This window comes from Moschus berezovskii, chromosome 24 (assembly GCF_049115385.1).
Source record: "Moschus berezovskii isolate FMDL1 chromosome 24, NW_MosBer_1.0, whole genome shotgun sequence".
In the NCBI taxonomy this organism is placed as follows: Eukaryota; Metazoa; Chordata; class Mammalia; order Artiodactyla; family Moschidae; genus Moschus; species Moschus berezovskii.
Genome location: NC_142483.1, coordinates 43,437,680 through 43,568,187, shown reverse-complemented (window position 1 = coordinate 43,568,187; position 130,508 = coordinate 43,437,680). Strand labels below are relative to the sequence as shown.

The 130,508-nt window shown below is 47.5% G+C and overlaps 1 protein-coding gene across 1 annotated transcript; it reads right to left on the bottom strand.

Moving 5' to 3' along the window:
- Window positions 1-46,095: 46,095 nt before the first annotated feature.
- On the bottom strand, window positions 46,096-106,243 carry LMCD1 (LIM and cysteine rich domains 1). Its single transcript, XM_055414372.2, has 6 exons — window positions 106,079-106,243; window positions 74,560-74,648; window positions 68,163-68,418; window positions 63,242-63,571; window positions 48,486-48,701; window positions 46,096-46,754 (listed from the first exon to the last, which is right to left on the bottom strand). Exons 1-6 carry the CDS (start codon window positions 106,118-106,120, stop codon window positions 46,596-46,598), a joined length of 1,092 nt encoding a protein of 363 aa, XP_055270347.1. The 5' UTR covers window positions 106,121-106,243; the 3' UTR covers window positions 46,096-46,595.
- Between the last annotated feature and the right edge of the window lie 24,265 nt (window positions 106,244-130,508).

Below are 130,508 nucleotides of genomic sequence, written 5' to 3'. Positions count from 1 at the left end.
TGTTTTCATGACTTTCTCTATGGCCAGGATCTGACTTAATTTGCTCTTTCTGCCTGTTACCCTAGGGCTGAGTTGGCTGTCACTGTTTGCCCCAGACCAGTTAAAGTCACTGGAGGGTAGAGTGCAGAATTTGAGGGCAGCCCTAACCCCTGCACTGGCCACTGCACACTGGCTCTGGTCCCAATTCAGTTCAGTTGTAGAAGCACAGCAGACGCAAGTGGTTAGGTTTCTCTTTACAGCTCTGCCAAAGGAGAACACCAGCCCTGCTCTTTACCAGTCACTGACAGATGCTGGGCCTCTGCCAGGCGGCCAGAGCCATGCAGGGCTTGGTGAGGGTTTCCAAGACATCTGATGTCTCTGCTCTCAGGCTACGGGATGGAAAGAGAGGCTGTCTGCAAGTGGAGGAAAATGAAAGAATCCATGTGAGAGTCAGGTGGCTTTACAAGATGAGGATGCCTAAGGGCCAGGGTGGCGGCAGTGGTGGGTAGAAGCATGTGTGTATATGTGCATGTGTGTACAGATGTGTGCATGTGACGTGCATGCCTGGATTTGTGTATGTGTACATGAGCATGTTCATGTGTATCTATGTGTGTGCGTGGTGTGTGTATGTTGTGTGTGCATGCATGATGTGTGTGTATTTGTGTGTATTGCATGTGTGTTTGCCGGGCTGGGAGGATCACTCCTTAGAAGGCAGGAGGGACTTTCTCCCCGACTTGGTTTTCCTCTCTCCCTCCTGGTCCCTGTCATTTTTTGTAGCTCCCTAACCCCAGCCTTCAACACCTATCATCCTGTTGTACTTCAGCCAACTTCAATTTCAAATTCATGGGCAGCCCTTCATATAGACAGCCATGAGAGAACTGTGTTTTCTAAGTCAGGACTATGGCATTATGTTTCTCAGCAGGAAAGACCCATCTAGATTCAGTGGTGGGGACGTCCAGCTTAAACTCCAGTCTCTACTTGCTTCCATTTCATAGGCAGGGATTGTGGAAAGAACGTATACATTGTGGTTCAAATTCTGGTTCCACCTGTTATCAGCTTTGTGACACCGGGCAGTTCTTTTAACCTCATTTTTCCCCTCTGGGAGATGGGGTGGTACAGCTTGCTTTGCAGGGCAGATTGGAAACCGATCAGACTGCAGAACTCTGTAGGTAGGTGCTCAGTACCTGGAAGAGAAATCTCTTCCTTTGTGGGGGCGGTCAGCGCTGGAATGCTTGTCACAGTGCCTTTCCAGGTGACTAGTGAGCAGGAGCTCGTGCAGCAAAGTGACTGTGAGTGACATCTGTTCCACCAGCTCCCCTGTTCAGCTCAGCCCCCACACACTGCTTCCTTGGGTCATTTTCCCCTCACCCTGAGGTCAGGCTGCGTCCCGCGGCGTCGCCTCTTCGCTGTCCCCCAGGGCACATGCCCAAGTGCCGGTCGCTGATTTGCCTGGCCTCCACCTTGGCTGGGCCCTGGGTCTTGCCCATCACCACATTTCGTGAGTGTGACCTGTATCAGAGAAAACTGCCGAGTGTGACCCACGAGCTAGATGGAGGTGCCACACGTTAATTTAACACAGAATATTGGGTTTTAATTCCAGTCTGGCCTCTACCAGCTGTGTGGCCCTGGACAAGTCCATTTACCTCTCTCTGGGCCTTCAGTTTTGTCCTCCGAGGAGAAGGTTGGATCCCATTTTTCCTTTTCTTATTTTTCCTCTTAAAATTTCACCTTTTCTCCCTCAAATAAAATCTTTGGGACCCAAACACATATACCATGCTCACAGGTCAAGAAGGGCTACTGTGGCTGGAGGCCCCAAAGACCTTCCGTACACGTGGCCCCTCCTCACCGCATTCCTGCAGCTTCTGGGAACACACTAGAACAGAGCCAGCCAGGCCTCTCACTCCTGTTCTGGGAGGAGGGCTGCACCTCAGACAGACCACGGGACAGTCCTGGGAACTTTCTTTGTCTTTTGTTTCTTTTTTTCTTCGGAGAATTAAACCTTTGACCTGAGCTCATTTTCTGAATGAGTATTGTCGTAGTGAAACATGCATAGAGACAGCGCCGTAGGATGTTCTGTCCAGTGGTGCTCTAAGCAGTTGATATTTTTCCTGTACTTTGGAGCATCCTAAGGACATCCAGATTTGGGGTCCCTTCCCTCTAGCCGGGTCCCCATGCTGTAGGAGTACATGGAATTTAGCCGTGGGATTTCCACCTCAAAGTAAGATGTGACCTGGACGTGAGCAGCTCATCTTTTAGACCAAACTGAGTCAGTGTCATTTTAGTGACAGTTTCTTTTTGTCTCATGATCAGAAAATCAGGCAGGGCTTTAAGGGGGCTGGAACACAGGATGGGAATTCTGTCGGGGAGATAGGGTAGCGTGGCACAGAGCCACACCGTGTGGTCTCCATGGTCACAGCCCAGGGTTCAGATCCTGCAGCTCACCTGTACTGGCCCAGAGGCCTCCACCTGTAAGATGGGAACACCGACCTCTAGGATTATGGGGGTGGAGCATCAATGAATAATGTGCCTGATGTACATGGCAGATGAGTTCTCAGATGATTTGGGCTGTTAGTGTGACTGGACCCAGGGAGAGGCCGAAGTTGGGAGGGAGAGATTAGACCCTTAGCTTTGGGGGCGGAGCAGAGATATAAACCGCATTTCTCCTCAGAATTCATGTGTCGAAATCTTAACCCTCTGATGTGATGGTGTTTGGAAGTGGGACCTTTGGGAGGTGTTCAGGTCGTGACGGCAGCGCTGTCATGAATGGGATCAGTGTCCTTTTAAAAGAGACACCAGGGAGCTCCCTTTTCATGCGAAGTTAAAGCCAAAAGGCGACTGTCTGTAAACTGAAAAGGAGACCCTTCCTGCACAGCACACGGATATGCTGGCACCCTGACCTTGGACTTCTGGTCTTTGGAGCCGTGAGGCACACGTCTCTTTGGTTCCTCAGCCACCCAGTCTATGATATCCTGTTCTAGCAGCCCACACAGACTTAGAAGGCTGTCTAAGCACAGAATCCGAGGCTGTGTGATAACCGGGCAGTGATTTCCAAAAGCCAGTTGGAGTATCTGGACCTGACTCCAGTTCAGTTCAGTTCAGTCGCTCAGTCGTGTCCGACTCTTTGCCACCCCATGAATCACAGCACACCAGGCCTCCCTGTCCATCACCAACTCCCAGAGTTCACTCAAACTCATGTCCATCGAGTCGGTGGTGCCATCCAGCCATCTCATTCTCTGTCGTCCCCTTCTCCTCCCACCCCCAGTCCCTCCCAACATCAGAGTCTTTTCCAGTGAGTCAACTCGTCGCATGAGGTGGCCAAAGTATTGGAGTTTCAGCTTCAGCATCAGTCCTTCCAATGAACACCCAGGATTGATCTCCTCTAGAATGGACTAGTTGGATCTCCTTGCAGTCCAAGGGATTTTCAAGAGTCTTCTCCAGCACCACAGTTCAAAAGCATCAATTCTTCGGCGATCAGCTTTCTTCACAGTCCAACTCTCACGTCCATACATGACCACGGGAAAAACCATAGCCTTGACTAGATGGACCTTTGTTGGCAAAGTAATGTCTCTGCTTTTTAATATACTATCTAGGTTGGTCAAAACTTTCCTTCCAAGGAGTAAGCGTCTTTTAATTTCCTGGCTGCAATCAGCATCCGCAGTGATTTTGGAGCCCAAAAAAATTAAGTCTGACACTGTTTCCACTGTTTCCCCATCTATTACCCATGAAGTGATGGGACCAGATACCATGATGTTAGTTTTCTGAATGTTGAGCTTCAAGCCAACTTTTTCACTCTCCTCTTTCACTTTCATCAAGAGGCTTTTGAGTTCCTCTTCACTTTTTCCCATAAGGGTGGTGTCATCTGCATATCTGAATTTATTGAACTTTCTCCCGGCAATCCTGATTCCAGCTTGTACTTCTTCCAGCCCAGCGTTCCTCATGATGTACTCTGCATATAAGTTAAATAAGCAGGGTGACAATATACAACCTTGACGTACTCCTTTTCCTATTTGGAACCAGTCTGTTGTTCCATGTCCAGTTCTAACTGTTGCTTCCTGACCTGCATACAGGTTTCTTAAGAGGCAGGTCAGGTGGTCTGGTATTCCCAACTCTTTCAGAATGTTCCACAGTTTATTGTGATCCACACAGTCAAAGGCTTTGGCATAGTCAATGAAGCAGAAATAGATGTTTTTCTGGAACTCTCTTGCTTTCTCCGTGATCCAGCAGATGTTGGCAATTTGATCTCTGGTGCCTCTTACTTTTCTAAAACCTGCTTGAACATCTACCATCACCTAAAAAGTTTGTCAAAATGCAGATTCTTACTCACAGCCCTAGGTGTTTGGCGTATTGGTGGCTAAGATTCTGTAGTTTTAACCAGTGCCCAAAATGATTCTTATGAATGGTCAGAACAGGACACTGACTTTTGGAGTCAAAAGAATAGCTTTGGAATCGGATTTTTGAGCCTGAAATTTCATTCCTTAGCTCGCCGCAGGCTTACCTTCTCTAACCCTGTTTCTTTGTCTGTGAAGTGGGGGAGAATTCCTGCCCTCCCTCCCTGCGGGTTATGAGGAACTTGGCGGGCTGCAGTTCATGGGGTCGCAAAGAGTCGAACACGAACGAGCGACCAACACAAACACAGCAGCCAACAATAAGACACTGAACGGGAAAGCGCTTTGCAAACTAAAACACTGCATAGATATTCCTCCTATTAAGAGTGGCAAGGACAGCCTTCATGGTTTCCAAGACTTCCTGCACACTTTGACTCTGTCCACCAGGGAGCAGCAGATGCACACACATGAAATCGTGGAGGGTTTCTCAGCAGTCCTCAGGCTACCGGGGAGCTCCATGTGGCTCCAGAAATTTTCTTCAGAGATGTAGAATATCTTCCGTTAGTCATTGACTCCAGTTAAAACTGCTTTCTCCTTCCAAAAAGAGACCATGGAGATCAGTAGGGACATTTAGGAAAGTGGGCTTGAGATGCCAGACTGGAAGTTAGGGCTGAAGGTCAGCACATTAGCTGTTGGATCTAAGGGAGCAGGGAAGCAAAGGCGGATCAGGCCCTGCTATTGCCTTGAGGACTCTGTCTTCAAAATGATGGTGAACATTTCGGGAGGACCACCCAGGTGTCAGGTGCTATTCTTGACTCCTGACGTGTCCTCTGATGAGAGTCCTGCAAGGGATGTCTAAACCCGAACTCCACTTGACAAAGGAGGGACTGAGGCCACAGAAGTTAAATCCAAGTCCTTCGTTCAGCGGAAAAGCAGGTATTTGGACACATGGACATGGGCGGTCTGGCTCCAGAGCCCACGCTGTGTCTGGTTTGGTGGGGAGGTAGACGTGATCACGACAGCGATAAACGCAACAGGAGACTCCTGCCTTTGTTACTCCTTGTCCCCAGGCCTGCTGGTGACGCCTTCTGAGCTAGGCAGTGGGCTCCCGTGTGACGGCCCGTAGTTCAGTCACTCACTGCTCCTCCTCACCCCCCTCCCTGGGTGCTGGGCAGCCCTTTAGTGTGATCCTTGCCCTCCTCGGCGGTGCCCTGGGTTCCTGGAAGAAATCAGAGGGAGAGATACTGTACTTCCTGCCTGTTTTTTTCAGATGTCCTCAGGGACCTGGTAGAAATCCAAGCCCTTGGGAGCTCATGGCCAAACATGCAGGAGACCCAGCCCAGCGTCGGAACTCTGTTACATTAACAGAACTGTTGTCTCTTCCCACCTCAGTCATATTACAGAGCCCAGTGGGATTCGTCTCATCTGGCCTTGGCAGGTGCTGTGATTCCGCCCAATCCTGTTTTGCCTTTTCACTGATTGCCACTGGGAATAATGATGACAAATCTTTGTTAAGGTTTTACTAAGTTTATCATGTGCTTTTCTATGTGCTAGACCCTAAATCTCAGCAATCTTAGGGAGAAGGGACTTTTCTTCTTTAACATTATTCATTTAATCTTCCAACACTTATTATTGATTAAGGTTTTGTTGGACTGTGAAGAAAGCTGATCGCCGAAGAATTGATGCTTTTGAACTGTGATGCTGGAGAAGACTCTTGAGAGTCCCTTGAACTGCAAGGAGATCCAACCAGTCCATTCTAAAGGAGATCAATCCTGGGTGTTCATTGGAAGGACTGATGCTGAAGCTGAAACTTCAGTACTTTGGCCACCTCATGCGACGAGTTGACTCACTGGAAAAGACTCTGATGTTGGGAGGGATTGGGGGCGGGAGGAGAAGGGGACGACAGAGAATGAGATGGCTGGATGGCATCACCGACTCTGTGGACATGAGTCTGAGTGAACTCCGGGAGTTGGTGATGGACAGGGAGGCCTGGCGTGCTGTGATTCATGGGGTCGCGGAGAGTCGGACACGCCTGAGCGACTGAACTGAACTGAACTGAAACTGTGCTGTGTTGTTTAGCAAAAGCCATCTCCTTGTTTGAAGTCTGAACTCTAACTTTACTGGTACTGTTTTTTGGAGCATAGTTGCTTTGCAGTGTCATATTTGCTTCCGGTGCACAGCGCAGTGATCTAGTTCCGCATCTGTCCTTGTTAATGCTCTTTTCCATCGTAGGTTATTACAAGATGTTTGGTGGAGCTCCCTGTGCCATACAGCAGGTCTGTGCTATAAAGTAGCATGTGTGTGTTATTGACATCGTAATTCATCCCTCCCCTGCCTTTTCCCCTTTGGTAAAGGGTAAGCTTGTTTTCCATGTCTGCGTCTATTTCTGTTTTATAAGTAAGTTCATTTGCATCATTTTTTAAGATTCCAAGTATGAGTGATACCTTGTGATATTTGTCTTTCCTGTCTGACTGACTTTGCTTAGTATGCTCATCTCTAGGTCCATCCATGTTGCTGCGAATGGTGTTATTTCCTTCTTTTTACGGCTCAGTAATATTCCGTATATATATGGACCACATCTTCTCTATCTCTTCATCTGTCACCAGACATTTCTGTGTCTTAGCTATTGTAAATAGTGCTGCTATGAACATTGGAGTGCATGTGTCTTTTTAAATTAGAATTTTTGTCTTCTGGATATAAGCCTGGGAGTGGCTGGATCATATGGTAGCTCTATCTTTAGTTTTTTAAGGAAGCTCCATACTGGTCTCCATAGTGGCGGCACCAATTTACATTCCTACCAACGGTGTAGGAAGGTTCCCTTTTCTCTATAAGGAGGGACATTTCCTATCCCCGTCTTACAGGTGAGCAGGTTGAGGCAAGGAGAATTTAAATCACTCACCCACAGTCACATAACAGGAAAGCTGGAATCATGCTGTCTGTCTTTCAGTCCTGGGTGCACACGCAGTGTGCCGAGGTGGACAGTGTGCTTCTCCGTGCGTGTAAGACGGGGTGAGGCCCCGGTCCTCCTGGGGGTGAGCAGAGCAGCTGACAGCTGGCAGATAAAGTGAGCTGATTGGCGTGGTCTGGATCCAGGGCTTGAGACCTGCCCTGTGGAAACCTTCTAGATCCAGAACTCAGGACAGCTGGTTCCCTTAGGAAAATCTGGGTGCCATTCCCAGAAGGGGTTGGGGAATCTACACAGCAAAACAGCCAACAACCAGGGCAAGATGTGTGCACACATTGGACATGAGGCATCCCCCAGACAATCTCTCTCCCCAGAGACAGTAAGCTTGTGCCTGTTCAATGTCACCCATGGACTTGATGAAGACCTGGGTGCAGAGTGCCCTCTGACGATGCAGGGGGTGGGCTGGGGGCTCTCCGTCTACACTGGCCTCAGCTCAGTCAGTAACTGGGAGGAAAATCAGGCTGCCAACTTTCCTTCTTTCCTGCCATGAACAGTGTCCACTGATGGTCAGTCTGCCTGCAAGTGGGGAGGTGCTTAGGAAGGCAAAGGGCCAGTCTCCTCTAAGTGACACACGCTGTCCTCAGGTGGGGCAGAAAGCAGCCTCCTCACTTAGAGTGAATGCAGACAAGCCAGGCTGTGGGGCCAGTGTGGTGTAATGATGGGCAGGTGTGGGCCGGGGGCTCCAGGGCAGTGACTCTTGGCGGAGACGAGGGAATCTGGACTCTTGCAGGGGAGCAGACCAGAGTTGATAATGCCAACATGAAAATTCTCCTGGGTTGAGGCATCTGCTTATTTTTTCCGTTCTTCCAGTTTGGCTCAGAGAGAGCTTTCTCAAAGATGGATCCAGCCTCCTTAGCGTTGCCCTGGGGCAGATAGCTAGAGACACAGCAAATGATCCGTGAAGGGATGACAGACACATGTTTATTCAGATCAATTAGGAGAAATTATTTTTCTTGCAACACTTCCCAAACAAGGCATTGCAGCTGATAATGAGTTTGAACTGCACAGTGCGAATGACAGAAACGTGAAATGAGACAAGAAGATGATTTGCCAGATTGCCTCTCAGGGAGGGCGCTGTACTGTTGGGAAGTCAGACGTGGATGACCCCTTGGACCAGAGGGCAGGATGCTCTGTAAATTGCTCTGCCTAATGAAGGAGGGAGAGGTGTGAAGTTAGGGTTTGAAGTTGGGGAGGGAGTGACTGGCTTTGAAAGCTGACCCTCAGGCAGAGGAAGGGCAGGAGAGAGGGAGTGAAATAGCGCTGCTGAGAGGAGAGGGCCCTGAGGATTCAGATAGTCGGGTGGGGAGCTTTTCAAGGGAAGTTCAGGGTGCTGGGTGATGTGGGCCTTCCTTCCCTGTGAACGCATGAGTCGCCACTAAAGTTTATTAAGAAATCCCCCAGTGCTCGGTGGGCGGCGTCTCTTCTCTTTCCTGCGCGACCATCCTGCGTGGGCTTCTTGCCCTCTGGCTTTCTTTGGGTTTGGGCAACAGGGAGCTTTGGGTTCGGCCAGTGGGGTGCCCCCACGTATGTCTGGGTGGGGTGTCAGGGAGAAGGAGGAGAGCGGTGGTAGTAGGGAGGCTATTTGTTTTCCTACATCCCTATCACCTTGTGCTGGGGGCGGTTGTGCTGATGGCAGCGAAGCACATGATCTCCTGGGGTGTCTCTGCACCCTGCCCATACCTTTGCAAAATGTCCCTCTATTAAACATTGCCTAAATGATGCTCGTTTTGATCATCCTGGCTGTTTCCTGCCAGATTCTGACCAACCCACCTGGGGTCAGTGCATTTCTCTTGGGAGTCTATAAAGGGTTGAGTTTTGCATCGTGTTCACTCAGATGAGCGAAGAGCTGGCTTTGGTTACAGCAGACACAGGCAGGAGCTCCCCAAGGGTGTCTTGGCAGCCCTGCTGCTCCTCGCGGCCCCGGTCACTTGGACATGTGAATCTCAGAATACCAGAGTGGCTCTGAAACGTCATCGGGGCTGGGACCCCTTCGGCCTTCATGGAATGGTCCTCCTTCCATAGAGGCTGGGAACAGCCAGAGTCATAAGACACAGAGAGTGGGGAGTTGAGGCTTACTGGATGTAGTCATTTCGTTGGTGTGGAAACAGAGGCTCTAAGCGGTTCAAGGTTACACGTCAAGGAGAAGGCAGCATTAAAGGAGCTGGAGTGAAAAGAGGGCCTGGCCCAGGATCAGACCCCAGAGGAGATGTCAGATGTAAACGCAGAAACACAAAATTGTGAGTACAGGGTTTGTGTGCGACATTATATACATTTTTTAAAGACTCCTGCTGTATACTGAGGCCCTGCAAAGAATCTTTACTAGCCCTGTTTCTCCTGCCAGTCAGCCAGGAGGGTACAAATCTCAACGTAGCTTGGCCTGTGGGGAGTTTGGTAGGCCTCTCTTCAGGGCCTGTTCTCCCCGCTCGCCTGCTCCTAGCCTGGCCCTCCCCCAGATCCTGGCCCCTCCCCCAGGTTCTGCGTCTGTTGGTATTGGTCTTGAAGGTGAACCTGGCGCCTGTTGTGCGGTGGGTGAAAGCTGCTTTGGTTCCAAAAGTAATATGTGTCCATTTTCTACTTTCCAGATGTTCCTTCTCTCCGGGTCGAATTCCATGGTTCCCTGGAAAGTGATATGATGACCTTGGGCTTGAGCCCAAAGAACACAGGAGATTTTTGGCAGGTTGAGGGTGGGTTGGTGCCAATCCACTTAGAACAGAAAACACTGTAAGCTATGCTCACGTGGAGGAGCGTGTCTGCACCTGCCTCCTGTGGACTCAGGGCACCGACAGCCTCCACCTGCAGACCAAGGGGGCAGCCAGTCCCTGTGGAGGAGAAGCGGCAGGATGTGCTGTAGAAAGGATTCATGGGTGGGGATTTGATGGGAGAGCAGGCACACCCTGGCTGTGGAATCAGGATGTCTGGGCTGTAGCAATCATGGAGGCAAAATCAGTGATCACGTAAAAAGCAGATGCTGGACCCCTCAGAGTTTCAGCTTCCTCCACACTTCCTCTGTGTGAGTTACTGCTGGAAAGTTTGCTAGGGCCTCCTCCATTAAGTGTACACACACTCATGTGTTCATGTCTCTGCACATACACGTCCAAAATATATATTCTCCTGTACAGTCTACTTGCTGGATGGTGGCTAGGTCCCAGCTCAGTCATCTTAAATTGTCAGCTTCCTCCTGCTGCCCTGCTGCTGTAAACGCCCTTAGCTATAATACTAGCAGCAGCTTTGGAAACCCAGGACTGCCTTTCCCTCGAACAAAGCCCTCTTCCTGTAGCTGCCATCATGGCCCCGTTATTTCCCGTGGCTGGGTTGAGTTTATTTTAATATTAATTCCAAAATATGATTGAGAATGTTGATTTGCAGAGCTTGTGTTTGGACTTACTCAGGGTTTTTGCAATGACACTCCATCACTTTCCCCTCTGAGCGCAGGGAACTTGGAGTTGCTAGACATGACCATTTTACAAACATGGAAACTGAGGCTGAGAAAGGAGACGTGTTGAGCCCAAGAATGCCACCCAGTGAGTGGTGGAGCCAGGACTAATGTGTCAATCTCTAGGTTCTAGGCTGGTGCTTTACTTATTTTCCCTGTGATTTTATGAAGGTTTTCTGGGAATCCTTCCAACTCAGAAACAGATGGCAGTAGTGGGGAGGGGGTATGTGTAGCTCAGAGCCTGGGGTTTTTGAAAGCAATTCCAAATTGGATTACAAACAAATGATGTTCACCAAGCAACTTGTCCTGTTTGGTCACTATTCTCTCATTCATTTTCCACCCAACAAACTTGGGATGAATGCTTACTATATCTTCGGCTCCATGGTTAGCATAAGTGAGCTACTTAGTGTCTTTCCAATATATTCCTTGCCCTTGCCTTTCTTCCTTTCTTGAAGTACCTAGAATCTTTGTATTGTTTTCTATCAATGAGCCCTAATAGGTGCAGGGAGTTTTTATGATCCAGTGGTGAAACCCATCTGGGAGATTTTAGGCAGGTGAGTCTGGGGCAGAATGAGTGTTACATAGAGCAAGCTGGTGACTGAACAGTGGATAACCTGGTTCCTGTGGGCCTGCTGCTGCTGCTAAGTCACTTCAGTCGTGTCCAACTCTGTGTGACCCCATAGACGGAAGCCCACTAGGCTCCCCTGTCCCTGGGATTCTCCAGGCAAGAACACTGGAGTGGGTTGCCATTTCCTTCTCCAATGTGTGAAAGTGAAAAGTGAAAACGAAGTCGCTCAGTCGTGTCCGACCCTTAGCGACCCCATGGACTGCAGCCTACCAGGCTCCTCCATCCATGGGATTTTCTAGGCAATAATACTGGAGTGGATTGCCATTGCCTTCTCCGTCCTGTGGGCCTACGGGTGGTCAACAGGAAGCAGGAAGATTGATCAGATATTAATAGTATTGACAACAAGGAAAGAAATGCTGAAGGTCTAAGCTAGGTCAGTGGTTGATTGCATTAAATGCAGGAAAATGTAGTGATGAAGAGCTTGGTCTCTGATGGCAGACGTGGGTTCGAATCCTGACTCCACCACTGAGTTGGTGTGTAAACATGAGCAAGTCATTTAACCTTTCCCAGTCTGTTTCATTGTGTGCAGGATAGGCTGGGTGAGATTAGCTCTGCTTGTCGAGTGTTGGGAGGATTCACTGATGAGCGCCTGGCTCTTAGGAAGCATTCTGCAAATGTCATTTGTCTATTGCTGATGTGGATGATGGTGAAGACAATGATGGTGATGCTAACGATGGTGATAATGGGTGGGGTTAACAGGGGTGGGGTTGATAAGTGGGATCTGATGGTAAAGTCAGGGTGACTTCTGGATTTCTAGGCCTGGTAACTGAGAAAACACACACACACACACACACACACACACACAGGATGTTTTCAGATGGTTCTGTGGTTTTGTAGACTTTGAAAAGTTGGCTGTGGGTTATCTTAACCCCACTCAGCTGAGATGGCCTTCCCTGTCTTTTGTGGTCTCGTCACTGTCACTGTATGGGGTGGTCCTGGGGCAGATGCAGGAAGGGCCTGTGCAGACTTCTTTCAGTTCAGTTCAGTTCAGTCACTCAGTCGTGTCCGACTCTTTGCGACCCCATGAATCACAGCACGCCAGGCCTCCCTGTCCATCACCAACTCCTGGAGTTCACTCAAACTCATGTCCATCGAGTCGGTGATGCCATCCAGCCATCTCCTTCTCTGCCGTCCCCATCTCCTCCCACCCCCAATCCCTCCCAGAATCAGACTCTTTTCCAGTGAGACTTCTTTAGTGAGTGAATAGTAAAGTCGCTCAGTTGTGTCTGACTCTTTGCAACCCCATGCACTGTAGCCTACCAGGCTCCTCCATCCGTGGGATTCTCCAGGCAAGAGTACTGGAGTGGGTTGCCATTTCCTTCTCCAGGAGATCTTCCCAATCCAGGGATCGAACCCGGGTCTCCCGCATTGGAGGCAGACGCTTTACCATCTGAGCCACCAGGGAAGCTCAAGACTTCTTTAGCTCCCTGTTAAATCTGTCTGTGTCATCACAGTTTGCAGAACTCTTGAATTGTATCTACTTAACATTTCTTTCGGAGAAGGCAATGGCAAGCCACTCCAGTACTCTTGCCTAGAAAATCCCATGGATGGAGGAGCCTGGTAGGCTGCAGTCCATGGGGTCGCTAAGAGTCGGACACGACTGAGCGACTTCACTTTCACTTTTCACTTTCACACATTGGAGAAGGAAATGGCAACCCACTCCAGTGTTCTTGCCTGGAGAATCCCGGGGACAGGGGAGCCTGGTGGGCTTCCGTCTATGGGGTCACACAAAGTCGGACACGACTGAAGTGACTTAGCAGCAGCAGCAGCAACATTTCTTTGCCTTGTCCATGGGAAGCCAGCATCACGTCCATACACGGGCAGTGGCTGCAGAATTAGACATGATGGAAATCAAAGTCATTCAGTCTTAACTGGATCTTGTTTCCTGCAAGGACCCTAAACTGGAGGTTTGTTCTTGGTTTGGGGTTTCCCTTGTGTCTCAGCTGATAAAGAATCTGCCTGCAATGCGGAAGACCTGGGTTTGATCCCTGGATTGGGAAGATCCCCTGGAGAAGGGAAAGGCCATCCACTCCAGTATTCTAGCCTGGAGAATTCCATGGGCTGTAGAGTCCTTGTGGTCGCAAAGAGTTGGAGACGACTGAGCGACTTTCACTTTCACTTGGTGAAAAAATAATTGCAGTTTTGGACCAGGAGTTTTAAATCATTGTAACTAGGCAGACATATCTTTATTCATCAAAATAGGAACCATTACACTCAACACGTTTCTGCCAATGAGAAATAAGTTTGCTTATTCCTGTGGCAAAAAAATCTGTGCTCCAGGATTTGAGAAACTCTTGGAAAGCATTTTCTGCCTCCAGCTGGTTGTGGAAGTGTATTCCCTGTAAAAGGTTGTTGAGATGCTTGAAGAAGTGGTAGTTGGCAAGAGGTCAGGTGAATGTGGAGGGTGAGGCAGAACTTCGTAGCCCAGTTCCTTCAACTTTTGAAGTGTTGGTTGTGTGACATGCAGTCGGGTGTTGTCCTGGAGAATCGGGCCCTTTTTCTTGACCGATGCTGGCATCGCAGTTTTCAGTGCATCTCATCAATTTGCTGAGCATACTTCTCAGAGGTAATGGTTTTGCTGGGATTCAGAAAGCTGTAGTGGATCAGACAGGCAGCAGGCCACCAAACAGTGACCATCACCTTTTTTTGGTGCAAGATTGGCTTTGGGAAGTGCCTTTGAACTTCTTCTTGGTCCAGCCACTGACCTGGTTGTCAGTGATTATTGTATGAAATCCACTTTTTGTTGCATGTCACAATCTAGTTTGTTGTTGTGTAGAATAAGAGAAAATGACACTTCAAAGACAATTTTTTTGAATTTTGGTCAGCTTCATGAGGCATCCACTTATTGAACTTTTTCACCTTTCCAGTTAGCTCAAATGCTGAATGACTGTAGAATGGTTGATGTTGAGTTCTTCAGCAATTTCTCGTGTAGTTGTAAGAGGGTCACCTTTGATGATCCTCTCAGTTCATCACTGTCAACTTCCGATAGCCAACCACTGTGCTCCTCATCTTCAAGGCTCTCGTCTCCTTTGCAAAACTTCTTGAATGACTGCTGCACTGTGTGTTCATTAGCAGGTCCTAGGCCAAATGCACTGTTGATGTTGCAAGTTGTCTCCACTGCTTTACCACCCATTTTGAACTCGAATAAGAAAATCATTTGAATTTGCTTTTTGTTTAACATCGTTTCACTAGTGTAAAATAAACAGCAAGTAATAAGTCATTATCAAAAAAAAGTGAGAAATGTGCATTAAAATGATATATAGCATAACCACATTTATTTAAGAATCTATTCTGATATCAAAGAGCAAAGTTCAACAATGCAAAAACCGCAATTACTTTTGCACCAATCTAATAGACGTTAAAGACTTAATGGCAGTAAAGTGAATGGCAGTGGGTACTTTCTCCTGCAGTAACCAGTGGGATACAGAGAGCATTGAGAGTAGCACATGGTAAATCTCTTGCTGTGTGGGCCTGGGTCATTTCATGCTGGGTCTGTGGACCCCCAGAGCCATCCCTGAACTCACCCCAGACCATGGACAGTCCTGTCCCCAAGTCAGGTTGTCCCGTCAGCACACCACGTGGCTGCGTTATTCAGGACCTGTGGAAATTGACATTGACAGGTGGACACAGGTAAAAATTAGCTCAGGATTAATTGGTGTGGCCTGGTGGCTTCCTCAAGCAGGCAGATGGGAGGCGTCATCACACAAGCCTTCTATTTAGAGAAGGCATCTGAGCAACTGTGTTTGGATGGGCCAGGCTCTGCGGAGGGGTTGCTGGAATCTCCAAAGCAGGCTTGCTGGTGACATCACTGGAGCCAGGGCACAATAGCCAAGCTCCGAGATCACCAGGAAGCAATTAAAGGGACAAGAACCCCCCCACATCTTCCAGAAGCTTCCGCAGAGACAATTCCTTCCCTTGAAGGAGGCTGAAACCAGCATATTGGCTTCCTGGAAGGAAAAAAAGTGAGGATGAATAGCTCTTTGGTCGTGTCTTTAATGAGCATGCTTTTCTCAGTCCCTGCCCTGCTCAGTAGGACTGTTCTCTTATGCCTTCCAGAAAGACTAATAAGCACTAACGTAATCACGGACACCAGAATTGACCTTGGTGAAAATATTTGCATCCTTTACATATTCTCTTTCTAGGCCCTGACATTAGCAGGGATGCCCAAAATATTGGCAACATCTCCTTCTTAAATCTTAGAGTAAATTTTAATCATGTACAGGAGTAGAGAGAATGTTAAGTATAATAAGCCCCTGGTATCTAGCGCCCGGACTCAGCAATTACTAACTCAGGGCCAGTCTCATTTCATCTCTTATTACCTCCTCTGCTTCTGTTAATCTCACTAGGTTATTTGGAAGGAAACCCTAGAATTGTGTTATTTCATCCACAGATACCTCCTAATGTATCAGATGGAACTATATGCAATTGCTACTAGATGTACATGTTTCTGTAACGTTGGTTTGTTTGGGTGAGGCTTTGTGCCCAGTTTGGCAGTGTCTTCATGTTGCTTCTCCTGCTCCTACCTCTCTCCGTCTTTTCCCTCATGTTCCCAAGATTGACAATCATCCCGAGACGGAAATTTGAGAAGGAGCTAAATTTGTCTTTGGAAGCCCCAAGATCTTCAGGAGATTGTCAGCCCTTCAGATCCTACCCACCTCCTTTAGGCACCCAGAGATTTTTACATTTTCTATGTATTTAGAAATTGTGATTCCCAACACATTCTGATTCCTTGAAAAAAGAGGATCCAGAGATGAGGGAGCCAGTGGATTGGATGGTAGAAGGGCCTCCTTGGTCCTTCTAGGCCTCGTGGACCTGACTTTTCTGTTTAAGAATTGAACTGAGGCCTTGTCACTGCTCTGTGACCCTGGCCAAGTCACTGAACCTCTCTGGACTCTAGTTGCCTCCAGTGCGATGCGAGAGAGTGTCTGTTAATTTGTTAGTCCTTTCCTTTCCCACTGGTAGAATGGATAGCTGTAGCAGGATGCCTACCACATTGAGAGCGCTCACTCATCTGCTGGGGGAGCTGATCAGAGGCCCAGGACTCGCCAGAGGCCCAGGACTCGCCAGTCCTGCCCTGCTCAGGGTGTCTCCTGTCCCCCTCCTACTGGTGGGAGGGAGCATCTCCCATCCCTGACTTTGCTTGGCTGATTGAGAAGAAAACTGCGGACCACAATGGAGGGAGAAGTGGGCAGGGATGTTAGAGGCCACCCCCCTCGTGTCCTTGAATGGATGTCCCCTTCCTGGGTGCCAGCCCGTGTCCCGGCACTCAGCTCTATTTTGGGCACCGTTTGGCATGTGTCGCCTTGCAGAAGCCTGAGCCCATGGGGACAAAAGGCCAAAATCTGCCACAAGAATGGTAATTTGAGGAACCTTGGCCCTCTGCCCCTGGGGCTTCGGTGTTCTTGGGACAAGTCACTAATGATATCATGGACTTAGTTACTTTCTGGAGCACGTAGGGTCCTTGTCTTTGGGCTCCAGCCGGTGCGAGGCCCCAGGGAGCCTAATTTAGGAAAAGGAATCAGTGGGATGGCAGCTGTTGAAAGGAGCTAAAGGCTCCTGCCTTTGGCCAGAGAATTTAAGGAAAAGGTCCTTGGAGACACCCTGCTAGAGAGATAGGTCTTTCCTCCCAAGGTTTCCCAGGAAAGGCTTAACTTGGAGGTGAAAGGGCCCACAGGGATCATCTTAGCTGACTGATACCCTTCCTAACACCGCTAAGAGGTAGTCATTCTGTTGGTACTTGATTACTTCCAATGATGGGGAGCTCATTTTCTTTGGAGACACCTCAAACTGCTAGACTGTACCTGACTTCTGCACAGCCCAGTCTGCCTTGATGCCACTTCCATCACCCAGTTTCACCCTGTGGAGCCACATGGAACCTGCTGAAATCCTTCTCCCTTGTGACAGCCCTTAGGTATTGGAAAGCTGCTCTCCTGTCCCCTCCTGAGCTGCTTCTCTAGGCTAAACGTAGCTCTTTCCACCATTGCTTGTACGACCTGGCTCCCGTCTGCCCCACTGTTGTCACCGTTTCCCACTGGATGAGTACTAGCTCTTTGCCATCCTTCTGAAAGTGGAGGGACCTTGGAGGCGCTGCTTGGAGCAGAGAGGAGCCGGGCACTGTGTTTATTCCAACTCTCGCACAGCCACTGTCACAGCCCTGCTTGGCAGACACCCCTGCTCCTGATACATGGCCCAACCCCACAACTTCCTCACACCCGCGGCTGTCAAGTGCCGAGCCCCCTCTGGGATTTGGGCAGCTGCATCTCGGGGCCCAAGTGCAGGGCTCTCAAGCATCTGTCCCGTTAACATTTCGCCTTGTTGGATCCATGCTGTTGCTCCAGGCTGTCTGGATATTTTTGGGTCCCAATTCTCTTAAAAGTTGGCAGCCCATCTCAGCTCTGTGCTGCCCACACTGTGCTCACCTGTCGCTGAGAAGTATGACCTGCAGGCTTGGACACGTGCGTCCGTGTCAGGCTTCAGTAAAGCCATCAGTCAGTGCCCTTTTAGGGGGTGGTCATTCAACACCTTACAGGCTGCAGCATCTGGCTCCTATTTCTTCATCCACACACAGGGTGCTTGGGGGAGCCGGGCTGCGACCCAGATAGTCTGTGTCTTCGCGTGACCCCTGTGCAAGTGACTTGTCATGGTGTTAAAGCAGGATGAGGATTGCCCTGCGCCTGATCACCCATCCCGCTTCTGGTGGTCCTCATCATCTTTGTGGAGGACCAGGTCTCCAGGTGGCCCTGGAAACCCGAGGGAGGCGGTCCTCAGGCAGCACTGCCTGTGTGGTCCTGGGGGCTGATCAGCAGGTTCTGGAGTCTCTAGGCTGCTGGCTAAGGCCACCAGGAAGGGCTGCATCAGGAGTGACAGGGGCAGGAAAGGGGGAGCCTCCTTCCTACAGGTCTGTTTACCCATCGAACCTTTTCCAGGGACTGGATGCAGTGGTTTTATAACTAGAGTGACTGTAGGTCTTACATTTCTCTGGTTTACTTTCCTTATCTTTCCTTCCTTTCCCACTTTCTCTGACTTCCTTTCCTTTTTCTTCTTTCTTTCAGTACCCTCACTGAACTCAGTGTTGCCCCAGGTGCCTCTGTCCTTCAGGTTGCAAGCCACTGGGCAAGACACATGTCAGTCACCAGCATCTGGTGAGAGGCGGGCCCAAGGTGCACACAGGATGCTATGGGATCACGGGCTTTCTGGGTAATCCCGGTGCCTGAATTTCTCCCCTGTGGTCTTCATAGACCATTGAACCGTCCTTGGAATCCTCATACTTTGGTATCCAAATGACACCTCCCCACATTGACTTCACACTTGAAGAAGAATATAATTCATCTGTTAGACTCTGGGCTTGTTTTTTGGTTTGGAAAATGTGTCCCTGTAATAGGTGAGCTTGAAGTCAGTCCAGGTCATTTTGGGATTCAAGATGTTGCTGAATTTGGCAACAAATCCTGATAAATTACAGCTCCTTGTGATAAACTGGAACCAGGACTTCCTCTGATCTGAGATAGCCAGGCACTCTTAGGACCTTCTGGGAAGAGTACAGATTCTCATATCAGCCTTGGGTTTATATTGTGACTTTTCCTTTCACTGTCTGTGTGATGTTGAGCCTCTTGACTTCTCTGAACCTCAGTTTTCCACATCTGTAGCACTTTGAAATTTTTAATTGTGAGGATTAATTGAGTTAGTGTGGTACCTGATATATAGCAGACATTGTATTTATAACTTCATTGTTATACCTCTAATAGCACTATGAACTCTTTCAAAGAATCCTACTCTTCTAAAAAGGAAAAAAAAGAAGTTGGAGAACATGAATCATATAGATTCCATAGGGTGCTTGAATTACGCTTTCAAGATGATTTTCATTTATGTTTCTCATGCATGTAACTGTGCAAATTGGCCTTTTTTTGCTGATAGGTTTTGTTAGGAAGTCTTTTCAGAAGGGAAAATGCAACAATCTTTCAAAAGAAAACTGCAGGCCTTGCCTTTGCTTGGGATAGCTGGGCCCCACAGAGCAGGGGTCTGGGAGCTTATCCTGAAGATGACCAGGACATGTGGGCCAGGGCCTGTCCTGACCTGTGCTGTGAGGTTGGGTGAAATCAGGGAGCTTCTGGGGTATTGAGCTGAAAGAGCTTTTGTGTAGCTGGGAGAGGAGGACAGATCGGTGCCATGGGGTGCCACATAGGAGGGGCTTGGGGCTTTGCCATTGACTTCTCCTGGGTTTCTGGGTCATATTTGGGGCAGAGGACCATCAGGGTGGGGATGATTGCTCCTGCTCCTCTGGCCTTTACCTCTCTCACCCATTTTTAAGGCCAAGATCTGAATTCCATGTTCACCATCCCAACCACTGTCCCCTCCTTGTCTCCTCCCAGGACTCAGCCCAGCCTGGGTGCCAGCTTGCTGCCCATTAAGTAGGCTTTTGTTCGAGGGTCGTTTCTCTTGTGGATTCACCTCCCTCCTTCCCTTTCCTCCTGGGTCCCAGCTGTGCACCATTTCGTTAAGATTTCCCAACTCCGAACTCTGACACAGTCAGCCCAGGCCATTCCACACCAGGTCAAGTCAGCAGATTTCATCCTATTTATAGAATGAGGAGGCAGTTCAGACCTGATGTCTTAGACTGCCAGCCTGGCGGCCACAATAGACTTTGTTTTCTTTTCTCTTTTTCTTTATTCTCTGAAGTTTTAAAGGTAATTGTTCTCACAAATAATAGGTGAATGTATTCTCACCAGAAAACAGTTAGAAAAAATAGAGGAAATATAGAAAAAAAGCAGTGAAACATTTAGGTTACATGTCATTCTATTCTGACCGGTTCCCAGCGTGTAAGTTTCCTTCTAGTCTTTCTTCTAGGCATTTATATACTTACCTGTGTAAGTACGAGCAAATCTATGTGTGTATATGTAGTACAGAGTTTAGCCTTGCCCCAAAGGAGGTCTGGCCTTTGCCCTTGGCTCCTGGGAGGTGATCTTTGTTTGCCTGGGTCAGCTGGATATAACAGGGTGATTGAGGGTGGGGCCGGCCACGCCAGAAAGACCAACTGGGAGATGCAGAGTGCGGGCTTTGGGTCACACAGTTACTAGTTGACTGCAGATGAGCCAGCCGTGGGGCAGGCAATCAGGGAATCAGTAAATCAGTCAGTCAGTTGTGCCTGTGATTCATGGGGTCGCAAAGAGTCGGCCATGACTGAGCGACTGAGCTGAACTGAACTGAACTGAATGGCACCGCAGTGAACATTCTGAACTCTGAGGCTTGGGTGAGTGTCTCTTGTTAGAGACACTCTGTGCATGGTGTCCCATGTGAACGTCAGGAGAGTAAACTGTCGGTGACCCCGTGCAAAGTGGGCAGTGGAAACTCCACCTTTGACCTTTCTCACGGACCCTGCCTTATGCACGTCTTCTCTTGGCTGATTTCAGTCTGTGTCTTTTCCCTGTGATAAACCGTAACTGTGAGTCTAAGAGTTTTCATGAGTTCTGTGGGTTCTTCTCACAAGCGTGAGGTTGCAGTTGGTGTCTGAATGTCAGAAGTGAAGGTGTTCTTGGGGACAGTGCCCTCTAACTTTACAGTTGACTTAAACTCATCTCAGTGTGTGAATTTACATATGTGTGTGTGTGTTTCAAATTACATAATTGGGAATTCTATTCATGCTTCTGAGACTTGAGTTATTTAATCTTTCATATGCTTGGAGGCCTTCTTTAAGGTTTCTTACTTCACGGGTAAAGTTAAAAGTGAAGTGGCTCAGTCATGTCCGACTCTTTGAGACCCCATGGACTCCTCTGGCTCCTCCCTGGACTCCACCAGGCTCCTCTGCCCATGGGGTTTTCCAGGCAAGAATTGTGGAGGGGGTTTCCATTTCCTTCTCCAGGGGATCTTCCCAACCCAAGGATTGAACCTGGGTCTCCCATGCTGCAGGTAGACTCCTTACCATCTGAGCCACCAGGGAAGCCCCTTTACTTCATGGGTAAAGTGGGGTTAATTTCAGCACCTCTGTCACAGCACTGGCTGTGAACGTTTCTTTGTTGCTCGTCAGATCACTGGACTGTTGAGAACAACTCTGATGTAGGCAAGCATTATGATCCCCATTTATGAATGAGAAGACTGAGGCCTGAAGGACTAAGCAACTTGCAGCTGAAACAGTTTTTAAAAATACCTTGCAATTAAGTTTGCTCACTGGGTTGTGTGGGTATCATAATATTGTGAGTAACTGTCTCTGTGACCAGGAGAGTCACTCTCCTGTGGGCAGGTGGCTCTTCTTCAACCCCAGGACCTCTACCCCCATCTCTGGAAGGCAGCCTGCATCTTCTTTGACTCCCAGCTCCTTTTTTTTTTTTTTTCCAGTCTAGCTGCTCAAGTCCTTAGAACTCTGAAAGCAGATTCCTTTGGGCTCTTGGTAATGGAGTGTTTCAAAATTGAAACTAAATGAAAAATAAAAGCCTTAATTAGGTTCTTTTGTAGCTTTATCTGCAAACAAATAAATGGCTGCCTCTGGAGGGTTTTCTTCATTTTTCTAGGCACGACTCATTGTCAGATACATGCATCCTCCAGGATGTAGTAGAAAACTAAATGAGACTTTAATCTCTGCTGAGAGGAGTAGAAAAACCCGAGTTGAACGCAGGGATGGCCACAGGGCAACCAGTAAGTGACTCAGGATGCTTTTCTACATGACCTAGCGTGGACTTTGAAAGGGTGGCTGAGCTCTGAACTGCCAAAATAAGGTCATGAATGAAACTGGCACTAACTTTCAATGTGAACTTCAGTTTGTGAGGCATCCAGAGACTCTCCCCTCTCTGTGGAGGGCAACATGTGAGCACGCAGGGTGCCAGCACCCAGGGCCTTTGCAAAGACAGCAGCCCTTCCTCCCTCTGCCACAACTGCTGCTGACATAAAGGTGTCTCCACCCCCACGCCCCACCTCTGGAACTTGGGGTCGGTTTTTCCTCTTTGCAATCACAGCTCGACCTGGGGACAGATATGGTGATTGATCATCCTCCCAGGCTCTTGTTCTGAGGACCACAGGATCACTGGGATTTGGAGAATTATTCAGGAATCTTCTGCTTGGAGCAAAACAGTTAATTTGCCCATTCATCCGGCTTCTTTAAATTGGGTACCTACTGTGTCCCACTCAAAGTACTAGGGACTGGGAGTGTTGCCTGGAATAGAACAGATGTGGGCGTCCCAGGAAGCCTGAGTACTCTTTTATCGTGACTCCGGGTGTCACAGCCGACAGTCTCGGATGGAACCCACAGCAAGGACGTAGAGGAGGAAGGGATCAGTTTTTCCCATTTTCCAGGTGAGGAAACAAAGGTTGGAGAAGGTCCAATGACAGTCACAAACCAGTGTTGAAATTGGGTCTTCAAAGCCACAGTTTTTCCTAAACCCTGACCCTGAATGTCTAAACCAATAAGCTGTGCAAACTTTGGGAAAGGTACTTAATGTTTCAAAACCTCAGTTTCCCCTGTGATACGACAGGGCTGAGAGAATCAGTTCTGCAGAGTTGCTGAGATGATTGAGTTAGATGAGATAGATGGGTGCTCCTGCTGCTGCTAAGTCACTTCATTCATATCCAACTCTGTGTGACCCCATAGACGGAAGCCCACCAGGCTCCCCCATCCCTGGGATTCTCCAGGCAAGAACACTGGAGTGGGTTGCCATTTCCTTCTCCAATGTGTGAAAGTGAAAAGTGAAAGTGAAGTCGCTCAGTTGTGTCCGACCCTTAGTGACCCCATGGACTGCAGCCTACCAGGCTCCTCCATCCATGGGATTTTCCAGGCAAGAGTACTGGAGTGGCTTGCCATTGCCTTCTCCGAGATGGGTGCTAATAGACAGATATCTGTCTGTAGAAAGAGAGGAAACATAATAACATGCTTGTGGCCCTTGATATACTGCTGAGAACATACGAATAAAAACCGTTAGAATAGTACTACCAGCTAATAGTTATCAAATGCCTCCTAAGTTCCAGGCAAATTCTAATATTTTCTCTCATTTTACAGTTGAGAAAAACTAAGTGTAAGAAAGTGAGGTAACGTGCCTAAAGTGACATGGTTCATAAGGTGATGAAGCAAATATTGAAGATTTACAGTACATACAGATATATTATATTATCTCCTTCGCCTCTTATTTCTCCAATGGAAAGAAAAGGCAATTATTTTGGAACCATCATCAGAGGAAAGGCTACAACTTTTCTGCAAATAGTTTACAATGTACATCAATTTTCCAATGCTGTGTGTAGGCTCCTGAAGGAAGACCAAGGCCTGTTTTCTGATCTGTTCAGGAAGGATTGCTATAATTCTCTCAAGGTGGTTTTGAATCTTACGTGAAAATGCCTTGCACCAGATGTCCTGTCCAAAACACAAATTGCTTGTCTTCATATGCCAAACTCCTGGGACCACAACATTTTGTGTTCTAAATGGGTAACAATGACATTTGACACAGAGAGAAATCATTCTTCTGGGTCTGCAGTCCAAAAGATGGAATCTTACTGGGGTGAAAGGACACCCAGCTGACCACCCTAGGAGAGTTCAAGTAACCATTGAAATTAAATAAATTATTTCACCCTGGGCTATTGATGACCCACTGTTCCAATGGAAGATCTAACTTTTAACTTCATTTTAAAAAGACTTGTTCAGAAACTGTTTTCTATTTCTAATTTTGCTTTTAACAACCTCTCTCTTGTCTTAAGGGCTTCCCTGAAAGGTCATTTGGTAAAGAATCCACCCGCAATGCAGGAGACCCTGGTTCGATTCCTGGGTCGGGAAGATCTGCTGGAGAAGGGATAGGCTACCCTCTCCAGTATTCTTGGGCTTCCCTTGTGACTCAGCTGGTAAAGAATCTGCCTGCAATGCGGAAGATCTGGGTTCGATTCCTGGGTCGAGCAGGTCCCCCAGAGAAGGGAAAAGCTACCCACTCCAGTATTCTGGCCTGGAGAATTCCATGGACTTTATAGTCTGCAGGGTTGCAAAGAGTTGGACACAACTGAGTGACTTTCACTTTTCACTCTTGTCTTAAAAAAATGGTGTCACTTGGTGTCAGTGTAGTGAGGTACAAAGGGGAAAAATAGAAAATTAAAATTTCTTCTCAGGAAACAAACAGAATAGAAATGCTCTCTACTACTCCATCAATTTTCAGATGTGAAAGAAACAGGGTAATAATTTCTTCCTATAGATTTTTTATAGAAGCATTCTTTTTTATTATGATAAAACTACATAACAAAATTACCATTTTAGCCATATAACCCAGTGACATTAAGTACATTCACAGTATTGTACAACTATCATAACTGTCCATTTCCAGAACTTTTCATCACCCCAAAGACACTCTGTGTAACCATCCGTCACTAACTCCCCATTCACTCTCCCCTCACCCCCTGTTAACCGCTATTCTACTTTCCGTCTCTATGAATCTGACTGTTTGGGGTACCTCATATAAGTGGAATCGCATAATACTTGTCTTTTCGGTTCCGGCTTATTTAATATTTTCAGGTTTTGTCCATGTTGTTGTATGTTAGAGCTGCGTTTTGTGTCCCTCCTCCCTCCACCTGTGAAAATCTATATGTTGAAGTCCTGACGGTCAGTGCCTCAGAATGTAACCATATTTGTGGAGTGGGTTTTTACAGAGGTAATTCAGCTGAAATCAGGTCATATGGGTGGGACCTGATCCATATGACCCTAACAGAAAAAGGAAATTTGGACACAGATTCATAGAGAGGGAAGACCATGTGAAGATACAAGGAGAAGACCATCTAAAAGCCAAGGAGAGCCTTTCCTCAGAGCTCTCAGAAAGAATCAACTCTACTGACACCTCGTTCTTGGGCTTCTAGCCTCCAGAACTGAAGAAAATAAAGTTTTGTTGTTTAAGTCACCCAGTCTGTGGTGCTTTGTTATGACAGCTCTAGCAAACGGCATGTACCAGAAATTCCTTCCTTTTTATGGCTGAAAATTACTCCATTGTATCTAGACCACATTTTGCTATTCATTTATCTGTTGGTGGACACTGGGTTATTTCCATCTATTGGCTGTTGTGAATAACGTCACTTTCAATATTGGTATACGAGTGTCTCCTTGAGTCTCAGCTTTTGATTCTCTTGAGTATATGCCCACGAGGAGAATTGCTAGATTGTCTGATAGTTCTATGCTTAACTTTCTGAGGAACTGCCAAACTTCTCAGCAGTGGCTGTGCCATTTTACATTCCTACCAGCAAAGCACAAGGGTTCCAGTTTCTCCACATCCTTGCCAACACTTGTTACTTTCTTTTTTTTTTTAATATGTTTCTTTTTAAATTTTTTTGTTCTGTCAGAGATGTTAAAATCAATAAGGAGTTGCACTTATGGGGTGGTAGACTAGGCTCTTAACAGGCTGATCCTCCTTCAGAGAATAACTGTAAACTCTAAATAAGGTAGAAAATCAGGACCTGAAGACTCTGTAAAGTGCGCAGATTGAGTAGAGTTTGGAGAGGGTCAAAACTTGGAAAAAGTGACCCAGCATTGAGTAGTTTCCAGAGTTTATGGCTTTAGCTTGAAGGTAGGGTGCAGTCATGGTGCAATAAACCATACCTAAAACTCCAATAGAAATCCTGCCATATCTTTAGCCAGGGAATTGGAACTTGGTTCTGGGGGCTACTGAAGAGTGACGGTGAAGTCCTGGGCAGGAGAGAGAGCTGGAGGGGGAACCACTACATTCTCCATTTTCTCCACATGTCTCTGGCTGAACAGTGAAAATGCATGTTCAGGGTAGATGTATATAGCTTCCGGTTAAGGCTTATTAAAGTCAATTGTGTTTTTATGTATTGGCAGTAAACAATTAGAAAATTAAATTTTTAGAAATTATATTACCACTAACAATTTAGGAATAAATTTATCAAAATAGCCAAGACTTTTACAATGGAAGTCATCTGCAATAAGAGAATGAAAAAAGACCTAAATAGAGTGGTATACCATAATCCATAATCATGATTTGAGATACTCATTTTTGTTGAGATGACAGTTTTTCCCAATATAGTCCCAATCAAAATCGCAGTGTTTTGAAATCACAGCGTCGTCCCAATCAAAATACTACTTTTGTAGGAATTGACGAACTAATTCTAAAGTTTTTGTGAAAATGAGAATGACCTAGAATCACCCAAAACAATTTTGGAAAAGAACAAAGTTGGGAAACTTAGCTCTTCATGGTCTCAAGACTTACTGTAAAATTAGAACAATCAAGACAGTGCAGTGTTGGCGGAAGGTAGACATATAGACCAGTGGAGCAGAAGAGAGTCCAAAATAGACATATGTGTGATACTGATTTTCAACAAAGATGCCCAAGCACTTGGATCAGGAAAGAATGGTCTTTGCATTCTGTTGGCCAAAGTAGGCCCCGAGGATAGTCCACGTTCAAGGAATAGGAAAATAGACTTTGTTTTTTGCTTGGGGGGTGGCAAGTTGCCTTGCTAGGAATATGGAGACAGGGATACACAAAGGACTAAAATCCTTCATAATGAAGGATGGATGAAGATCCATCTTTAAGATTCATTGGTACCAATTCTATTCATGGGAGTTTCAGTTCAAAGGCCACCTCCTCTGAGGAGTCTTCCTAGATTGTTCTACGTCTAGGTGACCCACAGTTATTGTTTATCACACTGCCCTATTCAGCTCTTTCATATCTCCACAGTCTCATTCATCTGTTTCTTTGTTCATTGTCTGTCTTCCCTGTTAGGATAGGATTATAGTTTAAGATGGCTCTGAAGAAAATAGAAAGAAATGAGGTTGGAAAAGTATCCAGAGGCTGGGCCATAAGGGCTTGGAATGTCCCAGTAAGGAGTGTAGACATGAAGTTGTAGAGAAACAAAGAATCAGGAAGTTAGAGCAAGGGCATGACATGCTAACCCTGATATCTTCTAGAAGATTCTTGTGACAAAGGCAGTGGGGTAAAGCTCTTTTTTGGGAGGTGTCTGAAGGGAGAATTAGAGAGGGTGAGAACAGGAGTCTTTGAGGGTGAGACAGTCTGAGTGAGCTTGTACAAAGCGTCAGTGGAGTTGGAGAGGGGGGTCTCTGAACTCTGATAAGCCCAGCCCTTCTTTTTTTTTTTCAGCAGAATGTGGACATTTAGATGTTCTCTGTGGAATCTCACAATTTTTCATTATTGTTAACTAATAAAAATGCTTAAACTCTTGCTGGTGTGGAAGGGGTGCTATGGCCTGAGTCCCACTGGACAGCTCTCTGCCAAGCATAATATAGTCCTGATTTCAAAGGCGTAATTGTAGCTTAATTTGAATGCCTGGAACCCAGGTTATTGCGCCGAATGACTTGTGTGTGTGCAAACCAAGAGACCGGGTGTGGAGGTGGGGTGGGGGGCGGGCAAGAGCCAGAGTGGGCTATGGGCCCCACGGCGGCAGGAGGCCCAGCTCTCCACCCTGACTGCAGGAAGCCTGGATTCTAACACACAATGAGTGGTCAAAGTACAGTCCCTCCACTTCTTCACTTCAATCTCTTCCTTCCAACATAGAAACAGTAATCCGTCCTTCTCAGAGCTGGTTGGTGGAGAAAACAAGGGCAGTAATTATATCTGTGGTGATGACTGTCTGCCACATGCAGCTGTCTGTTCTCTGCCTAAACGAATGCATTTAACACAGCGATTCTCTGAGGGCATTATGATGTACTACTTTTTATGTGGGTAAACTGAGGTGCAGAGAAGTTAAGTAACTTGTCCAAGTCTGTGCAGCAGGGACGTGCAGAACAGGGTTTCCCCAGGCTTCTGTGCTTGCACGCACTGTGCTGTCTTCTGAGATGTGGATGATCCTGACACTTCGTAGGCCCGCAGCCAAGTTATTCATTCATTCAGTTGATATTTATTATGCGCCTGCTGTGTGTTGGGCATGGTACTAGGCTCTGGAGGTAGAGCAGTGGGCTAGGTAGGTGGGATTCCTGCCCCCGTGTGATCTTTGCGTGGGGTTTGCTGAGTGCCAGGTTCTGGTGGCTCAGTGGTAAAGAATCTGCCTGCAGTGTGGGAGACCTGGTTTCAATCCCTGGATTGGGAAGATCCCCTGAAGGAGGGCATGGCAACCCACTCCAGTATTCTTGCCTGGAGAATCCCATGGACAGAGGTGCCTGGTGGGCTATAGTCCACAGGGTCGCAAAAAGTCAGACACGACTGATCAACTAAGCACAGGCTCTGTGTTTGCGGATAGGAGACTGTATTCAAATGTAGGGCTTATTACTATTTATGTGTCATGAGGCAAACAGATCAGGATAGGACAGCCCTTCAAAAGAGAGTCTGTTGCTCATTCCCAAGAGGAGGGACTCATAATGCCATGGGGGGCTGTGCAGGGAAACGGCAGGGTCCTCAGGAAGCAGGAAGAGAGAGGAGAAAGAGTGGGCAGGGGCCTTTATTGTGGTTTTCACAGGAAGGCATGGGAGAGGCAGGGTGAATAAGCTGAGCTGTCTAGGGCTGGGTAGGTTGGAGAATTTTATGTGAGCTCTGGACTTACAGGAGGGTCCCTTCTTGTCCAGTACGAAGCCTGGGGGTGACTTAGGGCAGGGGAGTAGTGTCTCAAATTGCAGGAGTCTGATCAAAGGTGATGGATGAGAGGCAGGATCAGATTGGTTTCCATATCAAAGGCCTGTTGTTTAAGATCTCTAAGGAGTGACCAGCCCTGGGAGAGACAGTCAAGAATACAGAAAGTAAGAAAATGCAGTTAATATAAAGACACCTTCTCTGCATGAAACAGACATGGTTCTGCTCTGGAGAAGCTTTCAGGCCAGGATGGGAGGACAAAACAGTAGCAAACTCAAATATAGGCTGTTCATTCCTTTGTCAAACATTTATTCCTTCATTCAGCCAGATTTATTGACTGCCTACTATGTGCTGGGCACTGTTGACAGTCCTCAGGGATAAAGCATGAACAAGGCCCCTGTTTCATGAAGCTTACATTCTGGTGGAAAAATAAGAAACTAATAAACGTGATCCACCCCTATATGTTGTACACAAGAAAATAGATTTTTAAGTCATATAAGAAATATATGTGTCTTGGTCTCCGCTCCTGCTTCCTGACACAAAATTCCTAACACCCTTGGAATTTCCTAGGTGAGAGGAGATCTTTGGTTCTAATGAGGCCTCCCTGGTTGGGCTCCTGAATGGGGCCGGTCACCAGAAAGACCAAATCCTGACCAAATTAGTAGCTTGGGGCTTTCAGCTCCCTCCCCCAATCTAGGAAGAAGGGGAGGGACTAGAAATTGAGTTAATAAGGGATCAGGTCCAAGTGATGAAGCCTCCGTAAAAATCCATAAATCATGGGGTTTGGAGAGCTTGCAGAGTGGTAAACACATCCATGTATCGGGCGGGGTGGGAGTGATGTTCTCCAGCTCTGTCCTTGGGACCCTTCCAGACCTCACCCTGTGTCCTTCTCCCTGACTGTTCATCCATACCCTTTATCGTGTCCTGTAGTAAACCTGTAAACATTACAGAGTTCTCTGAGCTGCTCTAGCCAATTATCAAACCCATGGAGGCGGTCGTGAGAACCCTGATTTATGTCTGATTGGTCAGAGGTACAGGTGACGACTGGGGACATGTGACTGGTGCCTGGAGTGGGTGCAGTGTTGTGGGGCTGAGCCTTTAGCCTGTGGGGTCAGTGTCAGAACTGAATGGTTGGACACTCAGCTGGTGTCAGAGAATGGTTGAGTCTGGGAAAGACCCCTGCCTCTGGTCACAGAAGTGTGCTATGAATAGCGAGCATACTGAGTTGGACAGAGGAGGGTCTTCTCTTAGTTGGTGTAGAGAAGTTCTTGTGTCACAGGCAGGGATGTGACATAGAGTGACTGGGGATGGGCCTTATGGAGCAGATGGTGGGGCCGCGTCTCTGTAGAGCTGGCGTCCAAGTCGATGCTGGATGGCAACGTGGAATCGGTGTGTGATGACCTAGGGAAGAGGCAGCATCCCTGTCCCCAGCAAGTGCTAAGGTCCTGGGGCTGTTATAGCTCAGCACTGTGGAAAGGCCTGTGTGGCTGAAACCTAATGAGTGAAGGTGGGGGTGTTGGAGGGTGAGATTTGGGAGGCTGGCAGGCACTGAATTATCCCAACCACAGAAAAGAGACTGGCCTGGATGCTATGGGAGACCCCACCAGGCTGTGGGCAGGTGGGACTTGGGCATGTCAGCACCAGCTGTGAAGAATGGGTCATGTGGGGACAGGGGTACAAACCAGTTGGGGGGCAAGTGCCAGGTGCTAACCTGGACGATAAAGTGCCCTGGGATGGATCCTCAGGGATTCCCTGTGTAGAAAGCAGAGAGCACTGGAGACCAGACCTCACAAACCTGGGACAGAGTTCCCACCCCCAACACCTCAGCCTCTTCATGGGGTTTCTGACCTGCCCTACTTTCTCTTCAACATTTCTCTTCTGCTGTGAAACCAGCAAAGCTTCTGGTAAAGCTTCTTCCCTTGTGGAGCCTTGTTGAGGCCGGGGAAGAGCCCATGATGGATTGTTCTGGACCCTGAGTTTCCCTGTCTGTGAACAGAGCGCCAGGACCCTGGCCCCTGCCTTGAGCCGGAGAGCTTAGGGCCGTGAGCTGTCTGTCCAACCTCCTATTATACTTCTCGAGTGTTTCCCGGGCCAGTCAATATTTTAAAGTGGATTCTGTGAGAATGGAGGTCATATTTGCCTCTCAGTTCATTGAACTGCAGTTAAACCCTGGTTCAAACAGGGTTTCTCTGAGCCGGCAGGAACCAGGCCATTGTGGATGAAACTAATTGGGGTGGCAGGATTCTGTTTGCCTTTAAACTGCCTGCCCTGCAGGCAAACTATATGGGCAGGGTTACAATAAAACAAAAATACGAGTGTTTGTTCAAGATCAATTCCTCCTTCAATGGCCAACCTCAACTAACTTCTCTGACCTTAGGCAAAAAATTACAAGGAAAACAACAAAAATAGTGACAAAAACAGCCTTAGTAATTGCTGCTTGCCTCACTGGCTACCAGCACTGCTTTTACAGAGGAGGTGAAAGGCCTCAGGACAGGGAACCAGGAAAACGGGTGTCCAGGCCCAGTTCTGTTACTTCCCAGCTGTGTGGTCCCGAGGCCTCAGTTTCCTCCCAAGTAAAATCTCTTCTACCCAGGTTATCATCACTCCCGGTTTGCCGGCTGTCTGCCAAATGACCCGAGGCTTGTTCCATAACCTTCCTGAGCCAGTTTCATCATGTGCAAAAAGGAGATGAGCAAGCTGAAGTGTGAGGGTCCCCAGAAACACTGTTTCTCAGCTGTTATTGGTACAATATAGTAATGTCCGCTTACTTGAGCAGTCTTGACATTTTGCCCAGAATAATCTTCCTCGGCTCCATGCTGGATATCTGGCAATCTTCAATGACAGTCAAGGAAATAAACACAGTGGTTTTGAGCTTGCTTTCCTAAGAGCCACACAGTCAGTCGGTTTAGGGGAAAAGCAGGACAGAGCCAGTCCTTGCAGTGATGTAAGACCGAGAGCCACAACCGTGTTTTGCGTTTAGGATCTGTTGTTTCCTGATGGAGGCTGAGGTAGGTCAGACAGAAGGGGGGACCCCCATAGCAGCTCCAGATCCTCCTCAAGGCTGGGTGCCTTCCTGACGTCAGCATCTCGGGTGGGCTGGGCCCCCAACCTTTATCTACAGGGCCCTGAAGCTGACCTGGAAACCAGCTGCTCCAGGGCCATGATGCAGCTCCAACTGCTTGGCTGGTTAAGCAGATCGAACGTGTGGAACCTCCCCTCAGTTCGCCTCCATCCATCACCATGTGGGTTGTTTGGACAAGAGTTGGGGTGGTGGTTTCCACTTGCAGTGTGTAGTGAGAGGCTAAGCTTGACAGAGATTGCAGGAGAGTCATGAACGTGACCTTTCCAACCTGGGCCCAAATTGCCAGCTTTGTCTCAGACCATTGGCCTTGTCAGAGCCCCCTGCCCTAGTGACCCCCCTTTCCTGCCCTCAGACCTGAACTGTGTAGTCAAATAAATGGTCTATTTTGTTTTCTCTTCTCTCCTAACGCCCTTCCTTAAGGAACTTTCAGGAGGATGGGGGTCTGGCTCTGCTCCTGCCTCAAGGATGAGCCTTAATGTCAAGAGCCCCTCCCCAGCCGCCTCCGTGGTTCCTGGGAGCCCTGGGGTCTGTGAGGAGGCTTGTCAGTTGCTGTCAGTTGAGTGCATACGTGGATTGGGTGGGTCTCTGGCTGCCTTCCCCCTGCTCGTGCTTATAGCCCTGCTTTCATTTATTTCATGTATGAGGAAGCTGTATAAATTTTATTGACATAGAGCGTTTGGACAGTGTTTGCACATGCCTGAGTTAGGTCATCAGGGGCTGCCGAGAGAATGTTCTTCTCAAACCGGATTAGCAGAAAGCCAATGTTTTCTTCCGAGAATGTCAGAGAAGCAGGCAGTGCATGACTAGGACTCTTTACAATATACACAGACCATTCCCATCCCATCTCTCGTTCCGTCCGCAGCAGTGCTGAGGGCTGGGCGGGAGGGATGCTCTGGGCCCCTTTTGCAGGTGATACTGGGGTGAGAAAGGCTCTCAGGGAGCAGGAAAGCCCAGGACTGAGCTCCAGCTTTCTGCCTTCTGGGCTGGTTTCCTGTCATCCCCTACCTAGAACCCCCCCACCCCCCAAGAAAGAAGGCCCTGTTTAGAAAAAGTCTAGGTTAATGACATTTGGTGTTGGAGAAGACTCTTGAGAGTCCCTTGGACTGCAAGGAGATCCAACCAGTCCATTCTAAAGGAGATCAATCCTGGGTGTTCATTGGAAGGACTGATGCTAAAGCTGAAACTCCAATACTTTGGCCACCTCATGTGAAGAGTTGACTCACTGGAAAAGAGTCTGATGCTGGGATTGATTGGGGCAGGAGAAGAGGACGACAGCGGATGAGATGGCTGGATGGCATCACCGACTCGATGGACATGAGTTTGATTGAACTCCGGGAGTTGGTGATGGACAGGGAGGCCTGGTGTGCTGTGATTCATGCGGTGGCAAAGAGTTGGACACGACTGAGTGACTGAACTGAACTGAACTGAATTTTAAAGAATGATAGAAAATTTCTCTGTTTCTTCATTATAAACGGAACAGACAAGATTCGCCTATTCTAAATACTGTTCCTTTTCTCTTGGCAAGTTTCCTAGCATGGGGGTTACCACATGGTGTCCTAATGGTTGCAACTGGGTTTGCTTTCGGAACAGAAAGAAGTTTCTTGGAGTGAACAGTGCCCCAACCCCCAGTGTGAGATGGATCCCCATGTCGCTCTCTGTATGAAGCTGATGGCTGGATTTTAGGGCCATGTGTGCATTCTCCCATGGGATTCCCTTGCCAGGCAACAGAAGGCAGTCTCGATTTGGGCAGAATCTGGAAGATCTCACTCTGACTGACAGATGGACAGCCTGACAACAACCAAACTGAAATAGATGCATGTACTCATCAGAAGGCACTTGAAACTCTGAATATGGAAGAAGAAATAAGAGTTAGAAGAAAAGCCGGACTCCGAGGCCATGGCAGGCTGCCAGCTATTTTCTCACTTCATGGCAGTTCAGAGGACATGTCTCTGGAGCCACGTAAACTGGTGTTCGCCTTTCCAGCATGAGGTGTTTTCATTTTAGGCTGTGGGTGTTTCATCTAGAATGCTTGGTATTCTCTTCCAGGCGTCTATTTTAATAATCTTTTGATTTTTAAAAAATGTTTTATTTAAAAAACAATGAATACATAGGTATAATCACGGCTCATTCCCTCAGACCCACATGCTCATTTGGAATTTGTGATAATTCAGCTCCTACAGAATCGATTCCCTTTAGGGAAGTTGCATGCATACTCAGTCATGTCCAGCTCTTTGCAACCCCATGGACTGGAGTGGGTTGTCATTTTCTCCTCCAGTTAGGAAAGTTACACCAGTCATATATGGTAGGGAAACCACTTTGGGGATAGTAGGGGGGTTTCGGGTAGTTGGTGGCAAGGAGACATGTAACTTCTGAAGGTAAATTGCAATTTTCTTTTTTATAATTTTCTTTTTTTAATTGGAGTGTAGTTGATTTACAATGTTGTGCCAATCTCTGCTGTACAGCAAAGTGACTTAGTTATACACATAAAGATATTCTTTTCCATTGTGACTTATCATAGAATATTGAACGTAGTTCCCTGTGGTATACAGTAGGACCTTGTTTATCCATCCTATATATAATAATTCATATCTGCCAATCCCAAACCCCAGTCCTTCCCTCCTCAACCATCCTCCCCCTTGGCAACTGCAAGTCTGTTCTCTGTGAGTCTGTTTCTATTTTGTGGATAGGTTCATTTGTGCCATATTTTAGATTCCACGTGAGTGACGTCATCTGATATTTGTCTTCCTGTGACTTCCTTCACCCAGTGTGACCATCTCTAGTTGCATCCATGTCGCTCCAATTGGTGTCATTTCATGCTTTCTCATGGCTGAGTTGTATTCCATCGCATATAAAAATTTCAGTCTCCAGTTCCACATGAATCCCATCCGTTTACCAAAGTTTGGCCGTACAATTTCTCCTAGATGGAAAAGCGCTGGTTGCCCTGACCTAGAACTCGGGCTCGTCACACCCTGTTGTGCTGTGATGGGAGCCAAAGAACGCCGTGTCCTAGAGTAGACCCTAAAAGGAGGGTTTTCTCCATGACTTGTTGCCAGTTGATCTGTTGTGTCCTCCATGGGTTTTTGCTCACTACTCGTACCATTCACTCAACTGACAACTTTGTATGGGGCTGCAGGGCGGAACTCGACCACTTGCCACCCCGAGATAAGTCCCCATCCTAGGAATGTCATGTTTTCACTTCATGTGTACTTTAGAACCAAGAAAACAAGATAGTTAGCCTCCACTCTTTGTCCCTGCATACTCACAGAGGACAGCCCTTTACCAACTAGAAAGATGCATGTTGCATTTTTAAAATCCTCTTTTAGAAGGGATTAGTTGGTAAAAATAGAGAGCATTGCCCCTGCCCCCTGACCCTGTTTGTGTAATTAGCTAAGTGAATGCTGGCTCACTGGCCACATCCAGCCTACCACCAGTCAAGTTTTATTGGCACCCGGAGTGCTTGTTTGTTTCCGTTTGTCTGTGGCTACTCACCCGACACCATGGCAGAGTTGCGAAGTTGCAACAGAGGCCATGTGGCCCGCAAAACCTAGAATATTTACTGTCTGGCCCTTTACAGAAACATGTTGCTGAATCCTGGCCTTAGGTTGGGGCGATGCAAACTGGCTGCCTTCAGAGCAGTTGTAGCAACAGGTTGTGTTGGTGTGTTAGAAAGCGAAGTGACAGGCAGCCACACAAGCAGCTTGGCCCCTACTGTTGGCACGTGGCCTGCTTCACGGATGGACCTCATCACCTGGTCCCTGTAGGCACTGGAATCCCATCCCTGGTTAGCAGGTTTAGGAAGGTTGTTGACTTTGAAGCCAGGAGACCTGGGTGGTGGCCTTGGCCGTACCTTGAGCTTACGGTGTGACCCTAATAAAGCTCTTCTACTCTATGGTTTGAGTTTCCTCACTTCTCAGGCAGGGGGTCAGGTTGCCTGGCCTCAGATCAGCCTTTGCAAGTCTAACATGCTCCAGCCTGGCTACACCAAGGGTGGTCCTTAGACCAACTGCATTGCCACCTGGAGCTTGTTGGAGAGGCAGAGTCTCAGGCCCCACCCCAGACCTACTGAATTGGTTGTTCAGTCGCTAAGTAGTGTGTGATTCTTTGCGACCCCATGGACTACAGCACACCAGACTTCCTTGTCCTTCACTGTCTCTGAAACTGCTCAAACTCATGTCCATTGAGTCAGTGATGCCATCCGATCAGAACTGAATCAGAACCCACATTTAACCATCTCCCCAAGCGATTCTTCTAAACACTACATCCGAGAGGCCTTCCTCAAGAATGTCACCTTCCTGGTGTCAGCAGTGAATGCACATTAGTCGCTCTAGTCGTGTCCGACTCTCTGTGACCCCATGGACCATAGTCCGCCAGGGTCCTCCGTCCATGGGATTCTCTAGGCAAGAATACCCAAGTGGGTTGCCATTTCCTTCTCCAAGCAGTGAATACTGGGCTCCATGTTTTAAATCAGAGGCCTTTGGGGATTTCAATTCCTGAGCTGTTTTCACTCCTCGACTGAGTTAGGTGAGACATAAAATGTATGGCATTTTCAGAGGAATGTTTCCCCTACCTTTTCCCAGGTATTGCCTTAAGACTTCACGGAACTCATTGTTGTGAGTCTGGGGGTCAGCAGAGCCACTCACTGTTCTTGTTTTTAATGTTTAACTGAAGTATAGTTGATTTACAGAGTTGTGTTAATTTCTGCTGAACAGAGAAATGACTCAGTTATACCCACATATGCATTTTTTAAAATATCCTATTCCATTATGGTTTATCCTAGGATACTGAATATAGTTCACTATGCTCTACAGCAGGACCTTGTTTATCTATTCTGTATGTAATAGTTTGCATCGTCTAATCTCAAACTCACAATCCATCCCTCTCCCCCGACTCTGCCCCTTGGCAACCACAAGTCTGTTCTCTGTCAGTGAATCTGTTTCTGTTTCATAGATGAGTTCATTTGTGTCATATTTTAGATTCCACATGTGAGTGATATCATGTGACATTTGTCTTTCTCTTTCTGACTTACTTCACTTAGTATGAGAATCTCTAGGTCCACCCGTGTTGTTGCAGATGGCGTTATTTCATTCATTTTTTTATGGTTGCCACTCATCATTCTTAAAATGCACATGACACAAGCACAGGGCGGGCATCACCTGGCTTTGAAAAGGCCAATAGACTTCACTAGCAAAGTGGGGGTGTCTGCATTCACAACTCTGTGTGTGTAGGGGTAGCAGGATGCTGAAGTCTCTCTCTCAGTGGGCATGTGGGTCATTTTTGGGCATTTACCAGATGGTCTCAGAGATTAGAAATAAGAAAAGGAAGTCTGCTGATAAACTTAAAAAAAACCCAAAACACCCTTGCTAAGAGTAGAGGAGATTTCAGTTAAGCCATCTTCTTCCAGGGCCCACTGCTGGGCAATACAAGCAACACTTACTTACTTAGTTCGGTAATTACTGAGCATTTACTGTGGACCGGGAGCTGTCCTGCAGCTTTTAATGTGCACACTCCCGTTTAATTTTCAGAACAGCCCTATAGAGGAAGTGCTATTACTCCCCCCATTGTATAAAGGAGAAACCTGGGAGCAAAGTGCAGTGACTCATCTAAGCGGCACAGTGGAGGTGGCTTTAACATTGAGGCGTCCAGCGGCCATGCCCGCGCCGTCAGTAGCAGGCTGCACTGCGGGACACGGAGGATCTATTTGGTGACTGAGTGAGAAGGGTCAGGCCTGCTACTGCCCTGTTTTCAAGGAGGCTTGGGAGACCTTGGCAAGGAGCTCAAGCTGGGATTCTGCTAGGATGCAGGCCTGAGTGGATAATGGTGTTATTGGTGGCTCTCCTCTGGTAGATTTTAACTCTGTTAGTGCAGAAATTGTTTCTTTTGTCCACTCTTGTATTTCTAAGGCCTAGCACAGTGCCCATTTCCTAGTTGACATGGTGAGTGAATGGATCAAAGGATGAACGAATGAGTGAGCGATTGCCTTTTCTAAAGACAAACGTGGGTCTGACACGTGTAGTCTGGTCAAAGGCCACGTCAGTCACACAGTTATCTGAGACTCTGAACATCTGGAGGAGGCAGCAAGGGCTTCCTGGAGGAGGGAGCATTTCTGCTGAGACTTGATGTGGAGGTGGCAGAAGGGTGGCATTTGGGGTGGGAACAAGTGCTGAAAGCTTAGTGTTTGCAAGCCCTGGCCCAGATGTCACAGACACCTCTCCTGCAGAGGGGACCACACAGGCACCGTATTGAATAAACACCTTTTTGCTTGGCCTGGGACTCTGGCGGGAGCACATTCATCTGTCCAACTTTGGCACACATGGTCCCCTTGCGTTGGCCAAGGATGTCTGCCCACCCGTCGCTGCCTGTTCCCTCTCCCCTTATCAGCTGAAGATGAACTTCGTGGAGCTCTCCTGTCAAACGATGCACAAACTATTCCCTTGTAGGGCAAAGACTTGTGGTTCTTTGCAACAATATTTCATAATTTATATATTTGATTAAAAACCGGAACCTGTGCCAGCAGTCTGCATAATCTAGCATATTGGGATCATTAGCTGCTTGTGTCACTCTTCTATTTTAAAACTTTCCATATTTGAACTTGTGGACGTACATCCTTCACATTTATTAAACTTTTCCCATAAAAACAGCTTAGTAAGTCTCCATCATCTTCCATGGAATAAAAGAGAAAAAAAAAGGTCCCAATAAAACCCTGCAGACATTTCCTTTAGGGAATACCATTTTATTTGGACCTTTAAAAATATTTGTCTTTTCTTGCCAGTAATTAAGAAAAATACCAAGACAAATGAGAGTTTTAGTAACACGATAATTGCTTCAAGATGAGCTCTGTGTCTTGGCTTCCTCCCTGGCTCTCTGCTGTACTCCTCCCAGGAGTCTGCATTCCCCAATCCCGGGATGGCCTCGTCCTCAGCTTCCTTGGCTTGGTCCTCTTCTGACGTCTCGAAGTGCCCCTTCTCTGTGCTTTGCTCCTGTAGTTTTATCCACCGTCCCTCTCTTTGCCCAGAAGGATTTCCTTTGTCACCTCCAGTTCTGAAGGGACCTGTCTTTTCTACAAGGGCCTGACTTATGTGATTTCGGGGTGGCTGATCCCTTCTCTTCTCCTCAGGGATTGGCTGGTTAATCAAGGCACTGCCCATCAAGGTACCCTGCCTGTCTGGGCATAGTCATTGGTCAAGGGATTAGTCACATAACCCATGTTGGGCCGTTCCCAGAAAGCCCAGAAAAGGGAGCCCTTTCATTAGGCTCACTGGCTCCAAGGACGAATATGAGCTTTGTTGCTTCTGGGTGAACCTGCTTGCGCTTGAAGTCGACACTGAAAAAAACAGAGGTGAGAGCTGGAAAAAGGAAGCAGATTCTCAGCTAGAAAGTAGATTCTAGAATGTGGATTCCCTCCAGTTTTTTTCTTTTCATTGTTGTTTTAACAAGTTTGCGTTGGATTTCCCTCACTTGTGAGAGGCCTGGATAATATTTCTTCTGTCTGCAAGTCCAAATCCTTCCTGTTGTTCAAGAACCAAAGCTGTTCCAGACTTAGACCAAAGAAGCTCATTATGCTGATAGCTGCAGATTCTATCATCATAGAACCGAGGGAATCAGTCCAAGAGATCATTTTGCTTGAAACTAGTAGAATCTGGCTGAACACACATCGTGCGTGAGAAGAAGGAGCAAGCACACTTTTCCCTTCAATAGCATCATCTCCAGTCTCAGGTCAAAAGCAGGGAAGTGTGAATGGTCTGCATGCATGCCATGGTACCCTCTCAGCTTCCATGGAACTGTCTCAGATATGAAGCCAAGCTTTTGGAGCTAAAGTCTGATAACCTAGTGAGTCAAGCACTCATGTCACTATTGCCTGTGTCCCCCTGGACAGACTTGACTAAACGTCCAGATGAGCCAGGTGGTGTAATGGCTTCAAAATGTGTCAGTCAAGCTAAAACATGAGATATCTTGGGTGTTAGTCACATTGTTTCTGGCTACAGTGAACAAGACCTCAATAATGAGAAACTGTGTGGTGAGGAAAGGCATCATACAATTAAGGAACGTGGCGGGAGGAGAAGGGGACGACAGAGAATGAGATGGCTGGATGGCATCACCGACTCTGTGGACATGAGTTTGAGTGAACTCCTATGGGGGACCAGCCTCGATATGACCCAGGGTATCCTCGGGATGAACGGCGTCAGCGTCAGAGAGAGAGAGAGAGAAAGAGAGAGAGACAGGGGCTGATGATTCCTTGGTTTACGCTGGAAACCAATAAAACCCCAGCACGGGGCTTGCTCTGTTTACGTAGGCTGCAGGCGCCCTCTCGAATCACTGGAGGCACCCCACCAGGGCACCCCCTCGAGTGGGTCTTAGAAGCCCAGGCAGATAAGTAAACTCAGAGGGCCCAGCGCTCCAAGGATCTCAACCAGAAAAAGGAGAATAGAGAAAAGGATGGAAAAAGAGAAAGAACGACACGGGGAGACCAAGCTTCAGTGAGCAAGGCCCAAAATTTTATTTTCCAGTGCTGCTTTTATACCCTAAGTTATGTGCATAAGAAACAGAGAAAGGGAGGTATAGAGTCACGCCAAAATCACGTGGGGTCAGCAGTCTTGACCCTTATCAGGATCAGGGCTTATTTTTGTGTGTCTTGTGATAAAAGTTTTAGGTGGTTTCCATCCTCTTCTGGCCAGGGGGCCTGCTAACAGTTTATGGCCCTCTTTCCTAACAGTAGGTTAGTTAGCAAGTAAAAGGCTTATATTCTTTTAAGGTGACTTTCCTAGAGTCAGGTGCTAGACACATAACAAAGTTACATTCCTATAAGGCACCGGTGTAGTGAGCTGCAAGAAAGGAATTTATTAACTTAAGATCTGATGTGGTTAAATCAAAGGCTACTACTTATATTCTCTATATGTGATTAATATATTTCCAAGGATACAATAGATAGAGGAAACTGCAGCAAGCATTGATTCAACAATGAAATCTTTTTTAGTACTACTCTAATGATTTTAACTTCTTCAACAGATTCCTGTATTTTAGAATATTAGGCTTTCTGTCCTTGTATGGCTGGGAGGCTATAAACAGTCACACTCATAGTTGTAAGAGCCCGGACAAACTTGTCATGCAAGTTAGAAAGCTATCAGAAGGGCTTGGATTGGAACACTCCTATTAAGCCGAGGAGAACTTTTAAACTACAGCTCTGAATTAATGTTTTCAGAGAAAGGTGGTTGGGGGGACGCCCTTGTAAGTATTAGAGGACTTGGTAAGAGGCGTAAGATAGTAAAGCAGTCAGACTCCAGTTTTCTTTGGGGTAGATGCTCAGGTAAGTCCAGGGGGTTCCTCGAGCCCTGATTAGCCTTTGCCAGTCAGGCCTCTTCCCCAATTGACCTTTGCCATGGGTAGGATTTCCCTCGCTGGCTCCCGGCAAACTCCGGGAGTTGGTGATGGACAGGGAGGCCTGGCGTGCTGTGGTTCATGGGGTCGCAAAGAGTCGGACACGACTGAGCGACTGAACTGAACTGAGCCCAGCACAGAGTAGAAGGGAATTGTTTCATGTAACAGGAAAGGCAGAAGTGAGCTCACTGTCTTGATGACATAACCAAGGATCTAGGTATTGTTTAAGTCTCGGCTTCCTCTCCCTCAGTTTATTGACTTCGTTCACTTGTCTCTTCATGGTTCTAAGATGGTGCCAGGAGCTCCCACCTGACAGCACCCAACCTAAGAAGACGGGACTTCCTGAGAAACGGCTGAATCCAAAACTGGGGCAGGAAAAGCATAAAATGAGCTGAGAGCTCCTTGTGGTGTCAGAACATAAAATTATGTTCAAGGCATGATGGCAGCCTGTCAGAAGAGTATAACAGCCAGCTTGTAAAAGTATTTGTTGGCCATATTTGGGACAGTTTGAGCATCAAAAGTAATAATGAGAATAATAGATAATAAGCAATTTAATAAAATAGACCTCTATAACTCCAAACTGACAGAACAATACATCAATAGGGAGAAAATAAAGCTTTTCCTTATAGTAGAATGCTAACTGATAAATATGGACAGAATGATTGAATTGGAAAAAAATCAGCATTTGGCAACTGTTATAGTGATAATTAAATCATTCAAGAATCCTCAATGGATTCTGACAAGCAGTGGGTGGAATTTTGATGAGGAACCAGGATATTAACATAGTCTCAAAGTATCTTCCCACAAAAGAGTCATTAAGTACAAAGAGAAAAGGAGTAACTTTATAATGGAAGAATCTAGTATAATCAAGCGTCGAAAATTAATATCAACAGTAATGGAACAAATAAAAATCTTGTATTATCTTATAGGATGCAATGAAAGGAAAACAGCATCACTCCTGTGGCCTTCCTACCAGAAAAGCATAACCTGAATCTAATTATAAGAGAATATCAATTCTCAAACCTGATTTGATGGACATTCTACTCATTCAGTGACCTTTAATCCTTTAAGATGTTGAGGCTGTCATGGCAAGAGATAGGATTATTTTCCAACTGAAGAAAGCCAAACGGGACAAGTTAAGTAGCTGCAGTATGTAATCTTGGGCTGGATCTTTTTGTTATAAAAGACATTATTGGGACAACTGGTGAAACGTGACCAAGATCTGAGAATGAGAAGGTAGTTAATCCCTGTTTTCGATGTTACTTCATGCTTAGGTTGGAGAACGTCCTTGTTTGTAGGAATCACACACTAAAATATTCAGGAGCAACAGGGCATTGTGTCAGCCACACTCCCACATAGTTCAAGAAGTCAAGTTCTTTGTTCTCTTTTTGAGACTCGATGTTTGAAATTATATCAAAAGAAAAGGAAAGTAGGACTGTTTCCTCCAGAGCATCTCTTTTCCTCAAAGAAGAAAGCATTTTTTAAGTAGCTTCCCTATGGCGAAGCCCCACTGGCCTGGCACAAGTCACGTGCCTGTCCCCCAGCTGCCAAAGAGGCCGGGAGAATGAGTGTTATGTCATGAGAATGGGCTGTCCCCACCAAGAAGAAGGAAATGGAGCCAGCAATCTCTGCCTCAGACTGAAGTTCCCATATTTGATTCAGGTGCTTTTGGAACCCACTGCCATTAGCAACAATGAATCATCCCAGGGCTCTCTGCAATTTGTTCTTTGATTTAGTTGCTAAGCATTATTCTAAGGATTGGAGACCAAAGATGATGACAGTATGTATTGTCTCAAGAAGCGAATCAGGAAGCCTTTCTCCAACTAATATTTATAGCACAATAGAGTCAGTTCAGTGGTCACTGTAAGCCTAGGGGATTTGGGGAACACAGGTGAAGGGGAAGGGCACCTACAGAACTTTTGTAGGGAGGGTGAGGCCGGGGAATGGGAATGATGAGAGTGACAGCTGTTCTTCCTGCTGACGTGGGGATAAACCATGCTCGAGTTATAACACTTTAGAGCACATGTCCTTCCAGTTCTGATAAAGAATCCCATTCAGCTCTGGCAGCCCCATGGACAAGGCAGTAATTGGGCACCATGTGGGGAACTCTGGGCAAAGTGAGCAGCCGGAGCAGCCAGCAGAGATGGGGGAGGCTAAAGGAGAGCAGGAAGTAAGGTGGTTGGGGCCGGGAAAATTTAGAAGTTTGACTACAAAGCTAGGAGTGAAAGTCAGTCATGTCCAACTCTTTGTGACTCCATGGACTATACAGTCCATGGATTTCTCCAGGCCAGAATACTGGAGTGGGTAGCCTTTCCCTTCTCCAGGGGATCTTCCCAACCCAGGGATCGAACCCAGGTCTCCTGCATCACAGGCAGATTCTTTACCGGCTGAGCCACCAGGGAAGCCCACAAAGCTTTCCACCTTCTCCTGTGTGTGAACAAGGTGCCCCTGTTTTGTAGGGGAGAGTGCACGGCGAGGCTGTTTCTGAAAGGTCTAGCTGAGCAGTGTGTGGACAGGGCGAGTTTGTGGCAGGAAGACTCACTAGGAGACCATTGTCAGCCTGGGCAGAAAGCATACAAGGTGAAGGACAGCCTTGGGGCTGGAAGGAAGAGGTGATGGGAGAGAGGACTGCACTGAGTGGCCATCAGCAGGGGGTGTCAGAGGGGACTCGGGTGTTCCACGTGCACGGTCAGTGTCGTCAGTAGACGCAGGGCAGGCAGGAGCACGCTTGGGGTGGTGTCCACCAGGGTCTGTGGGGGCATCACTCCTGTCCACAACAGTGTGGACAGAGGCACCAGCACAAACTCAGTCGGGCATCACTCCGGGGCTTCGTGACTCCCGTGGTCTCTCTGTCCAGCCATCACCAACCTCTGCTGAAAACTCTTTGCAGGCTTCCTGTTGCTCTTAGGACAGAGACCAGTCTTGTAGGCTGCCCACAAAGCTGATGACCCCCTTGTGCCTCAGCATCCATGCTCCCTCTCTGGACTTGCCACACCCGCCCATGGACCATGGTCACCACTATGTCTCCTACAGCAATAAATAGGTGCTGAATGAACTGGTGCTGCTTCAGCCACAGGGGCCTTTGCACATGCCACCCCTGCATCCATCCTTAACATCTTCCTTTCCCTCTTCAGATCTCAGTTCACATGTTGCTTTTCCAGGAACACCTTTCCAGACGTCCCTGATTAGGCCCAATCTCTTTCATTTGCTTTATAGAGACACATTTCCCCACCACCACCTTTATGGTATCCATGCGTGCATGCATGAGTGCTCAGTTGCTAAGTCATGTCTGACTCTTCAGCCGTCTCATGAACTGTAGCCTGCCCAGCTGCTCTGTCCATGGGATTCTCCAGGCAAGAATACTGGAGTGGGTTGCTGTTTCCTCTTCCAGGGAATCTTCCTGACCCAGGGATGGAATCTGAGCCTCCTGTGACTCCTGCATTGGCAGGCAGATTCGCTACCACTGGGCCACTTGGGAAGCCATAGCATCTACAGTAGCAGTAATTGTAAATCTACTTGTGGGAATATTTGCCCAAGGCCCATTTCCTGCACAGACTTTAAAGTCCGGGGGTGTTGTTCTTTCTGTGAGCACCATGCCCTCCTGCACTCAGCAGAGGGATTGGAGCTCTATAGTGAATATTTGTGAATGAATGAGTGAGGGAATGTCTGAGTGAAGATCCCACTGGTGCTACAGGAAGGGCTGGGAAGGTTGTGTTTCAGAAGCACCTTCTAGGACAGAATTTCAGTTGGGAGGAGTTGGTCTTCAAGGAACCAGCACAGAAAAGGGTTGGGGGGGGCGGGAGAAGGGGAGGTCTTGATCCAGAGGAGTTTCAGAATGTTTAAGAGAAATAAGGAAATTGAAATCTAGAGAAAGAAAGGTTTTAAGACCAGAAAGACAGTTAAGCCAAGTGTTGGAGGGATTTACATGTGAGAGTGAGGACTTGGTTCTTGAGAGGCGACTGGAAGCCAGGAAAGATGCATCTGGAAGCTTCTCTTTGAGAAGGTGGACATGGCAGAGAAACAGGGTGGCTGGAGGGAGCAGCTGGACACAGGACCACCTGGGAAGGATGTGGCCATAGCTTTCATGGAGCGTGCAAAGCACGTGAACGGGGGTGTTGTAGACCAGATGATGTGAGTGCAAGTTGGGTGGAGAAGGTAAAGAAACTGGGCAACGGATGGGCAGTTTAAGAAGGAGAGGCCATGGTTGACTGGACTGTGAGCTATAAGACTCTGCTCTTTTTACACTTAAATCCCCAGGAGAGAGTGAAATGTCTTTTTTTCCTGAAACTGTGGGAAGGAAATTAATTTGGAGGCTGTAAGTACATCAAGGTCATAAAAGAGAGACTAGCCAATGAGCTAGTCTGTTTGGTTGGCAACATTTACAAAAGGGAGTGAATTCTCATGAAGTCCGAATTTCCTCAGGTCGGCCTGCTCTGGTCACCATGTCCCATGTGGCACCTATTGGTTGAGCTTAGGTGGCACTTTCTGAACACTCTACCTGGTCTCACTCCCAGAGGGGATCACTCATCACCAGCCTCAGCTCTGAGAGCACTGAATTGCTGCTCCTAAGTTTCTAGGAGGCTGCTTTTAGGTGTCCCGTGAAACACAACACTCTCATTTCCATGAGTGCCCTGGGGCTACCTGGAACTGGGCCATGGGGGTTCTGCCCTCAGGACCTACAGTCCCCAAAGAAGTCTGACGAGACACAGCTAAAGAAGAGGTGCACTAGCGTTTCCGGGGCCTTCTGCCACCAGCACCAGCATTCAGGGTCTTGGGGCAAAATAGATGCCCTGAAATGCTGGCCACATGGAAATAAATAATGAGATCAAGGTGTATGTGAACTTCATAAAACTTTTATTGGTTTATTTATCATGCCAACATTATTTTTTTATTTAAAATTCAAATTCCATTTGAAAAGGAGGCAACAAAAGATCATTGGGATCCCAGGCTGCTCCTGGAGGAGTCTCCACATTCATAAGAAAGCACGCACACCCTACAGCTACTGGATTTGATCACTCAGAGTTGCATTCTGGGAAACTCCTCCTAGAGAGCCCTGGCAGGATGCCTTTCATTGGTAGAAGGGAAACAACAACAGCAACAAAAACAAAACAACTGCATCCTAAGACTTCTCAGAACATCTTTGGCTTTGAAACTATTGACCCTGAAGGCTCCATCACCACCCAACCTAGAATATATGTGTATATATATATTCCCACTGAAAAAAGATGGACTGTTTTTGTTGCTGGCTGTCTTGCCAGACCCTTAGGATGGCCTTGGTGCACTGCGCTCCCCTCCTCAGCAGGATCCTGTGGGTTCCGGCCGTGGGCGGTCAGCCCTTCAGGAGCGTTTGGACTTGCTGCATGTTGGGCACAGGAGCTGACCCTTGGTGACAATGTACGCCCGGCCACCCAGCTGCTGCTCGCAGCCCTCACACACAAAGTGCTTCCGGTGCCAGGCCAGGTCTTCTACACGCTGGTAGTCCTCTGAGAAGATTATCTGGGGAGGGGAGCAGAAGACAAGGACAACTCAGTTCTATCTCGAGGAGACAGGGCATGTGAGATGGCGGTCCCTCCTTCCCCATTCTTGTTTTGTTCTTTAAATGTTTCAGTGGAGAAATCAGACATAAGTCTCAGGCAATAAGTACAGTATTTGATGAAGATCACGGTTGCATCTTAGCATCTCAGATGGAAAAAAACCCCACAACAACCCTCCGCTATTGGCAGGTTTTATGAATCCGGCATCTGTGATGCTCTGTGGGTCAAATCCAAAGCCCAGCTGTGCTCTGAGCTGGTGAAGACCGCCTCACTACAGCCAAGGGGCCAATGGCCAGTCTGCAAGAGTAGGCACACCCAGCGTTACTTGGGCTTGGAACAAAGTAAACTTTGGAACATCTGTGTGATCTGCTGAGGAACCAGAGAGCGGAACGGCAAACTGGTTAAGTGTACCTTCTCATTTCGAGGTCAAACAGGGACCAGGGATGAATGTTCGTTTAAATACTTAACAGCCTCATGACTTGGGGCACATTTCTCAACCTCCCTGTGCCTCAGTTTCCACATCTGTAGGACGAGGATATAAATACCACCCAGCCCAGCGGGTTTATGTGTGTTCCAAGTGCTGCTCCAGATGGGGTACTCGGAATGGCAATGGAGACAAAGTCAAGGCAATGGGATTAGCACTGACCCCTCTGAGCTATACTTTGCTCAGATGTCAAATGGAGATAGTGATTCCTTCCCCCTAAGGGGACGTTGTGAGATGTAAACAGCACATCACGGAGAAGTCTACAGCACATTAGGATGAGGAGGGGTTACCGCGAGCATCCTGTGGCCCTTAGAATGTAAGCTGGGGGCCAGGCCTGCTCACAGCCCTTTTTGTTTCTTAAAGCTCCTGCTCACACAGTTATGATGGAGGAGGATTACAGGGTCTTAACTTCGCACAGAGAGCAACATGTGGAAGGTGGGAGGGGAAGATACTAGCTCAAAGTGAAGAAGGCATTTCTAACTCTCCTGTGCGCCAAAGGTGAAGGCAGCGAGTCTCCCGTCACCAAGGGTGTGCACACAATTGCTGTTACTGTCATAACGATTGCTGTCACTGTCCACACACCTGTGAGTGTCTCTAGTCTAAACCCAAGTTGGGGAGCTGCGCCCCTTTCCTAGCGTCTCTAACTGTTGGACTGTGTCATGTTGATGCTACATGTTATGATAATACTGTTGTCTCATCGTGTATTACCTGATCCTAAGAGACCCGGCAGCTCCTATGTTTTTAGTCACTAGGTCGGGCCCATGCCAAGCATTTTCGGGCATGATCTCGTTTGACCTCACAGCAACTGCATGGGGTGGGTGCTGTTACCCTCCGATTTTGTAGGTGACAAAACTGCAACCCAGGAGTTAGGGACACATATGCAGAGCCAGGTGTGAATGTGTTTTGTCTGCCTGCGGGCGACACCCCGTGATGTTCTGAGCACTTACTAAGTGCCGGGCCTCTTGCCAGGGATAAGATTTGACAGGTGCTGTGTGTCCCACCCATCCCAACAGACCTGGGGGCAGGAACTAATTTCTGCCCATTTTGCAGATGGGAAAACAGAGGCTGAGAGTGTGAAGGGGGCTCTGAGCCCCAGTTTTCCTACTTGTGGATCACATCATTGGCGAAACCACACTCTCCTGGACCTCGGGGTCCTCTCCTGCAGTCAGAGGCACGCCTATCCCACCGTCCACCCCCGCAGGTCCTCACCTCATCGCAGCCGGAGCACCGGGGCCGCAGGCTCTCGCAGTAATGACGGCCACACCAGGGCGCCCCATCCTTCCAGAAGTAGATGAGGTCCACCAGCGGCTCGGAGCACTTGGTACACACGAAACAGGCGGGATGCCACTGCTTGCTGTAGCCTGCCCTGTCTGAGTAGACCACAGGGCTGTCGGTGGGGGCCACCCCCTTGCAGAGCTCACAGACCTGGAAGGAAGGGTAGGGGCGGACCCCCAGGACACAAGGTAGTCAGGAGTGCATCCTGACCCAGGTTCCAGTGTTAACTCCAGCCCTCTACTTCCTGGGTGATCTCGAGCAAGTTATGGCACCTCTCTTTTCTTCAGTTTTCTCACGTGCAAAGTGGAATAATAATACTACCTACCTAGCAGGTAGTTGTGAGGACTGAAGTATTTGTTTAGTACAGTGATGCTCACACATTTTGTTCTCAGGGCCTTTAGACTTTTAAAAAATTATTGAGAACCTCAAAGAGTTTCTGTTCATATGGGTTAATAGCTCCTGGTATTTACCATATGAGAAATTATAACTTAGGAAAAAGTTAAATAACTACTTATTAATTAATTAAAAATAGCAAACCAACAACATGTTAATATAAATATTTGTAATTAGAAATAACTGCATTTTCCAAAACAGGAAAATTGAGTCTGAGTGTGGCCTTGTTTACATTTTTGCAGACCTCTAACTGCAAGGAGATCCAACCAGTCCATTCTAAAGGAGATCAATCCTGGGTGTTCATTGGAAGGACTGACGCTAAAGCTGAAACTCCAATACTTTGGCCACCTCATGCGATGAGTTGACTCACTGGAAAAGAGTCTGATGCTAGGAGGGATTGGGGGTGGGAGGAGACGGGGACGACAGAGAATGAGATGGCTGGATGGCATCACCGACTCTATGGACATGAGTTTGGGTGAACTCCGGGAGTTGGTGATGGACAGGGAGGCCTGGCGTGCTGTGACTCATGGGGTCGCAAAGAGTCAGATATGACTGAGCGACTGAACTGAACTGAATGTGTGGATCACAATAAACTGTGGAAAATTCTGAAAGAGATGGGAATACCAGACCACCTGACCTGCCTCTTGAGAAACCTGTATGCAGGTCAGGAAGCAACAGTTAGATCTGGACATGGAACAACAGACTGGTTCCAAATAGGAAAAAGAGTATGTCAAGGCCGTATATTGTCACCCTGCTTATTTAACTTATATGCAGAGTACATCATGAGGAACGCTGGGCTGGAAGAAGCACAAGCTGGAATCAAGATTGCTGGGAGAAATATCAATAACCTCAGATACGCAGATAACACCACCCTTATGGGAGAAAGTGAGAAGAACTAAAGAGCCTCTTGATGAAAGTGGAAGAGGAGACTGAAAAAGTTGGCTAAAAGCTCAACATTCAGAAAACTAAGATCATGGCATCTGGTCCCATCACTTCATGGCAAATAGATGGGGTAACAGTGGAAACAGTGTCAGACTTTATTTTTTTGGACTCCAAGATCACTGCAGATGGTGATTGCAGCCATGAAATTAAAAGACGCTTACTCCTTGGAAGGAAACTTATGACCAACCTAGATAATTAAAAAGCAGAGATATTACTTTGCCAACCAAGGTCTGTCTAGTCAAGGCTATGGTTTTTCCAGTGGTCATGTATGGATGTGAGAGTTGGACTGTGAAGAAAGCTGAGCGCCGAAGAATTGATGCTTTTGAACTGTGGTGCTGGAGAAGACTCTTGAGAGTCCCTTGGACTGCAAGGAGATCCAACCAGTCCATCCTAAAGGAGATCAGTCCTGGGTGTTCACTGGAAGGACTGATGCTAAAGCTGAAACTCCAATACTTTGGCCACCTCATGCGAAGAGTTGACTCACTGGAAAAGACTCTGATGCTGGGAGGGATTGGGGGCAGGAGGAGAAGGGGACGACAGAGAGTGAGATGGCTGGATGGCATCACCAACTCAATGGACATGAGTTTGAGTGAACTCCGGGAGTTGGTGATGGACAGGGAGGCCTGGCATGCTGCGATTCATGGGGTCGCAAAGAGTCGGACATGACTGAGCAACTTAACTGAACTGAACTGAATGACTGGCTTAGTAGAGAATTTCTCAATTCCTGTGACTGCTTTAACTTTTCATCTTTTGCATTATGTGGTTTTCTTAGTAATTGAAAAAGAAAGGAAGGCATTTTTAAATAGCCTTACCAGATAACTGAACTATTTTTCTTTGCTATTAATCAAAATTTGACAAGTGGTATTTTCTCAGAAGCAAGTTAATGCAGAGTCTGAAACCATATCAACCAGCCTTTCATCCCTGTTTCAACACAATAAAACCCAGTGGTCCACCTTGCACTTTGAATGAATCTTTTACCTATGCAGGGTTGCCTTTTAATAAACTTAAAATTTTAGAAGTTTTCGATTTGCAAAGAAAATTGTACGGCCAGTGCAGAGAATTCTCGTAGACCCCATACCCACTGTCCTGTTCTCTTGGCATCTTACATGACTACGGGGTACTTGTCACAATCAGGTAACCAGTACTGATATGTTATTAACTAAAGTCCAAACTTTCTCCCAATGTGCTTAGATTTCACCTAATGTCCCTTTCCTTTTCTAGGATCCCATCCAGAATCCAGCGTTACAGAGAGCGACCATGTCTCCTTAGGCTCCTCTGGGCTATGACAGTTTCTCAGACTTGCCTTGTTTTTAATAACCATGGAGGGGTTCTGGTCAAATATTTGGTATTTACCACAGAGGTAAATGGCCGTTCTCATCACATCGTATCCAGACGACATCCTCAATCTGTAAAATCTTTCCAATTGTTTTGGCGTTCTCGCCCACTCCCCAGAACTCCAGTGATGAGGGTGATACTGGTTGTCATCTCCCTGGGGCAGGTGTATATCCAGCATTAAGCTTGGGTGTTTTCACTCCTGACTGACACCCAAGAGAGTTACTTTCTTTTCTAGAGTTATTTTCCTTTCAGGGAGACTTGTATGTCCGCCTCCCCTGCTACCCCTCACCCCCATCCCCCAAACACGGCAAAATCCAGGTTCAGAGAGATTCAGTCACTGTTGAGTAGCACCAGCTGATGGGAGGCAGAGCTGGGATTTTGACACAGGCCCAGTCTGACCGCAAAGCCGAGGTTCTTTCTACTGCACTATGCGGAATTTCCATCAGTGTTGGCGCAACCATGGCAAACACGGCTTCTGCCTGTTCTTGTGGGAACCATCAGCTTCAAATGCATTTTACGTTTGAACTCCAGTTTAGTGACATGTGTTTCTGCCCCCAAAGAATTCCATTTTTCATGAGCTGACCTGTGTTACAGACTGAATGGTTCACCTCCCCCAATTAATATGTTGAAGCCCTAAAGTGTGACTGTATTTGGAGATAGGGCCTTTAAGGAGTTAATTAAGGTTAAACGAGGTCATTAGGGTGGGGCTCTAATCAGACAGAACTTGTGTCCTTAGAAGAAGAAGAGAACCCAGAGATGGGTGGCTCGCTTTCTGCTGTTCTCTCTCTGGGGGTACTCACAGGGAAAGCCGTGTGAGGACACATTGAGAAGGGGGCCCTCTCCAAGCCAGAAAGAGGGGTGTCACCAGAACCCAATCATGCCAGCACCTTGGGCTTGAACTTTCATCCTCCAGAACTGTAAAAAAACGCATTTCTGTTGTTTAAGCCCCCTGGTCTATGATATTCTTTATGGCAGCCTGAGTTGACTAATACAACATGTATTGTAAAAGCCTCTCTTAATTTTCCTACTTTATTTTGAATTTCAAACAGTTGTGGACATCTACTTTCTCCCTTGCCACAGAAAGTTCTTCTGTGATATCACTGATTTTAACTCTTGGCCCATCATACCTAATTAATTGATTACCTGGCCCTCTATAGAAATGCTTGCTGACCCATGGCTTGAAATGAACATACTATCTTCAGTTCAGTTCAGTTCAGTCACTCAGTCGTGTCCGACTCTTTGTGACCCCATGAATCACAGCACGCCAGGCCTCCCTGTCCATCACCAACTCCCAGAGTTCACTCAAACTCATGTCCATCGAGTCGGTGATGCCATCCAGCCATCTCATTCTCTGTCGTCCCCGTCTCCTCCCACCCCCAATCCCTCCTAGCATCAGACTCTACTAGGCACTAATTATATGTAAGCCCAAATAGAGATATTTATTGTTTTGCTATGTAAAGATGAGTAGGCATATATTCAAAGCCTAAACACTTTGTCTAAAGTATTTATATACTTTAAGTGCATACTTAATATATTCTTTTAAACGAAGGAGAAATAAAATTAAAATGGTGATAATCAGGGAAAGAAATCCAAGTGACAAAATAAGTCCATGTACTGACAGTGGTCCCTAAGCACAGCCGTGGTTGAGTGCGTGCCCAGATAGGAATGCGTTTGATTAATTAGTCCTGGCTGCCTGACGACAAGCCTTGGACCATACTGGATTTGTGGTTTCATTTATGCCCATAAGAATGATGTGTGTGAGTTCCTCCCCAGAGTGAAACCCTGTCCCTTTGCACATGACTGAGCCCCAGCTCACCTGGAACTCATCAGAACCTGCCTGTGCATGCCTGCTCAGTCGTGTCCGACTGTGCAACCCCACAGACGGTAGCCTGCCAGGCTTCCCTGTCCATGGGATTCTCCAGGCAAGAACACTGGAGTGGATTGCCATTTCCTCCTCCAGGGGATCTTCCCCACCCAGGAATTGCACCTGCATCTCCTGCATTGGCAGGTGGATTCTTTACCACTGAGCCACCTGTGAAGCCTTACGGGAAAAACAGATAATGGATCCACATTCATTGTCACATCTCTTAAGCACAGCTGGGAAGTGTCAGCTGTCTGGCGAGGGCTGTTTGAGAACCAGGTGAGTTTCCTATCCATCTGTCTTTCCATATTTCACAGAATGAAGTTTCCAGCCCCTTTTCTCCCACACAGAAGGGTTTTCTGTCCATCCATCATGCCTGGTCAGGTATCACCAGGCAACATCAGTGGGGCTCCCGACTTCACATTTCCAGCTGTTTTTCTAACACAGAGGTGGGAGAAGGAAGGGATATAAATGCACCTGGGTGTGTCTGGGGGGAAGTGGTGGTACTGGCAGGTGCCTGCGACCCACAGAAGGAAACAGGGATGTAAGTCAGAGAGGCAGTCTGGGGTGATCACGGGTGACTCTGAACTATGGGGTGGGACCTCACTCTGGAGGTAATGGGGAGCCAGTGCTGGTTCTGGAAGCCAAGAGTGCTGAGTCTGGGTCATACCGTGGAGAGAATTCTGGGAGCACTGTCTGAAAGGGCTTTGTCAGGGCCTCTTTGGGGGAGTGTCTTTTCCCTCATGTCCCCCAGCATTCCTGCTCTGCACCCCATTACTACCAGTAGCCAGTCCTTTTACTTTTAAGCCGATCCTTTTTAAAGCAAACAGTGTCACTGCCATTTTATGAAAACATGATGTTCGAGTAGTAAGTCCTGTCAACAGGCATCAGGAACCAATTTCTTCTTGCCTCTGAACTGTTTTTCATGCCCCCTTCCCTGTGGTCTCAAAGGATGAGAGATCTGATAGTGTCCTGGCTCTATCAATCTGGCGGCCTCTCAGCCACCAGGAGCATCCTGGCAACCAGGAGTCCGACGGCCCAGCCTGCCTGGGTCCTGGGATCCGGGGTCTGCCTTTCTCTGCATAAACTTATTCTATCATCCTCGGTACTGAGGATTACAGTTTCTAAACTGCAGTGGATGCTTGAAGCGGGAGGGGGCTAGCTGTGTGACCTTGGGCAAGTTAACCAACCTCTCTGTGCCTTAGTTTTTTCCATCCATCAAATGGAAAATACTACTAATGATACTCAGAACATCATAGGCCTGTTACAAGGATTAAGTGAGATCCTAGAATAATGCACTTTATAAGGGTTCGGTACTAATTAGCTCAAATCTACTGTCATTCCTACCCAGCCCTGTTTATAAAAAGTTGAGGCTTGGAGGAGCTAAATCCATTTCCTAAGATGACAAAGATGTCTCAGGCAGGATCTGCTTCTGCTTTGGAGGCTTGGGTTCCTTTCAGTAGGACCATGAGCACGTGGAGTGGCAGGAGGTCTTTCCTCCCACCCGTGGGCTCTGTGTGTTTCCATGTCTGTTCTCTTTCTCTGTACAAGGTCAGAGAATTAAGTCAGGCGAGTTCCATCCTGTCACTACCCTACTCAGCTACAACCAGCCCCTGGCTTGGCAGGCCTGCTCGTCTCCCTCTCCCATTGTACCCCCTCTAAGACCGTGCTCTCGGGTTCCAGACAGGGAGGTGTGGCACCTCCCCCACCCTGCAGGGTCTGATGAGTAGATCTGGGGGTGGGAAAGGAATTTGCAGAGTCCTGAGGGATGCTGGTGGAGAAGGAAATGGCAACCCACTCCAGTGTTCTTGCTTGGAGAATCCCAGGGATGGCGGAGCCTGGTGGGCTGCCATCTATGGGGTTGCACTGAGTCGGACACGACTAAAGCGACTTAGCAGCAGCAGCAGCAGGGGATGCTGGGGTAATCAGGGGACCACAGTTCACGAACCACTGTCATGGAGCATTTAAACATGACCTTATATATAAACTCAGCAAAAATGACATCACCAGTTAGGTTCAGTTGGCACAAAAGCCAGTTTGAATTCCTGGGATGCTTCAATTCTATACTGTTCTGAAGAAAGCTCAATATAGTTATTCCCAGGCGATGTCCCCTCTGGAGGAGACAGCGTGGTCCAGTAGAAGTCCTTTGGGACTGGGTTCAAAGGAGCAGAGAAGAACATTGATCACTGGCATGTCAGTAGGTTTTCATTCAGACTCCCAACTGGCTAAAATCAGAGCTTCCTCATGGGACTCTGTCCATGTACTGGTTGCCATTTGACCTAGTTTTCAGACTGTTGTCCCTTGGGGAAAGGAGCTGTAGCAGAGACCTTTCTTATCTTTTTTTTAATATTTATTTGGCTACTCTGGGCCTTAGTTGCATCACTCGGAATCTTTAGTTGCAGCATACAAACTCTTAGTTGCAGCATGTGGGATCTGGTTCCCTGGCCAGGGATCAAACCCAGGCCCTCTGCATTGGGAGCATGGATTCTTAGCCCCTGGACCACCAGGGAAGTCCCCAGACCTGTTATAAGTAGAACATCCATGACATTTCTCCCGTGAACGTCTCTTCACACTGAAGTTTTGCCCCATCCCTGTTCGAACGGTGAAAGTATTTATCACAAGGGTCTCAATGAAAGACTTTTATCTATTCCATTCTTTGGGTCTTTGTAAACATCTGCTTTGAGGAAGCTGCGGAGCATGCTAGGTTCAGTTGCCTCCAAAGCGCAGACCCTGGGGGGCTGGGTTCCGCCCACTGTGATGTGTGGAGATGATGCTGGCAGCTCTGTGGGCATTCCTCCACCAGTGGCTGCCCGTTTCCTTTGTTCACATGGGTCCTGCCTTAGTGACTCATTTCTGTAGAACTGAATGTGGCACACGGGATGCTGTCAATTCCCGAGGCAGGTCATAAAAGGCAGCTCAGCTTCCTCCAACTCTTCTTTGTGAGTTCTGGTGGGGGCAGAGGCGGGGAACTGGGAAAAAATCCTGAGGCCCCCTTTTTAGGGCAACTATGCAGAGAAAAAACAGAGATAGAGGGAGAGGCCAAGGCCCCTGCTATGGTCCAGGCCCAGCCTTCTCCTTCTCCCCAGCATCAAGGCCAGAAACAGGCTAGCCCACTGAGCCGTACCTGAACTGCTGATCTGTGAGCAAAAGTCGTCAGTGCTCTGAGCTGCTGCATCCTGGGGTGGTTTCCTGCGTGGCCCTAGGTAACAGAACCAGCACACGTGGGCACGCAGAGTCATTCAGGCTTCTGAAGTGGAAGTAACCAACACACAAAGCGTTTCAGGAAACAGCAGGTCCAGGCCACTGGCCCCAGGTCCCACAGCCAGAGAACTATCTCCAGGGACGAGACACACTAGCCTTCAGAGACGAGTCTGCAGACATCGAGAACCTTCCAAACCAGCCACAGCCTTTCTGTCAGGGTGGCCAGCAGTTCTGTCCCAATCACGCCCTTCTCTTCTGAAGGCTCTTATCCAAAGGACTGCCCAGTCTAAACTCAGATTACCTCGTGAAAAGCTCACCATTATAACACAGTAAATATTAACACAAGGGCCTTGAATCCAGGCGCTGGGTTCCCTCCAACACAAATACTCAACAATTTATTCATAAACAGCATCTCCCCGTTTCCTCTTATGGCGATTATTCACCATCTTGGCTTTGCAACCTCGTGCATCCCAGAGTAGTTTGGTTCCCCACCCCATCTCTCTGCTCTCTTTCCTGGTCCAGGGTCGTGGTGGGCATCTTCAGCCCCCTCTGCTCTGGGCCGCCACACTGGTGTCTTCCCGGGCTCCTTCAGGTGCAGACGGCATGGGATGGTGCAGGCGTGGTGGTCAGGGTCCCGGGCCTTTGTACAAAGTCCCAGGATCGCTTCATCTTGGGGGCACCTTGGATGACTCAGCTGCCTGTCTGAGCCTCAGCGTCCTCCTCTGAGACACAAGGCGGGCCCTGATGCTGGCGAGTGCTTAGCCACCCTGTGCTTTGCCTCCCACGACTTCTCAGCCCAGCTCCTTGGGGAGGGGGCGCTCTGCCAAGCGAGGCAGAATGTCAGGCGTGTAAGTCTCCCTCACTGGTGGTCTGCTGAAGAGGGAGGTGGGGGCCACAAAGCCTTCTTAAATGCTACACTTGGAAGAGAGACTGTCAGCCAGGGGTGTTCTTGGGTCCCCCTTTGACAAGCGTGTCCTTGCAGAGGGAGAGTAGGGACAAGGCTCACATGTGGCCATCTCCATTGCAGCAGCCTCTCGTGGTCCCCAGGCCCCCTCTGGAGCTTCCATTGTTTGGGGTCTGTGTGGGGTTTGGGGTGAGGCTGGCCTGTGTTCCAGTTCTGGCCTCGGTGCTCACCAGTTAGACGATTAGCTAGGGTGAGAGTCTATCTTGTCGGGTAATTCTTAGAATTGAACAAAACAGCCATGAGAAGCCCCTGGCGTGGCACGACATAGGTCGTCAGTGAGTGGCGGATGACACCACCCTCCATGTCACCTTTGTCACCGAGTAACCTCCAACAGGAAAATAAAAGCCCTCTTTTAGTCAATGGACTATGACGCAGCCCACTTCAAGGGGGGCCAGGCGGGGCAAGATACTTGTGAAGCCTTACGTGGCAACATGGAGAAGTATTTATAGTATCAAAAGTGGGGCGAAAGGAATTTTCTTTGGAAAAGAAAATCTCTTTTAATGTCATTAAAATATCTCCGCCATAGAGGAGGAGGCAGGCGGATGTGGAGGAGCCTGGTAACCATGGCAACTGGGAGGGCTGCCTCCTGGGCCTTTGACCCTCAGCTCAGACGGGGCTCTCAGGCATGGGGTGGTGGTTTCAAGTGTGCAGAAAGAGACTGGCTCTCCTGCCAGCCCACAAGCCAAACATCTGCTCTGACCAAGCTTTGGAAGTCCCTCGCCCACAAATATGTCCCCGTCGGGGCTGGAGCTGGGCTGAGCTGCCAGCTGCTGTAAGTTTCCATCTGCGAGGCCGGCCTCATGGGAGGGAGGGGACCCAGGCCTCCAGTCCCTCCTCTGTGCATTCTTATGGGGAAACGGAGTCGGGGGAGATCCACTGTCATTTGGGACCTGAGGAACACATCATTACGACTTTCAGAAACGTCTCCGCTTCTTTCAGTCTGTTCTCCTTTTAATCTCTCTGGCCTGTGAGGCAGGAGCTGGGGGGCTCCCGGCAGGAATGAAAAATACGGAAGGGTGGAGATGACATTAAATGCTATGTTCTGGCTTGCTTGCTTCTTTCTTCGGTTACAAGTTTGGGGTGTAGAGAAGGGAGGAAATTCCTGGGCAAGATGACCATGCCCAGGAAATCTGTATATTTAATTTCTGAGAACATATCCAGTAAGCTCTGTAAACGCAGGGCAATGGTCTGGTAGAGCTGTTCATGGTCAGTGCATCAAGGTCCATCTGTGGGATCCGTCCAGGTGGGAGGGGTCGGGAGCTGGATGCAGGGCCCTGCCGTGCGGCTGTAGAGTAGTCCAGGCTGCTGGGGTGTGCAGCTTCCTGACCATGGCATGCTTCAAAGCCCCCAAAGACCCCTGGGAACCCATGGCGGGTGGGACAGGAGTGGGGCGGACAAGCCCTTCCCTTCTTCCTGACTTGCCCCCGGATTCTTTGCTGGCTGGGCTGTGAGTGAGTCCACACGTTGCCACTCACCCCAACAAACAGAATGCACACACCTTTGCTTTTGTCCCCACCCTTCCGAGACCACATGGGGCTGGTGACGCAGAAGGACCTGGGCTGGAATCTCACTAGCAAACCAGTTAACCTCTCCGTGCCTCAGACTCCACACCTATAAAATGGGTATAACAACCCCACCCTCTCTCACCCGTTGTTCGGGTGATTCAAAGAGATGAATGAGACTGTGCAATCACAGCCCTGCTCCCCACTCCACGCACATGAAGTGGGGCAAATCAGGGAGAGAGAGGGAGGCTGAACATTATGGGGTTTACTTGGCTTCAGCGGTTTAAAGGGCCTGCTTTGAGAGTGACAGCGGACGAGCTGGTGCCTGGGATTTTTCTGCGTGACTTCCCCACAAAGAGGGCTGACTCTCATGGGCATTTCCCATGCTGCCACCTCTCCTAAGCACAGCGTCAGGGTAGCACTTCCAGGGACCTGCTGCTCCCGCCATGCCGCCACACTCTCTGGCTGCACCCAGCACTCAGCCCATTGGCAGGGATTCCATACGGATGACTCGGAACAGGCTTTGGCAGGCATGCTCCTCTGGTCTGGTCAGTCTGGTGGAGGGAGGACTCGGCAGTCCAACCCTGAGGTCGCCCCGGTCCGGCTCCTCCCAAGGTTTCTGAGGAAGGCCATCACTGTTAACAGGCTGCCCAGCCTCAGGATGGAGCCGAGTGAGCGCTGGGGAGGACCACCTTGGGGTACAGGCTGCCAGGGGCTCAGAGAGGGTGGGGCTCCTGGCCTCTGGCTGCTGAGAGCAGAGTGTTGTGAGCTCCTGGCTGGGGCGACCAGGGCATGTAGAGAGTGGGGGGCTGTGTTATCTGCAAGTGTTCCCTGAACTCCCCGTGGACAGTTCAAGGAATTCGAGAGTGCTGCATAGTGTTCTCGAAGCTGGACACCCAAACCCAGGCAGGGGGAGGCCACACATGTCTAGAACATGCCCAGGTTAGCATCTCACGGACCCTCACTGTGTAACAGATTGGCGATATCATTTTGGCTGAGCTTATACATCAGGTCATTTTCAACCCTCTATAGCAGTGGTTCTCAAAGGGTGGTCCCCAGCCCAGCATTGGCATCAGCCGGGAGACTTGTTGGAAATGCTGATTCTCAGGCCCAACCTGCACCCACTAGTCTGGGGTGGGACCCAGGCGGCTGGATTTTAGCCAGGGTGCTAGGTGCTTTGAGACATTGCCACAGTCTTCTGAAGGCTCTGAGAAGTCCAGCCTGAAAGAAACCCAGTTCGTTTTGACCACTCTGATGTCCCCTTTACACGGCCACATGGCCCTTTAATAGCTTCATATCCATGAGCTTTCTGGGCAATAAGCTTTGGGGACCAGGAAGATGGGCCTGGGGGCTGACAGAGGTAGGTGTGAATCCCACAGCCTCACCTCCGGTGGCTGGGTGGCTGGGAGCTCTATATCAGATGCTCCCCTGCTTAGCACTGTCCTTGGTTCCGCAAAGGTCACTGAACGGTAGCTGCCAACATCAGTGCTGACGCTCACCATCGGGATGAGGAAGCGTGGTGTGTACAGTGGTAGCTCCAGTGTACCGCGTGTCACATGTCCTTCACTTTGCCTCCTCTTTCACACATCACTGATTTGAAATGTCAGTTCTATGCTTCCTCCCTGTACCCGGGCTCTTAGGCTGAATGCCCCGATGGCTTCTAGCTAAGTTCATTTCCCTCCTCAGGGGAGCGAAAGTAGGTTTGTGCCTGACATTTGGCTTTGGAGGCTGTCCTGCTGCCCTTTTACGAGAACAAGAGGAGCCCGGCACACAGGCCGGCCAGCACCCAAGTCCCCTTGATATGCTGCCCCCTGGGTTGGGGCTGCCAGGGACACACTGTCTACAGCCTGGCAGGATATTAGTTACCTTATTAATAGAATTTGCTCCCTAGTTTTGAGGAGATAAACATTGAGTTAAATACAGATAACAGGCAGGGTTTTATATTCAGCATCACACAGTAGAAAGAGTATCAGATCCGGAGTCTGCCCACCCCCCTCCCCTCCACCAGAAACGACGGGGCCTCAGACAAGCTACCTATTTTCTCTGAATCTCTGAGTCCTCACCTGCAACACATGTGTGCAGAGTCATGTCTGACTGTGCAATCCCATGGACTATAGCCCGCCAGGCTCCTCTGTCCCTGGGATTCTCCAGGCAAGAATACTGGAGTGGGTTGCCATGCCCTCCTCCAGGGGATCTTCCTGACCCAGGGATTGAACCTGCCTCTCCTGCATCTCCTACACTGGCAGGTGGAGTCTTTACCACTTGCGATACCTGGGAAGTCCCACCGATAATAAGGGGCTTGTGAAATCCACCCAGCAGGTAACGGTCTGAATTGATCCAAGACCTGAAAGCAGTGAACACAGCATGGAGCACACAGAAGATGATTACGGCATGTGAACTTGAAATCTCATTGTCTTCTCAAGCAAAACAGCCACCTGAGTGGTCCCCATCTTTAGAGGATCAGTTTAGTTTCAACGTTCATTCATTCACGCATCACATAATTACCAACCATCTTCTCTGTATATTACACATCAGTGGTACCTGCTGCAGAGATGGGGTGGTTTGATTTGTAGCCCGAGGTTACAGAGATGGACAAGACAGGACCTCAGTGTCTAGAGGGGGTGACGGATGTGCGTCTATTCGTGACATAATTAGTTATCTAACTAAAATCAGGTTTAGGAAAAGGAAGGTGCTATGGTGCTGGAGAAGACTCTTGAGAGGCCCTTGGACTGCAAGGAGATCAAACCAGTTAATCCTAAAGGAAATCAATCCTGAATATTCATTGGAAGGACAGATGCTGAAGCTGAAACTCCAATACTTTGTCCACCTGATGCGAAGAGCTGACTCATTGGAAAAGACCCTGATGCTGGAAAAGATAGAGGGCAGGAGGAAGATGGGGAAACAGAGGATGAGATGGTCGGATGGCATCAGCGACTCAATGGACACGAGTTTGAACAAACTCTGGGAGACAGTGAAGGACAGGGAAGTCTGGCGTGCTGCAGTCCATGGGGTCACAAAGAGCTGGACACAACTTAGCAACTCAACAACAACTACAAAGGAAGGAAAAGTCTGTCTTCCCCAACCAGCCCAACCCACCAGCACCTTCCTGTGGATTCCCTATTTCCTGCCTGGTCTTGTTTAAATGCTTCTTAAGTGTCAGAGCCATTTCCTAGAGCTGACTGTTGCCAAGGACCTGGGATTTTAGGCCGCCTCTGCCCTACTTCCATGCTGTCCAAGCATGTGGAATCCAGGATGAAATACGTTCTCAGATCAGCATTTCTCTCCTGGGAATGGCAACTGGGAAATGTCACAGACTTAGAGAAGCTGCCTTCCAATTTGGAATTCCGCAGTACTTGCTTGTCAAGAGGTGATGGCTACCGGAGGGTGGATAGAGAGCGGGGCTGGGTAGGGTGCTGGTTTCTGAAAACGTGGTCACTGCATGTAATTTTTAAAAATCAACTCCTGGGGTGTGACTTCTTCCTGAGAAACAGGTCTTTTCAACACCATCACTAATTTGTGTGAGGGAAAATCAGTTTCATTCTTTTGTCTCCGAGTTCATCGGATGGCAATCCCAGATGAATGTGCCCTTGGGGTGGGTGTTGGAAATGCAGGACGCAGGTTTCGGGGAGCCAGTGTGAGTTACTACAGAGAAGAGAGACCCCTTCTTGATGTGGTGACAGCATCATTTAGGTGTGCATTTTCCTGGGGTTCCTGGCTCACGTAGGTGAATCTTGCCTGTTGCCAGCAAGGCAGGTGATTTGCTTGATGGATTTAGACTCATATTTCCAAATGTCATGTAGAGTCATAGGGCCTCCTGACTGATGGGGGTTGGGGTTGGGGGTCACATGAAACTTAGCAGACAGCCCCATGTGGCCCCCAGTCTCAAGCCCACCACTGTTCTCTATGGCCCTTGGAGTAAAATCCTAAGTCCATCATGACATCCCAGTATGGGGACAGGGTCCTCTGCTTGTTTAACTTCCTGGATCTCGGTAGACAGTACAGGCTAATGGATCCTTGAGTGATGGATGGATGGAGTGCATGACTCTTCAGGAAATGTGCCTCTGCTGACCTTGCCAGCCACCCAGTACCACACCATCAGCCACCTGGCACTTTATTCAGTCCTTTGACTGTGCTGTGCTCTGAGACTCTCACCTCTTTTAGGGTGTGCTCACCTCTTGAAGGCAACATAGGCCTTCCCTGAAGAGCCCAAAGGCCTGGGGGACTCCTAGTGACTCTTGCAAGGCCAGAGTGGGCCTCACCTCCCCCCACCCCCAAGCCCACTCTCACCATCCAGCAAGGAGAGATGCCCTTTCTCTGAGCTGGTAGGGTCTGCTTATCTGTGACCGCCTCTGGACCATGACCATAGATGAACGCAGGAATGAAGGAACAGGGCCTGGAGCTGCGGCCCTGACCCTGCAGCCCTGACCTGGGCATTTTCATCCAGACCCGAGGCATGAATGGATGGATGCACCGAGGGGTGGGAGAGACTTACGTATTCCTTGGACGGGTCACCGATGCTGCCGTTGGCGGTCGGGGCGGCGGTCTCGGCTCCCTCAGGCTTCTCCTGCTGCTTCCCCTCCTCCTTGGGCAAGCCGCCCTGCCCGGGGAGGGCCACCTCACCCACACCCAGGGCCTCGCTCTTATACTGCTTCACAAACTCTTCCATCACTTTCAGCTCGTTCTCCAAAAGTCCGCGGCAGCGAGAGGGGTCCTGGTCGTAGATGGGGAGCTGGTGCATGAGCTGGCGCCGGCGGTAGAGGGCGCCCTCGGTGCCGGTCACCGGCTGCTTCTCCTTGGGGATGAGCTCCATGTACTGCAGGCCCTGGGGAGGGGGAGACCCAGCATCGTGATTCCCATGCACCCGGGCGTGAGCGATCTGAGCCCCGGCAAGACCTGGGCTCCTCCAGGTTTCTGGAGAACCCAAGGATTAGTCTCAAGAAAAGGGGTGAATCTTTGGGGAATACCCAAGAAAGGCCTGTCGTAACCACAGCTTCACATGCTTAATGAGAATGGGATAATTTCAGTAGACTTTCATTTTAGATCTGCTGGCTCTGCAACATGGATTTTGTTTCCTTAAAAACTGAAGATTTTAACTTCATTTACCCCATGGCAATGCTCCTCATTAAAAAAAAATCTCATTTAAAATCGCTTTTCTTGGCAAAGTATAATTAAATCCTTATAGGCAGAAGGCATTTCATGGTTTATTAATTTTAAAATATGCAAAGGCACCTTCTAATAGCAGAATCGACAAGGTCTCAGATCAATAACATTTCCACACTGATAGGGCTGGGATAGATGGTAGACCATCTGAATGTAAATATGGCCATGGATAACTGTCCCATTGGCCTTTCATTAGTTTGCTGGCTTGCTTTTCTTTAAAATGAGTAGAAATCTTACACTTAGGTGGGTCCCAGGTCTGGGAGCTAAGGGTCAAGGCCACACAGCGTGAGAAAGTGTGAAATGCAAACTGTTTATCCTCTGCTACTGCTTTCCACCTCTGTGCCCAACCCTGACCCTAACCCTCCCGCCGGATAGCCTGATGCCCGTGCCCCGTGGCTGCTGCCTTCTGTGGAAGCATTGCCTGGTGCCAGGATGCCCAGGCCCTGATTTCTGTGTGGCTCCCACCTTCTAGGGCCTGCACCCCTCCCGGCTTGACTTTATAAATCAACCCTGTGGTTGAGACCATGTGTGTGACCTACAGAGCTAAGGGGTGCCTGGCTGGCGTCCTGGAGACAGAGACGTACTTTTCCTGTTGCAGCTTAAAGCCCCAGCTGGGTACCAGCTCTCTGCCTTTGCACTGACAAGGCCCCAGCATTTGGTTGCTGCTGGTGTGTGTTTCGTGATCCTGGCTGACTTGAGACCTATGCTACCACTCCCTACTCACTCACACATGGCAGACATTAATAATCAACCCCAACAAGGGTCTCAGAACCCACCTCAGCATAGCTTTCAGACAGTTGCCATCAATTGGCATGGACTTGGGAAGGGGGCGATGGAAAGAGAGATTGGGTCAGAATCAACTATCTCTCCAGGAAGCCAACCAAGGTCACATTCCCAAAACCTTTAGCAAGAGGCCTTTTCTCAGATAAGTTGGGAAGACTGCTTTAGGTCCTAAACCAATCTTTGGTTTAAGACTGGATGACCTTTCTGAATCATTTGGTGCTTTGCTCTCTGGTGGAGAATTCTTGGGGAAGAGGTTCCCAGAATCAGGCTTTTCCAGGAGTGAAATCAAAAGATCAGAGAGAAAAGTGGAGGAGAAAGGTGCACTTTCCCAGGGCTGGGCCGTAGGACACACACAGGCTCTGAGGTCAGAAGACCCAGTCCTGATTTTGCTTTTCCTGATCTTCTCCAGCTGTCAGACAAGGATAGTAAATGGGCTTCACATTCCATGTGAATCCTGGTCAGTCCTGGCAGCCTAGAGTGCTGTGTTGAGAAGGATTCTGAGGTCCAATAGGGCTCAGTGGGAAACTGATCGGTGGGAGACTGATGAGTGGTGTCCGCCATGGGTTCAGGGGTGGATGGTGGCACATGAGAGTGCCAGTCCTGCATGGACTCCTCCCCAGCCTCTGTTTGCTCCTCTGTAAAATGGGAGCAGTAATGCACCCCCCCCCCAAATGGTTCAGATGGTAAAGAATCCACCTGCCAATGCTGGAGACCTGGGTTCTTCTATCCCTGGGTTGGGAAGATCCCGTGGAGTAGGAAATGGCAACCCACTTCAGTATTCTTGCCCGGGAAGTCTCGTGGACAGAGGACCCTGGCCGGCCATAGTCCATGGGGTTGCAAAGAGTCAGACACAACTGAGCAAATAACACTTTCCATGCATGTATAGCTCTTAGCATGGCGCCTGGCTCACAGTATGTACTCAATAAATACTAGCAATTAGGTTTATCATGACTAGTCTTTAAAAGCTCCAGCATTTCTCTGGTTTTTATTCTGGTTGGGAAGGGTGATAAAGAGCAAGATTCAGGCCATTTCCAAAATGTAGTCAGTCCTCATCACTTGGTAATTTAAGGAAAAGTCGGAAGGGTGAGTGGGAGGAGAGTCATCCAATCTCAGAAATGCGACTTGCTCAGGCAGGCCAGACACAGGGCAGACAGAAGGGCCTTTATCCCATGTGGTTTTATGAGCCGGCATTAATCACGGCCCGACGATGCCTTCCTCTGATTAGACTGGGGCCGAAGCATTTGAGGTTTTCACCAGCCAGTTCCTGTCGCCCACAGCCGGCTCTTTTATGAGCTTCTTGCTTTAGTTTCCACTAACATCTTGGAGACCCAGGGATGGTTCACCCGGGCCCGGGCGCTGGAGGCAGACCTGTGTTCAGAACCACCAGAACCCGGCGCTGCTGTAGTTCAATGCCTCCCTCTGTGGCCCCTGACCTGCCCCTGCCTATCCCCTCGTGCTGGCAAAGGGCAGTTAACCATTCTGTGTCCCCTCACAGGTAAACTGACCCCTGTCTTACTGGTGGCTAAGCTCAGGCATCTCATGCATGCTGTTCTTTGAAAGTGTGTTTCTCAAAAAGCAAAGCTTAAAAAACAACAACAGCAACTTTGTCTCTCTTTGCTTTATCTAGAAGGGATTTCTGCACCCCCACCCCCACCTTAAACTCCAGGCTTGAACCTTCTATGGTAAAGAATCAAGGTTTGTTTGGGGGTTCTGTTGGGTGGTTTGGATTGCAGGACGATCTGTGGGCTCACTGTGCCTGATGAGACGATTCTCAGGCTACGGGAGGCTGTGCACACGAGAATTTTGTTTGGTCATCACGCACTTGGATGTCAGTTGCCACAGAGGTTTCCTGATATTTATTCTCAATTCCTGCGCTTCTGTTTGTGGGCCAGTCACAAGGATTTCTACGGAGCAGGTCCAGCCCACTCACTGACCACACATGGTATGTCACTGGCTGGGAGGTCATGTGGGCACACATACTCATCAAGCCTGCTGCACGCCCTGCGTGGTGTGAGGCGAAGGATACACCATGCACAGGTCAAGTGTGTGCATGCTCTGGGTGGTAATGAAGCACAGGCTTGCATGAGGCAAGCACACCTTGAAATAAGAGCTTCTAAGGATATACCTGTGGCTGATTCATGTTGAGCTTTGACAGAAAACAGCAAAGTTCTGTAAAGCAATTATCCTTCAATAAAAAATAAATTTAAAAAAAAAGAGCTTCTAAGGAGACCATGGAGAATGGAAAGAGAGAGAGAAATGTATCATGGGATGAGTGACATCAACTGTAGATGGGGTAGTGTGGTGAGGCCTATCTGAGACTTGATTGACAGAAGGACCCAGCTATACAGAGAGCCAGGAAAGGACGTTTCAAGTAGAGGAAACAGCATGTGCAAACCCTGAGGAGGGCAAGAGCCTAGAGTGGCCCAGGGCAGGAAGGCAGAAGGTCAGCGCACTGCTCGGTGCTGAGTGAGGGGGCTTGGCAGGAGCTGCGGGAGGAGCCTGCAGGGCCAGGGCCACACAGGACTGGAAAGGCACTTCTTTTCTCCCAGGAGGCATGTGATTCAATGGCAAGTCTGCATTGCTAACATTGTAGCGCTTTTTAAAGTCTCATTAACCTGTGGAAATCACCCAGGTCCTTGCTACTTCAGGTGTGGTCTAGGAGCTGGCCGCCTCCGCATGACCTGGGAGCTTGGCACGCCAGCCCCGAGCCTGCTGGATGTGTTTCTGCAAGCTCTCCAGATAGTTTCCGCACTTGTGGAAACTTGAGGTGCACTTGTCCACTGCTCTGGGTCTTGAAGGGGCCTGCATGGGATGTTACCTGGGGCTTCATTTAAATTCTCATGTCTGATGATTCTGACCCTGCTGTCTGGAGCTTCCCAACTTAATTGTCTGGGGTGAGGCCTGTTCATGGGGACTTTCCTTGGGTCCTTTTAGTTGGAAGCTGAAGGGGGGTGACTTGTGCAGGTCACCTGCTCTCTCTAGGCCTTGTCCTTCTCTGGGTGCCATTTCACCAGAGTTAGGTAAAGTAAACTGGCGTAACTCCCTTCTAAGCCTAGGAGTTAGGGAGAAGAGAGGAGTGTTCCTGTGTTCTCCCCAAGCTTGCAAAAGGCACATCACTTTGATGGAAAATGAACAACTTGTGGATGAAGAAAAGCACTCTGAGAATTCTGAAGGATAAAGCAGCCTCTATTCAGAAGCAGAGAGCCCAAAGGAACCATAAGCAACTGTGTACTGCAGCTGAAATTCCCATGAACACCTCTACCCATTTCATGGATGAGGAAAAATGAGGCCCAGATAGTTTTCACTTCAAGATCCCAGAGGTAGGAGCAGCTATGAAACCATAGCATATTCCTACCATTCTTATAACCTTGCACCTGTGTTCCCTTGTCTTTGACATTCAGGAACCCATGGCATGACTCCTATTTACAAGAGAAGGGAAATAACCACTTGGTTGCAGGAAGCTGTCTTACCAGTTTCTGGGTGACTCCAGGGGGAGCCCACTCATAGGTGATGGTGTCAAAGGTGGGATCTTTCCCTGTGGCAATGGGGTTGGTCATGATCATCCGGTTCCTCTTGTAAATCCGGATGCCATCTCCGCCTTTCACCCGGGCTGTGAGTGTGGAATACTTGGAGTCCATCAGCAAGCGGCCAATTTTCCGATCGTCTTCCAGGTCAGAGCTCAAGCAGTGGTCCTCTTGGCTGCATTTGCATGACTTGCATATTTTCCTGAGGGGTGGGATGGGGACAAGTGAGATCAACCTCCAGAAAAGAGAGGCAGAGTCTCCTGCTGGCAGCATCTCTGCTTTGGAAAGCAAGTGCAAAGTTTAACTTTAGTAACTTGAAAAGGTTAGCAGCAGACAAATGGTAACTGGAGACCAAAAGGCCTTTGGAATCAGCACCTCAGAGTCTTCCTATCAATCTGTCTCTGGGGAATTTGGTATGACTTTTGTTGGTAAAAAGAACAGCACAATTTTTCTCTTGAGAAATTTTCCACTGCATTGGGGTGGCAAAGTCTGGTTCATCATTGGAGATGTTCTAGTTTAGGAATCTTCACAGCCTGTGGGCTGAACCTGGCCCACAACTTGCCTCTGTAAATAAAGTTTTATTGGAACACAGCCATGCCCATTCATTTACTGTGGTCTGTGGCTGCATTTGGGTGGCAACAGCAAGTGAGTAATTACAAAAGAGATCATGAGGCCTGCAGAGCCTAAAATATCTGCTATCTGGCCCTTTATTTTAAAAAGTCTGCTGATTCTTGCTGTAAAGAATTATTAGAATTGTCTCCCAAGATTCATGAGTCTCAGAGCTTCAGCAATTTGTAAACACTTTAGCACTCATCCTGAAGTTAAAATACAGCTGGAAATTTTCTTCAAGAAACTGGTGGACAGGACTTGGGAGGAAAGAGGATGAGCTTAAACCCCTCGGGCTGGAGAGATTGACATCCATTGGCAAGGCTTCGTCTTGGGGCTGGAAGAAGAAAAAGCATCCTGGGGAGGCTTCATAGGCTGACTTGAAAGCCTGATGCTTCCCTCTGACAATTAAAAACAAAAGCAGTTGGCGGCTTTGTGTCATGCTGTTAAGGTTTAGCTATCCAGAGAGTTCCCAGAGTGAGAGGGAAAGCGTTCCCCTCCCTTCCTGGCCGGATCCCCTTAGGCAGGCTGCGTCTCAGCTGCTGGAACACACGCGATGGAGAGCTTGTTAGGTCAAGTGAGCTCCATCACAACCTACTGTGGGACGGGACAGGGCTCAGCGGGGAGATGTCAGGGCAGTTGCCTGAGCGCTTCACAGCCAGGCCTGCTCCGAGGAAATTTTCTCTTCCAAACTCAGGAGACTGATGCATTTAATCAGCACAAATTTTGATTGTGGGGCTATGGGAAGCTTACCTTGATGCTGTACATCAGTGGTTCGCAACCATGGTCAGAACTGTCCCCAGGGGGCATTTGGCAATATCTGGAGACACTTTTTTTTTTTTAATTATTAGGGTACAGTTAATTTACACTGCTGTATAGCAAAGTGAATCAGTTATACAAATGGATGGGCATATATCCACTCTTTTTTTTTTTAAGATTCTTTTAGATTCTTTTCTCATATAGGCCATTACAGAGTATTGAATAGAGTTCCCTGTGCTGTTCTTATTATTTATTTTATATATCACAGTGTGTATATCTCAGTGCTAGTATTCCAATTTATCCCTCCCCCAACCTGATCCCCAGGTAACCATAGTTTGTTTCCTACATTCGTGACTCTATTTCTGTTTTGTAAATAAGTTCATTTGTACCTTTTTCTTTAGGTTCCACACATAAGCAACATCATATGATATTTGTCTTTCTCTGTCTGGTTTACTTCATTCAGTACGACAATCTCTAGGTCCATCCATGTTGCTGCAGATGGCATTATTATTATTATTTTTTTTTTATGGCTGAGCATGGAGACATTCTGGAGAAGGAAATGGCAACCCACTCCAGTGTTCTTGCCTGGAGAATCCCGTGGATAGAGGAGCCTGGCGGGCCACAGTCCATGGGGTTGGAAGAGTCGGACATGACTCAGCGACTAAACCATGGAGACATTTCTGATCATCCCAATGGGGTGCTCTGGTGTCTGGGTAGAGGCCAGGGTTACTGCTAAACATCTTACAATACACAGGACAGCTCCCCTCCAGCAGACAACCATCTAGCCCCTATTATTGGTAGTGCTGAGGTGGAGAAACCCTGGCCTGATATGAAAAGAAGAAGGCCCCATTGCAGCCTTCAAGGAGACTGAGCGGGGATGCGAGAGAAAGATAGGGTGGAAACTGTAACGTAAGGTAGAATCAGGTTGGGCCATGCGAGTTGCATACACTCTGGGGTGGTTCTGCTGCCTGGACCAGTTCCCCCGGGAAGTCAGGATGGGGCACATAGAAAAGTGCTCATGGGTGATGAGTTTGGAGGACAGCGGGCTATAGAAGTTAAACACATTTCTTCAGTGCAAGGCTTGCTTCTTGTTTTTAACGCATGGTGTGCAGTGTGGCGTTCAGGAGAAGAGAAGGCAGCCTTTTAAGCATTATTTGCGGAGAAGCTTCCAGTTTGCATTCAGTGGGCTGCCATTTCAGTCAGTTCAGTTCAGTCACTCAGTTGTGTCCAGCTCTTTGTGACCCCATAGACTGCCGCACGCCAGGCTTCCCTGTCCATCACCAACTCCTGGAGCTTGCTCAAACTCATGTCCATCGAGTTGGTGATGCCATCCAGCCATCTCATCCTCTGTCATCCCCTTCTCCTCCTGCCTTCAGTCTTTCCCAGCATCAGGGTCTTTTCCAATGAGTCAACTCGTCGCATGAGGTGGCCAAAGTACTGGAGCTTCTCCTTCAGCATCAGTCCCTCCAATGAACACCCAGAACTAATCTCCTTTAGGATGGACTTGTTTGATCTCCTTGCTGTCCAAGGGACTCTCAAGAGTCTTCTCCAACACTATAGTTCAAAAGCAACGAATCTTTGGTGCTCAGCTTTCTTTATGGTCCAACTCTCATATCCGTACATAACTACTGAAAGAAAACCATAGCTTTGACTATACAGATCTTTGTTAGCAAAATAATGTCTCTGCTTTTTAATAAGCTGACTAGGTTTGTCATAGCTTTTCTTCCAAGGAGCCAGTGTCTTTTAATTTCATGGCTGCAGTTACCATCTGCAGTGATTTTGGAGCCCAAGAAAATAAAGTCTGACACTGTTTCCACTGTTTCCTCATCTATTTGCCATGAAGTGATGGGACCAGATGCCATGATCTTAGTTTTTTGAATGCTGAGTTTTAAGCCAGCTTTTTCACTCTCCTTTTTCACTTTCATCAAGAGGCTCTTTAGTTCCTCTTTGCTTTCTACCATAAGAGTGGTGTCATTTGCATATCTGAGGTTATTGATATTTCTCCTGGCAATTCTTGATTCCAGCTTGTGCTTCACTCAGCCCGGCATTTTGCATGTCATTTGGGACATCTTAAAATCAACATGCTCAATGATAACTTCAGGGAAGTTATCTCTAAAGATAAATTAGCACCCTAAAGATGGTAGGTAGCAAATGCAAGAAGGCTTTTCTTTTCATTTTCCTGAGAAGGGGTGGCTTGTTTTATGCAATTGGAGCATTTTATTCATGACCAATGGGCTTCTCAGGTGGCTCGGTGGTAAAGAATCCACCTGCCAAAGCAAGTGATGCAGGAGACGTGGGTTTGACACCTGAGTCAGGAAAATCCCCTGGAGAAGGAAATGGAAACCCACTCCAGCATTCCTGCCTGGGCAATCCCGTGGGCAGAGGAGCCTGGCGGGCTACAGTCCATGGGGTCACAAAGACTCGAACATGACGAGCAACTGAGCACACATGCAATTCACGACCTACAGTATTCTCTATGAGCCAGGCATGGGGGAGACTCCTTCTTTAAAGAGACTGGTGAGGGCACTTTTGGTTTATGGGGGTGAGGCAGCAGCAGAGCCAGAAGTGGACAGAGGACGAAGAGGAAGGAAGGAAGGGGAGGGAGGCCCAGAGTCCCATGGGGTCCTCTGGCATCCGCAAACCTTCCGTACTTGGATCTGGGGGAGGAAGCTGCCCTTTGGCAGTTTTGGTTCACGTAGATGCTCAGGATGCTACGAGAGGTGTTGGGATGCAGAATATTTTGAAACGGAAAATGCTGAGAAATATGAGATGTTCTTTGCATCAACATTATTTCTCCTTTATTTGTGCTGTTTTTGTTGCCAGACTCATTTTGGGGACTTTATAGATGAGGAAGACACCTCCTTGGTCCCATTCCTGCTCTTTCCAGGCACCCAGATTGCAGAGGACATACACACATCTAGACAGATCCTCAATAGTGTCACAATGGCCATTTCTTCAGTTTCACAGGCAACTTGAAATTGTGGAAGACGCATGACATTGGAATATAATCTCAGCCTGAACACTAGCCTACCACAGGCTCCTATCAAGTTTCTTATCTGTAAAATCAGGCTTTGTCTACGTCAGGGGTTGGCAAAGTATAGTCCACTGGCCAAATTCAGTCCATCACCTCCTTCCATATGGCCTCTGAACAGTTTTTATATGGTTGAAAAAGATTCGGGAGAAGGTGATTACTTGGGGACACATGAACATGGTGAGAAAGTTGAATTTCAGTGGCCCTCAATAAAGATTTACTGGAACACAATGACATTCATTCATGACAGATTGTCTCCAGGGCCAAGTCAAATAGTTGCCATGGGAGGTCATGTGGCTTGTGTCCTGGACAGGCAGGACCTACAGGCTGAAGTCTGTATTTCTCAATTAAAGTTCACTTGATGTTCTGGGAACTTGTAGGATGATGAGAAAATGTCAGGATGGAAATGATGCTGAAAGGCTTCCGCTCCCAGCTGAGAGGAACAGTGTCCAGAACTGCCCTCCTGCTATAAACAACTGGGAAACCAGAGAGAATACATCAAACACCCATTCTCAGAGGCCCGACAACAGGCAGCGTGGGCCTGTGCATCTTGAGAGAAGGGAAACACTGCGGCACTGACTCCACGGGTACATTTAAGGAAACTATCCCCTGGGCCCAGGAACTCTGAAAGGGAGGCACCATCTTGTCTTCAGGGAGAACTGATGAAGAGCCAGCCTCGTCCTCTGACTCCCTGGTGACAGCGTCAGGACCGGCGGGGTGAGACGATAGGCAGGCAGACCCTCTTCAAGGCCAGGAAGAGCTCACATGGCCAAAACAGGTGTGTGGGGAGAGGACGTCCTCGCTGTGGAGGGAATCGGTGCACGGGACGGGAGTCGGGATTGGATGACCTTGACGGTCCCTGCCATCCGGAAGCCCACATGAGCTCCTCTGAAGTGGGGAGTGTCTGGGAGTAGTAGAGTCAGGGAACAATCTTGGACGCCAGGACTCTGTGCAGAATGGCTGACAGCATGGCGTGGGGCTTTACTCACAGACCTGAGTTTGAAGTCTGCTCTATAGTCTCCAGGCCCTCATTACCCACTGTCAGTTTCCTGATCTGTAACATGGACACACGAACATCTCCTGCTCAGGGTTATTTCAACATTCGAGTAGAGGAGATTTAGCTCAGCTCAGTGTATATTTTTGTTACTGCCATCTCACAGTGGAAATCAACTTCTCTGAGACAAATGCCTCCTGAGATGGGTTCCCTCTCTGAGTGCCCAAGGCCACCCTCCGGCAGTGGAGACAAAAGCTCCTTTTAAGCTGTCATGCCCTATAGAGCTTAGCCTCTCTCTCCCAGGGCTGGGGGGATGGCCCCCTCAGGCTGTGCCCTGCACACCTCCAAGGGGTGCCAGCTACACAGATGCTGATGTGAACAGTGCCTGAGGCTTGTGCAGAATGGCAGCAATATCTCTTGTTTTGAGTCCTCAGTGAAAAAACAAAACAACAACAAAAAAAACAAACAAAAGAAGAACAATGCCTCGAATCCAAGTCCAAGCTAGATCTCACCGCCCTTCCGCATGGATGTGAATACCAGGTCCTGGTTTTCAAGTGCTGTAGACACATGGACTTTTATTTCGGTCCCCGGGGCACTTTGAGACCAGAGCCCCAGGGCGCTGATGGTTTAGGAGGGGAGGATGAAGTCCATGCATCAAACCAACCCCAGGACAGACGGTCTACCCAGCATGGACCAGGCAGCAGCTAACAACTTCCCACTGCTTCCCCAAGCATCCTTGCCTCCACCTGGAAATGGTTTATAAAGCCTGAACTCTTTCTTCATCTTGGCTTCTCAAGGGCTTTTCTGTCATTTCTGAATTAAGCCAAGCAAGAATGCATTCACTCCCGAGCCAGTCAGCCAACAACCCATGCACCCTAAGCAGTCCCAGGGTTCCCAGAAAGGACAGCCAAGAAATGAAGGCAGGCAGAGCCTTTCCTGACAAACTCCGTTACCTCCATGAATGTGGCTCGAAGCCCGAACACGTCCCCTTGCATCTCAGACAAGGCACACCTCTTGCTGACTGCTGCTGGCCCAGCGACATCTGGAAAAGGAGACAGAAAAGAGGGTGTTTTCCTTCCAAACGTCTTGGACCGGAGATGCTGACCTCCAAAGACTTGGCATGCTGGTAAAGCAATTGTGTGGGGGTTCAAACGGTTCGAGATGAATAAGCCATGGCTTTACTGTTTACCAGGAACAGAGGAGACCAGCCGGGAAAGTGGCCACAGGGTAGGCAGGTGTGGAAGGGTGGAGCCCTTCCCATAAAAACGCAGTGGGGGTTCATCAGCTTCTTTCTCCCACCCTCACCCACTCCCCTGATCCACTTGTCACTGGAATGGAATCTTCCAGCGAGTGTTTCTTCTCTCTCATTTATTTGTGATTTATTGATAGGGTGTGATTAAACCAAAGCTACAGGCATAAACAAATGTTCAAGCTGCCAAATGTTTATAGCTCAAAGCATAACTTAAATATTTTGCTAAATCATGGACAGTCAGAAGCATTTGAAATCTGGTCATCCTTTGGAAAGAGAACAAAGCAGGAGACAGGTTTTATTGTTCATTATCAGCCAAAGGTAACCAAAGTGCATTGACTGCTGTTGGCTGATGCATTTAGACTCCAAAATGGGATCTTCAAACCAGCTGCATCACCAGAAGCTTGCAGGAAATGCCCCACCTCTGAGGGTCTCAGCCCTTTTGAATCAGAATCTGTATTTGAAGGAAATTTCCAGGAGGTTCATAGGATGTGAAACTTGGAGAAGCAGTGGGTTAGCAAATGGATCTGCCAGCTGAGAAACTGACTTGATTCTATGCTGGGGATGGGATTGACTTGGGTTGGGTACCATGGGCACTAGGATTTTATAGAAGCATTGCTCCATCAGCCAGTAAGATAAAGGCATAAGCTTCTCATCCCACAAATTGTTGACTCATTGAAATATTTATTTAGCATCTGCTATGTGCCAGGCTTCAAAATCACTGCGGATGCTGATTGCAGCCATGAAATTAAAAGACTCTTACTCCTTGGAAGGAAAGTTATGACCAACCTAGATAGCATATTAAAAAGCAGAGACATTACTTTGCCAACCAAGGTCCGTCTAGTCAAGGCTATGGTTTTTCCCGTGGTCATGTATGGATGTGAGAGTTGGACTGTGAAGAAGGCTGATCACCGAAGAATTGATGCTTTTGAACTGTGGTGCTGGAGAAGACTCTTGAGAGTCCCTTGGACTGCAAGGAGATCCAACCAGTCCATTCTAAAGGAGATCAATCCAGGGTGTTCATTGGAAGGACTGATGCTGAAGCTGAAACTCCAATACTTTGGCCACCTCATGCGACAAGTTGACTCACTGGAAAAGAGTCTGATGCTGGGAGGGATTGTGGGTGGGAGGAGACGGGGACGACAGAGAATGAGATGGCTGGATGGCATCACCGACTTGATGGACATGAGTTTGAGTGAACTCCGGGAGCTGGTGATGGACAGGGAGGCCTGGCGTGCTGTGATTCATGGGGTGCAAAGAGTTGGACACAACTGAGCGACTGAACTGAACTGAATGTGCCAGGCACAGGGATACATTGTGAGACTTGTGGTGCCCTGGAGGAACACACAGTTTAGTGGGAGGTGAAGAAATACACACTTTCTGGAAGCGGTAAGTTTGAGGCAAGGGCAGCTGTATATTGTATGGTAGAAACACACGGACTTTGGAGCCTGAGAGACCTGGATTTCAAACTCAGCTTCATGATTTAGCAGCTGCATGACCTTGGACAAACTAAGCCTCAGTTTCCTTACCTTTCAAATGGTTACAGAGATAATGCATATGATATGCCCAAACACTTTAGGCACTACAGATGGTTCAGTTCAGTTCAGTTCAGTCGCTCAGTCGTGTCCGACTCTCCGCGACCCCATGAATCACAGCACGCCAGGTAGCTGCTATTATTTTGCACATAGACTTTAGGAGCACAGAGGAAGGTTAATCTGAGTGGGAAATCCAGGGAGGCTTTTTGGAGGAACTGGCTCAGAATTGGGGCTGTGCAATGTATGCAGGCACGAGAAAAGAGAAGAGAATTCCTAGCAGAAGGAGGAGGTGTGAAAGGGCAGAAAGTACAAAAGGGCTGGATGGTAGGGTGTCACAGTCTGAGCATGCTCTTCAGGGCATGATGCCTCTACCCTCTCTGCTTGTAAGAGGGAAAAAGACAAGTTGTGATGCTACCATCATTGCTAGAGTTAGAATTCAAAGATGGACATGGAAAGAAACAGTTACTCTTCACATTATTTCTCTCCTCCCCCACCAGTTCATCTCATGACACTACCCAGCTCCATGCCACCTGCTTGGTGCCTTGAACACACCACGTCTTCACACACTATGCTGTTCTAACATACCTTCACAGCTTGGGGAGTAAGAGTTATGTGGCATGTATTTGGAGGGTTGTATGCTCATGTCCATGCCTATTTGGTGTTAGATTCATGTTAAAATGGAAAACCAAGACGATGCTCATGGCCATCTCACTGTCTGAGCCAGGGAACTTTGATTCATGGGTGGGACCTTGCTCCCTAAAGCTATCGGCATAGAAAACCTTGCCTCTCTTTTCTGACCCATTGGCTTCTACTAGCTGAAATACAATGGTCTCTTTACGCTTAATATTTAAATCATTTGAAGTTTAGGGAGGAGGTAAACAATTTATGAATCAGGCTTCATCGCTGGATGGTTTTAGATCAACCCCCGAGGCAACAAAGCCTGAAACAGGAGAGAGCTCTGTGGGAGCGTTTCCTCTCTGGTGAATTACCCTGCCCGCTTGAGCACTGTTGTTATTCTGGCTGATTTAACAGCCATCCTACAAGGGGATTAGTCCTAATGCTTGGCCAGGAGAGCCAACTGCCGGCTCAGGGTCTGGTTTAGAAACAGTGGTGTAAGGCAGCTCAGTGCAGCCGGATTCTGGCCTGCAGGGCGAGGGGCTGGCCCTCTGGTGCCAACTCTGACATTTATTAGCTGTGCAGTTAGAGGTGACTTATTCCCTGTCCAGCCCACATTAGTCCTCTGTGAGATGAGAAAACTGGCCTGGATCGAAGTGGCCCATATCCTGTTCTGAGGAACCTTCGTTGTGTGGGATGTTACAGAGGGGCTTATGGCTGGAGGCAGAAAGGATGAAATGATCAAACAAAAATGGAGGACGCTGGATGGACAGTGGTGTCCAGCGCCTTTGAAGAGCGAGGCTATACCAGAGACATGAAGAGAGATGAAGAGAAGGCAGCTGTTTCAAGTCAGGAGGTCCAGGCTTTGGGGTCAGAGGGCTGGTTTTGATCCCAGTTCTGTCCCTTTCTTCTGCTGGACTTGGGCCAGTGACTGCACTGCGGAGTCTGTTTCTTTGTCTGTGTCATGGGGACAATAAGAATCACCCAGGTGCGTGGAGTCACTGAGGGGGTTAAATGGGCTACACACTGCAAGGGCCTGGCATGCACTTATTATACTCTGAATGTTTGCTCTTGTCAGTACACCTTGCATAAACGTACTCTGAATCAGACATTCTCAAAAAAATTTTTTTACCCGCTTCAGAGTTTTCGGGAACTTTAGAAGAACTACTTTTTTAACTCCACACCTTATATAGTTTCTTTTTCTAAAATTAATTTGTATTGGTGTATAGTTGCCTTTTTTTGGCCTCACTGTGTTGCATGTGGCATCTCAGTTCCCCAACCAGGGATTGAACCTGCACCCCTGGTATTGGAAGTGTGGAGTCTTAACCCCTGGACCGCCAGGGAAGCCCCCACCCCATGCACTTTCTTACTCCCTCCTTTGTTTCATGATTATAAATGTTGCCTCTCTGACGGTGCAGGAAGCAGGGCTGGCCTGCGTCTCCATCCTGCTAGTGAGACGGTTTCTATGGCAACAGAAGTCCGTGGCTGAGAAAAATAAATGGCCTTGCAAGGAAGAAACCGATTTGGGCCATTGGACCACACTCACTGCCAGTTTCCTGGCTGCCTGTTTAACACAATAAGCAGTCATTTGTCCAGGGCAGGCATGCCATCCAGCCAGGGGCCAGACAGATCCAGCTCACCTCCAACACAGAAAATGATTCTCCTGTTTGTTGACGTGGGGGAAAAGCATCAACCAGAACAAGTGTTTCAAATGAGACATTCTGGTTTGTAAACAGTAGGTTTCTCTGATGTGGATGCAGTTGCAGATGAAAGATGGCAAAGTGGCTCATGGCAGCTGAAAAGAGAAGAGCTTGAAAGGAACCACCACTTAAAAAAATGGGTTCCTGGAATGCGGCCTCCTTTTTGTCCTTTTTCCTGAGCGGAGGATAAAGTGTCTGGACAATTTTCTTTGGCTCAGGAGAGCAGGATGTGGTTCACCTGATGCTGTGCCACTGAATCGTGTCTGGAACTTAAAAGGACTGGCATGAGACCAGGAGCCCGCTGGGATGTAAAGGGTGGGGGGCAGCAGGTGCCTCCCTCCCTGCCGCATTTACCTTTAGTGAAGCCCAAGGGAAGTCTGAAAAGAGACAAATGCCACTGAGAGTAATGTGGGGCTGAGATGAAGGGGAACTGAGAAGGCCAAGTGTGAGACGGAGTTTCGGGGCGAGCGCCAGACTCAGAATTAGGAAGCAGGATTCTCCTCCGAGCCCAGCTTCTCTCTCTTCTTGTGTAACTAACTCCGTTTTCTCCCCTGGAAACGGGTTTTCCCTGACCTTTTTGCCCCAATAGGGCCATTATAAACATCATGTAAGTGAAGTGAATTAAGAATTTACCAAAATTGTTGAAAAAGAATCCAAAACTTGGATGTAAGGCAGAAACGGGGGTGGCGCACCCTTCAGTGTCACGTGGTGGCAGCATGACATTGTTCCCCACTCCATCCCATCCCTGCGAGGATCTAGGGGAATTCCCTCTGTGTTCTTCTTAAACTTGGTGAAGTTCCATGTTAACTTGTAGAGTTTTGTCCAGTAGTGACACCCATGCAGATAGTTTTTGTCATTTAGAAAAAGACAACCCCAAAGGTTATGGTTCATTGTCATGTAGGATATAAACTAGTTCTATACCTATCAATCTTGTCCTAACATTAAACTGCTTATGAACCCCTAGCTCCTCAAATGCTTTTTGGCCTGTTCTAAATATCTTACTGGTTCCTTCATTATATCATGAGTTGAATATAATCTTTGCTAAGTTCTGTTTTATAGTTGCACAAGAACGCTGACCTTACCTTTTTGAAAACTATGTCTTAACACCAGCACATGCCCTCCTGACTATCTGTGGGCTTGCTCTTGGAGCAGGGATGTTCTGAACTGATACTAAATTCTATTCCAAAGCAACTCCTCTGACTTGTCTTTTATAGGTAAGCTCTATAAGCCTACCTGCGTTGTTATAAAACATGACTGGTCAATGTGCTATTACTTAAAATTTACATCCCTTTCCCCCAGAGTCCCAGGAGAGGAGGTGGAGAGAGGATGGAATGAGTGGGGAAAAGGTGAAGTTATGAGAAGGTCCAGAAGAACCGAGGTCATAAACAGAGACATGACCAGAGAGTCACTCGACTACCCTCAACAACCCCCAAGAAAAACAGCTCGACAGCCCACAAAGCAATTTCCCTTATGAAACCACTCTCTTCCTTAACGATGATGAGAGCCCTGTGGGAGACAGTCATCATTCCCAGTCATCAGGTGATGGCAGGGCCGTGAGTCTGAGAGGAGAAGCACCTTGCCCATTCAGAATGCCCCTCTGGGGAAGGGTGATGTCCTTAGTCAATCCTTGCTTGTATTACAACTTTAAGCAAAACGGTTTTATTTTTCTGGGACTCCCCTGGTGGTCCAGTGGTTAAGACTCTGTGCTTCCAATGCAGGGGATGTAGGTTTCATCCCTGGTCGGAGAGCTAAGATCTCACATGCCATGTGACATGGCCAAAAAAAAAAAAGATATATACCTTTAAAAAAACTGTTTTATATTTCCTAATGATTATGCTGCTGCTACTGCTACTGCTGCTGCTAAGTCGCTTCAGTCGTGTCCAACTCTGTGCGACCCCATAGACGGCAGCTGACCAGGCTCCGCCGTCCCTGGGACTCTCCAGGCAAGAACACTGGAGTGGGTTGCCATTTCCTTCTCCAATGTGTGAAAGTGAAAAGTGAAAGTGAAGTCGCTCAGTTGTGTCCAACTAGTAGTGACCCCATGGACTGCAGCCCACCAGGCTCCTCTGTCCATGCGATTTTCTAGGCAAGAGTACTGGAGTGGCTTGCCATTGCCTTTTCTGCCTAATGATTATAGCTAGCTTTTATTGAGCATACCTTATGTGGCAGCATATTCCAAACATTTTCAAAATATTAATTTAAGCTTCTTGATGAACCCACAGGAGGCACTTTTAGTAACCTTGTTTTCAGGTGAGGAAACAAGCTAAGAGAGGTTTCACTTCCCCTTCAAAATCCAACAGTCAATAAGTGGTAGAGCTTGGACATGAAACCAGGCAGGTCTTACTTCTTGACTCTGCTCTCATCTCATGTTCTATGGCATTTTGAACCACAGGTACAGCACTTTACAGGTTACAAAGTGTATTCACATCCCTTCTCACTTGGTTTTCACAACCAGCTTAGGATGTCAAGATTTAGCATTTGGCTCATGAGCAAAACAAGCTCCCAGAACTCTTAGGATACACCACTCAGAACATGATCCACACTCCTGTCTTTGGATTCAGATCCTGCAGCTTCCAACCACACCAGGTGTCTCCAGACCCCAGACAGCCTCCCACGAGTCTAGCCTTGACTCGGGGTCTTGGACTACTTGGGTCCAAAAGGTGGACAGCATTTCTGTAGGGGTGGGATGTCCTGGAAGGGTTAGGGGTGAGGGGCAGTAGGACAAGGTCATGATCACCCTGGTCCCAGGATTTCTACCAGCCAACCTTGTTCTGCGAAATAAAGTCTGATGCTCAGGGCATCAGACAGGCTTTAGTGGGAGAGGTGGCAGCCAGAGGAGAAAGTGGATCAGAACCATGGGCAGTGCCTGTGTGAGTGAAGCACTGGGCACTGGCTTCCCCCAGTTTATCTGCCCTGTCCTAGAAGCCTGAAATGACTACAGGTCACAAATGGACAGGACCAGGCCAGGGAGTTGGTGCTTATGCTGTGACCCAAGTTTACATTTCAGTTTAACCCATACACTATAGGCAGTGTCAAGAAACTATCTCTAGGTATTCTGGGGCCCTTACACTGACTTCCGTAATAACTCACATACATTAGCTAAAGCTCCAATACTTTGGCTACCTGATGCGAAGAGCTGACTCATTGGAAAAGACCCTGATGCTGGCAGAGATTGAGGGCAGGAAGAGAAGGGGACAACAGAGGATGAGATGGTTGGATGCATCACTGACTCAATGGACATGAGTCTGAGCAAACTCTGGGAGATGGTGAAGGACAGGGAAGCCTGGCGTGCTGCAACCCAAGGGGTCACAAAAAGTTGGACACGACTTAGGGATTGAATGACAACACTGGCTTCTGTAATAACTCACCTGAATATACTGATACAATTACAAGTGCAGTCAATGCCAGGAAGGAGGAAAGGCATGTGCCACAAGACTGTACTTGAGTAAGACGATTAGGCTTTGTCTCTCTGTGTATGTGGACCAGTGCTTCTCAAGTTACCCGACTGTCTGATTAGCAGAAAGATCCCCTGAAATCTGGCCAGTGTGCAGATTCTTGTCTAGCAGATCTGGAGTGAGCCTGATATTCCATGGTACTACCAACCTCCCAGAGGAGGCCAGTGCTGCTGGTCTGGGGGCCACACTTTGAGTAGCCAGGGGCCACATCACTGGTTCCCAAACCTGAGCGCATATTACAATCACCTAGTAATGAAATGATGGAGAAGGCAATGGCACCCTACTCTAGTATTCTTGCCTGGAAAATCCCATGGGTGGAAGAGCCTAGTAGGCTGCAGTCCATGAGGTTGCGAAGAGTCGGACAAGACTGAGCGACTTCACTTTCACTTTTCACTTTCATGCATTGGAGAAGGAAATGGCAACCCACTCCAGTGTTCTTGCCTGGAGAATCCCAGGGATGGGGGAGCCTGGTGGGCTGCCGTCTATGGGGTTGCACAGAGTCGGACACGACTGAAGCGACTTAGCAGCAGCAGCAGTAATGAAATGAAAGTGTTAGTGGCTCAGTCGTATCTAAATTTGGAAAACTCAGCAGTGGCCACAGGACTGGAAAAGGTCAGTCTTCATTCCAATCCCAAAGAAAGGCAATGCCAAAGAATGCTCAAACTACCGCATAATTGCACTCATCTCACACGCTAGTAAAGTCATGCTCAAAATTCTCCAAGCCAGGCTTCAGCAATATGTGAACCGTGAACTTCCAGATGTTCAAGCAGGTTTTAGAAAAGGCAGAGGCACCAGAGATCAAATTGCCAACATCTGCTGGATCATGGAGAAAGCAAGAGAGTTCCAGAAAACCATCTATTTCTGCTTCATTGACTATGCCAAAGCCTTTGACTGTGTGGATCACAATAAACTATGGAAAATTCTGAAAGAGATGGGAATCCCAGACCACCTGACCTGCCTCTTGAGAAACCTGTATGCAGGTCAGGAAGCAACAGTTAGAACTGGACGTGGAACAACAGACTGGTTCCAAATAGGAAAAAGAGTACGTCAAGGTTGTATATTGTCACCTTGCTTATTTAACTTCTATGCAGAGTACATCATGAGGAACGCTGGGCTGGAAGAAGCACAAGCTGGAATCAAGATTGCTGGGAGAAATATCAATAACCTCAGATATGGAGATGACACCACCCTTATGGCAGAAAGTGAGGAGGAACTAAAAAGCCTCTTGATGAAAGTGAAAGAGGAGAGTGAAAAGGTTGGCTTGAAGCTCAACATTCAGAAAACAAAGATCATGGCATCTGGTCCTATCACTTCATGGCAAATAGATGGGGAAACAGTGGAAACAGTGTCAGACTTTATTTTTTGGGCTCCAAAATCACTGCAGATGGTGACTGCAGCCATGAAATTAAAAGACGCTTACTTCTTGGAAGGAAAGTTATGACCAACCTAGATAGCATATTAAAAAGCAGAGACATTACTTTGCCAACAAAGGTCCGTCTAGTCAGGGCTATGGTTTTTCCGGTGGTCATGTATGGATGTGAGAGTTGGACTGTGGAGAAAGCTGACTGCCGAAGAATTGATGCTTTTGAACTGTGGTGCTGGAGAAGACTCTTGAGAGTCCCTTGGACTGCAAGGAGATCCAACCAGTCCATTCTAAAGGAGATCAATCCTGACTATTCATTGGAAGGACTGATGCTAAAGCTGAAACTCCAATACTTTGGCCACCTCATGAGAAGAGTTGACTCACTGGAAAAGATTGATACTGGGAGGGATTGGGGGCGGGAGGAGACGGGGACGACAGAGAATGAGATGGCTGGATGGCATCACCGACTCAATGGACGTGAGTTTGAGTGAACTCCGGGAGTTGGTGATGGACAGGGAGGCCTGGCGTGCTGTGTGATTCTTGGGGTCGCAAAGAGCTGGACACGACTGAGCGACTGAACTGATCTGATTCTTTGTGACCCCATGGACTGTGCCCACCAGGCTCCCCTGTCCATGGGATTTTCCAGGCAAGAATATTGGAGTGGGTTGCCATTTCCTCTTCCAGGGGAACTTCCTGGCCCACTAATCAAACCCGTGTCTCCTGCATCATGGATTCTTTCCATCTGAGCCACCAGGGAAGCCCCTAGAATCACCTAGAGATCTTTTCAAACTTCTGAAGCCTAGGCTGAATCCAAAAACAACTTAGCTCCAATCTTGGGGGATGGGCCACAGGCTGTAGACATTTTGGAAGGTTCCCCAGGGGATTTTAACATGAAAACAAGTTTGGGAACAACGGGGCCTCAGTAATGGACCCTCGGCTATTCCAACTTGGACTTGAAGGCTCTCAGCTCCTTTGCTTAATGTATTCTCATCCTGTACTCCTTGTGCAGACCACCACTCCTCCAGGGTGAGGTTTTACGGGCTGCCTGACTTTTGTTGTCCCTTCATTTTGGTCCCATCTGCCCTGGCACAGGCCTGCCTCACAGACTTTTGTGCCAAAAGTGGTAACATTCTTAACAGCCAGAAGGAAGGGAAACCACACCCTTCCTCTTCCTTTAAATTTCACTGGCGCCCAACGCCCCTCAGGGGCTCTCAGGGATCCTGAGACCCTCTGCCAGGCCTGAGGTCAGGGGTGGTCCTCCCCTTACCCCACCCTGGGGCCAAAGCGGGGAGCGGGTGATGGTGCCAGATGGAGGAGCCCAACCTGGCTGTGGCTTCAGATCTTGGCCATGAGAACCCTGTTTCCCCAAATAGGAGAGGAAAGGCGGAGCATGTGGAGCCCAGACGCTGGCAGGGTCTTTTATCCCCTCCTCTGCCTTAGGAGGACTGGCTCGGAACATGGTAGCAGCAGAGAGCGTACAGAACCAAATGCTGGCAGCCTCTCCCTTTTCCAAATTTCCATCCTGTGCCGTCCCACCCATGCTCTCTACGATGACGTGTGTATCAACCATGGAGACAACTTTGGGTGAAGTGCCTTCTAAAACCACAGAGAGTCCCCCCAGGCTAAAGCAACATCCTTGTCTACGTTAGAGGTCATATCTGGGGGCAGAGATGTTCTCTAGGGGGCTGTGTGTATCGAAATCTACTGTTTCTCCCCCACGTTTGCGCCTTGAGAATTTCTCTTCCTCTGTCTGGACAAGCACAAATGTGAAGAAATCCCTTGAGTTTAGACCCTCTTTTCCTAAATCGTGTAATGAGGCTAAAAATGTACAGACTAAACAAATTGAGATGAGCCCTACTGATCTAGTGCTTAGAATTCTGTGCATGGAAAACTTTTTTCTTTCTGATTATAAAGAGCAATCCTATTTAAAGTGACAGTAAAGGAAAACATTGGGTGGGTGACAAGCTGACTGTAGAAGTGGCTGAGTAGTTTGCATTCTAGGGTAAGACTCAGTTATTTTTCCTATTACATATGTGTGTTGAAATTGATTCCTTGGACTGGCTGTGGTTGGGAGAGTTAGTCTGATGGCTTTAGTTTAGGATGTTAGGAGTGTCTGGCATCCCAAAGATAGTTTTACAGATGCCCCTAAAGAGTAATTTTCACTCCCTATGAGAAATGGTGTTTCATTTGGATTTTGTCCATTAAGATAGTTTGTATGGGTTCAGCTCCAGGAGAATTTGAGTTTGGGGCAAAATGTACCATGTTGTCCTTTATTGTCTTCTTTTTAAAAAGGCTGAATATAGTTCCCTGTGCTATATAGGAGTACCCTGTTGTTACCTGTTTTATAAACAGTAGTTTTTATCTGCTAGAGCAAAACTCCTAATTTATCCCCCTCCCTTTCCCCTTTGGTAACTGTCAGTTTGTTTCCTATGTGTGTGAGTCTGTTTCTGTTTTGTAAATAAGTTCATTTGCACCACTTTTAGATTCCCTATGTAAGTGATATCATGTCTGTCTGATTTGCTTCACTTAGTATGACCATCTCTAGGTCCATTCACATTGCTGCACATGGCATTATTTCCTTCTTTTTGTGGCTGAAAACTGAATACTCCATCATATTTATGTGCCACGTCTCCTTACCCATTCATCTGTCAGTGGACGCTTAGGTTGCTTCCCTGTCCTGGCTGTTGTAAACAGCACTTCAGAAAACACTGGGGTCCATGTATCTTTTTGCATTAGAGTTTTCCCTGGATATATGCTCAGGAACTGTCCTTTCTCTCTCCATACATCATGTTTAACAGGTAAAATTAAGTTTAACTCGGGGTGGCCAGGAAGGAGAATTGAATTCACAGATGCTCCAGAGCTGTAGTCCCCAACCTTCCTGGTACCGGGGACCAATTTTGTGGAAGACATTTTTTTCCACAGACCAGGGGCGTGGGGAGCATGGTTTGGGGATGATTTAAGCACATTACATTTATTGTGCACTTTGTTTCTAATCTAATGCTGCTGCTGATCTGACAGGAGGTACCGGTCTCAGGCCTGGAGGTTGGGGACCCCCGCTCTAAAGTACGTGTAAGGTAGGCAAAAAGCATGGCGTGTCCAGACCCTTTGTGGGGTGAAGAGGCCTGTTGCTTCTGCATCTCCCATACCAGCTGTCCCTGAAGTGCATCACAGTCATCTGTTCAGGCTCCAAAGTGAGCATGTGCCAGGAAAGTTCTAGAAACCACCATCCATTTTCTCCTATCGCTTCCTTAGGGAGGTTCTTGATTTTTCTAGACTGGATCCTCCCTCCTGCCCCCCTTAAGTTCCTAACCACCATACATAACCCTTTATGGCGCATTTTTAGTAGCTGTAATAACTTTTATATGGTTCTGTTCCCCTCCAGGGGAAGACATGATTCGAGATTCCCAAGGTTCACATCACCTGTGAGCAAGGGTTAATCTGGCTAGGAAAACCAAGTCGGAAAGCAAATCCATATGTGGCCAGGGAAATGAAATAAAATAAAATATAAAATGAAAGCCTTCTCTGTTTAAGACCCGGCCTTTGCCTCCCCTGCCCCCACCCTTGTCGGACAAGCCTCATTGATTTGAGGTTGGTTCCGGAAAAGCAGGAATGCCCAGACCGCCTGCCTTTGGGGCAGCTGGTTCTATTGATGATACAGTAGCCGCCCCGCCGCCCCTGCACCCCAGCTGACCCCATGCTCAACCGGCTGCATCCTAGAGCTTTTCCCTGATTAAAAATGCCGTATTCCATTATGGTGGAGAAGGAAATGGCAACCCACTCCAGTATCCTTGTCTGAAAAATTCCACCGGCAGAGTCTGGCAGCCTACAGTCCATGGGGTGGCAGATTCGGACACAACTGAGCGACTGAGCATGCGCACACACACTGCGCTAGTGGGTGCCTATCTGGCCTGCTCGGCTGAGTCTGCGTGTAATGTCTGCCTGTCCCACATTATCGCTTGGCAGCGCAGAGTGGACACCAAGTGCTCGGATAGCCACGATGGCAGATTATCTACCCCTTTTTTCTTTTCCTTCTTTCTGTCTGCCTTTTCCATGCATTGACTCTTTTGTATTTTTAGCACTTTCATCAAAAAAGAAACTGAGAGGCCATAAGACTGAAATCAGGACATTTTTCCCCAAGGGTTGGCAGCTCATGGAAGGGCCTGACAGGAGGGCCGTTTGGGCGGAATGGCTACAGCAATGCTATGAAGCAATTGGCATGGCCAGGCTCCTCTCCAAGATGGCACTGCCAGAGCCCTGGTAAGGGGGCAGCTTCGAGGTACTTGAAGAGTATCTTTTACCTTTCAAAGGAGATGGGGCTTGGGGTCATTTTGAGAAAGAGGAGTATTGACTGGGGCAAAAAGTCCCATCTCCTAAATCTAACCACCGATGTCTGGGTAGCTGGATCTACTTGATGGCTACGGAAAACCTAGGGCATTGTCAGCCCCCACCCAGGATTCTGACTCCTTTGTTTAACATTCTGTTGGCAGAGAGACAATGATGATGACCCAGGAGGAAAGCAAACCAGCCTCCTGGGTGGCCAGCTTCTTGTTGATAGCTGACGTTGTATCCAAAGCAGGTCCACAAATCTTTGTATTAAGTCGGCCAAAAAGTTCGTCTGGGTTTTTCCATCTGTAGCAGCGTATGGAAAAAGCTGAACGAACTTTTTGGCCAACCCAGTATGAGGAACCCAGCTGGACTCAAGTGATAGGTGTTTGTTTTGGACTGAATTCTTATTTCCCCTTGACACCAGCTTGCCTCGCACCAGCTGCAGACCTTGCCCGGGAAACTGCAAAGCACAGAGAGGTCAAACCAGCCTAGGGGGCACAGCCCTTCTCTCCTGTTTTTGAGAATCACCCACTTTTAGAAAAGCCTGCCCATCAACTGAGCAGCTTGCTCATCTGCTTAATCAGTCAGTGTGTGTGTGGGGGGGAGGGCTCCTCCTGCCTTCCTGCTCTGCCACCCCCAGACTTTTATGGATCTTCTGAGACACTCAGGTTCCCAGAACATGGGCACTGTTTCATCCACTGTGAAAGGGATTTCCACAGGGCAGGAGCTGACCTGGCATTTCTTTTCCAACTAAGTGTTTCCAGAAGTTCCAACAGTTTTTTTTTTTTCCCCTTGCAGTTGTCTTTTTTCCTTCTTGGAAAGGCCCTGCCTGCTTTGGGGGAGATGGCAGTAAAGCCACCAGTCTCGCTCAGAGCCAGGAGTTATCCAGTCCTCCTGGGAATCTTATCTAGAGGTTTACCAAGTAGCTTGGGGAGTCAAGATCAAAGAAAATGAAGTCCATGAATGGAGTATTTAGTCCCCTACCAACTCCCCGCTTCTAAATGAGAACAAGCCTGGTGTCCCGAGTTTACACTTGGAAGTGAAGATCTCATTGGTTTCATGGTCCTTAGGTTTAGACCCTTAAAAGACTCCTTCTCAAGTGAAAAACTGTAAGCGTGAGGCTGGCAATGTTTACTTATTATGTCTCCTCCATTTTACCAAAGCGCTCCTCATTTTAGAGGCCTGGTGTCTTATCCGGGACTTCCCTGGCAGTCCAGTGGTTAAGACTCCATGCTTCCAGTGCAGGGGGCATGGGTTTGATTCCTGGTGGGGGAACTAACTTCGCTCATGGTGCTTGGGCAGCCAAAAATAAATAAATAAGGATGTAACTTGGGGTGTGTGATTGTGTGCATCTGAAATCCTGAAATGGCAGCATCACTGAGCTTTTCAAGGATAACACACTTTTATTGGAGCTCATTTTGGACATGTAGATGTGTGTGTGTGTGTGGGGGGGAACTTAGCAACTCAAATTGGAGAATTTTTTTTATCTTGCCTATCTGAATCCTAATATCTTGAAAGGAAATGTGTGGTGTAAAGGTATAGCCCTGTTATTAAAAGTCTGAAGGCTTTACTTATATAAGTGATTCCTGCTGGGAATCTCACGGTTAATGTATAGGACAAGGGAAGCATTGAGACACAAATGTTTCCTTCAGCCAACACTGGGGCCTTGATGGAAAAAAGCACTTGTGTTTTAGGGTGCTGTCTTTCACAGGACATTTTCTTGGTTTAAAACAAGATCCTTCTTATAAACGACTTCCCTTTTCTCTCTTTATTGCTATCATATGTTTCTAAAACTAACATTCAATACACTTTCAGATATTTCATCCTTTCCTTGATTTTCCAACCCTGCATAATGCACTGGTTGTCCATACTCTGTAGAGTTGAATGCAGCATTTAAGAAAACCTGACACAAGAAAATCACAGATTCTGCAAAAGGAAAACACCTTAAAGAGGAGGCAGGCCAAGTGTTTCATGTTTATGAAACAGAAATCAGCAGATGTCATTCACTTTGCAAGTCGTTCACTTTCCAGGTCCCACCCTTGAAGCTCATGGAACAGAATGAAAATGTATAATTAGAGATACAGAAGCCAAGTGCCCTGCCAGCAAATGATCTCTGGAGTAAATTTAGAATTACTCATTTAACTGTATGCCCTAGAAAAGATGCCAAATTCCTCTATACCTCTAAGCCAGCCCACTGGCACTTCCCTCTGCTTGGACCATCTTCATTCTCTCCTCCCTTCACCTAACAGACTTCTACTCGTCCTGCAGGTATTTAGGGTCTTAGGAAAGCCTGCATCGTGCACTTCTTTGCTATATCCATTGTGCTTATCATTATTTAATGATGGTATACCCATGACGATATACACTTCGACGTCACTTTTCCTGCTGGGTTGTCAGTTCTCTGGGGGCAAGGTCCCTGTGTGTCTAGTTCTTTGCTCCATCACCAGCGCCTCAGGTAGTGCCTTGCACCTGGTATTGCCTCTGTAAACATGGGTATCAATAGCTTCCTCTACAACAATTTCAGTTTTGCCTTTGAGCACTGCTTTTTGGTGCTTTCTAGGTGGCTCAGCTGGTAAAGAGCCTGCCGACAATGCAGGAGACCCTGGTTCTTCCAGGAAGATCCCCTAGAGGAGGGATAGGCTACCCACTCCAGTATTCTTGGGCTTCCCTGGTAGTTCAGACGGTAAAGACTCTGCCTCCAGTCTGGGAGACCTGGGTCCAATCCCTGGGTTGGGAAGATCCTTTGGAGGAAGGCATGACAACCCATTCCGGTATACTTGCCTGGAGAATCCCCATGGACTGAGGAGCCTGGTGGGCTACAGTCCATGCGGTCATAAAGAGTTGGACATGACTGAGCGACTAAGCACAGCACAATGCTTTTTGGTGCATTAAAAGCTAACACATAATAGTGATCTTCCACCTGAAGCTGATGTCTGTATTTTGAGTTGGAAGAAGAAAGAGCGACCTAGGTTTCCTGTTGTTTCCAGAATTCTAGCCTCCCCTGATCACCCCATCTGCCTGGCCAGCCCTTGTGTGCTTCCCTCACTTGCTGCCCTCCCCTTTCCTAGTTCTAGTGTGGGGCTTTGGTCTCCCTTTGGTTCTCAGGATGGCTCTGTCTTATGCATCAATCTGCTCAAACTCTTCCCTCTGGCTCACAGCATCCTCCTCAGGAGTGTGTTCAGCTCCTGCAAGCTCTTCCTGGATAGACTGATGGAAATGCCAACTCACCTCCTTGGTCATCCAACCCCACTGGTTGTCCCCCATTTATGGACTCCCTGCCCATCCAGTCACCTGGCCCTGAAGTCTGAACCCTGGTCAACTGCTGGAAGAAATGTTCTTCTTCCTGGGCAGAAGATGGCTTTTCCTCTTTTATAGTTTGTGTCATCCCTTCCTTAGTGTACCCCAGAAAGTTGGACATGTTCTCCTGACAGGAGAACCAGTTTTGGAACCATCTAAAAAGGAGTCACTAGCAAGAGAAAGTCAGGCTTCTCTAGCAAAACTAGAATGGAGCAACTGTAGACCTGTCCATGAAATAGAATGTAAACAATCACTGGGAACTTATAAAACTCAGGCCAGTCAAGGGAGTCATCAAGTTCTACAGTCGTTCTCTGGCATTTTTGGCCTTGATTACTTGCCTTGGAGTATCCCTTTATTCCCTCCTGCCCTGACATGATGTGCTGGCGGAACACTGGGGGAGGCACCATGGATCTTGGACTTGAACCTGAGCCCTGGGTGCTTTTTCACTGTCTGTGTGACCATGATGAGCAGTTTCTGGTCGCTGAACCTTGATATTTTAAATGGCTCATCTTTGAAATGGATCATAATCCCTACCAGCTTCATGGGGTTGTGGTAAGAATCCAGTGGGGGTCATTTATGTAAGAGATGTTGAAAATTGTAAAGTGCTGTAGAGATCAGGGATTATCAAGTATTAGACATTTATGAAGCCCTACGTTCCTCTTTCCTGAATCCTATCCTCAGTATACCATCTCTGTGATTATTTACTTTTAATTTTTCTTCAAACAAATCACTTTTTAAAAACATATTTCTTGAAAAACCCTTTTTCTTTATAATTTAGAAAAATAGGAGCTAAGCCACAGACATAGAAAATAAACTTCTGGTTAACAAAGGCATGGAGGAATAGATTAGGAGTTCGGAAATAACACATGTACATTATTATATATAAAAGGGATAAACAACAAGTACCAAGTACATACGTGTGTGTGTGTGTGTGCATGTGTGTATAACTGAACCACTGTACACCCAAAGCTAATATGTTATAAATCAACTATATTTCATTAAAAAGTTGCTTGTTTTGAAAAAATAAGAGGTAATGATAAAAATACAATAAATATGAAACACCACCATTAAATTCTAGCTAATACTCTTTTGAAAGCTCTGAACCCGAGGGCTGCTTTCTATCTGCTCAAAGTGACACTGGGCAAGTGATGCAGGTATTAAAGCCCTATGAGCACCAGGTGGAGACTTTCTCCTGGTTATAACCCAAAAGGTGAAAGAACTGAAAATGAGACAAATTCTGACTAATGCGGTTCAACACTGTTAATGCATGTCTGGGTACCAACTTCATTCATCTTGCGACCAACAAGTTCATGGCCCCTCATTGTGGAACCCTATAAACATGTTTGGTATAGATGATAAATGGTTTAGAGGGAAGGGGGTTGCTGAGGACTGAACTGGCTACATTTAATTCCCATTCATCACATTAGCTTTGTCACAGCGGCAATTTACTTCATCCCTCTCTGAAACTTAGTTTCAGTTCAGTTCAGTCGCTCAGTTGTGTCCGACTCTCCGCGACCCCATGAATCACAGCACGCCAGGCCTCCCTGTCCATCACCAACTCCCGGAGTTCACTCAAACTCATGTCCACAGAGTCGGTGATGCCATCCAGATATCTCATTCTCTGTCGTCCCCTTCTCCTCCCACCCCCAACCTTTCCTAGCATCAGACTCTTTTCCAGTGAGTCAACTCGTCGCATGAGTGGCCAAAGTATTGCAGTTTCAGCTTTAGCATCAGTACTCATTTGTAAAATGAGATTTACGTAGAGACGAGGGAAAAAAACCCTATGTTGCACCATGCCTGACACACAGCCCATGTGGTAAGCGCAGGTCATATGCCAAGTATAAGAGCAAGACTTCTATTGTTGCTTCTCATACCAAGAGCATAACTCATTCAAGTTTCTGGTGTTTTGGTTCTGAGGAGCGTGGAATGACTTCAAAAAACTGAGGAGAAAATATGGGGCCATTTCTCTACTAGCAAAGTAAAAAGGAGAATTAAAGGGATGAACTGGGCCATTCAGATTTTCAAAAGATGGGGGAAATGTCAACCAACGAAACAATCTTACCCAGCAGAACTTTGAATAGGCTTATCCGCTCTTTCAAAAAAGTGGTCATGGTCAGCAGGGTGTCACAGACTGGCTAAAATTATAAAGCACTGAGAGGTGTTGATACTATGCGTTTTTAAAGAAGGGAGTGCCAACTCCGAGTCTGCAGGATAAGAAGAAATATGATGGGTCCAGGGCCTTTTCAGAATTATTCTTGCACTTCAAAGAGCATGTACTTGGCATTGATTCCACCACTTTCCTGAGTTTGGTCAACGTGGCTGAGGGAAGGCAAAACTCTTAAAAATCCACACAGATGGAACATTTCCACTGGCCCTATTTTGGTATAAATATTCATCAAGGACTAGAAACTTTAAGTAGATATCGGTGTGAGCTATGAGTGGTTTGGACTAAATTTCAGCCAGTTTTCAGTCGTCCTGCTGTATCTTATCTCTCAGGAGGGCCAACCCTTCTGAGATGTGGCTGCTGTTGTTTAGAGATCCCAGCCAACCTGTCTCCCCAGACCAGGCAAATCATGGGAGTTTGTTCTCAAGAGGCTCCCCGCCAGAAACAGGGGGCCTGCTTCAAGGTTCAGATGGAGGTCTGTGTTAGTTGTCTGAAGGGAGGAAGCAAATCAAGGCTTGGCTCATCCACCACCGTGAAGTCCACCCTTGTGTCGATGAGTTTGACGGAGGATGATACAATTCGGCACCAGACATGGACAATTCAGTCTGCTCTGGAAGAGTGCCTGTCTGACTCCCCCCTCACTTTCAGTTCCTTTTCATCTTAGGATCCTTCCTAAATACTCTTGAGGAGTCTTCCTCCCACTCTTCTGGCCCCATTCCTGTCTTGCCAGTTCTGACCGTGGTCCACGAATCAGAAGGTTTTAGATTAAGCAGCGTGTATGGGGCTCTGGAAGAGGCTGACGGTCTAGCTCTATTCCGAGTCTCCCCGTGTCCTCTGCCTACCCCTCAGGATCCCCTGTCTCTGCCAGGAAGGAAAACCCACTTGCTCTTAGTTCTTTTGATGCCTCTCCTTCTCTCTCCTGTATCCTGATTCCATCTCATTTCCTTCTCAGTCCATTAATATTTCTGAGTCCTTCCTGTATGCCTGGCTTCCCGGGGTGACACAGAAGAGAAGTAAGGCCTGGTCTCTGCTCTCAAGGAGCTCACGAATGGAGGATGTAGACACAAGAAAGATGTCATGGGATAGGAGTTAAATGGCTAGAAGAGAGCTCGTTAGTAGAAGAACTAGGATTAGAACTCAGCGTGTCTTAGCATTTCAGATTCAGAAAGACTTAAAAATGATTTTGTCCAAGTACCCCATCCACAACCTTAAATGGGAGATGGAACATGTGGCCAGATGCTGTGAGAGTCATTTATAAGCACTGAGACCTCGTCAAAAGATCAAGTTTTTTGAATTCCTTTAATTATTAGACAGCTCTTTCTTATTTCGAGCTAAAATATCTCTCTCTGAACCTAACCTCCCTCTTGCCCACTGGTTGTTTCCTTGGTTCCTTAGTTCAGGGATGCAGTGGCCACTTTTTTCCTAATATCTGGTTCGCCGTCCAAGTCCTACATATTGGACAAGATTGAGGTCAGAGCATCTGTTTCTCGGGTGACTTCCTACCTGCTGGGAGACATAGTAGGGTTCAAGGGAAGGTACAGGGCGGGTGGCAACAGCCCTTCTAATTAGTGTGAACCTTGCTACAGAGTGTGTTCTCCCAATGGGCTGTTTGCGCCTATAGGCTGTGAAAGAGGGCAGACTTGAGGAAACCCAGCTTTTCCATCAAACCTCACGGCTTTGTCAGATCCTTGCAAACCCAGGGATAGTCCCCATAATTTCATTTTCCAGATAATTGGTAGGGAATCATCTGTCATCCCCACCCCCAACCTGTTTAACATACCATCTGCAGTGGTCACAAATCAACTGACAACAATTATTCCAGTGGCGTTTCGATAGACAAATCATGTGGTTTTCACTGTGCTGCGTTACCTGCTCAGAATCATGGCAGGAAGGGTCCCCACAGTCTCAGACTAAGTCAGAAACCTGAAGGAATTGTTCTGATGCAAGGGATCATTCTTACTCAAGTTTCCTGATTTTCCTTCTCACAGTTCATCAAGGAATTCTCTGTGGAATTTCTTTTCCTCTAATTACTATCTGAATGACTTCAGAATTGGAAGGTGGATAAAACTTGGGGTGCAAATGCCATGCTGTGGTCCTCACAATTGTTTTCACAGGCAGAGCATGCTGGATTTCACAGAGGGGGTGTGTGTGTGCGTCTTTCCCTCTCTGTGTTCCTTTCTTTCCATATATGTTGCATAAACTCAGTTATTTTTTTTCCCTTCAATCACAACACAAATCTACATCTCCCTGTAAAAATTCAAACTGAGTGGGGGTGAGCTTGCTGTAACTCCTCTGCTGAGCTTGGGAGTCTCAAGCATGCCAGCATGGGCAGGCTGTGCTATCCTATCATCCCAAGGGTGTTGGTTGAGAGGCGAGAGGGACAAGTTCTCGGATGAGAAAGTTACAGACGTGCCTGATGGATGGATGGATATGTAGGAGTGTATCTCTCTGTAGTTGAAGATGGATGATATTTCCCAAGTTAGAAGTCAAGTAAGACTGAGAACATGTGTGTCAAGACTTGGAACTCGTAACACTGGCCTGTGACCCAAGCAGAATATTCATTCATCCCTGTCTTTCAACATTCAGCTCAGATGTCGCCTCCTTAGTGAGCGTTCCCTGACCTCCCCAGGTCGGGTCAAGTACTTCCTCTCTGATCTCCCTCACTCCCTCATTTGAACCTCTGATCAAGGCTTTGATTCTCTGGTGGCCAGGCTGCTGTTCCATCTCTCAAAATATCAGCTTCTGGGGATTTCTTTCCTTTTTACTTCTCTGCTTCCCAGCTCAGCCCCTGACTTATAATAATTACATGGAATATGTGTTTGCACAGAATGAATTCTTAAAGTTGGGTAAATCAGAGGGAAGTGATGAGTTTTACCAGAATAATGTTTGCACATTTCACTTTCATTGGGTCTTTCAATAGTGATGATAACTCATGTGTAACACACATTCATGAGGTGTCAAATGCTGTGTTAAGAACTTAACAGGTTATTGTCATGGGGACAACTTTTAGGCCCATTTTATAGATGAAAATGGAGAAGGAAATGGCAACCCACTCCACTGTTCTTGCCTGGAGAATCCCAGGGACGGGGGAGCCTGGTGGGCTTTCGTTTGTGGGGTCGCACAGAGTCAGACACGACTGAAGCGACTTAGCAGCAGCATAGATGAAAAAACTAAGGCTCAGAGGTAATGGGATTTACCCAAATAGGAAGCAGGTGACAGAGCTGGGATTTGAACTCGGTTTTTCTACTCCATCCAAGAGCCTCAGAACTCAACCCACATGTGCATGTGTGTATACATATGCATGTATGCAAATATTCATGTGTGTGTATGTAGAATATTGTTAGAGCTTTTTTTTGACAGAAGTCTTAATCTGTTTGTGTCCTTTTGTCTGACATGAAAGTGTCCCTTCTCAGAACCATGTTCTAAAAGCACAAATGAAAATATGTAGGGTTACAAAGAACATGACTATTTCTGAAATAAATCAATATGTAAAAGCTAATCTGTAATTTAGTAACATACATGCCTTTGTTAAATTAATTAACAACACCAGTCATGGATTTAATTACTGTTATTTCAGAACAAGGATGAGTATGAACGGTATGCCTGGCATCTCTCTTGGCTGTAATAGGATATGAAAATATCAGATTTCCGTCAGTATGAAGGACACAGGGCCTATAGCCAGTTATCTTTTTCTAACTTAAATGTCACATTCAATAGCTTTATTTGCTTTAAAAAAAAAAAAAGGCACAGGGGATGCTAAACTGCCAGGGCTTTTGTTTTCATTTATAATGAAAAAAAAAGAAATGTTTCATTTCAGTTAGAGGTTAGGTATATAAGGATGCACTATTTTTCTTCATTTCTGTTCCTTGATACCATCAATTCTATCCACAGATCCCTGTTTAAAAACAAAAATCTCCCTCCCACATTTTCTGTAAAATAAGCCTCAAATGCTGACCTCGTCCTCCCATCAGAGCCAGACCCCTTAACAAGGACACTGGTGACCACAGGGCCAAAGTGGGGTGGGGAGCACAGGTGTCCCTTGACAGGTGGGTGGCTCTCCCCCAGGGTGAGAGCAGGGCTGGGCTCCGTTTCCCCTCCAACTCTTCTAGCCAGAGGACTAGCTGGGTCAGTCACCTTGGTGGTCAGCCGTGAATCAGTACATGGAAATGCCTCTTAGTCACACAGCCCAAATAGCTGCTACCTTCCTAAGGCAGGTTTCTTATGGGGCATAAGTCAGCCAAGAGCTCTCACCCTGTGTTCCTGCCCTTTAGCCCCCCTGACACCAGCATCATGAAGGACATCATAGGGTGCTGAGCTGCCTCTGAGGACCTGGGCTGAGCACAGACAACTGGTCTACCACCACATGTTGCAACGGGCCTGAAGGGGCCACTGTTTACTGGTCATTGCCTTTGCCAGACTTCTCTTCACTCAATGCCCTGTTAAAATGCAACAACTGGGAGCGGAATTGTCATACTTACATCACTGTGATACTGTAGAGAGGACTGGGGTTGGGAGTGGCTCAGAAGTGTGCAATGCTCAAATCTGAGGGCAGACAGTAAAGGAGGAGAAAAAGAGCGGTGTGTCTGTGTGTCTCTGTGTGTCTGTGAGATGGAGGAGGTCAAGGAAAACACAGAGTAATAGAACACTGACATTATTTGGCTCTTCTTTCCCACGTGTGCTAAGTTGCTTCAGTCGTGTCTGGTTCTTTGTGAGCCCATGGACTGCAGCCCACCAGGCTCCTCAGTCCATGGGGATTCTCCAGGCAAGAATACTGGATAGGTTACCATGCCCTTTTCCAGAGGACCTTCCTCCCTCTTCTCATACTTTCATGTGAAAAACATTCCACTGGACTCAAGTCTGCAAGGCAGGGACCAGAACTTTCTTATTCACTGTCTTGTACTGAGTGCTCAGCAGAGTGCCTGGCATGTAATAGGTATTAAATCAATATCTGCTAAATCAAGAAATGGTGGCTATTGTGCTGTTTTAAAAAGCAAGACATCCGAGGCTTGGCATGGCTAAGTGCCTGGGTAAAATCTCCTAGCTGGGACCAACGAATGGTCTCCGTGAAGAGGAGGGCTACTTTTTAGAAGTGTAGCAACCGGACACCCAGGGCACATTGTTGCCATTGTCCTGATTTTTGCAGATGCTGTGACCCGGGTCTATTTACGGCCAGGTCTAAGTTTAGCTACAAAGAGAAGGTCCTGCAATCTGATATCTTAGAAGCCACCTGTGACGTCAGCAAGATGAACTTGGTCTTCCACGTTCTAGCACTTAACTTCCTATAGGATTTCTGTGCTGGGGCTGATGAGAAGAGGATACCAATAGCAGCAGGAGGAAATGTTATTTTGAGAATATACTAGGCGTCCAAGTGCTTTACGTGCTTTCTCATTAGACTGTTGCTTAAATATAGAACTATCATTAACTCTCTTTTTCAGATGAGGAACTAGAGGTCCAGACAGGAGTAAGCAGCTTGGTTGCAGACCCATGAAAAGGCAGAACTGCACATCACATCTAGGTCTCCATGCTTGCAAAGGTTGCATGTTTAACCACTTCTCAAAATGGCCTTTAAACCGTGTGGCCAAAGCTACATTCACAGCCAAAATGTTCACCTGACCTTCTGAACTTTGAGGGTATGAGGGTGACATGAAGACAGGGGACCCTGGGAATGGAAGTGATGAAACAGAGAAGATAACCCTTTTCTTCATTCTTTAAAGATGCTGTGAGTCAGTGCCTCTCTGCTATGTCACATGTAAACTTTGGATATAACATTTTGCCCCCATGTCCCCTCTGCCACCTGAAGGGACTGACCAAGCAGATCAGTAGATTCTTCTCAGCTCTTTTATCTAATGATTCCTTTGCATTTTCTCCAAAGATTTATTTCACAAAGGAACCCATATTTCAAAATAGGAGGAGGGGGAAAAAATCAATACAATCACATATCATATGGATTTGAAACAACTGCCATGGGCTGGACCCTGGTGCCAACTTTGTCCTACAAAAAGAGTGACTTGCCAAATAGAGCCTTTGGTTTCTTCTCCCTCAGCAATCTTATTTCCTTTTAAAGCATGTCCTGGTGGGGGCTCGGGCTGTGTTTTGCTTGGTCCTGATTCCTGTGTTATTGGGTAGACCGTGAGTCAGGCTGACCAGGCATGTAGAGAATACGCATTCCAGAGGCCAAGCTTATCCCCAGGATAGAATTTCCTGGAAGCTCTGGAGCTTGAATCTCTAGGATTTTTTTTTCTTTTGTCAAGTGTCCTTGCTTCTTCAGTAATTTCTGGATATGATCCCTTAGACTGTCTACCAGCTTCCTCTCTAGACTTCTAGAAAACAAGGAAGAAACAGATCTAGAAAGTCTTTCTTTTCTACCTGGGAAATGGCTTTGACTTTGTGTGGATGACAGCATACATGTGGTTGTGGCCAAGAAATATCAGAGAGGTACAGAGGCCTGGTGACCTTTGGCAAATGCTGGGCCATCCCTGAATCACCGTCAGCAGTGGGTTGACCTTCATCTGTGTGTGAAGCCTGTAGTAGTAATCCTAGTCCTTCTCCATCAGACTTCTGCTTCTGAGAAAAGCCTTCTGGTGTCTTCCCTTTGCAGAAAGAGCTTCAGTTTTAGAGTCAGAGAAGAATGGGTGTGAGTTTTTAATCTGTCATTATGTGATCTTAGGCGAGTCATTGAAACCCTTATTTTTCATTTACTCATGTGTAAAAATGACATCATTATGTTTGCAATGTAGTCCTAAAGAGTAAATGAAGCAAGTGAGGGAAAACATCAGGCATCCTGAGTGTACTCAAAAGATGTCTCTCTTTTTTCCTTTCTCTTGCCTTTCCCCGAACTTGCCCATCCTAACAGAGAACAGATGAACCTTTGGGCAGATCCTTGGGGGAGAAGAGTCCAAATGGATGAAGAAAGGAACACCAACACACCTGAGAAAGCATGTGAACACTCCTCATAGAGAAGAGCAGACAATGAACAAAGGGTTGATTTAGAGGTTTTAAAAAGCTTTGTGGTTGTACTGTTATTTCTGTTTTTGTGAAAGTCCAGTTGAATTTCCACATCAAATATTTAGGCCTAAATACCAAATACAAGTTTAGGCCACTGAAACAGTCTAGGTCCACATAGGAGACCAGACTTCTTATTTCATTGTTTCTTGAAAAGCTTTATAGAAGGCATTTCTGGAGCTTCTGCAGATCTGGGCCATTGATACACTCTAAGCTCTGAGATTTAAAGATGCTTGCTTCTCGGAAGAATAGCTACGACAAACCTAGACAGTGTATTAAAAAGCAGAGACATCACTTTGCTGACAAAGGTCCGTAAAGTCAAAGCTATGGTTTTTTTCAGTAGTCATGTATGGATGTGGAGAGTTGGATTATAAAAAAGGCTGAGCGCCATAGAATTGACACTTTCGAACTGTGGTGCTGGAGAAGATGCTTGAGAGTCCCTTGGACAACAACGAGGTCAAACTAGTCAATTCTAAAAGAAATCAACCCTGAATATTCATTGGAAGGACTGATGCTGAAGCTCCAATACTTTGGCCACCTGACACAAAGAGTTGACTCACTGGAAAAGACACTAATTCTGGAAAAAACTGAGGGCAGGAGGAGAAGGGGACAACAGAGAATGAGATGGTTGGAAAGCATCACTGACTCAATGGACATGGGTTTGAGCAAACTCAGGGAGATAGTGAAGGACAGGGAAGCCTGGCGTGCTGCAGTTCATGGGGTCACAAGGAATTGGACATGACTTAGGGACTGAACAACAGAGCTCCAAGAATGGGTTCAGGACTGAAAATTGCACGGGAAGTGAAGGAAGTGGTATGACCTTGAGGGTCTCCTGTAGAAGATGGCCCTCCACCTGGTGAGATCACAGCAGCAGCTGCCAGCCAAATCTTCCGAATCCGCAAACGAAAGGGAAGAGGGGGCTATTTCCAAATGAAGGCACTTCGAGAGCAGCAGCTGTCTCTTCCTTGTGGCGGTCTCAAAAAGCTCTTCCCCAATTCTGCTCTCAATGGAATGGCATTTGTGTCCTGCTTTCCCATAATCATTTGTTATTTAGGAGACAGTCTGGGGTCCAGAAAAGGTCAGTGAACGGCAGGAGGAACGAAGTTTCCAGCCGTCATTCAAAGTCAGCCCCTTCTGAGGAAAAGCGACCTGTCCAAAGTCACCAGTAAATGCTTGCAGTTACTGTGACAACTTATCCCCTTGCCAGAAAACTCTGCTTATCATACATATTTCAGTGGTGTTGGATGAACATGGGGGAGATAAGAACTGCCAAGGTCTGTGGTTTCAGGACCGATTTCTACTTTATTATAAACACACTATTTTGAATGTGCAAGTTGAAAAGAAAGATTCTCCCTTGCAAAGTCAAATGGCATCTCTCTGTTGGAGCGCAGTTGACCCTAGAGGGTGGGTTACAAGAGGAACTATTCCCTGACTTCTCTGCTCCTGATCTAACCCTCCCTGGGAGTGGCCAGGGCAGGGGAGGGAAAGGAAGATGCCCATGTGAGTCTGCACATCTGCCCCTCCTCCTGGTCCCCAACCTTTGCTGAATCCAGCTCATTCTTTTTCTCCCTCATCACCTCTGGCCAGTTAACATGGAGAGGAGATCAAACTGTGGGATCTTCAGAGGGGAATGCCAAAGTCACTCCACGTCCTGCTTGTAGAACTGTTGGTCAGCCCTGGGCCAGGAGAAGGTCTTGGAGCTGAGATGGCTAGAATAAAGCCTAGAGCTGATCTGTGAGATACCTTTCCCTGTCTCCCACCATCTCAGGGGGCAGATGTATTGGTGCAAATCAACTGTCAACCCTAACCCCATATTCGAATACGTCTGTGTGACATGACAAGCATCTTCAGTGTACAAGTAACGGCTTCAGCAATCTGTCTGGGGAGAGCTTTAAGGACTTGGATAATTTCTTTCTTTCTTTTTTAATATGGCTCTCTTTGGGCCAAGTTACTTATACACCTAGGGGCATGTCTCCAGTGATTTGGCTATTAAAGTCTTTAAATGACAGCTTAATATATTTCTAAGATGGAGGGAGCCAAGGACAATTCTCGAGGAGCCGTGTTGACATTGGATCGGCTCACCCAGGCGGCGTGCCAGCAGTTTTGCACACGGCAGGAACTGGAGGTGAAAGCAGGAAGGGCTGAGTACAGGGGGGAGGGCGAAGTTGGAGGACAGGAAAGCCAAGAGGGACGTGATGTGGAGAAGGGTGGAGGGAGATGCCCAGCTGACCCTGGCAATGCACTTGGATGAACCATCCTTTCATGCTCCTCCGACACTGTGCTGAGGGGTGAGAAATAGAACCCTCTGGAGCCTGTCCACTGGCAGGCACACAGGCAGCAGTGAACATGCTCTCAGATCTCTTTGTTCTAGTCCTTTCTAAATTCCTGCAAATGGTTCCCTGGCAACCAAGAGCCTGTATTCTTGCAGAGCCTACTGGGCCCCAGCCCACCTTCTTAGTAGTATCAGAGAAGGAACCTGACTGCTCTGGGTCTCAGTTTCCATATCTATAAAGTGAGAAGAGCTCCATGTCTCCCTCTGGGCCTAACTATTCCAGGACTCCAGAGTGAAATGCTCACTGACTGATCTCTGTTGTGTAAGCAGATTTTGTATGTGTTGTGCTAGAATGAAGACAAGGTCATCAGTCATTGTTCTAGGTTATCGAGGCCGCTGGCTTTCGTTCAGCTGAATGAAAATTAGTGCTCTTCAGATGGGCCAGTCATCTGAAGAAGAAAAGTGTGTCCTTCATTCACCAAAAGACTCCTTTCAGCAATCACACGCTCACTGAAATATACAACCACCACCACTGACAATAATAATGGCCAAGTCTACTTGCACTCAGGTGCTGAGCCCTTTGTATACATCCGCTCATTTAATGATTATGAGCCCCTTGGGAGGGAGATGCTTTTAGTGTCTCCTCAGTTTTCAGATGAGGGCACAGACTCAGAAGTTAATCAGCTTGCACAGAAGCACACAGGTAGTATGTGGTAGAGCTGGGATTTGAACCCTAGTCTGGTTACAAGAATTCTTATGACTTAATAAACCAGAGAACACACCCACAGTGGTGGCTGATTCCACCAAGAGAAATGGCATTTGATCTTCCAGGCTTTTTGTTAGCAGGGAATGTTGGCTAGTTCCTGATTCTCAGGGAACAAGATCTCCATGCTAGGAAGCCTTTTTCCCAGTCGAAAAACAAACCAGGGCTCAAGAGTAGCCAATGGGAGCATTTGGCTCAGTGCAGATGGGGGGAGGGAAGGAACTGTTTCTATACCCTGCCATGAACTAAGGATGGAACCCATGGCCAGTCCCCCTGTCCCTGGAACTGGGGAGATGATCTCAAAGTCTACCCCAACTTGGGGATTTTAATGTTCTCTCTTTCAAAGACTGTTTTCTGACTTTCCAGCTCTTGGGATTCCCTGTGGCCCCCCTCCCTTTGCAGAGTCCTCATGGAGGCCATTTGAAACCATTTCTCATTTTGTAAATCAGTCCCTTGCAGCTCTAAGAGTCTATGAAATTGCTTCAAAACGCCTAAGTGTGATTATGCCTCCTGAAGCCAAATGTTAGCAAACCCACCACTGCTAAAGATTTAAAAAGTAAATATGCCATAAAAGCTCTGCAGCATGCTGTTCGTACAACCCAGCATTTAACCGCCGATATATACCTCAGCAAGGAGAGACTTCCCCCCATTCCCTTCCCTTTCCTTGGCTTTCTGAGTGGAGGACCTGGGTTCATCACCCATGTGGTGATCCTCCTCCTGATTGTCACAGTCCCAAGGGGTAAAAAATATCCGCCCTTTCATCTATACCCACCACATTCTTTCACTAAGCCTGTAATTGGATCTAAATGGAAAATAAACCCTTTGCAGGGCAAGGAAGTTGGCACTAGAGGGTGACAAGTAGGAGACTGTGTTCCACCTCTAATCCGGATAATCACACTCTCCCATGCAAAGGAAAATAAAAACAAGGCTTCCTCCGAGTGGTGACCTGGGCTGTGCTGAAGAGAGAGGTTCCGTGTCTCCTGTCTCCCTTCACACATTAACTGTCCATCAGCTGGTAATAAAACCACCCTGAATCATCTGATGTGCCACTGGACACTGCCCCTTTCGCGCTGAACTCTTTTACTTTGGCTGAATCTGGGGAGGCAGTTCAGACACACAAATATGTTGGAGCTGCCACAAGTTAGAAAACAGTAACACACAAACTGTACTGTCTGCGAACACTATGGTCTGAGATGGTTCACTCAGAGTTTATTGAGTCATGCTTCGCGTGGCAGCCTGCATCGGAACAGAGATGAGCAAGAGAGGTTTGTCCCTCAAGGAATTTAGAAAGATGGGTAGAAAAGTAAGAGCAGTGCGTGCCTGACTCACCAGTAGGCAGAAATTAACAGGACAGGTAGCTCACCAAGGTCTAACATGTGAGAATTCCAGAGAAGGAGAGAGGACTGGATTCTGCGAACAGTCTGGCAACTGCGAAGCGGGGGTGGGGGTGGGGGGCAGGAACATTCCAGAGAGATGCTCTCTGGCTGAAGTCTGCCCTGGTGCACACATTCAGCAGGTCCGATGGACTCCATGTGGGAGTCTGGGGCAGGTCAGCCTTGCAGTGGCACAGTCGTAAATCAGATGCGTAAATACTGCACCTCTCTAAGTGGCTGACTTGCATTTTGATTCTGACATACTTTTTCTTTTTCCTTCCCCCTCTCATTCTATCCCGCCTTGCCCGGTAATAGCAAATATTTACAGGGAACTTTGCCTTGAAAGACCAAAACTCTGATTTTCCCTGAAATCAGAGTTTAAGTTTAAAAATAACTACTTTGGGAGATAACACTACAGGGTACCACAGCTATTGTTGCTGCTGTGAGGGAGGCGGGACCTAACATCCATCTAAGGGAGACAAGGAAACTGAGGCTCAGAAAACTGATGGACGTGGTTGGTCATTGTGGTGCAGCTGGAAAGTGGCACAGCTGGGGTTTCCATGCCTAAGGCTTTCCCATAGGCTCCACTGCCTCCCAGAACCAACTCTCTGTGACCCTGAGACTCAGTTTCTTCACTGGTCTAGGCTATCTCTGGGCTTCCTCCCAGTTCACAGGTCCTCTTAGCCCCTAGCCTATGTCAACCCCCCCCCACCCCCACACACACACACAAACTGTGTGCAGGTAAGTAGCCATCGGGGATTGGAGCTAAGGGCACAGCTGCCGGCCCCTCGGGCAGTCATTCACCCGTGACCTTCTGGGCTCCCAGCCAGCCCTTCTTGAAAGGGAAAAGTGAAGACTCTGGGGACAGAAATTAGTTCCCGTGTGCTGGAACTGTCGCCACTGCCAACACCACCAACTAAAGAAACTGGTTTCTTTGTGTGTGTGTGTGAAAAACAGAAAATGTTGGGATGGGAGCAAAGGGGTAGATTCCTTGTGAGTAAATATTACCCCTTCCCACCTTCACCTCAATCACTGGAGGAGAAGGGTAGGGTTCCTTCCCCACTCCTCCAAAAGCACAGAGTTAACATTTAAGAAAAAAGTTTTACCTTATTTAAATTTTAATTAACATCATCAAAGAACCAGGATCCTTTGCAAATACTTTACACAAAGGCTTTTAAGAGTAGCATTTGGGGTATGTGACTGTTAGCTCAAACCTGTATTCCCAACGATTCTATTTTCTATAAAGTCTTGGAATTTAGTGAATTTTCTTCTCCATACATCTAGGAAAGCCTCTTCAAACAGGAGAGGGAAATGGGAAAAGAAGGAGTCTGCCTAAGTACAGACAGATCTCAGCTCACCTTCTGAACTCTCGGGTTGAGGTCCTTGGCCACCTTTGCCATCCTCTTCTGGGGTGGACAGACAGTACCTGGCTGCTCAGCCTTAGGCGCGAGGGCGTGCAGTGGGGACAGCTGTGCTTGAATGGCTAAGATCGCTGGCCCAGGGGGAGCTCTGTGCGCAGCCGGGTGCGGCGGGGCCCTTTAATTGGAGAGCGGGACTCCCTCTAAAACCTCGCCAGCCAATCGGCGCGGGCGCTCGCACTTGGCCAGCCAATCCCAGCGCGCGAGTCCCCCCACCCTTCGGGTGTTCGGGCCCGGCCGAGAGGCAGCGGCCGAGTGAGCGCTTCCCTGACGTCAGTGAGGCCGCGGCCCCTGCCTGTACGGGTGGCGCACATCTGTCCCTGAGCGGCAGGAATCCGTCCCCACGCCCTTCTCCTTTAAAGGACAACGGGTCGAGGGTGGGGCGGGCCGCGGGGGCCCCGCGATCCATTCAGGTCAAAAGGGAGAGTGATCAAACAGGGAGGCTTGGAGTATTTTTAGTGAGCTGGGTCCAAAAATAAATGCTGAGCTGTGTTCCCCTGCCCACCCTTTCTGCCTTGTCGTCTGGGGGGTGCGAGGGGAGCGGGGGTGGGCAGGTGGTGTAGGCGGCAGCTTGACTCAGCTGGTTAGCTTTTCCCAAACCTGGGCAAGTTTTCCAATCACTGGAGAGGAGGTGAGATTCCAGTGAGTGGTGATTTCTTTAAAATTAAGTTTGTAAAGTATTCATCTGCCTTTTATAACTTGCTTTCGCGTAAATCGTCCCGATTCAGGGATGGAAAGAACACTGTCCTGATTTTATAAATGCCAACATGTACATCTTCACTCCTGGAGTCCTATTTTCTCATTACAATCTCATAATTATCACAAGTGTTGTTATAACATGATGATGTCGATGATGATCACTCCCATTTAAGAGATGAGGGAATAGGATCGGAGAGGGTCAGTGGTTCAAAGCTGGACTGTTCAGTGAGGCTTTAACCAGGGAGAGGGAGGGTGAGATTTCACCTGGGTAGAAGGTGTTCAGGATAACGAGCCATAAACTAAGAAATTAATTTTTTTTTGCAGATTAATTAGGTCATGCGGGTCTGGACAAGCAAGATTTCTCATATCCTTGGGATGAAGTCTCTTGCAACATCTCACAAGTCCTATAAGTCAAAATCTACTAGGACTCACTGTGCCATGCTGTCTGCCTATAAACCCACATCTATTAAGCCAGTTCTACAGACCTGGGTTCCTAGAGCCATTATCCTAGCCTAGACAGAGGATTAAACACAGTCCCTTTTCACCTTTTTTCAAAGACAGAATACTCTGTCATGAGGTCTTCTTCCTGTTACCCTCTGCTGGAAACCAGGGCTCAAGTGGACTAAAACCTGGGTTGTAAGGAGACTGCAGAGTGGCTTCAGATGCATGGTGTGGCCTGATGTGAAGGGAATGGGGAGATGCAGGTCACTACGTAGGGCTTTTGCTCTTATTGGAGGTGCTTTGGTTCTTTTCTTTTTTTTCTCTTTTGGCGGTGCTGGGTCTTCATTGCCTCGTGGGTTTTTCTCTAGTTGTGGTGAGCGGGGGCTGTTCTCTGTGTTAGCTTCTCTTGTTGGGGAGCACGGACTCTAGGGCACTTGGAGTTCTGTAGTTGCAGATCCCAGACTCCAGAGCACAGACTCTATCAATAGTTGTGGCTCATGGGCTTAGTTGCTCATTGGCACGTGGGATCTTCCCGAATCAGGGATGGAACCTGTATCTTCTGCATTGGCAGGTGAATTCTTTACCACTGAGCCAATAGGGAAGCCCTCTAATTGGATCTTAACACATCATCATCTTCAGTGATCCCAAATCTGATTTTGGGATCCCATGATCCCTAATTGTGGCTCCTTTTTCCCATTCTGGAAGGGGCTTTCTATTTATGACTCCTCTTCTGCAACGTGAAGTATGATCTTTTTCTTCTTTCATGGATTTCTGCTGTCGTCAGTGTTTGTCTCACTTGCCCCTACCTGTAGCTCCGACACCTAGCACGCGAGCAGTGCTCAGAACATGTTGGTGGAATGAATGGAGGTTGGCTTCTGGCTTTTAATCAGCAGTGAGTTGGCAAGGTGGGATTAGGAGAGATGGCCAAGTGCCATCCCTGGTCTGGTTTGTCCGAACTCCCTAGGCGGGCTGCATGCTTACGCCAGGGTGTAAGTAAATGGTAGCGAACGGAAGCCTGGCCTGGGAGAGGTTTCCATGTGAATAGCCCTTTCAGTAGCAAATCCTAGGAACAATGGTGTTGAAATTGGGATGTTCTGCCAGAAGCCTTTATACTTCAGAGCTACTGCGAACAGAAGCCAGGAGAACAACAAAGGCAAGCTTTATCCTCTGCAAACTAGGCAGAAGCCTGCCCAGTGAAGTCATTTCCCACTCTCTTCCCAGCCACATGCCTTGCCCCATCTTGAAAAATTATCATTTCGTGGAATAATTTGACCTTTATGAATTTTGACAAGGATTAGCTCCAAATAAGACCCTCTTCCCCTCTCCTTATTTTTATCCTTGGCCCCAGTTTCAATCAAGCAGGCAGATATTGTGGCTCTTTCTGAGAATGTAAGAATCAAAAATTACTGCTTGGATGCCCTTGTCTTTTATACCTGCTAAGTTGCTTCAGTCATGTCCAATTCTTTGCAACCCTATAGACCAAAGCCCACCAGGTTCCTTTGTCCATGGGATTCTCCAGGCAAGAATACTGGAGTGGATTGCCATGCCTTCCACCAGGGGATCTTCCTGACTCAGGAATCAAACTCGTATCTCTTATGTCTCCTGCATTGATAGGTGGATTCTTTACTTGTGAAGCCTTCTGGCCTTGTCTTTTTTTTCTTTTTCCTAGTAAAGAAGCTGTCATGGCAGAAAACTGCTCCCCGCTCCTCTGGAACTTGTTCTGTCCCCAGCTGAAGATGCTGACTCTGACTTTTTAAATCCTACTCTCAAGCCAAAGGTTTCAGGGGATCTATAGTCAGTTTTGTCTGGATACCTGGACAGACTCTTATAATTGGGATTCTTCTGGAAGATGGAGGAAATAGGACCCATTACATCTTGAGCCTCATTCCATGGCTAGGATCCTTTTGCTTCTGTTTGGACAAAAATGGGGTATCTGAAAATAGGGTATCTTTTCCAGGTTGGAACAGTGGAAAGATCTGATTTCCCCAAGGTTCATTGCTTTGTGGTGCTGGGGTTTTTTAGAAACTTTATTCATCCTTCAAGTAGTTTGGGGGCGTCTGCCTAAAACCAATCCTTGTTCTAGGTGCTAAGGACCCCCACGTACATAAAAGAATCCTTCCCCTTCAAGAATGTCTTGGTCTGATAAATATCACTGGGACTCTTTGACTGACAAAGCTGTTGTCTTACTTCAAGACAACCATGATATAATTCTAATTATTTCCTAATAATTCTAATTATACCTCTGGGAGAAAATGGAGATTTGGGACAGTCAAGGGCTTCATGTAGGGTCATACTCCTGCAAGTGGCAGAGTTGGGGCTTTTAGCTCTAGACTGAGTCCTTTTAGTTATTACACTGCCTCCTATAGTGACTGCAGAGGATAAGAGTCAGCAATCAGAGCAAGACGGTGGTGTCATCCTCCACGTCACTGGGTTTGTCCTAAGTGGAATTTTTGACTCTGAGTTTCATGCTCTTTCCCCTGTTCATTCATGCATTCAACAGACACTGAGCTGAGAACTATAACTGGGGGAGCCCTGAGCTGAAGATACGACACTAACACCAGAACGTTTCCTGCCCTCACACAGCTGCTAGTCCACTGGGGGGAGACTGACGTGGAACAGGTGAACAGATCATCGAATGAGGTAGCCAAGAACGGCAGTGAGGGCCTTGGAGGAAATGAGGAGTGAGTCACTGGATGTGTGATCCCTTGAGATCAGGTGGTCCAGAAAGGCCTGGCTGAAGTGATGTGTGAGATGAAATCTAAAGAGGGAGTTTGAGTCAGCATGGCAATGAGTAGAGCACCATGGAAAGAGCATTCCAGAAGGATGATGTCATGCATGAAGAGACCCTAAGGTGGGCGTGGGCTTGATGTGTCTGAGGGATCATAGGGCCACTATGGTTGGAGAATAATGAGGGACAAGGGGAATTTGTGAGGAAACCTGGGGGGACCAAATCACCTTGGATACTGCTAAGGAGTTTAAATTCTTTTCTGAGGACAGTGAGAAACTATAGATCAGTGCTTTCCCTCTGAGATATAATGTGAGCCACATATGCTATTTAAAAGTTTCTAATAGTCACATTAAAAACATTTACAGAAAGGTAATCTGTTTATATTTTATTAAACCCAGTATATCTGAAATGGTATATCCATCTGTGCATGCTATAAAACATTGCCTTCTCCAGGGGAGCTTCCCAACCCAGGGATCCAACCCAGGTCTACCCACATTGCTGGCAGATTCTTTTCCAGCTGAGCTACAAGGGAAGCCCAAGAATACTGGAGTGGGTAGACTATCCCTTCTCCAGAGGATCTTCCTGACCCAGAAATCAAATCTCCTGAATTGCAGGTGGATTCTTTACCAACTGAGCTATCAGGGAAGCCCCTATAAAATATTATTGAGATGTTTCCATTCTTTTTTTCAGTGCTACCTCTTTGAAACCTGGTGTGTGTTTTATACTTACAGGACATCTCAGCTGAGGTCAGTCACACTGCAGATGCTTAATAGCTCTGTGTGGGGAGGGGGGGTGGTTCAAGATGGGGAACACATGTACACCCATGGCTGATTCATGTCAATGTATGGCAAAAACCATTACAACATTGTAAAGTAATTAGCCTCCAATTGAAATAAATAAATAAATAAAAGTAACTGTTAAAAAGAAAAAAAAAAAGCTCTGTGTGGACTGTGGCTACCATATGTGTCAGGGTGTTACACAGAGCTTTAGCAGGGGCATGCAAGTACCTGATTTACTAGTTAACTCACAAGAAGGACACCCAGGAGGTTCTAAGAGAAACCCAGTTGGTAACTAACAACCTCTCCTTATGAGAGAGTAAGACTGAGGGGCGGGGGACCCACAACTGAGTGTCTGGTGTCCTACGTGTGTTTCAAGCAGTGAGCTGGGAGGGGAGAGTGCTTTCCTCAAAATCACAGAGCTACAAATGAGGCCAATCTAAACCCTGAACCCAGATCTCTTAGTTTCATGCCAATTTAGAAAATCTGCAATCATCATGGCTCAGGAAGATGATGTTTTTACTGCGTTGCAAGCGTGGCTTAGTTGTTTTAATACACAAACATTAGTGATGGTTTCTATTTGGTTATGATTGTTCTCAGCATACTGTTTTCATTAAAAACAACCCACACTTAAGAGTAGGTAGATATCAATAATCCCTGAACCACATAGTATATTTTAACATATATTAATTGATATAAACATACCATGAGCCACATAATACCTTTTACTTTGTATCAGTTTGGCCCATCATTTGTACAATATATATGTGAATTGTTCACAACTTGAATTTTTTTCTTTCCTGCCATTCTTACAGTAACTTTAATTTTAGAATAACTATCTAATTTTCTCCAGATTTTTGGATGGACTCCTAGATCAAGAAAGGCTTTGCCTGTGAGGCCAAATCATCTGGATGAGAACAAAACATGATTGCTGGAGCCAGCTATTCTCTTGCCTTCGAGCCTGTCTTTGACAGGGACAGTGAAAGACACAATGAGATCTGTCCATTGTGAAGGAGCACTGAGTCAGGAGTCCAGAGCCCTGCATTTGATTCTAGCTCTGCTAAAAGCCGTGTGGCTGCCATCGTGCACAAGGCCACTTGCAATTCATTTATCATTTACTGGGATCAAGTGATCAATATGCTCTGAACATCAGCTACATGTCCCACTTGATGGTGTGACAAACCCTTCCCTTCTTTGCCAGTTTGAAAAGTGGAGGAGAGAGAACATGATTTTAGATGAAGAAAATCTCCCTATGTGTTTCAGCTTCGTCATAGAAACGAGCTTATGATTTGTGTAATATATTTAAGAGTCTCTGAGTCCCTGAAAAAATGAGGTTAACCATCTTTATTCCTTTTACCTTACAAAGCATATCCTTACGTTCATTTATAAATGTCTGTAGTGGGCAGAATTCTAAGTTATGGCCAGGTTACCCAGGCCCATGTATAGTCCCCTCCCTGTGAATGTGGGTGGTACTTGTAACTTCCTTCTAACCAACAGAATGTGGCAAAAATTGTGGGATTCTGCTCCTGTGATTCTGCTGAGTCTTGTGGCCAAAGTGAAGCGATTTTACAGATAAAATTAAGTTCTCTAACAGGGAGAGGCTCCTGGGTGGGCCTGACCTAATCAGGTGAGCCCTTCACCAGCAGTCAGGAAATCTCTACCTCTGATGAGCTAGCCTTCAAGAAGTGAGCTGCCACGAGTTTGATATCTGTAAGGAAATGAAGTCTGCCAACAACCACGTGGCAGGATGATAAATGAGTATTGTTCTAAGTTTCTAAGCTTGTGGTAATTTATCATGCAGTGTATTGACAAACTACATTCTGTCATCCTCATTCTTGGATCTGTTTAAAAGATTTACTTCTCTGTCATTTCTTGGGGTGAAGATGTTTGGTATCCCTTTTAAAAAAGAAATACTTCTGCGCCCCTCAGTTCTCAGCGCTTCTTGGAGCATTAAGTTACAGGAGTTGGATGAGTCCTTTGGGAAGCAGCCTTTACCATGGACAAGTGTCTAGTTACCGTCCTGGAGGACTGAACGGTATCCACATTTAATTTCTGTAGGTGTACTATTTACTGCTATCCTCGGTGTGTGTGTTCGCGCGCACGTGCGTTTCTGGACGCGCACGTGCCTTTCTCTGCAGGCACGTGCGCTTCTGCTCACGTGCATGCGCACACCTGTCTGAATGGCGGGGAAAGATGAGAACAGGTTCGCGGGATTTGCCCTGTGCCGTCTGCATTTCACGTGGATAAGCCTTAAGACCACCCCCAGGTAGCAGGTGCTATTAATCCTATCTGCAGATGAGAAAGTGAAGCTCTGCTGTGTAACGTGAGCTGCTCAAGCTTCAGAGCTAGTTGGGATCCGCACCCGAGTGGGGTCCCTCAGGAGACGCATGGCTTTGGAGAGAGGGCTCAGCCCGGACGACGGCGGAGGGACAGGACCCCCGGCCGTCAGAGATGGTTCTGGATGTTCCCGGTGGCCCCCTCCAGCTCTGGGCCTGGGAGGCAGTGGCTGAGACCTGAGGTGGGTGTATTAATCTCCCGGCTTCCCCACGGTTGGCCTGGGTGTTGGCTGCTCGTTTTCCTCCACCTGTTGCCACAGCTCCTGTCAGCCTGGCGGCCGCTGCCTCCCTCACCCCTTCGGGCCGGGCGGGTCCGGAATCTCGCGGTCGCTCGCCCCGGGGAGGTTCCTCCTCCTCTCCCGAGTGGGCTCAGGGCCGCTGCTGTTTGCTCGTTCGTCGGTTGCCCTTCCGTTAAACTCGCTTCAGGTACTCTTTCGGGACCCTGACGCTTCCGGGGGCGGAAGTGGGCTGTGGAGAGGACTCCTCCTGGTCGTGGAGGTGCGCGTCGCCCTGCGGTTTCTCACGGAGTGTTTTTGGCTCTTGGCGTGTGAGGGAGTTAAAAGGCGCGGAGGCTTGGCAGTTCATTAGGATGGGAAAACCAGAGAGAGGAGCTGGGACAGCAGGACAGGAAACTGGCGACCCTCTCCCGGGAGCTTTTGAGTCTGGAGGAGAAGACGGAGCGTGCAGGGCTCCTTCGGCCGGTGGCAGCGACTCGCGCGGTCCCTCACTGTCCTGTGGATGCGGGGCTGTGGCCTGCACCGCCTTTCCAAAGGGGCCTCGTTCCCATGCCCGCCCGGCTTACGTGACTGTGGCCTTGAGTTTTTGGAGATGAGGTTCTTGTCGGGAGACGCGAGGAACCCGGAGCAGTTTGCAGAGCTGGGCCCTCTTCCTAAGATGAAATCCCTGTAATTCGCTGACCTGGATGGAGTTCGCAACCACGCGGTAGCAAAATACTTGTATTCCGCCTGGCCCACTGGGAGGGAGGTGTTGCTATGACTCACTACAGAGAAAGGCTGTTGAATGCGATGAAGAGGCAAACCTGAAGTTCCGAGTTTCTAATCTGAGAATGATTTTGATCTTTGGGGGAGGGGTGGACTTGGGGGGGGGTGCAGCGGAGGGTTTACCATGGCCTACCCAAGGAGGAGCTGCTCAGCTTCAAGGGAGGTGCTCAGGATAATGGAACCCAAGTGCCCTTTTGAACTCCCATTAACAAGACTATGCCAGACTCTGTCCCTGAGCCATTCCACAGCATCCTCACACCTTCCTGAGGTGGTGGTCTTGTCCCTCTTTGACCAAAGAGAAAACTGAGTCCCAGAGATGTTATATAATTTCCCCAAGGTCATGTAGCTGGTTGCAGAGTCTTAAATTGGACCCACATATGTCAAACTCCAAAGATGGTAGGAATAAAAACTACAACTAAAGCCCCAGCAGCCATTTCTTGGACTGTTCCCCACATGCCAAGCTAAATTTCATCATGTTTCATTACCCTGCAGTGTAGCATCTCGATCCCTGGCATAGACGTAAAAAACATTTCAGCCCCCGACCCCCCCAACACACACTTAACACTGGTGGTTGTCTAATTGTAAGTAACTCTCATGATCTAATTATGACAACTATTTAAAATCTATTTTTAAATTTTTTGAAAACTTTTTATTTTATATTGGAGTACAGCTGACTATGTGGATCACAATAAACTGTGGAAAGTTCTGAAAGAGATGGGATTACCAGACCACCTGACCTGCCTCTTGAGAAACCTGTATGCAGGTCAGGAAGCAACAGTTAGAACTGGACATGGAACAACAGACTGGTTCCAAATAGGAAAAGGAGTACGTCAAGGCTGTATATTGTCACCCTGCTTATTTAACTTCTATGCAGAGTACATCATGAGGAACGCTGGGCTGGAGGAAGCACACGCTGGAATCAAGATTGCTGAGAGAAATATCAATAACCTCAGATATGCAGATGATACCACCCTTATGGCAGAAAGTGAAGAGGAACGAAAGAGCCTCTTGATGAAAGTGAAAGAGGAGAGTGAAAAAGTTGGCTTAAAGCTCAGCATTCGGAAAACTAAGATTATGGCATCTGGTCCCATCACTTCATGGGAAATAGATGGGAAAACAGTGGAAACAGTGGCTGACTTTATTTTTGGGGGCTCCAAAATCACTGCAGATGGTGACTGCAGCCTTGAAATTAAAAGACGTTTACTCCTTGGAAGGAAAGTTATGACCAACCTAGACAGCATATTAAAAAGCAGAGACATTACTTTGTCAACAAAGGTCCATCTAGTCAAGGCTATGGTTTTTCCAGTAGTCATGTATGGATGTGAGAGTTGGACTGTGAAGAAAGCTGAGTGCCGAAGAATTGATGGTTTTGAACTGTGGTGTTGGAGAAGACTCTTGAGAGTCCCTTGGACTGCAAGAAGATCAAACCAGTCCATCCTAAAGGAGGATCAGTCCTGGGTGTTCATTGGAAGGAATGATGTTGAAGCTGAAACTCCAATACTTTGGCCACCTGATGTGAAGAGCTGACTCATTTGAGAAGACCCTGATTCTGGGAAGGATTGAGGGCAGGAGAAGAAGGGGATGACAGAGGATGAGATGGTTGGATGACATCACCAACTCAATGGACATGGGTTTGGGTAGACTCTGGGAGTTGGTGATGGATAGGGAGGCCTGGCATGCTGCGGTTCGTGGGGTCGCAAAGAGTCAGACACGACTGAGCGACTGAACTGAACTGACAGCTGATTAACAATGTTGTGATAGTTTCAGGTGTACAGCAGAGTGACTCAGCCATTTAAAAAAATATTTATTTGCGTTGGGTCCTAGTCTCGATTCCACATGGAATCTTTGCTCTTTGTTGTGCCTTGCAGCATCTACTTCCCTGGCCAGGGATAGAACCTGGGCCCCCTGTGTTGGGAGTGCAGAGTTTTAGCCACTGGACCACCAGGGAAGTCCCTAAAATCTATTTAGAATAACTTTTACCCACTAGGGGTAATGGGGAAATTCAGCCCTGTTCAGCCCATTAGGAAGTCTCTAATGAATAAGAGGTTGGGTGGGTGCCTTGTAGTGCCCAAGTTTCCCAGGAGAACTTAAGGAGCAGAGAGGAGATAAAAATCAGTATCGTTAAAGCTGTCATTAACATCTTTTCCCACCATCATGTTTTCCATTCAGTATGCCATATTGGCATTTTAATCTTCCAAAGCCTTATGAACCCATTTCCTGTTAATATCTTCTCTTGGCATATTGAAATCATTCTGTAATCTGAAGGAAAAAAAAAAGGTAATTGTGCTTTTATATGTTACTGTTAGGGGCAAAGTTGACATATGCAGGCTTCATTCAGATTGAAATGTCTGAGGTCCCGTCTGTGAACCTGTGTTATGGGCAGTTTGGAACCAGTTGTATAGCTTCGTCTCAAGGCCAAAACGAGACTGAATTGTGAAGGAGGTGATGTATGGTTTGATCCATTTCCTGTTTCTTGTCTTTCTTCAGTGATTAGATTGACCTGTCTGAGTGGCCCATTCTTAGCTACTCCCCGTGTCTTACTCTGCACAGCAGCCTTATCTTTCCTTTTCTGTTCTTCACAACCTACCTGTCCTGAGGACTGTGCTTTCACAACTCTGCCCAATCTCCCCTTCCCTGAGTTCTTATGTACTTTGAGTACATATTGATAATTCAAATTTTCACATTGTTATTGGAAACCATATTAATAAAGGTTTTAGTTATTCCTGTGCACGGTATGAAAAAAAAAACTTTGGAGAAAAGAGAGATGGTTTTGAAATAAGGCATATCTGTGTTTGAATGGGCTGTGCAGCCATGGGCAAGTTAACTCTTGCATTGGTCTCACTGTGAGATAATCATGATGACCCTACTTTGAGAGGGTGGTACCTGCCTTTAATAAAGGAATGTAGCCAATCCATTGCAAGCAATACAGTAATACCCACAGTTCCCTTCCTCTCCCAAGAATTTGGTCCCTTCTAATGTCCACCCTGTTCTTCTTTGTTTATCACAAATAGATTCAGAATAACAGTTCCCCATCATTGCTTCCTCTATCCTGAGGAAGATGAAAGTGTCACAGTGGGCCAGTTCTGCATAGGCTGTTTTACTTGCATGCCTGTGGCAGCTAACTGCGAGGGTAACTTTGTCAGATGGTTACTAAGCATCTCCCCAAAGTTAGCAGAGGGAGTTGGACAGGACCTCTGAGCTATCTCCCATCCCCTCCTCTTTGGCACCCAACAGGATGTTTGCTGCCATCTGCGAGGACTCTTTCTGTGTCTGAGAGCCCATTCTGGGACAGCACTCATTGTTACAGGGTGTTTTGCTACCTTGGGCTGACATCTGCCTTCTGAGCTGTCACTAATCTGTTCTTTCCAGCCTTTGGAATCTCTTTGGAAGGCTCTCCTTTACTCACGTGATGGCAGTAGATCAGCTAGCAAACTGTGGTCACGTATTCATGAGATCTTCTCTGCCTTCTCCCCTTTTAGATTTTCCGTTCCGTTCCGTCGCTCAGTCGTGTCTGACTCTTTGCGACCCCGTGGACTGTAGCCTACCAGGCTTCTCCGTCCATGGGATTCTCCAGGCAAGAATACTGGAGTGGGTTACTGTTTTCTTCTCCAAATTTTAGGCACCACTTTATCCTTCTTAAGTTACACTCCTCTCTTCTGTTCCACTTTGTTGGCAAGTCACCTTTCCCTCCTATCTCAGTGGGCTGTGGTTCAGCCTCTTCAAGGGTAGAAGCACCAGCTTTGAAATTAGGTCTAGTTTAGATACATACGTGACACCTACTGGAAGCCTCAGTTTACCTGTCTGTAAAGTGGAAACAGTAATACCAATGTCATAGTACTACCATGCAGGTTAAATGCTCTGCTGTCTAGAAAGGGCATGGTCTAGTGCATGGAATGGAGAAGGTGTTTGATACCTGGTGGCTGTGTAATTATTATTTAATTATTATGTGGTTATTGTTTTTTCAGTTTCAGGTAGGTAGTCATCATGTTTGGTTCTCTTAGAAAGTGTTCCCAGGGACCCTTAAGATTTTGCCCAGTTTGGATGTGGGTGTCCTTTACTCCCTTACAACAGGAAAGTGACCTTAAGTGTTTCTGTTATTTGGTTTATACTCACACTTAGGAGGATAGGATCATCAAAATACCGTCTGATGGTCATGTTAAGTACCTTAGTTTGAGGCAGGTTATCATTTAAGAACAGTTTGCATCTTCTTTGGCTGAGTATGTCCTAAGAAGTTCCCTGAGAATGCAACATGATGTCCAGACATCCATGGGCAGAATTCCAGAGCTTCTGAAAGATGAGCCTGTCCTGTGGCTGATGAACAAGGTATGAAGACACTAAATCCCCCTGAGGGAGTCTAGCAAGGCCTTGCCCCTGACTGGCCTTTCTGAAAAGATGGATGAGTTCACCCAGAAAAAAAGGGATGGGGGTTGTTTCAAGGAAGAGTCTTCCTTGTCAGAGATTAGACAATGAAAGATCTGGGGTTTCCTGTTGATTTTCCCAGTTGTTCTCACAGCCCAAGACACATGGTTTGGCCATGATGTCATCTGACACGGATAGACATGCCACAGCCAGAAGCTGTCAAGCACGTCCTGGGTTATGATGGAGGGTGGGAGGGATGTGCAGTTTGAGGACTACGTGAGTAATGTTTTCCAGTAGGGTATTATCACCCGTCCCATCACTGATGGAGGGGATAGAATTGAACTCCTTAAAGTACTCAAAACCAGATTTTCTGTATTGCCCCCAAAGACCCTGATTTTCCAAGTTAAAATCCTGTATTTAGCAATCTTGTCTTTTGTCATGCTGGGAAGTATTTTCAGATCATCCAGTTGAATGTGGATGATGAATTTCAGTCATTTGTCTATAAATTCATTCAATCAATGGATCATTCAGTCATTTGGTCTGTGGTTGGTCATTTGGTCTCATTCCATTGGTCCATTGATTTTTCAGTCTTTCAGTCATTCAACAAACAGCTATTGCAGAACTCTGTATCAAGAGCTCTGTGGGTGTGGGGCATCCCACAATGATTAAAAAAAAAAAAAATCACAGGATCTTCTGCTGGGAAAGGCAGATGTTAAACAAGAAATTACAGCCAAAGGTGATGAATGAGGAGCATTGTGATAGGAAAAGCAAGGGCCCTGAGGGAAAGGATGGTCAGTTTGGCTGGATATTACAGTTCTCTGTCACCTAAAACATCAGATTCCCATGGCTTAACTTCCAGGGTATCTAAATAAATAACTCCAGACAGCCCTCCACTAGAATGAATTAGAGCTCATATTTGTGAAGCTTTTGATATGTGGTCAGGCCCTGAACTAAGTCTTTTACAAAGATAGTCATAGTTAATCCTTGCAATAACTATGGGTTAGGGACTCTCATGGAGAAGGAAATGGCAACCCACTCCAGTGTTCTTGCCTGGAGAATCCCAGGGACGGGGGAGCCTGGTGGGCTTCCGTCTATGGGGTCACACAGAGTCGGACACGACTGAAGTGACTTAGCAGCAGCAGCAGCAGCAGCAGCAGGGACTCTCAAGTATCCCCATTTCACAGATGAAGAAGCTGAGGCTCAAAGAGCATTAGCAACTTGTCTGTAGTTGCACAGAATGAAGTGGCAGAGCCAGAACTGAACCCTGTTCTCTCTGCTTCCAGAACACGTGGTGCTAACCACAGATGCTTTTTTTCTACTCGTGCCCAGTAACTGGGAATCCTGTAGCAAAGGGAGAGAACCCAAGGCAAAGAGGACCCTTCCTAACTTACTCCCAAAGAGCCAAGTGCTCTGCAGCGAGGCTGGCAACCCATGGGAATAAGAGCAAGGCCTTGGGATGACCAAGTCAGAGAACATCTTTGGGTGAGCTGTGTTCCTGCATCCCAGAGAGCCTGAGAAGTCTTTACGGGAAGCTGTTTGAAACAGCAGAAAGACCTTAGGCAATCCAGCCCAGAAATAAATCAATCTTATGCTCACACATGCATTTTAAATGTAGCTAGAGTAATACAAACTGAATTAAGGACCTGCTGCCCACATGACATCTTTATTTGGTTGTAAAACACTCTATTACACACACTCGCTTGCTTTTTCGATGGTCAGAAAAAGAAAGTGAGTCAGTCATTTCTGCAAAAATAAGTCCTGTGTTTCTAAAGAAAATAGTTTTCTTAGAGAACACAGCCTTCTTTCTATTTTTACCCCACTCCTATGTCCCCTCCTCCCATTCAGTAATGTGTATCTCCTGTCCAGATGTTAGATGACTTTGAACTAATTTGGAAGTCTTCATGTTTAATTTAGAAGTGATTCACATACACACTGAGTAGTATCTAAGTTTGGCCAGAGATAGTGATAGTTGTAGTGATGTGATTCAGGCTTGCCAGTGAGAGGTCAGCCTTCTGTCACTTGAGATGTGACTGAATTGCTATGGTGACTCAGCTTGAGTCTCTACAGCTGTGAACATAATGGTGAGCACGCTCAGCAGCTTCTTTTAGTGTCCGCCGCGTGGTTTGAGTTGATTCTCTGCTAATGGGCACATGTTCTCAATGGAGATGTGAGTGGGTCATGTTTGCTCATCTCTCTCTGTTCCTTTGGCTTGGTATCTGCAGTTACCACGGGCTTAGTTCATCCATCATCCCTTCCCCAAAGGGATTCTTTTACCTGATGTCTTACTGTCCTTAGACTGTGAGTGCTCAGTCATGTCCAACTCTTTGAGACCCCAGGGACTGTAGCCTGCCAGGCTCCTCTGACCATGGGATTTTCTAGGCAAGAATACTGGAGTGGATTGCCGTATCCTTCCACAGGGGATCTTCCCAGCCCAGGGATCAAACCTGTGTCTCCTGCATTGACAGATTCTTTACCACTGAGCTACCAGGGAAGCCACATCATTAGAGACTGCTTCATCATTAAAGAGGAATAAATTAGGAGTTGGGGATTAACAGATACACACTATTGTATATAAAAGAGATAAAGACCTTTGGTATAGCACCGTGAGCTATATGTAATATCTTGTAATAGCCTATAATGGAGAAGAATATGAAAAATAATATACATATGTAAATGGCCACCCACTCCAGTGTTCTTGCCTGGGAAATCCCATGGACAGAGAAGCCTATAGTCCATGGGGTCACAAGAGTCAGATACAATTTAGAAACTAAACAACAAATATATATATATACACACACACACATATTCACACACATGTTTATATGTATACACACACACATATACAACTGAATCACTTTGCTATACCACTGAAACTAACACATTATAAATCAGCTAAACTTTAATAAAAAAAAAAAGACAATTCCTTCCTTTCCAGAGTCACAAACAGTGATCATCAGAATCCAACTAGTCTGCCTAAATGCCATATAACTACAGTGGTACTGTCTCTGCTAGTGTGGTATTGTGACTGTCGCCACCATCTGCACTCCTGTTGGTACCAGCAGGTGACACTGTGTGACACTTACCGTGTTGCAGCCACTGGTTGGATTCTTTGTATGCTGTGTCTCTATTCATCCTTATACCATTCACATTCGGAGGGTGCTATCTGGATCCCTCTTCTGTTGAAGCAGCAAAGCGAAGGGTCAGATAAGCAAAGGAATTCACCTGAGTATTAACCTTGGGTAAATGGCAGAGGTATTTTGTAAACCCGATTAACTTGACACTGTGCTGTAACTACCTTGTCGGTGCTTTCTACCTTCCTGATCTTTTTCACCACCTCTTATCCAGTCACCTCTGTGCTGTTGTTTATGTGATACTGGTGGCTTGGCATCGCCATACTCAGAGGAACAAGGCAGCAAGAGCAGTAGAGTCATTTCCAGAGGTCACAACTTTTAACCTGCTGATACTTCAACTACAGTCTGCCTCATCCATCAGATAAAATTCCTGGAAGGAAAGTAGAAACCTGGATTAGCATGGATTCTGCAGGAAGAGCTTGTTGAGCCTCTCTGTTATGCTTTTCTTATCAATATCCAGGCAAGAGAGCCATTCTCAAAGTACTTTCTTTTTGCTTCATAGACTTTTTTCCCTTTATTACAGTTTTGTTTCCTCTCCTGAGGATTTTAGCTTGTTCTTTGTAGGAATAGTGTGCTGCTGCTACTGCTAAGTCACTTCAGTCGTGTCCGACTCTGTGTGACCCCATAGACAGAAGCCCACCAGGCTCCCCCGTCCCTGGGAGTCTCCAGGCAAGAACACTGGAGTGGGTTGCCATTTCCTTCTCCAATGTGTGAAAGTGAAAAGTGAAAGTGAAGTCGCTCAGTCGTGTCTGACCCTTAGCGACCCCACGGACTGCAGCCTACCAGGCTCCTCCATCTGTGGGATTTTCTAGGCAATAGTACTGGAGTGGCTTGCCATTGCCTTCTCCGAGGAATAGTCTAAGGGCATGTAAAAGGTTTTGTGCAAACTGTGTTTCCCCGGGTTGGTTGACTCTGATCTCCTCTCAGGAGGACCTGATGGTGTGTTTGGACACTGGAAAGCATTCCATGGTTTCTGATTTCAAGGTGGAGGGATTATTCCCACAGGCAAGAGTGGCTCCTGTTCTGGGGACTCCACCCTGGCTTCCTGGTCACCCAGTCCTTCTAGGCCAGATTTAGGTTCCTTGGGCCCCAGAATTCCCTGCTCGAAGGAGCCTAGTCCCATTTTCAGAGCAGAGCAGGTCTCTTCTCTGGGGCCATTCTCCTCAACGGAGAATGGTGGAGGGAACCAGGAGGTGGCTGTTTATGGGGTGTGGATCGAGTTTGAACATCTGCATATGTGTGAGTAAAGACAGCTTAGAGTGTGGGGTGGAAAAGGAAGATGGAAACATACAGGAGCCAGGGAATCTAAGAGTTTGGAATTCAAACCTAGCCTTCCAGGTTGTTTTAAAGACGTTTATCATCGTAGGAAGATAAACCATATTTTTACTGAGCAGTGTGTTATCTGGGTTTATAACTTCTGTATATTCAGACATAAAATATGTAAGCCTCTGCTGGTACCCTTTCCCCTGGGTTCCTCAAATATTAGGAATAGGCCTTTAGCTACCACTGGGGTGACCATTTGTTCTATTTTATCTGGGATAAAGGGGTTTCCCAGAATGCCGGATTGAAACTGCTAATGGAGAAAGACCTAGGCAAAAAGTGAGTTGATCTCTTGAGAAACTCACTATCTGTAATATACTGACTGTTCTTGGTTTATTTAACTAAACAAAACTCAAGACTCCTTCTTTTTGGGGCAAGGAAGAGCTTCTATTTACATTTTCATCATAATAGCACACCAGAAATTCCATTTAATGATAGACCTGTTCACAGAGTCAGGAGAAAATTAAAGGTCATTTAACCACAGGGAGGCCTCCTGTCTCCAGGCAGGATGCTGCCATTAGCCATGGCCTTATTAAAAGTGCCACCCAAATCAACAGCAAGTGTTCAGTGACCGCTAAAAGAAGAAATGTCATAAGAAGGAAATCAAAATAGGTTTTTTATATCTGGGATGGTCTTATTTTCTCCACGAACAAGGAGATTGGACTGGTTCCACCAACATTATTCCTACCCCATTTCTGACTGTGTTGTCTAAAATGACTCGATGCCAGAGAGAGCCTACAGGTAACCAAGGACTGTGGACATTTTGGGGTATTTGGCACCTGAAAGAAGACTAGATGGAAGCATCTTTAACCAGCCAACTCTCTAGGGAGTACTGAGAGGTAGACGAAGCTTGTCTTTACTCGAATTGCTGCTTCTACTTTTCAGAGTTCCTGGGAATAAGACTTTGTTTCATTTATTGAATGAGGCCAACAGGGATAGCTTTCCAAGCAAAAGGAACTGCAAGAGCCAAGGCTCTGCAGCAGGAACATACTTACTTGAAAATCTAAAAGCAGACGAGAAGGGTGGGCTGCCAGAGGGGAAATGCGGGGCGAGATGGGATCTTAGGGGCAGGGAGGGGCAAGGTCATCTATGAGCTAAGAGCCACAGTAAATGTTTCGGATTTTAACAAGGGTGATGGAAGCACAGCATGGTAGGCTGAATTGTGAGTCCCCCAAAGAGATCCTGGCCCTGGAATCTGTCACAGACAGAAACGGACTTTGCAGAGGTGGTGAAGTTAAGTATCTTCAGGTGGGATGATGACCCTGGATTGTCTGGGTGGGCCTTGAGTGCCACTGCACGTCTCCCTGAGAAGGTGGAGGCAGAGGGAGCATTGTCACAGGAGAAGAGAAGCAGTGTGGTCGATCAGGGAGTGGGTGGAGTGATGGAGTCACAAACCAGGGAGTGCCAACAGCCTGCTGAGGCTGGAAGAAACAATGAGCAGATTCTCCTCTGGAGTGTCCAGAGGGAGCCACAATGACTGCAGCCCAGGAACACCAGTTTGGACTTCCGGCCTTCAGAACTGTGGGGCAGGAAGGTTTTTCTGTAAACCACCGTGTTTATGGTGATTTGTTACAACACCCAAAGGGAGTGGATACAGGCACTGCTTAACTTTAGGCTGGAGTGTGATTTGATGGGTTTTGCATCTTTCGGTGACCACTTTGAGTGGTTTGTGGAGCAGAGAGCAGAGGCAGGCAGAAGTGGAAGCAGAGAGACCAGCTGGGAAGTTGTTGGCAGAGCTGTGATGCAGCAGTGGAGGTGGAGAGAGGTGGAACTTTCAAGATTTTATGCTCTGGAGGTTGAGTGATGAGACTTGCTGACAGATTGCCGTGCGGTGAAGCAGACTGTGAACAGGCTCATCGACAGCTGAATCTGAGTGTCGATGTGCTCTTTCTTCTGAGGAAAGCTTACGATTTTAAAAAGAAGCAGAAGGATCACCCAATGGTGGGATTTTAAGCTCTGGGTAACAGTACAGATGTGGAGAAAGTGCTTAGTGGGTTGTGGGCTTGGGAACTTGCCCTGCAGTCATTGTGTCACTTGATGTCGCTGACCTGCTCTGTTCATAAGCTGTCACCAGTCTTTTTCCAGAAATAGATGGGTTGCACATCAACCAATGACACCTTCCTTGTCATCTCAAAGGAAACTTTTGTGATGCTTCTGGGTGGGGGAGGCCTCTGAAAGATCTTGTCTGAATGCCACAGTGATGATGTCCTTATGACATTTCAGAGGTCCCCCATCCTGGTTCACATGCTGGCATGTGTCCAATTCACCTGGGAGGTTTCTCCATGTCACAGATTGGAGAGGTGAGGCTGCAGAGATTCTGGCCCCAGGCTGGGGTACCATCTAGGGCAGTGCTTCTCAGACTTGAAAGGTTCTGATTCGGCCAGTCTGAGGGCAGCCCGAGATTCTGCATCAGAGTTCCCAGGTGATGCTGACGCTGCTGGCCTCTGGACTACATTTGAAATAGCATGATGTAGGGGTCACTCTCAGATCCGTAAGCCCCACATGTTAAGGATGAGCCTGACTCCAGTTTGGATGTGAAGCTGCATGTACCAGAAACAAAGGTAGCTGGATGCATGATGAGCCCTCCTGTGCAAGGGCCCAGCTGTGACGGGGATGCTGCAGACCCTTCTCTTCTGTAAACCAGGGGCACTCGGTGTTCTCTCCTGCTGACCTCACAGAGACTTCCTGCCAAACCCAACAGGGATCAGCTTTCTAGACTGGACTGTGAGGCTGAGGTCTGCCAGGCTCACCCCTTCCAGAAGAGCCAGGGCCAGAGGACTGCCTCAGCCCAGTGGTGTCTGTCTTGCTTGGGGCCTCCTGAGGGCTGGCTTGCTGTCCTCAGCTTACTGTTTCTCACACACAGCCCTGGCCATGCTTCTTCCTTACTTCAGACCCTGCCCTGCTCACTGGTTTCCCCGTCAAGTTCCACTCCTGTCTCCAGCCTCTACAACCCCACCAGATATTAATCCCTCGCTTCCTATGTTCACTTCTTCTCTCTAGGCCTGAGGGGTCACAGTTTAACTCAGAAGCCATCCTCATACGATGGGGAAGGATATCTGTGGTGATAAGAGAGAGGAGCAGGATCTGGGCCTGAAGAGAGACAGTGCAAACTGGTGGTCAAGAGGGTAGGTTTATCTCAGTATAAATCCCAGCTTGGTTGTACCTCATCTGGGTGACTCTGGACATTGTCGGGGCCTCAGCTTTCCAATCAATAAAATGGGGGAAATAAACTTGATTCTCTGGGTTGTTGTTGTAAAGGGTCAATGAGCCAATGCACTTTTAAAATTAAAAGGCTTTGTTTTGCAAGGGGCACATTATAAGGGCCGTTCAGATTAGCCACTGCTGTTTGTCCTTCTCTCTTCTCTTCTAACCTGGCCATCATCGCCCCTCCTCTCCCGGCTCTTAGGATCTTAAGCCTTTAGTTGAGGTACAATCCTCAGCATGCCCTCCAGGTGAAATTCCAGAGGTAGGAAGAATTGATTGTATTCCAGAGACCATTTTTTTTTTTTTTAAATTGCCCCGTGGGTATGGTTTGGGGCTACCCCCTCCGCTGGGCTGGCTACAGCCCTTTAAAAGGAAACGAAGGGAAGTGCTGACAGTTCCGGCCATTAGTCCAGACTTGAAACAAACAGGAATCTCTGGGTCCAAACATTTCCCCTGTAAAGCTTTGTTTACCTTGGAAACCAACAGCAACACAATTAGGTTTCAGTATCAGCAACATGGAAAGGTTTGAGGTCAAGGACAGTGGAAGCCTTTAAAAATCTAGTGTCTGGGACCAGAGTTAATGCCTTCCTTCCTAGATGGGGAGGCAGAGACATTTCAGGGTTGCCCCATCATATTAAATAATGAGGAGTTGACATTAGGTTTGACGTGTGGTCCTCCCTAGACATTTGGAGGATTCTCTTTGAATCAGTGCAGTTGAGGCCCCAAGATGAGCGTTGGCTGGAGCCCTGCCTCCTCCACAGCCAGCCAGAGTAGCCATTGTCCATGGGCCACTGATGGAGAAGAAATAGAGGCTTTGGCTGGGGCTCATTCACCTACATGCATCACCAGATGCTCCTCAAGTACCTGGTACACATCAGTGGCTGGTGGAGAGGTGGTGTCACAGCTGTGAAGGAAACGCAGAAATCCTGGCTTCACGGAGCCTGCCTTCTGTTGTAGTTACGGTAATGTTTAAGTCTTAGAAAATATCTGTTTGCTTCATCCTGAGTTCAGAGACATCAAGGATTCTAGGACCTAGGTTTGGTTGGGAGAGCAAAATTATCTTGTCTATTGGTGCCTTATCTTTCTTAGGGTCTCTTGGGCTGTATCCCACAGGCCTACAAACCCTGTACTTGACCAACTTCAGGAGCAAAGAAAGGGCCCAGAGTCAGCAACAGAGGCATCCACAGTTTGATGGATGGGGGATCTTATGTGTCTGAAGCAAGGTCCAATAGTGACAGTACCGTGCGGTGGGGAACAAACAGGGTGTGGTTCCAGTCTTTGCTGTGGAGTCAGGGAGGGGAAGGTTACCAGTTACAAGGGGAATTGACGTCAGGTTGGTTCATAGGTTACCAAGAAAATGAGCAGAGAAGCATATCCCTCAGCATCCCTTTGTTAAGCCATCATGGTGGCTAACCTTAGACCAGTTACTAACCTGGGGCAGGTATGTAGGAATGTCAGTCAGGTGAGTCGGGTATAAGTGAAGCAAGCACTGGTCCAGCAGGCGATGTTCAGAGAGCAAGAGAATGGCCATCTTGAGTTGCATACTTCTATGATAATATTATGCTGTGAGCCTGCATTCCAGTCCTGAAAACTTCTGTCTTCAGTTTCAGAAAGTTTTTATTTCATCCTCTCTTCCTCCCCAAATTCCAGCTTCTGATCTGGTTCCACCAGAACATTCCTCAGCATCTTTGCTAAGAGGGGCTTAGCACAAAGTGTGTGTGTGTGTGTGTGTGTGTCTGTGTGTGTCTGTGTGTGTATGTCTGTGTGTGTGTATATATATATATTTTTAAGAGATGGGACCTTGCTGCCTTAGCACAAAGTGTGTGTGTGTGTGTGTGTGTGTGTGTGTGTGTCTGTGTATGTGTCTGTGTATATTTTTTAAGAGATGGGACCTTGCTGCCTTAGCACAAAGTGTGTGTGTGTGTGTGTCTGTGTGTGTTTTTTAAGAGATGGGAGCTTGCTGCCTTGCTGTGTAGACTATGAACCAGTTTCTTCTTTCACTGTGTTCTCTGCCTGTAAGCCCCGAGACTGAGATCTGCCACCTTATTCACCAGTGTCCTGATTTTTACTTCCACTAACCCTTCTGGGTTTGGGGGCTTTTATGGGCTTGACTACTATCATTTTCCCTGAAAGGGAAAGACTCCAGTAACATTTCTTCTCCTAGTCTCCCCATAAAGATACTGGCCTGGGATAGGCCTCCTTAATCTCCTCCACCCTCTGTTTACCTTCTTATCTGAAAATATGACTGGATTTGCAGATTAGCCAAAGGAAACAGAGACATGTTTTTAAGGCTGGCGACTTGCTTTTTAAGCCTGCCGGTATTTATAAAAGCTTAAATGACTTCTCTGTTCCTTGTGTTGTGTGGGAGGAAAAACTCTTACCTACAGCGGGCTGGGAGAGGGGTGTCAACAAGCTCCCCCAGCCCCCGCTCCAGCTCTTTCCTGCTGAAAGCCAGTTTTCTTTTTAACCCAATGTCCAGGCTGGGTAAAATCCTTTAAAAGGAGAGAGCCAGGGACTCAACTAAGAGAGGTCTTTCAGAAGGGAAAGTAGTGCAGGCAGGTCACAGCCCTTTAAAAGTGTTTTTACCAAAAAAAATGTCAGCTGAAGATTTGGAAGTAACTGGGTCTCGTCATCTACCGGACAAGAGCTGGTGGTGTTTAAAAGCATCAGGCTCAGTGGAGTGGAGAGGCTGCCTTGATTCACAGTCGGTGGAGCCGTGAGGCAGAGGGAGTTGGAGTGGAAGGAATTTTATTTTCTTTAGCTCACTTGAAGCTGTTTTCCAGCCACATGCACACCACAAGCGTGTGCCAACCACCACCCCACAGAGGGTGCCTGTGTGCTGGGTCCTCCCCACGTCCCCACTAGAAGGAGCCATTGCCATCCTTGCCATCGGTCCTCAGCGTCTCAGGATTGGACTAACAGTGACTCTGAGTTCACGAAACCTGCGAAAGCGTTCATAGTTTAACCATGAAGGGACCACTCATGGCCTGAGCTTGAGGAAGTGCAGACGCTAACTCACGCCTCAGCCCGGGAATCCCTCCTCCTGTCACCTGTGCCGCCCCTTGGAGACAACCTTTGCTTTGAGCCCCATTCCCACCACCCTGAGCTTTGTTTGTGCCTGGCTGAGGTCATCTGTATCGCGCCCTTCTCCTGGTGTATCCATAGTGATGGCCACAGCAGATCCCACTGGGGGAGTATCCGCGGCTGATTCTTTCACTCATATGCTCCTAGGCTCTGGGTGACGACCAGACTTCTGTCCTTGTTAACAGTGTGGCCTCTGAACATTCTGCTGCATCTCGGCTTTCCACAGTGGTTCTGTCCATTTACACACTTATCAGCAACGTAGGAGAGTCTCATTATTACTCTGTGAGCTGGGGTTTCTGGTAGCTACTGACGAAAAACCAAGCTATGTGTTTTTCACATGCAAACCTGGCTGTGCTGTGAGAACTTTTTAAACATTTTTTCTTTTTTTTATTGGAGTGGCGTTGCTTTACACAAACTTGGGCAAACTCTGGGAGTTAATGAGGGACAAGGAGACCTGGCGTGCCACAGTCCATGGGTCGCAGAGAGTCGGACACGACTGAGTGACTGAACAACAGAGTTGCTTTAGTGTTGTGTTAGTTTCTCCTGCACAGCAAAGTAAAGCAACTGTGTGTATACATATATTCCATCTCGTTTGGGTTGCCTTCTGGTTTAGGTCATGACAGAGCCCTGAGGGGAGTTCCCTGAGCCACACAGGGGGCCTCTACGTAGCATCAGTCGCATATGTGTGTGTGCGAGCCCCAGTCTCCGAATTCACCCCACTACCCCCACCCCTTTCATACGCCTACCTGTGTTCTCTTTGTCTGTGTCTCTGTTGCTGTTTACACAAGGAGAACTTGAGGTTACCTCTCATTTGACAGAAGGAGCTCACAGAGGCAGGACTCAGTCTTCCCGTGCACTGTCTCACCTGACCCCCTAACCTCCCCAACCTCCCCTTCACCATCCCCACACCCCACCCCTGCCACAGCTGCACTAGGCGAGAGGGATGCTCCTCTTCTGGCAGCTTCCCTACAAGCCTCGGACTCCCTCTGAGTGGCCAGACTGAGCTTCAGGTCCTGACCCAGTTCTTGTAGTCGGCACCACGGAATATGCCAGTAGATGAGACCTGGCTCCATCACGTGCCCTTGGAACTGAGAGTGGAGTTCTCTGCTCCCAGACTCTGGGAACCCAAGTGGGAGATGGTCATTACCCTCCAAGAAAATGAGAGTGGTGCTCCCAGAAGAGAGGAGCGATGCTAGGCAGGCAAAACCAAACCAAACCTAAAAGGTAAGTTTTTAGAAATAAAAATGGTTCCATTTATTATCATATGAGCTCAGGCAGGAAGCCCCTAACA

What these genes read in the sequence shown, in the direction of transcription:
- LMCD1 (XM_055414372.2), bottom strand. Translation starts at nt 106,120, where the DNA reads ATGGCAAAGGTGGCCAAGGACCTCAACCCGAGAGTTCAGAAG. An exon ending in TCAACCCGAGAGTTCAGAAG is followed by an intron (nt 74,649 to 106,078) that starts GTGAGCTGAGAT and finishes CTCCTTTTCCAG; the next exon opens with ATGTCGCTGGGCCAGCAGCA. An exon ending in TTCGAGCCACATTCATGGAG is followed by an intron (nt 68,419 to 74,559) that starts GTAACGGAGTTT and finishes CCCACCCCTCAG; the next exon opens with GAAAATATGCAAGTCATGCA.